This window comes from Paramormyrops kingsleyae, chromosome 2 (assembly GCF_048594095.1).
Source record: "Paramormyrops kingsleyae isolate MSU_618 chromosome 2, PKINGS_0.4, whole genome shotgun sequence".
NCBI classification, from domain to species: Eukaryota; Metazoa; Chordata; class Actinopteri; order Osteoglossiformes; family Mormyridae; genus Paramormyrops; species Paramormyrops kingsleyae.
This window is the reverse complement of record NC_132798.1, coordinates 13,518,879-13,663,057: the sequence shown is the minus strand read 5'-3', so window position 1 is coordinate 13,663,057 and position 144,179 is coordinate 13,518,879. Positions and strand designations below refer to the sequence as shown.

General features: G+C 43.0%; 3 protein-coding genes, 2 long non-coding RNA genes and 2 other non-coding genes across 15 annotated transcripts in view; 1 reads left to right on the top strand and 6 right to left on the bottom strand.

Annotated features, from left to right (window-relative positions):
* Nucleotides 1-49,491: 49,491 nt before the first annotated feature.
* Nucleotides 49,492-51,162, top strand: LOC140581975 (uncharacterized). The gene is made up of 2 exons (XR_011985032.1): nt 49,492-49,713; nt 50,343-51,162. It is a non-coding gene; the product is annotated as an uncharacterized lncRNA (long non-coding RNA).
* A 5,096-nt stretch (nt 51,163-56,258) lies between these two features.
* On the bottom strand, nt 56,259-89,087 carry ep400 (E1A binding protein p400). Of its 5 annotated transcripts, none has more exons than XM_023836606.2 (54): nt 88,903-89,087; nt 85,709-87,052; nt 85,465-85,575; nt 85,174-85,258; nt 84,803-84,922; nt 82,595-83,001; nt 81,018-81,311; nt 80,741-80,926; nt 80,404-80,544; nt 79,819-79,897; nt 79,634-79,680; nt 79,456-79,510; nt 79,168-79,254; nt 78,779-78,928; nt 78,323-78,516; nt 78,003-78,180; nt 77,558-77,694; nt 77,286-77,455; nt 76,940-77,114; nt 76,473-76,609; nt 75,856-76,042; nt 73,966-74,135; nt 73,325-73,524; nt 71,936-72,175; nt 69,964-70,137; nt 69,531-69,707; nt 68,717-68,811; nt 68,208-68,521; nt 67,879-68,081; nt 66,324-66,493; nt 65,733-65,929; nt 65,327-65,438; nt 64,276-64,536; nt 63,957-64,034; nt 63,637-63,771; nt 63,486-63,530; nt 63,221-63,374; nt 62,594-62,829; nt 62,095-62,268; nt 61,776-61,823; nt 61,556-61,692; nt 61,355-61,411; nt 61,176-61,254; nt 60,848-61,060; nt 60,431-60,476; nt 60,218-60,312; nt 59,563-59,764; nt 59,270-59,418; nt 58,841-59,062; nt 58,603-58,747; nt 58,388-58,509; nt 57,934-58,095; nt 57,757-57,834; nt 56,259-57,611 (listed from the first exon to the last, which is right to left on the bottom strand). In XM_023836606.2, the coding sequence occupies exons 2-54, from the start codon at nt 87,020-87,022 to the stop codon at nt 57,294-57,296; spliced, it is 9,462 nt and encodes a 3,153-aa protein (XP_023692374.2). In that variant the 5' UTR covers nt 87,023-87,052; nt 88,903-89,087; the 3' UTR covers nt 56,259-57,293. The 5 variants fall into 5 exon arrangements, with proteins under 5 accessions (XP_023692374.2, XP_023692375.2, XP_023692376.2 ...); XM_023836607.2 differs by having other exon boundaries at nt 58,841-59,059; XM_023836608.2 differs by having other exon boundaries at nt 69,973-70,137.
* LOC111856638 (small nucleolar RNA SNORA49) lies at nt 65,011-65,142 on the bottom strand. Its single transcript, XR_002841181.1, has one exon. It is a non-coding gene; the product is annotated as a small nucleolar RNA SNORA49 (small nucleolar RNA).
* On the bottom strand, nt 66,165-66,293 carry LOC111856639 (small nucleolar RNA SNORA49). Its single transcript, XR_002841182.1, has one exon. It is a non-coding gene; the product is annotated as a small nucleolar RNA SNORA49 (small nucleolar RNA).
* Nucleotides 89,088-89,613: 526 nt separating the features above from the next.
* pus1 (pseudouridine synthase 1) lies at nt 89,614-94,222 on the bottom strand. Of its 2 annotated transcripts, none has more exons than XM_023836544.2 (6): nt 94,104-94,222; nt 92,512-92,784; nt 92,268-92,405; nt 91,602-91,704; nt 90,634-91,331; nt 89,614-90,460 (listed from the first exon to the last, which is right to left on the bottom strand). In XM_023836544.2, exons 1-6 carry the CDS (start codon nt 94,170-94,172, stop codon nt 90,419-90,421), a joined length of 1,323 nt encoding a protein of 440 aa, XP_023692312.2. In that variant the 5' UTR covers nt 94,173-94,222; the 3' UTR covers nt 89,614-90,418. The 2 variants fall into 2 exon arrangements, with proteins under 2 accessions (XP_023692312.2, XP_023692314.2); XM_023836546.2 differs by having other exon boundaries at nt 94,110-94,221.
* A 3,379-nt stretch (nt 94,223-97,601) lies between these two features.
* ulk1a (unc-51 like autophagy activating kinase 1a) lies at nt 97,602-127,035 on the bottom strand. Of its 4 annotated transcripts, none has more exons than XM_072705946.1 (28): nt 126,392-127,035; nt 125,850-125,942; nt 125,701-125,742; nt 121,057-121,089; nt 120,710-120,746; nt 117,508-117,681; nt 116,609-116,682; nt 116,251-116,352; nt 113,930-113,988; nt 112,874-112,956; nt 112,391-112,441; nt 112,090-112,178; nt 111,449-111,608; nt 111,102-111,162; nt 110,757-110,849; nt 109,201-109,323; nt 108,541-108,698; nt 107,732-107,806; nt 107,178-107,404; nt 106,890-107,083; nt 105,674-105,789; nt 104,992-105,117; nt 104,688-104,875; nt 104,177-104,355; nt 102,688-102,806; nt 102,105-102,262; nt 101,505-101,640; nt 97,602-99,239 (listed from the first exon to the last, which is right to left on the bottom strand). In XM_072705946.1, exons 1-28 carry the CDS (start codon nt 126,479-126,481, stop codon nt 99,184-99,186), a joined length of 3,096 nt encoding a protein of 1,031 aa, XP_072562047.1. In that variant the 5' UTR covers nt 126,482-127,035; the 3' UTR covers nt 97,602-99,183. The 4 variants fall into 4 exon arrangements, with proteins under 4 accessions (XP_072562047.1, XP_072562050.1, XP_072562049.1 ...); XM_072705949.1 differs by having other exon boundaries at nt 109,201-109,320; XM_072705948.1 differs by having other exon boundaries at nt 111,449-111,605.
* A 16,110-nt stretch (nt 127,036-143,145) lies between these two features.
* Nucleotides 143,146-144,179, bottom strand: part of LOC111856612 (uncharacterized) — an 11,677-nt gene continuing 10,643 nt past the window's right edge. The window contains exon 4 of the long non-coding RNA XR_002841174.2: nt 143,146-144,179. This exon is cut by the window's right edge and continues 237 nt beyond it. This is a non-coding gene — a long non-coding RNA (uncharacterized lncRNA).

The following is a 144,179-nucleotide window of genomic DNA, read 5'->3' as shown; positions in this document are numbered from 1 at the left end:
AGGGTCCAGATAAAACACAAAACATCACATAGAATAAATTCCAACTAAAAATACATACACAGTCAATATCCAAATCACATACAGAAAAACAATAACCAAAAAGAAAAGAAAAGGCATAATTTTACCAGAATATAGTTGAGTGTCCTACAAGGAGACAAGTATACCAATGTCTCCACAATTGGGATTCCAATCAACTGTAGCCAATTTCAAGTTAAACTATCTCACACAATAGCTTCTATAAGATTTTGAAACTACTGGTTTGATGCCTCTATCTGTCACTGGGATTTTTCCCCCCACTCTATTTCACACAGTTCTCTGCCATTTGTCACTGTAGACTACTAGGTGTCGGTTGGTCTGTCTGTCTGTCTGTTTCACAATCTGTTTGGTTGTAATCTTGTTCTTTCATAGAGTGGCTTCCCCTGATGCTTTGAGTTTGCAATGGAAATTCTAAATAAAGCAGTCCTCCGCAGAGGGGGGTGGTGGAGGGAATATGTATATAAAAGTACTAGGTGTACAGTAGGTGTAGAATAGAAAATTGCTAGGTGACATTGCAATAGGTTTTTGAATATATTAGTGTTTTTAGCATTGCAGCATTGTGGATATTTGTGTATATTATCTCAAGACAAAGACAAAATTTAATTGAATAACAAATATATAACTCTAAGTACTCTCATTTTAGCTTCTTACATTGTAATTACTTTTCCTTTTAACATAAGACAAAATCCATCAAGCTTTTTTAGTGTTAAATTTTGAGCTACTGTAGCTTTTAAAATGTCATGTAGCATAAACATTTTTTTAGGAGAAAGCAATTTTATAATTTGCCTTCATATTAAGATTCCCCTCATCTAGCGGTTTTTGTCCTAGAATAAAAGAGCATCTGTTTAATTGCCTCAGGAAAAATTTAATTATAAATGTCTTTGTAACTGTCATAGCTAACTCAGCCTCATTGTCTGGTATTGATGCACATTTTGGAATCCCATCTATATGGATAGTTTAAAGATAATAGTGTCATTACATGATAAACAAGCCTCTTCTCCCAGAAGTAAAGCTGGGCTGAAAATGACCTATACTGTCGCGTGTGCACGGTGTGTTCTGTGTGTGTGTGTGTGTGTGGTCCAGATATACATTATATTGTGGGGACATTTGGTCCCCAAAATGTGAGAAAAAACTGTTATTTTGAAGCTTTTGGGGTTTTTTTTACATTTTTTTCGGTCCCCGCAAGGGGAAATTCAAGTTAATAATAAATCTGAGACTGCAATCAAAAAACTAAAAAAGCCAAAAGAAGATTTTTACAATTTGTATCTGTGAGGTAGGATATGAATATAGAGAAGACTGACGTATCTAGAGGACAAATTTGTTTTTGATGCTCTTGTACTCCAGCAGCTTGATTTATGTTAACATTAGTGAATCTCTAGATGTCTAGTGATATCTCTAGTGCTCTCTCTCTATATATATATAGCCTATATATATATATTGGTGCTGTCAAACGATTACAATTTTTAATCAGATTAATCACAGGATTTCTGTGGATTAATTTCGATTAATCATGATTAAATATGATTCATTTTTAATCTATGTTAATCACAGACTCAAGAAAAAAGGGAATATATGTGCAGTTAATATGTTTATTGAACATCTTGAACACGAGTCGGATGCATTCCATCTGCCACAGAAGCACAATACCATGGACCCGTATCAAAAAGCAAGATTTTTTGCTTAGCCGGACAACTTGTCGGATTTAAAGTACCTTAGTTTAAATGGTATTTATCTTCATTCACTTACAATTAGCCCGAATTACCGTAAAACCGACAATCCAAATAATCATGAAATCTAATTCTAGTCCGGTTAATTGCCATTGTTAGCAATCGGTCTTTGACAGTTGATGTCACACTCGCTAAAGTCGCAGTGTATTCTGGGTCGAATCGCCATTTTGCAGGTATATAACTCAAGAGCAAGCGTTTGCATCCGCCTTTATCCTTCGAAAGATGGGATACTCGTGCTGTGTGAAAGGCTGTCATACTAAATCACAAGGCAGAAAGGTGGACCACAACATAAGATTTTTTCGGATTCCCACTTGGAAAAAAGGATATGGACGGCAGGTAGAGGAGGTGTTAAATTATTCCATGTATTATTTATTATGCATTTGTAAGGCTGTCTACATGATTACAGTTAACTTCATCATATAATTACTAATAACTTAACTTGAACATAAGAAATTTATTGAAGTAGCCATTTGGCTGCATCCAGACCTGTTAGAATCTAATATGCCTGGACCATGTCCCCCCTTAGTCTAATTTGTTCGAGGCTGTACAGATTTGTTTGCAACTTGATTACAAGTTAGCGTACCTTTGCAGTGACAATTGTGTTGTCGCAGTCCTGCGTTCGAAATGTGAACAGATCCTACACCCAGCCATTGATGAAATGTCCGTGGGCTTCAAGAGATTTATAGTTCTTGAACTGTTCATATGTGTAAGCCCTGATACCATAAACAAGGTAGTTTGTTATATCCAGAGATGAAGCTAGAGGCAACAATGTCGCGTCGGAATTCCATTTTTTTATTTGAGATCATACGGATCTATATTGCTGATTGTTGACAATTTAGCCAAATACTGATCCCTGGCGTCCTTCGTAAGTTTTTCTCTGTAAGGAATTTTCTCGTTCTGCTTTTTCTTCTCCATTCTTCCTAGTGTTTGCGTCCGCAAATACCTTCAAAATGGCGAATGGGGGCGTGTCAGACACTGCAGACACGTGACTGACAAAGACCGATATCAGTTAACACATTACGCGCGGTGCTTTATGTATAAAACTCCGTAGCAACACGTCCACAGATAAGTTGGACGGTATAGTGTGTGTGACCGATTTAATGAGCCACAAGTGAGAAGTAGTGCTTAAACAGTATAAAACTACAACTTTCCCTTCTGTTGATAAAGGGCGCAGCCATCTCGGATTCTGAACTCAGGATCCTCTGTGCTGCTCCGAGATATTTCTCGGATCTCCGAGAAACGGGAGCGCGCATGTCGTCATTTCCGGCTTCAAAACTCCGGAATCCGACTCGGAATACGAGTTCCGAGGGCAAATGGAACGCACCAAAACTGCCCGAAATGAGTTGAGAGAGACATTTCAGGGATTTTGAGTCATTCTGCGCTGCAGATGGGTTAATTGCGTTAAACATTTTACTCAGAATAATCACCCGTTAATTTTGACAGCCCTAATATATATATATATATATATATATATATATATATATATATATATATATATATATATATATATATATATATATATATATATATATATATATATATATATATATAATTTTTTTTTGGGGGGGGGGGGGATTTCTTTTTAGTCATTTACTTATGTTTTTTTTTCTCTCTCATATGTTTGGGGTGGGTCGGTGAGGGTTTATTGGCACACTCTGTTTGTTGTTTGTTGCGTTGTTTTTGCCTATACTATTGAAAAACATTTAATAAAAAATATTTCTGATTTAAAAAAAAAATGCCAAAAGACTAGTAATTTGTTTGGTTACTGTTTGATTACTTATGGTTAAGGTTAGGGCTGGGTAGGGTTTTTCCTATAGAAGCGAGTGGACTGTCCCCACAAAGATATGAAATCAAACGTGTATGTGTGTATTTCTGTTGTGTGGGTCCTGTATATATTACATTGTTGAGACCAAATGTCCCCACAATATGATAAAAATCTTATTTTGATGTAGTGCCGGTCACCTTTTCCATCTCCACAGGGGGAAACTCAATTTTATAGAAATCTGTAACTGCAATAAAAAAAAAAAACTAAAAATGCCAAAAATCTTGTATTTTATTTGGTTACTTGTGGTAAAGGTTAGGGCTGGGTAGGGGTTAAGGTTGTCGTTGTTGGACAGTGTGCGTGTGTGTGGGTGGATTAAGTTTGTATTACATTGTGGGAACCAAATGTCTCCCACAATGCAATAAATACCTGTTTTTTGATGTTGTGGGGACCATTTTTCAGGTCCATACTATTTTCGCATATCTTTGTAAAATAAATAACAAATCATTTCTTTTTACAATTTTATTGATTTACTAAGGGCATGCGGGTATACATTAGATAATTGCGTTTAATTGAATCACTTTTCAGGAATGAAGCATTGTTTCTATGAGCTGTATGGGTACCAAAAAAATATGTCCATGTTTGAATGTCGAGTAGATTGGCAAGAATAAATCTGTAAGAGGTTTTAATGAAAATTACAACACAGAAGTCTCTGTTATTGCTTTACCTTAGTTTTTCCCAGCTGAAAGGTAACCACATCCTTCTCTGCACAAAATGTCAGATTAATGAAAATGCAGTAAGTCTATTTTTCCTGTTTAATCTCACTGTGCCCTTTATGAAATCACAATTAGGTATTGGAGATTATTGTAATATTTTTGTTAAATAAGAGGGGGATTAATGTCATAATTTTACAAATTAAAGTAAACGTGTAAAATGTGCATTCAGACATTCACTTTCTTTAACCGTTGTGTCTTCCATACATTGTAAATTCTATGTATACTGCATATAAATATGAGCATATATGCACACATTTTCATACAAATAAAGTACACCTTATTTTCCATCTTGCACTTTGCATTGATTTATTATGCATTGCTTGTAGATCTTTGTAAACACTGGGCTTTATCTAGCCCATTAGTTCTGTAACTGAAACACTTTATCTTCATAACCATGAGAGAGTGAGAAGGCTGACAAAAACACAGGCGTCCATGATTGCCTGTTTATTAGGCATGAAACTGATTATATTTTCTGCAAGGAGTGCAGACCACCCTCAACCATTTAGTTTTCAGGCTACTTCTCAAAACATTTACTGCTGTGCACTTTGCCTGTATGTCCTTATATAAGATACTGCATAACTAGTGCTTTATGTCTCTTTTACATAAATAGCTGTATACTTTATTGCATAATTGAAAGCATCATCCATTTTTATTCTGGGGTTTTTATGCTACGGCATTACTGAAATCTTGCACCCAATTTTTGTACAATATGTTCATTACAGCTTTTTATGAAACACCCATTCCATAGAAAGTCTTAATGTCTTCCCCTTGAAAGCATGATACAGTAAATCTATCAGAGATGCTCTATAAAGCATTCTGCATCTTGTTGACTGATGCATAATTTATTCCACTTCAACCGTATGACTGTTTCCATATCATCCTTGGCCTATCAATGCAGAGGCATCCTGTTTTGTCAGGGTCATCTCTGGCCAGCTGCTAATCTCAGAAAAGGCTGTTGAAGTCTTTGATTTGCTGCCTCACTGAATGGGCATTTTTGTTTTGAAAACATGCAAGGCACTGTAGTTGTTTGGGGGAGGGGGGGGGGGGGGGTACTGAACAAATTGTAAGCATTAGCAGCCCTGTCATGGTCATTAGCTATTATTAGTTTTCACAGGATTACAACAGTAAACTATTAGATTTTCACTGAGAAATTTCCCATAGCCAGTTATGGTCTATGATGTTTTTGTCTTGTGTTCAGCTACCTAGAATTCATGAAAATCTCTGTTGTCTAATTTACATATAACCATTGATTATAGTGCATTGAATTCCAATATGATGTAGGTCAGCTGCATTTTTACCCTTTGTGTGTGACATGAACGTGTGTTGTTTAAGGATTCTCTGTGATGTGTTGGCATTACCTGCTTATTCCCCAAGGTGACCCTGAGCTTATGCTGTCACTTCTAAGATTCTCCATACACCTGCACTCTTCATTAGATAGATGGGTGAACATTACTAATAATATCTTGAATCATAGATTGTCATTATACATTGTGTGTCCACTTTAAAGATTTGTTGAATTGCATATTTGAGTAAATGTTTCGGCCTGTATGTGCATTTGAACTGAAAGCACAAGCGTCCTTTCTGCTTTTAAATCAGATCTTTGTGCAATCAACCTCTCTTTTAAGTGCAAATCATATTGTGAATCTGGGTGAGGCGTTTGATGTCTCCCATCTCAGTGAGCACTCCGGCAATGGTGCGATCACCGGGGTGTCTGCCTTTCAGGAGGATGTGTGTTCCTGCATACATAAAGAAAACTAGGGCCTCATTACATGTTTATGGGACTCCTTGTCACCAAGCTTTTAAGCTACAATGAATAACAACAATCTAATAATCAAAATCAATACAGTGATACACATTAATGTCTGTCTATCTATCTATCTATCTATCTATCTATCTATCTGTCTGTCTGTCTGTCTGTCTATATCTAAATTTCTTTGGTGAAGTGCACTGAATCATATTTAACCCTTCCAGATTTCCCAAATAAATCTAAAACTCCATCACAGTTTCATAATTTCAAATGATTTTCCTTCTTGTTTAGTGCTGTGGGAAACATCAAGGGCTGTACACTTGATTTAAGTGAATAATAAATGAAGAATATTGTGCTGTGATATGTGAGTTACAGTTTGCACTTTGCAATTTCTTGCAATTTCCAGCATGCATTTCCTACTACCTAAACTACTGCTTTTTACAGGATTCAAGGCAAACTAGGGATTTAAAAAAGTAAATAGGTAAAATAAGTCTGTTCAATAGTAGTACAATGTCTTACTGAGATAAATATCTCAGAAGGTAACATTTTTTGGACACACGATAATGAACATAATCTCTGTTTTCCCCTTTTAGTTGAAAAAAAAAAACACTGAAGATGAAAAAGACGAAGAAGTTTTTAATACTGCACTTCTGTATAACTGCCAACAGCGTAGGAGAGAGTTTGATATGGGGGGGGTGCACAACTTAATAGTATTGATACAAAGGTCTAGTTATTGGATGGATGAATAAATAAAATTAAATATTTGGGGAACACTTTCCCCCGGTTCCAATGCCTCTGTTCACTACTTATTTTTCCAAGATTTGTACAAAAATTCCAGAAACCCAAATTTTGAATACAGGATATTTATGTTATGTGATATTTTGCAAAACCAGTTTAAGCTATAGGATAACGCAAATCTTAAAATCACAAGTTTGGGATAACTCAGTAATGGCACTTCATTCTCAATGTTCCCTGTAGTGGTCACAATTCATCTGTTTCATTTTATTTCATGTTTGTGTGTACAGGTGCCTGACGTCCTGCCCCATATGCAATTATGGAAGCCCAAATATGCACATATGGTGTTTGTCTGTGCAATTGTATGTACTTCCTGAAATGTGAAATACCACTTTATTTTCCATATTCCTGATTGTTTGTGCCCCCACACGTTTGTGGTCTCTTTCTCTCCGTTTCACTCACTCAAATGTAATTTGAATATGAATTTGTGTGCATGCAGGCTTATCAGCATATCAGTCCTGTTTCATTTTCATTTCCGCACTTATGAATCCACATCCTTCCATTTATGTGTCTAATTTAAAAAGACAAATTATTGTAAAAATAAATAAATAGAAGCCGGATGTCCAGAGGGTGAACTTGTTGCATATTTACTTTTTGCTTGGCATGTATCACAGGCATGGTATATTGTTACATAGAATGATCTTAAACCTGTTAATTACTCATAACAGTTTAGTAAGTAGTACTGACCATGTAGGTTTAGTAAGCAGGTCATTTTTTTTTTTTAAATGCAAGAAGTGCAGTATGAAATATTGCGTAATATATAGTACAGGCCTATAGAGATGTCTTGAAACCCAGCAAAAATACTAATTATTTTCTTAATCAGGCTTGAATGTTTAAATTAAATGCTGATTTAATATGGCATTTAAATTCCAAAGAATTGAATTAATACTAAACTATCTGCATTAGTCAAAGATTTTCTTTAATTTTCCCATTTATAAATAGTGCTGATATTTAAATATACAAACCATTCCTATGAAAAAGCCAATACAATTTCAAAATAATTAAAAAAATTCAAATAATAATTTTCAATTAATTGGTGGTGACACCAAGAGATCATATGAGCGGTGACAGTTTTGGTGGCCCATGTTTCCAGGTGGACGGCTATGTTGTGCTTCTGGTAGATCGCTGTGTGTAATACACCAGGGTCCCCACAGAGCACGCGTGGCATTCTGACAAGGATTTTCCCACAATGGTAGTATAAAGCCAAGGCTGCCTGAATCCGTAGTGCCGACTGATCTTGAATATACCCAGAGGATTTATATGATAGTACCTGATGTCTGATTTCTCCAGGTTGCTGAACCCTGGGTATATTAGGAGAACGCAAAGCAGCACGAGACCAACACAAATAAGCAGTTAAAATACAATTTTAAAATAATTAATGTCATTATTTACCTCATGATGTGAGGGCAGGGGCCAAAAAGACAGTAACTGGTAAATGAAGTTTCGGGGTGTATGTGTGAGAAAGGGGTGGTCTGTACATGGACAGAACATATGTGTCACTGCATGGGCTTGGCGTTGGGTCACTGAAAGAAAGAAAAAATGTCAGCTCATACAAATGGACACCTAGAGAATGGAACAGTACAGCTGGATCCAAGCATGGTCACCTGACCAACTCTTCAGCGATGGATGGTGCCCCCACCTGTAATATTACTGACATTATCCATTACTTTTTTGTTAAACAAAAATGGCCTAATTCATTTCTTTGTGCCTTTGCGTTCTGTAGTTTTTAGTAATTGCTGCCAGGATTAGAAGGAATGTTGAGGTATGATTTAATGTCTCTTGAAGCATGAACTTCTGAATTCAGTTTTCATGAAGGCTCCCAGCCCATAAATCTACGAAGTTGAACTGGAGGTTGTTATTAAGAAATGTGACGTTGACCATATAGTTTTGGAGAAGCTGACCAAACAGATGGCGCTTGGTATAAAGGAATGGTAAAACAAACAAATTTCCAAGCCCACCCTTTTGCCCTTCACACGGAACTCTGCTTGATCTTTGCTGTACCCAGCCCCTAGTTGGCAGTGTGAGGAAGAACCGGTTGAAACTAAAGGCTGCCTTCGATTGCCTTTTGGAAACTCGCTTCCTCGAACGGCATGTAAGTCCCTCTTGGCTTGTGTCTGTTTGCATTATTTCCATTTAGAGAATGACTGCAGTGTCAAGATGTGGAATTTCATTACCTTTCATTTCCATCTTTATTGGTTTATTTCATCTTTGTGACATATTTAATTTAATCTTTATTATGCTTTTTATAATTACTGACTGTATATTAGAATTGTGCTGCATGGTGCACTGTGTTCTCTAAGGGGCTGTTAATCACCATGTGTAATAAGCATCACCGAATCACCAAAATACGATTATTACCTGGCAGAGATCCTATTGAATTCAGTATGCTTGCTTAGATACCTACTTATGCCACAAAGGTCTTTCCTACATCATCAAATCCAGCAAATAAGCAAATCATAGCACTGTCCTCATAATTAACATCTAGTTTAAAAAGGGGGTCAATATAATTAGAAAAATAATAATTTAAAAAATGCAACTCACAATTAATATATATGGTGTTGTCCCTGCTGGTAGATTTTGTGGTTGTAAGCTAGTCGCTGAGCAAATACACCAATTCTGTACAGCTTGTGTCAAACTCAGCTGCCTCAACTGCAAAGTTAAACACTGACATTAAACCACTTTGACAGTGCTTTTCATGATAATGACAATAATAATGAAAAATGCTGGAAAGCCTTTGGCTTATATGTGAGATTTCACACCAGTATTGATTTTCAGAGTAATTTGGGAAAATGCATTCAGTCCACACTGAAGCATCATTTCCCTGTTTCAATGAGCTCATGGCCTTTCATTTCTTGTACCAAACAGTTGATATTATTTTAAACTTACAGTTTAGAATAATTGCAACAAACATCACAATGAGGATTAAAATGTTTATCTTGAGATTATTGCATAGTTTGACTATGTCTAAAGCAGTTAGCATTTTGAGAGTATTTCAGGTAAAACCTAAGAAAAGCTATTATAATTAAGGAATACTGATTCAATATGATAAAAAAAATGCTAAAAGAGCTTGTGAGTCAAAAGATAATGGTGTATAATGTGTTCATTTATTCATCTTATCCATTCAGAGAGGTCGTATATGATGTCATACAACAGTTAGTTCCTACCCAGAAACCCCATTGGACAAGAGGTGTTCTATGAGTGTAACTGCTCTACAATATTTCACATCAGATGTATCACTCTGCGTTACAGGTGTATTTAAAAACCGTTATATAAACTTAGCCCTCCAAAGCGACTAAACCACTCCGTGAGTTTATGTTATAGAAACATTGAAAAACATCCCCAGAAACCTTGAAAAGTCTACTTTTCGAAAAAAAAAGTAAAATAAAATAAAATACAATTGAAATATATATATATATATATATATATATATATATATATAGAGAGAGAGAGAGAGAGAGAGAGAGAGTGTCTGGGGCTCGAAGCAATGCTGATCGCTCACCCATTTGCACATAGCATTATTCATATGATAATCCTGCAGGTGTAACTGGGTCAAGAAAACAAGTGTAAACTCCCATAAACAAGAGTACACAAGTGGGTTCTGTTTGCACTGACTGAATAGCTTCAACCTTTTATTTTGTGATGGGAGAGAGTTTCACTTAAGAAATACGATAAAAAATCTCTTCAATTCATGGATAACTGAATTTTGATAAGCAGTAACTTTGTAAATTACAGATGTCGCTTCTTTTCTAATTTTGGTCTCTACTGTAAAACCTGTCATTATAAATATATGCAAATTGTTGGTAACGAGGCTGTTCTTTTTTTCATTACCATTATGAGACTTTTTAGCAAGTACAAGACTATAAAGCAATCATTATGTTTAACTTGCTATATTTCTCTAAATTCATGTCGGAAAATAGCTTGAAATAATATGGATTGTATTTGCTGAAAATAATATATTTTACGTAAAATACATAGGCCTACATAAAATAACTTTTGCACTAAAACATTTGCATCATTCACATAAATGATGCAATTTACATGTTCTTTTTTTGTTCAAAAACAGAAGGTGCAAAATTGTGATACAAAATTAAAAGATTAATGCAGAGTGGGGGTACGTTTCCCAAAAGCTTAATTGCTCATTACGTTAGCAAGTTACACATTTGAAACCGTGCAACTGCAAGGTTCCAGCTATCTAAGTTGTTAACAGGAGCTTTTGTTGCATGTGCTCCAGTTTAGCAGTAAAATATTAATATATTTTACAAATTATTTTATGATGCTAAGTAGTTGGAAGCGAGTGTTTTTGCTGCTTGACAACAGTTAACAGACCCATAAATTAAAAAAATAATAATCAAGCAAAGTATTATCTGTTGTGGCTTATTAGTGCTAATTTATAAATGCTACTCGATGAACTGTTGTATAAAAGCAATAACATATGAGAAGGAGTGTGATTGTAGCCTAATATAGCTTGCCTGTGATTTGGTTGTAGGCACGAGGCCGCAGGCTTTGAGTATGATTTTGACTGTGTTATTGCTTAATTATATATCTAAAGATCTTTATATTTACATATTCATATATATAAATATACTGGTTTTTATTTTTCCTTCCTAAGTGTTGTCCTGTGTCCTGTAATTCAGTGTCCCATGTCTTGTTACTGTTTGTCTTGTCTTGTTACCCTGTGTCTGTCTGCAGGAAACACACAAGTGAACATGTCATTGTACTCAGTACTTATACAAATGACAATAAACATTTTGAATTCTTGAATTTTATAAAGTTAAATAGTACCAGTTATACGTATTCACATGCATGTATTATTTGCAAAAGTGACACTAACTGCAGTATGCTTGTACTAGAGAGGTTGCTGGGTGGGTAAGATATTCTGCTGTTATAATCCTTTTTGCTGTCTCTCTGCCAAACTTTGGAAAGTGGACTTTCTGTGGTTGGTTTGGAGCAGTCGCTTTCCTGCTTGCATTATTCTCTTCATGCAGAAGTTGAAGATGCACTCTGACACTGGAAGGCTCTGTTTACGGTCATCTTTTCCCTTTGGTGAATTTCATATTTTGCTTTCATACAGTATGCAGGCCTGTATGTTAGCTATTCTGCACCATCTGCACCAAGCATTGTGATTCAGGCACAGAGGCATAAATGAACCACAGCCCCTTTTCATGCCATTTTTGAATCCTATTAAGATATGTTATTGGCTTTTCAGTCTCATACTAAGCATTACATAGCATTCAGCAGAGTGCTTTTCTCTGGGTGTTTGAAGATGGCAATATACTAAAACTGACAAGCTCTGATGTATCCAATAACCTTAAACCCGTAATGTTCCTTGAACCTCACCTTCAGTGCCATACAGAGGTTATGTTATGTATGCCACACAATATGTGTAATATCTTATTGTACCATGTGGATCTTGGAAAAGAACCACAGCAGACAGTGGGCCACATAGCTTTTGATTTGACTCCCCTTTGCAAGAATCATAGTTATTGTGTTGAAGAAAAGTGATTAGTCATATAAGAATAATGTTCTGCAAAAGGACCGGCTCAGCACCTACACAAATATCCAGAGTTGGGCATTTCAGGTCCAGAAACTACAAATACAGACCAAGATTTTGTTTTCTACCAACCAGTTGAGAACTCTGTGACTGTCACTCTTTATTCTTAACTGATTGGTAGAAACAAAATCTTGGTCTGGACCTGTAGCTTCTGGACCTGAAATGTCCAACTCTACATATATCCTTAATCAATCTTACACATTTGCTTTGCAGTTTTTCTTAAAAATTCACCTGTACAACACTGGTCAAGTGCTGTCTGAGACTTCTAGGCAATGACTTTTAAAAATATTTTTAGAATTTCCTTAAGTTATTTAATGCAGTGGCCTCACTGATTTTTATTACAGTGCTTCAGCATCTGTTAGAGTAAAATACCTCATTTATCAGCTAGACTGACAGTCTTAAAGTCTAATTTGTCAGAGGTAATTATCGTCAAACATCATTCATAATCAAATTCATTTCATAAATCAAAGTACCCATAATCAAACCTAGCTAATCAGTGAGAGCAAAAGTCATGAAGTCATTCATGCATCTATGTAACAGCCATAAAATGTGATTTATAAATCAAATTAATGTCATGGTTAATAATGGATGTTTTTGTGTGTGTATGTGTGTGTGTGTGAGCGGGTATACCTACGCTTATGGGGATAATGTGATAAAAATCCGTTTTTTTTCCCTTATGGGGACCAGGAAACTATTTTATAAAAATCGGTGACTGCTATGAAAAAACTAAAAATGCAAAAACTCTTGTATTTTGCTTGGTTACTTATGGTTATGGTTAGGGCTGGGTAGGGGTTAAGGTTGTCATAGTTAGTGTTAGCATTTTTCCCATAGAAGTTAATGAGCGGGCCCACTTAAGGATAGGTATACCCGACGTGTGTGTGTGTGTGTATCTGTGGATTATGTTTATATTATGCCAAAAGTCTCATATTTTGTTTGCTTACTTATGGGTAAGGTTAGGGCTGGACATGGTATTAGGGTTGTCATGTTGGGATTAGAATTTTCCCTGCAGAAATTAATGGAGAGTGACCACAAAGATATATTTACAAACCTGTGTGTACTGTATGTGGGCATGTATATGTTACATTGTTGAGACCAAATGTCCCCAGAATATGATAAAAACCTTTTATTTTTACGTAGTGGGGACCACCTTTTCCAGTCCCCACAAGGGTAAATTCAATTTTACAAAAATCTGTGAATGCAATGAAAAAAATAAAAATGCCAAATGTGCTGTATTTAGTTTGATGACATATGGTTAGGGCAGAGTAGGGATTAAGAATGGCATTGTTGGCATTTTGGTTTTGCCCATAGAAATGAATGGACGATCCGCACAAAGATATGAATATAAACGTGTGTGTATGTTGGGTACTCATTTCAAGGAATAATTCTGCTAAAGATTGAAACATGTTTTAATTGTTGGATCTGACTATATTCCGAACTCAAACAGTAAGTAGGATCCATTATGGAACAGATTTTGCTATGTGTGGCCAGTTTCCATGGTAATGGAAAATCAGTCATAGACTCAGCAGGAAAGGAATTTGTCTCTCATTATGCAGTTAAATATTTATTCCACATTTTAACATTTGCACGTAAACCCTGGAGGATACGGTAGTGAGGTGAATTCCCTCTATTGCTCATGCTTGAGAAAGTAGACTCAATTTATAATGTTAATTAATTATGAGGGAGAATAATTGCAAAAATGATCTACTGCATTCCAAATTAACAAGGGTTAAGGCAGCAGTCAGTAGATTCTACATGTGCATACCATAAATAAATGTCACTGAACCCATAATTAAAGTCCGGTCTCATTATAGACATCACAGTAAAATTTAAAAAAAAAACCTTTTGCAGTTATGCATCTTCTGGAAAATGGTTCCAGTATCTTAGAGGTACAGAGTGATCATCCATGACATTAAATCTACTGACTGATTGTGAAGTGAATAGCATAGATTATCTCGTTGCAATGGTATCGCTACGAGAAGGGAAAGCACGACCCAAATGCAGGCTGTTGCAATGCAGAAACCCTTTATGAGTTGGTTTATTGACAAGAACAGGCAGACACAGAAACATGAGCAAACACAATGACGGAACTAGGGATCATAGGACTGGGGAGCACTTATATACACGGCTAACTAGGGCACAACACAAGGCAGCTGTGGACAGTGCAGAAGAGGGCAGAAACACTAGGAAGGACTAACAAGCGGAAGGTGTGTCCAGTTCAGGACCAGCCCCTAGAGGAAACGAGGGGATCTGACATGCAGAGTCGGCAGGGCATGATAAATGGCATCTGTCAAGGGTGCCATTATATATTAGGCAAGTCAATAGTCAGCTCTTGAAGTTGGTGTGTTGGAAGCACCCACATCCCAAACTCCAATAAGGCTGAATATACATTGTACAATTAGAGAATCACAATATATGTAAGGGTGTAAGGATCTGAGTGACTTTGACAAGGGCCACATTGTGATGGCTAGACAACTGGGTCAGAGCATCTCCAAAACAGAAGGTCTTGTGGGGTATTATCGGTATGCATTGTACCTACCAATAGTGGTCCAGGGAAGGCTAACCAGTGAACTAGTGAGGGAATCATGGGCACCCAAGGCTCAGTGATGTGCATGGGGAGGGAAGGCTAGACTATCTGGTCCAATCCCATAGGAGAGGTGATGCTGGCTATGACAGAAATGTGTCAGAACACACAATGCATTGCAGCTTTCTGCTTAAGGGGCTACATAGCTGCAGACCAATGTTGACCCCTATCTACTGCTGAAAGCACCTACAATGGGCATGAACTGGACCATGAATCAATGGAAAAAAGTGGCCTAGTCTGATGAGTTACATTTTCCATTACATCTTGTGGTCAGCTGGGGGTGTGTGCATCATTTAACTGTGGAAGAGATGGCACTAGGATGCACTATGGGAAGAAGGCAAGTGGGCAGAGGCAGTGTGATGCTCTGGGCAATGTTCTTTTGTGAAATCTTGGGTCCCAGCATTCATGTGGATGTTACTTTGAGACATATTACCTATATAAGCATTGGTGCAAGTCAAGTACACTCCTTCATGGCAACAGTATTCCTTGATGGCAGTGGCCTTTGTCCGAAGGATAATGCGCCCTGCCACACTATTCAGGAATGATTTGAGGAACAGAAAAAAGCCATTATTGCCCTAAACTCACCATGAACAGCAGCCGGGAAATGCGGGGCAAGTGGCGCCACCCACAACCTATGCCAGTTCAACCCCTGGAGCTGCACCCAAAATGCTCCCCAACAGGACAAGCCCTGCTGATTTCAATCTTCACCACAAGGACCGAAGACTGCCAGCCCGCTTCCCTGATGCAGCATAACATTGATCATCTGCACCAAATACCCCTGCTGAGGCATGATCTGAGGCATGGCAGTGGAACTAGATACCGAGCTATCTGACAGCCCGTGGGCAGCTCCTCATCACCAAGCTATCTGATAGCCCATAGGTAGCTCCTCATCACCGAGCTATCTGACAGTCCGTGGGCAGGTCCTCATCACCAAGCTATCTGACAGCCCGTGGACAGCTCCTCATCACCAAGAAGGACAGGTCGAGGCAATTTTGCATCAACTACCAAAGACTGAATGTCGTGACAAGGAAGGACTCCTATCCACTGCCACACAGTAAAGATGTGCTGAATTGCATCACAGAGTCAAAGTGGTTCATCTCCTTAGACTTTCAGAGTGGCTATTGACAGGTCAAACTGGCCCCGAAAGCCAGCAACCAAGGCCTTGTTCACCATTGGTTATGGGCTATGGCACTTCCAGTCGATGCCATTTGGACTGAGTAATGACCCAGCCACCTTCAAGTAGCTGGGGGAGTTTTTCTGTGGCTTCGGGGCCCCAGTGGAGCTGCACAGCAACCAGGGGAGAAATTTCAAGGTGCAGGTGATAAACGAGGCATGCTGGTGGCTGGGGATTGTGAAGACTCACACCACCCTCCCATTATCCCCAGAGTGACAGATTGGTGGAGTGGTTCCATCCTAGCTCCACAACTGGCGATCTTCATTGCAAAGCACCAGCACGACTGGGAGGCCCCCCTGACCCCTGGTCCTGTGCATGAGAGCCCCGGCTACACCCCTGTTGCCTTCTTGTTTGACTGTGAACTGTGGACCTCAGTGGAGCTGGTGTTCGGCTCACTGCCTGAACCAGAGCTGCTGGCAACTTCATAGCTAGACTACCTGAGCCAGCTCCGGGAGCGTGTGCGGACCCTGGTGTGAAAGAGCTGGCCAGGCACCATCAGGAAGCAGCCACGGCCAGACAGAAATGGGTGTATGATGTCCGCTGCCTAGAGACATTTTAGCCTTTTATATTTTATCGGATTTTCCAGAAGCCTCTGTGATTGTAATCGGTTTCATAACTTGCAGGACCGGTAATTCAGATGCACCTAAGGCATGTTTTCTGGATCAGTTTCATGAAGCAGATAGGAACCATACAGTAGGAAGTATAATAACTAATTCCTGATTTTCCTGAACTTTGCAATATCCAAATCAAGGCACCCCACCCTGACAGGCCATTAATTCAATGTCAGTCTGAAAGATTACACATCACTTTAGTCACCTGTTCTGTTTTTGAACTCGGTTACAGTTTCAAACTTCTTATCAAACATAATAAATAGCTGCAATAAAAGTAGGAGCGGGGGCATAAATGCTTGTATATCAAACTATCAATTTCTCTCAGTTTCAAAGCTTACTAAATACTAAACAAAAGCTGATTCATTTCTGTGTGTTGTGGCAGTATTGCCATTTTTTATTTTGCTTTGTCACTGTTAATGTTGGCTGCCGTATATTGCTTTACTGCTTTGCTCATCCAAAAATAATTTTTGGACAAGAGTATTACATTTACCATAATTTGAGCTGATAGAAGTGAAAATTAATTAGTAATATTTATTTGTTTGCTTGTTTGTTTATTTAAAATGATGATTATTTCCGTTAATAAAGTGTGCAGGTTCAGTTGTGTGTATGGAGTTTCATGTTCACATTGTGTTTCAGTGCTTTTTCTGCAGACAATCTACAGTCCACAGAGTCTAAATTGTGCCTGATTGTGTGTTTCCTGCCCGGTCCTTCCCATGCATAACAAATACCATACTAGATTAAATATTGCATTTCTGATATCAAATATATTGTACAACAAACAATGTATGAACTAGCATTTTTTTGTTCTAGAGATTTGGGTAGGAGAGCTCTTCACAGACAGTGAATGAACCGCCATTGGGTTTCAAATACTAATCTACTAATTCTATTCTTTTTGTTAATTCCTTTTTGACATTTACTTTACTGTACTTTGATAAGCAAATGGAAGACGTATGGATGAATGTTTTGTTTCTGAAATCCACTTCTGTTATGTCCTGGCCATTGCAGTAACCTCGCTAAGAAAATGGAAAATTATTTTGTTACTATTGCATACTCTATACAGACAAAGGACAGGAAGCTGGAGTGGATTCACTCTAATATTAATGCAACAGCAGTGCATTCATTATTTCAGCTTATTCTCCTAATAAGAGAAATGTACCAAGGGTATTTTTAGAATTGCATGCTATATGACACATTTTAACAGCCGCACATTTGCTGAATGTATAAAGTGCCCCACTCAACAGAATAAAAAGAAAAGCTTGACCAGTTTTGGTAATAAACGTGGTGTTCTGTCACTTAACTACTTGTCACACCACAGAAAGTGGGTGGGTGGAATCTATGCCTGTGAAGAGTGGTGGGCATGTGTACCAAGTGGGGTGGGGGGTTGTTGGGGTGCACTTTACCCCACTGCCGAGGCCACAGATGCAGCAGGAATGACTGCTGACAAGCTAACAGCCATCTGAACCACTGACTCTGCATGTTGTTCTCCAGGTGACAGTAAATTATTAGTGCCCTATGTAAACATTTATGGAGAGAATCTTCACCTCTTATTGAAAGCATTACAGAAAATACCACAGAGTGCTATTTAGCACCACCTGCTATTCAGTGCCTGTATCTGCTACTCAGGGAAGCCAAACGCATCATCAAAAACTAATGTCATTTTCCAGAAGTGCCAGTGCGGATCGTACCATTAAACCGCTCTGTGCTTATCTAGACTAATGGCTGGCCAGCCTCTTTGACATCTGTTAACATACATGTGAAGAAAAAAAAAACTGTTTCAGAATTGTCTGAAGTGTCAATCACCTGGCATGTCAAAGTGAACAGTTGGTCATCAGAAAGTGTGATGTGTTCATACTGGGCAGGGGGGTGTCTGCAGATTAATTGGATCACTTAAAGTGGGAAACATTCATAATACTGATGAAGAGTGGTGAACTCCAAGCAGGACCAGTTTAGAAGGATACAGGAGGTATGAGAGAAGAATAGGCCCATCTTTTAAATGTAATTTTCTATTTCTGTATGGGGAAAGTAGGAATGGAATGAAGCCATTTGTTTTTATAAATGTTTTAGTGGACCTCAAGAACTGAAGACGAGATTTGGTGTGATGCAATCTGCAGTGCAACGTTGCTATCTAAGAGCGCAATGGGATGGGTACACCCTCTGCAAAAGGCATATTAGGGTCATTAGGTGGAAGTTAGTCTAAATCACAGGGGGGAGCTTCAGCTTAAAACATTAAGAGTAAAGCAGCTTTAGTAAACATCAAGAACACTTCAGTCCCATGTGTGTCATTTGCAGGTTCTTTCTGAGTTTATGCAGATTTACTCCCACAGTGCATATAAATTGCCCTCATGTGTATCAGTGTTGGTGGTATAACACTCTTTGAAAAGGTACTCAGGAAAGAAGGACATAGACTCTTAATCATGTAAATGGATAAATCCCCTGAGAATTGCTGACTGTATTATTTAAATATTTATTTTATTACCCTGTGTCGTAAAGTATCTGTAAATTGGCCGTAGTTGGTTATTGTATGTGACTATGTGTGCCCTGACATCGAGTGCCATCCCATCTAAGGTGACCCTTTCATTGTACCTAATTGTAACTAATATATATATAACTGAAGCTGATGTTTTGCAAAGCCTAGCTAAGCTCAAAATAAATAAATCACAGGGCCCTGATGGCATCCTACTGTACCTATAGTGTTAAAAGAGATAAGGGATATTATTTGCCGACCCTTTACTGTTTCAAAAATCCTTATCTGAAGGTGTGGTACCTTCTGATTGGAAGCATGCCAACATAACGCCCATTTTCAAAAAAGGGGATAGAAGTAATTTGACAAACTATAGGCCAATGAGTCTAGCTTGTATAACTGGTAAAGTTATGGAGGTTATAATCAAAGAGAAAATGGTAGATTACCTGGACTCAAATAACATTTTGAGGGATAGCCAGCATGGATTTAGGAGAGGTAGATCCTGTTTAACAAATCTGTTGCAGTTTTTTGAGGAAGCTACTCAGGAAATTGATGATAAGAAGGCCTATGATGTCATCTGCTTAGATTTCCAAAAGGCTTTTGATGTTGTCCCCCACAAGAGGCTCTTACTTAAACTAAAAGCGACAGGTATTTTAGGAACTGTAGCGACCTGAATTGATAACTGGTTAACAGATAGGAAGCAGCGAGTAGTTATGAGGCACAATGTCACAGTGGGCCTGCGTTCATAGTGGGGTACCGCAGGGTTCAATTTTAGGACCACTATTGTTCCTAATTTAAATAAATGATATAGACACCAATATATACAGTAAACTGGTGAAATTTGCAGATGACACCAAGGTGGGTGGTGTAGCAGATACTGAACTAGCAGCTCAGCAGCTACAGCGGGATCTTGTTTTAATTAGTGACTGGGCCGATACAGTACCTGGCAGATGAAATTTAACATAGACACATGTAAGGTACTCCATGTAGGGAGCAGAAATATAAAGTACAGGTATTTTATGGGACCTACTGAAATAAAGGTAGCTGATTATGAGAAAGACCTTGGTGTGTATGTTGATGCTTCCGTGTCTCATTCTCGCCAGTGCGGGGAAGCAATAAAAAAGGCCAATAGTATGTTGGGGTATATCTCCAGGTGTGTGGAGTTTAAGTCAAGGGAGGTAATGCTAAGATTATACAATTCCTTGGTGAGACCTCACCTAGAATATTGTGTACAGGTTTGGTCACCATATCTTAAAAAAGACATTGCGGCCTTAGAAAAGGTGCAGCGTAGGGCCACAAGAATGATTCCTGGTCTTAGAGGAATGTCATACGATGAAAGGTTAATTCAGCTAAATCTGTTCAACCTCAAGCAAAGGAGACTGAGGGGGGACATGATCCAGGTCTATAAGATTCTAACAGGTTTGGATGCTGTTCAACCAAATAGTTACTTCAGCATTAGTTCAAATACAAGAACTCGTGGCCATAGGTGGAAATTAGCGGGAGAACATTTCAAACTGGATTTAAGGAAGCACTTCTTTACACAGCGTGTAGTCAGAGTATGGAATAGTCTTCCTGATAACGTAGTGCAAGCTGAATCCTTGGGTTCCTTTAAATCAGAGCTAGATAAGATTTTAACAACTCTGAGCTATTAGTTAAGTTCTCCCCAAGCGAGCTCGATGGGCCGAATGGCCTCCTCTCATTTGTATAGTTCTTATGTTCTTATGTCTCTTCTATTATATAGCCTGGGGTCATTGTGTGGCTCATGGGAGTTTTACTTACACAAAAATGTTCTTAGGGCAGAAGGGAAAATGATTGGTTCAGAGAAATAACCAGTTAGATTGTAGAGGAGCTGGGTTAAAGCAACTAGAGGAGGCAGGACCAACCAATCAGATGTCCTGGTCCTACTTCCTCTAGTAGCTTGGACCCACCTCTTCTACAGTCTGATTGGTTATCTCTCTGAACCAATGCTGCATGGATCACAGAGACCACATGGATCGCAACGACAGCAGCAGTACTGACAACACTGATGATAAACAAAGACACATGGTCGCATGATGCTTTCATTATTCATTTGTACAAGGACGAGGAATTCTTTGATTTTCACATATCTCATCTTCTAACACACAGCGTCAGCCATTTATATGGAATGCCTGGAGCAGTTTTCAGGGTTAAGGGATTTGCTCAAAGGCCCAAGACCGATATGATCACTCTGCCGGCCACAGCAATCAAAGTGGCACCATCCGGTCAGAGGAAAAGCCACATACCACCCCAGACCTTCTAAAAGCATTGCCTTTCCCACAGCAGGGAAAAACACAACTTACAAAGTGCTGAAGATTAGTTTTTTCCTAGTGTAACAATTGTTTTTTTGTGGCCTAAATGGCCCTCTCAAGTGTTTTTGATGCACAATCCCCTTCAAACCATTGCAGGCGTACAGAAAGATGTTCAATTAAGAGGCAGAGAAGTTCCTGAAAGGGATCAAAAGCTCTGAAAAGCCATTGCAATTAGCCAAGGCTTTCTACTCGCTAAGTAAACACCTAATGAAAGCAACTATTGTTAGTCTTGGCAAATTGAGTGTAGAATGTCCTCCAAGAATGGGTGTCATTCATTCACAGAATACATCCTAATTTACTTATCTGCCTTCTATAAGAAATCCTCCTCTAATTACTGAGTCTTACAAGCCCATTTAGGTTGGTATGCCATTGCATTTTTAATAATCAAGCACGCAGCCACATAAAATTATGGGTTTGAAGCCCACCCCCCAAACACGTCGCCAGGTAATAAAGTAAGGAGTTTGAACTCCCCTTTAAATTTTTTTCTGGCCACAGGCATGATGACAATATCTGAACTTTGTGACTGTCATGTCTCACAGGAGAGAAACGGCCCACAATGCAGCTTCTTGCAGAAAAAACCCCCACAAAGGAGACGGACAACAATGACCAGGCTAGTGAGCATAAGACAAGGGAGCACTTCAACGCATAAGGCACACAAGGTCTAACATACAACGGCTGGGAGTAATTGAGGAGGGGGGGAGGGACTGGAGGTGAAACTAACAAACCGCAGGCGTGGCTTTCTAGGGACACGCCAGGGAGGAGAAGCGGGGGCAGGACTGACGGGAGGGGCAAGACGTGACAGTGACACATGGGATCGTGAAAAGCTTTCAATTATGCTACTATGTGTATTTGCAATAAATAATATGTTTAAACTGGAAACCACTTTATTATATGTCCTGTCCACTTCAGAAAACGATGGATCAGAGAAACTGAAATATTAAGTATTACACAAAAGCTAAAACCATATCTCTATCCTGTTACATGTACGTTAAAACAATTTCTTGTTGTTTATAAATAATTATCATTACCCATTCATCCCAAAAGCTATGGGTGCAAGGCAGCGAATATAATTGTAACAATTATTATATAATTATTATGACCATGATCTCTGACCCCGTGCTTTCCCCACTTGCACGTCACTTCGGGAAAAAAGGCATCTGTTAAACTTAATAAAAGTAAATTATTCAAACTATTACCTCCACACACCGGTCATTTGTTAAATGATGCACGCTGCCTTGCCGTTTCATGAGAATGGCCTGCTGAAGGTGTCATTTTGCTGTTCCCTGAGAGCATTCAAGGGGAGATTGAAATGAACTTAGGCTTATAAATAATTTTGAACTGAAAAAGGGTTGAGAGAGGAGCAATAGTAAATCGCTAGAATGGCAGCACTTGCAGAGGAATTGGAATTGGCTAACCGAATTCCAGCATGGAACTTTGCTCTTCGTCAGGCATACTCAAGTGTTGTATGTATCTTTATAATAATAATAATAATTGAAATTTTATTGATGCCTGTGGGGAAATTCTCTTTATGCCTCCCCCAACTTGCTCTCCGTCTGCAGACACAAATTGAAGTATATTTTGAATAAGTCAGTTGTCACATGAGAATCGGATTACATCCCATCCATGTTCTTTACTGCTTATCCTAGACAGGATGCAGGGAATGAGGAGCTACAACAATCTCAACAAGTACGTGGCACAAAGAAATAGCAGAAAGAAATGGGCAATTTAGGGATACCGATTCACCTAATGGCATGTTTTTGGAATATCTCTTAAACATGGAAAGAACCTGCAATCTCCATGCCCAGAACTAATGTATTCTAATTTAAATCCCAATCCTGGTGGTATGAACTATACTAAGCTGCTCATTGAACCACAGCACCACTCCTGAATCATATTCATCCATCCATCCATTTTCTGAAACTGCTTATGCTATTCAGGGTCGCGGAGGGTATGTAGCCTATCCTGGAGGCTATGGGAGCAAAGCAGGGACAAGCCAGGATGGGGCGCCAACCTATCACAGGGCACACTCACACACCATTCACTCACACACCTACTGGCAATTTGGTAACTACAATTAGCCTAAGCATGTTGGGGGGACTGCGGGGGGAAAACAGACCACCTGGAGGAAACCCCACGATAACACAGGGAGAATATGCAGATTCTACATTCATGGAACCCTGGCAGAGACTTGAAACAGATCCCAGAGGTGCTAACCACTGCACCATCAAGCCAGCCTGAAAGTTATGAATTCATGTTTGGTCTTGAGTCAAAAAATTTTTTTTTTTGCTTTGTAGCAAACAATAACAAATCTCTTATGAGGAAAAACCTATATCCACCATATCCACTGGTAAATTATTATTATTTGTTATGAAAAATTTTACTTTGTGTTACTTAATGACCTCATTGTTGGCTGGTAGTATTCTGCTATGTTATTTACACAGCCATTTATTTTAATTTGGCTATTATTTATTTGGTTTTGGGGACAGCTCAGTCAGTAGCATGGTAGCAAAGCAGCTGGTAAAATGGAGGTTTAGAACAGGAAATTGTAACATGCGTGATCAGCATTGGGAATATGTGGCATGATTCACATATGCCATTCTATAGGTCCATCTACAGGCATTAAAGTGCATTATGTGGCACCACGTTCCACATTAAGAGCATTGGAACATCCATCCACCCAGCTATCAATTTTTCCATAATGCTTATTCAATGCAGGAGACAGAGAGCAGAGTGCAGGGGTCACCCTGAATGGGATTCCAGTTAATTGCAGGCCATGCACTCCCATAAACACAATTACCATCTGTGTGCTTGTGGTACCCTCATTCCCTCCATCTTTTTCCTTTCATTTGCTCCTCTTCTTCTCTTATGTCACAGAGAATTTTCATTCTCCCGCATAGCAACTTAGCAGCCGAAGTTTCTAAGAATCTCAAAGATGAAAAATTAAATCATGCTTAGTCAAATAATTATGCCTATCTGTCTGGGCAACAGGATGTGTGCCCTCAGCACCACTTTGTGCTTTGGTTTGATACTCGGGTGCATAGCTTGAAGTATAGATTCAGAGCCCTAATTTCTTGTTTAGCTCATAATGTCAGACCTGAAAAAGTGAACTGAGACATTTAAGGTCAAGTGGGACATAATAATGAAAAGAAATCACCCAGTTTGTGCCCTAAATGGCCAATTAGGCCATTACAGAATGGTTATCCATCGCAAAACATGTCAGAGTACTTAATGAATCCATGTTCCTTTTTGGGAATTCATTACCGTCTTGGATATTTTCAGTCTGGAAAAAAAATACATGTTTTAGTGTCACAAATACTTATGAGGAGCAAAGTATGCTTTATTACTCTTACTGTACACTGATGTGGAATCAGTTTTCCTTTTCTTTCATATAGAATAATGATTTGAATGTAGCTCTAATATTGCACACTGTGCATCACCATTAATAACTGGTTATATTCTGGTACCATAACAACATTCATAGATAACTATATTTTATGTTTACTCTGGGCAGTTTCCGTTCTGCAGAATAGCTCCATTACGTCCTTTTCTTGTAGGCAGAATTGCTGAAATCCTTCATTATTATCTCCCTAAACTTCTCACAGAGGCTAGCTGTCAGCATGAGTTCTCTTTTGCACTGGTCTGTTATCTGATTTTATGGTGTGTCCACTTGACAAACAGCTAAGCAGCTTGTGTCTGCTAGTTTTTCATCTCTAGTGCTTGTAGTAGTTCTCTGTAATTGGCTGCCCGATTGTGCTTTGCTGCTGTGATTCCTGGTCTGTTATTTTAACTTTTAGCTATTAAATAGCTATCACAACTCTGTCCTCTATTCCCTTCAGCTCAATTCAAGGTGCTTTATCAAAATTAAATACAGTCATTACTGCCACAGCACAGTCAATTTAATCATCTGCATTTCCCATCACATAAGGAACTGTTATAAATGTGTATTGCTCAGTAGGTTACATCTGTGCCTTAGTCTGCAAGCTTGAAGGTTTGGGCAAAAGGATCAAACTAAATATATAACAAATAAGTAACATGCAATCATCAAAATTAATGAGTATGATATTTTTAATTTTTACTTTTGTCTTACAGGCTTTGAACAACTAAAAAATATTGCCCCAACACGGGATATTTTTCATTTATTTCATATTCATTCATTTACTTTTTAATTTTTCAAAATGTATTTTTCTCTACGAAAGGTATGCACGACATCAACATCAAAATTCTTAGTATGCTTGGTTAAAACTCACTTTATTTTCTGTATAACATGCTACATGCTTGCTTTGACTAATTGAGTAATAAATTGTAGTTTCAATATCGCCCCCATTCCCCTGTATTGGACAAAATGGTTGGACGGATTGCTTTATGTAAAAAAAACTGTAACTCAATTTAATCATTCTTTTGTCATTGTTTCTTTTTCTTTTTTTTCTTTTACTGCTTTGAAAATTATGCTTTTAATCAGCGCTGGTACTGAAGCCCAAGATAGTCGGGAGATATATTTTATATTTGGAGCTGAGCTGGAACTGCAGTATTTATTCCGTAGTACTGCTGCATGTACAGCCAGTATCTCATTTACTCCCACTTGCATGTCTTGACAAAAATGGGTTTATTGCGCATTATCTGGCAATCTGATTACTTTTGCTCTTCAATCAAATTACCCTTCTTTCACCAAGGTTGCACCAAAAGCTTGATAAGAGTTAAACTTCCACACTCACTAAAACACCATTTGCTTCAGATCATCCTTTGATTTTATACTTCAGAATACAGCACTTCTGTCTCCACATAACTTCTGCCTCACCCATTATCTTTCTCATGCATACCTATTTCAAAAATGGTCCCCACAATGTTAAAGTAACATGTTCATATTACATCGTGGGGAACATTTTGTCCCCACAGTGTAATATAAATATAATCCACACACACACACACACACACATGGGTTGGATGGCAATAATGCACAGTTGCCATCCAGGTGCACTTCTCACGTTTAGAAGGATGCACTACGGAGTACCAAGGGGAGGTTGGACAGCACATTGCCACCCAAAGCTCTGGCCATAACAACAGACCAAATGTGTTCCCAGACTGAGCTGTAACTTCCTCACCTGCTCTCGACAGCACTGCGGGGTTGAGGTCTTCCCTGTGCCTTATTTTTTCTTGCTCCTCCACAGCCCTACCTCCTGATGCAGGAGACACTGGCCAATTAGACAGGTGCATGGCTGTCCTACATTGTCAAATTATCAGGCAGTCTTCTTACAACCACTTGTCACAGCTAGCTCTATGTGCTGAGGTGTGTGTAGGGGACGGGTTTGTGATTGTTTTTGCCAAGAGATTCAATCTACACATTATGTATTTACGTCTTAGATACACATTTAGATACACGTTCCAGGCACTTGAGAAGCAGAGACTTGCATCAAATAACATAATAGAGACGTTCCACTGGGTTGTCAGAGGAAAAGTTAATAGCTGGAAGCAATACATGTGTTACAGAAGATTCTGCAACTGTAACATCACATCAATCTCCCTACAGTTCACAACAAGATTAGGATGGTTATTGTGATACTGAAATATTTTCTTTATTTTTCGTAGTATTTTTGTGGGCTTACATGAACTTGTTTACTTTCTGCAAAGGTCAAATGTGAAAACATGTCATGACCTAGTCTAGCATTGACCTTTTTTTTACCTACAATGGAGAAATAATAAGAAACAATGAAGCAGAAAAATAAACAGGAAAAAACAGAATATGTAAAGTATTATTGAACTGAATTCCTTTATTGTCATTGTACTCAGTACAATGGGATTCAATGTGCAACATATAGTACTCTTCCTGTAAAATGATAAAATATAATACAGTGAAACAGTAGCAATATACAATATGAAGACATAAATACAATGTACATATACATATAGTGCAAATGGTTCATAAAATGGCTCAGGTTGTGCAATGTTACGGTTGTATTACAAATTTTACAGTGAGGTAATTGTAAGCATAAACAGTTCTACCGGGGGCATTTGATGGACTGATTGAATGCACTTATAGCTATATAGAGATTATATATTGAGCAGAATTTGACAAACATCAGGAGTCACCAAGGCGAAAATAACAAAGACAACAAAGACTAAGTGAAACACAAATATCAACCGAGGGCAGATCATTCACATGCTGTTCCATAGAAGTGACCTTCATAACCTTCTGTTGAGGAACTTGGAGCTAGTTTCTCTATCTCACGTGTTGTGGGGAAGGGCTCACGTGGGGATGCTCACTCGTGCTGTGACCTTCGGTTATTATATTTGTTGTGCCGATGTCAGTTTTCGCCACGTGGCCTCTGACGATCACGTGCCAGGAAGTCCACATTACCTGAGGAAGCAAGTCCAATTAGGCCAAAAGAAGGAAGTGTAACCTGACAGCGAGGAGCAACATCTGAGCTCCATTCGTAATTGCTGTAAATGCTGATTTCCGTTTCCGATTGTTGTTTGTAGAGTTGGTGGTTGTATTATTGTTCTGGGAATAGGTTTCAACATTGGTAGGGACCAAATCAGCCTCAACCCCCCACCCTTCTACACACACACAGAACTCCCACAATTTTGGTTATGGTAGGTACATGTCATCACTGTCCATATTCAGATCTATGGCCTGCAGCTATAGTTTTTGGCATAAGTTCAACTGAATCTGTCAAATTCCTCCGTTCCTCCATTAGTGGAACTGGTCACAGGAAAAGTGATGGAACACTTTGGCTGGAGATCCCCACCAATCTGGTAGGTATAACAAAAATGACTATATTGGGCTACATACATAATGATAGCGGGCTGGGAGAAATTAACCCCCCCGTCCCCCCCATGTCCCAAAAAAGAAATAATTTGGGTCCTGAGATTAACCCACAACTGCTTTAAAATACATTAGCATGTCTTTCTATCGCCTGGAACACCACATTCCACTCAGATGCAATCGGAGAACTCAAGTACTTCGTTAACCCATTGTCTATAACAAAGTAAGCTACTTTTCAAGGTCAGACTTGTTATGTCTGACTCAAAGCAATGCTTCAAAGACGGATCAGAATACCAAGTTTAAACCAGTTGTTCTCTTGCTATAGATTTACCCAGAGTTGATAGACACAAAAACAAAGCTCCTTGCTGCCTTAAACATTTTCAGTGGCTGCCACAGGAGGAAGAGAACCATGTAAATGAGTCTGACAGGTTAGGAACATCCCCGAACTTTCGTGCTTGTGCAAAGAAAATAAGAAAGTGAAATCACAAACGTTATAAGGGGCTAGACACAGATTCCTATATAACCAAGAGAAACATTTTAGTACCTCCAATATCATTCAATATCAAGTATGACTGTAACCCCAGTAATTGGTAGGCGGGGGAGAACAGTATGTTTAACAATCCCAAGCAAATTATCATCTTGAAGGAAAACATTATGTAATCCACATCCAGTTCAGTACCTTGTACTAACATATCAGTACCACAGTAGGATATATATCAAAAATGGGCAAAATACTTTCTAATATAAACGACTTTGCTACATGGGCTTGAAATAAAATACTGTATTTACAGGTTGTTTCACATCATCGTTCTCATTTAACGAAATGAAACCAGAAAGCAAAAAAAAAAGCACAAATGATTTAAATGCAGGTTCAGCAGATTGAGCCAGAGACTTATCAGAATTTGTTTAGTTGATGCTTTTATCCAAAGAACTGAGAAAGCAGGGTCAGCCAATCCCTGGGGTGATTGGGGTTAAGGCGACCAACAGTGAAATGACTCTATCGACCTCAGGATGTGAGCTAAGCTACTTTACGATCTCGAGCACTGCAGTGTAACCTGCCGAGCTGCATATGGCCCCCAGTGGCAGCTACATTTAAGTTACTGGTTGTCTGAACCATCTTAGCTGTAGCTTGCATTCATGCACTTTTATGTTTTAGAGTATGACAAACCACAATAAGGTGACCCTTCTTTTGGCAATAACTAGAGGACATTAACAGCAGGTCTACTCTGTTTGACACTATTGCATCCTTTGAGGCAGAGACACATGAAACAGTTTTATGCATTAGAACAAATCACCAGCTAGGGGGGCATCATTTGACAATGTAGCTACCTTATGTTAATTTTTATATTCCTCCAACAATATTAACTCTTTAAATTTTTCTAAATCTGAGACATCACTAGCTGCACACAACTTGTCAAAGAACACTTTTATCTGGAAAAGATTACATTGTCACTCAGTAGATACTTTCACCCAAGCGACAATTGCAAAAGCAGTATCAGACAGTGTCCCTGGAGCGATTGTGGTTAAGGGCCTTGTTCAAGGGATCAGTGGTGAAATCACTCTGCCATCCATGGGATTTTGCATGTTTTTAGCTAGTGGACTTTAACAGTTTCCTGACGTTAAGCCTGAGGCAACAACTCATAAGCCCACAGAACTGTAGTTTTTACCGCTGCATAATCCAAACTTTGCTTCAGGGTGAATGCCAAATGAACGGTCTGAGACTTACCCATTAGTTTGCATTGCAATAGCAAAGACCAGTTCAGCTTTGCTGCAATGCACTTCAAAACATAAAAATAAGCGTAAACATCATTTTCCCTAAACACAGTCAATTATCTAATGTGACGACTCTTGTTCCTTTGAAGAGGCTGTCGGAACTGGAGCAGTACAAGACCTGGGCATAGACACTGGAGCAGTGACGAGTCCGTGAAGTGCACCATAGGCCAGAGGAGCGACCGAAACCAGAGTACCAGTCCTAGATACAGGAGGTACTGTCAGAAGCTGAGCCCTGTCACAGACAGGAACAGCCACAGGAAGGGATCTGATCCAACCGGATGGACAGCCTGGAGCAAAACAGGGGATAAATGGCCACGGTTTGCTAATTAATGATTTAGTTATACGCAGCAGGATATGGCTGAGGATCTCCAGGCTAAGCAATGGTGGCATAACAGAACAAAACGGAGGCAGAAAATGTAATGCGAATATGCGGATAATTATTGATCATGTTAAGGTGGATTATCTTAGGGTGAACGTACTGATCATATTGCTCACAGCAGCTCTGAAATCGAGTACCTTCTGAGATTTATACTATGCGATTAGTTTCTCCTATAACACCTGCTTTGAGGGGTATTTATGCGGGGGGGCATTGTCCGTACGTGGATTAAAACATTCAAGATCAGAGAACCCATCCCGGATCCTCTAAATCATGGCTACAGTTACCCAGCTGTCTCAGTTCTTCAAAGCCACAGGAGACTTGGATTAGCCAAGCTGGATGAAATCATCTGAGATAACTGCACGCTCCAATGGATACTGACTAGTTTGTATATATCGACACACCAAACCATGATCGGCAAGTCTGTGATTGGCTGTCAAAATGGCGAAATGGAGGGCACAATTCTTGCAAAGTCCCAAGAAAATTAAAGATTTTTCTTTGTCTGTAGTACAAAATATAATTATATGCTAATGTATTGTATACGAATATAATGAATATATGATATTATGTGACAAGGGGGTCAGTTCATTTCAGGCATAGGAAGGTCCTCACACACATTCATGCTCTATATGTCAGAAGGGTGTTGACACAGGCCTGTTCTAGTGGTGGGGGCAATTGCAGAGAATGTCCTCCCACTTCTACCATTGCCCAAACATCCATGTGATATGTTGGATGAGGTCACAGTATCCGACCATTTCTGTGGAGAAGACAACTTTGACGAGTTTGGCTCCTAATATATGGAGCAATGCTGGTGAACATTATTCCCTCTTGACCGAAGTGATGATTCTCAAGGAGCGATTCATCCAGAAACGTTAAAGGACCTTGACCATCACGCATATACTCAATGTGGAATGCTTTTTCCCCAAATGCTGTGCACATAAATGTATCCTTCCTGCATTTTACAGTAACTTAACTTCATGGATTGTATGTCACTTTCTAATAAAGCTAAAGCTGTTTAAATTGTCCATCTGTACAACTCTTTTATTTCATCCAAGGACTAATGTTTTGGTGATGGGCTTTAGTGCTTACTTATACATTTTTTCTCCATATTTTTTGTGTCCCCGTCCCCGTATTAAATTGTTTGTTTGTACTTGTACTGTAATATTACATAAAAATAGCCTCCAATTCATATATTTTTCAGAAAGCAACCAGTAGAGTGTCCATGACAAATCACACGTAAATTTACATCTGGCAGACATTTTGATCTGAAGTGACACATAACTGAGAAAGCAGTGGGATCAGCCAGTTCCTGGAGCAATTGTAGTTAAAAGCTTTGGCCAAGGGTCCAATGATGACATCACTCTACAAACTATGGGATTTGAACTAGCAAGTTTCCAATCTCATTCAGAGCATTGCAACCCACCGAGCCACAAGCCAGCCGGCTTGTTTAGTGCCCAGAGCTTTGGGTCTTATATTTGAACCATTTTCATATTAACTTTTTCAAAAATTCAACATAACCACGATAAATATTTCAAATGCTTTGGACTTTCCAAAATATTGAGTCAATTATAGAAAGGTGGAATTAGGACAGATCCTGGGTGGAAATGAAAAAATAAGAACTTGACAAGACAAGAGCCAACTTTTTGCACAGGAGTCTCACATGCCACGTGACTCAGTGCCCACTCATATCCCCCGCCCCCCCCCCCTTTGTGTACCAGCACTCAACCACAGATATCTCTTAACAGAACAGAATACGCTGACAGGTCTGCTCATACATATTTGGGAGCAGTAACATATATTATGATTTATGAGTCCTGTCAATTTGCATGACACCAAGCTCACGATGCTGTAAGCTCATGAAACTTGAGCTCCTTCACGCAGTGTCAGATCAGGTTATTAGTCAGATGTGTTTGGACAGAGCGACACAAGCAGGGAGGGAGTCAGCAGCATTTCTCATAGACCTGCTGTTCTTCAAAAGGAAAATTAATCGCTCTGGGACACAAACTGCTGAGGCAGCGTAGGATAAAAGCAAAGGAGCCACATCTATTAAACGTTTATTAATGGGCATGTATCACTACATGCCAATCCACTGGCGCACATGTATGCAGGCTAATAAGCTGAGGAAATTAGCTGGTCTTCTAGCTGCAACCCAATATTAACCGATGTGACTGACATGTCCGGTTGCTCAGGATATCCATACCCTACACTGAGCTCACTGCCCAGTTCCTCTTTCTTGGTTGGCATCTTGGTTAGCAACATGTTTCTGGAGGCCCTGCACTGCCACCTCTTTGTTTTTTAACAAGAAGAACATCTGGACCTTGGTCCTGGTTGCTATGGTAACAATATGCCATGAATGCAAAACAGCATAGAATGTATTCTCTGCAAATGTATGCTAATGCATTGTCTGGACAGACATTAATAAACCACTACCCATTTATTATCCAAATTAATTATTGTAGGGACCTTTAATGGTCGACCTGTCACATTACATATACAGTGTAAAGGCTTTCATCATTCTACAATGATTCTTGCTTGTTGCTCTGCTGAAAATGTTAGAACGTAGAAACGTAGTCAAGAACTCCTTCTGTATTGTCTTGAGCAGTGTCTACAGAGGCTCAGTATATACTGAATAATGAATAAATAAACAAATACACTCATTAATAAGTAATATGCTCATGCACGCACCTATCTCTCAATGTTTCATAATTGCTGGTTTATGACGAGTCTCAAGCCCATGCAATAAAGTAGAGTGTGAGGCAGGGACACAGGGGAACAGCATACCTCTGCGTTACGGGACACACACAAATACCTGTGCCTTACGGGACACACACAAATACCTGTGCCTTACGGGACACACACAAATACCTGTGCGTTATGGGACACACACAAATACCTGTGCGTTATGGGACACACACAAATACCTCTGCGTTACGGGACACACACAAGATATCAATTTACTGAAACAGCCACGGAGGTCACACTTTGTAAAATAATGGAGACAACTGAAGTCCAGAGGGAAAGACACAGCACCATAAGCCTTGTTAAATATTCATGTCTCTTTTTGTATCATGACTGTATTCAAGTTCAGTTGTGGTTCAGAGCACCTTTGTCAGACTGTGTCATGTGTCAAAGATCATTCCTCATTGTCTCCCTGGAATCAGTGGGTAGTCTGCACCATGCTTCAATACAAATACCCGTAGGAGGAGGTATCTTTGCTCAGTACTGGTAGATTTCAGATGGATCTGTGGCTTTGCCTTGATTTCTCTTTAGGAATCTGAGGTTGAGTTTGGGATTAATGGAGGGGCTTTAGCCCAGAGACTGAATCTGTAAGAGGGTCATCATATTAAATTCTCTCTCTCTCTAGTTATGATAATCGTAGTACTATGAAGCTTTTGGGAAATGTGCCCATAGACTAGGACCACTGCGATGTATGAAATTCTCAAACTGTGAGCGTGGTTGTTAAAACATCTGAGCTTAATAAATAATTTTGGGCTCATTCGGATTAATTTGGCTTCCGCCCCCAATTCTCCAGGCTCATGGTGCATTTTGGAAGCATCAAGCCTCAGTTCATATAATCGTCACACAGCATTTAGCATAAAAACATTCAGTTACCAAAAATAACATGCCGTTGCTGCTCTACCATGTTCCAGAGTCTAACCCTGTTGCAAAGACTGATCCAACCCCTTGATTCCCTCCATTACGCAGTTTTTTTTCAGCCATATTGTAAGCAATACTGGCATTGTGACCATGGACCGTTTCCACCAATCCTGTAGAAACAGCATCATCTGCGTTAAGCTATGCCCTGCCATCATGCACAGCCACAATCCAGCAGCACCATAATACTACAGGGCTAGCAAATGAACCAGTGATCACTTTAATTTTGTGTAGTGAGAATTTAGTGTTGTTGTACAATCTGGACTGAACTTGTTGTAATTAAACTTGAGCATACCTCAACACACTGATCATGCTGTGTTTTGTGAGTGCTGGTTTTTAGGGGTGAATCAAAAAATTAAACTCAAATATCCAAAAACTACCAATCCAGCCAGAAGCTGTAACAATTCAATATACCCATCACCTTGCTATCAGTGCATATTGATCTAATATTTTTTCATGTTACTGAATACAATTAGGGAGCGATATGTGGTTATGGTTGCCAAAATATATTGCATCATTTAACACTTTAGACATATAATTACCATCCATTAGTATAGAGCAAGGGTCCTCAACCCCTGAAGATGAAATTTGCTGGTTGGGATTGAGGGCGGGGGTCCAATCGCATGGTCGAGATACACCTGTGTTCGGTCCAGATGTGGTCCACTAGTATAGAGTAGACTGTATTGATTTTTTGTGGAAAAAATATGGTTTGATATTTTGCAGAGTAGAATAGGTGTCTTATTTAAACAATGAGCAAAAGAACATCAAATGTGTTGGAAAGTAATGTTGGGTGATAAGGCATGAAATAGTACTAAAATCTGTGCATTTGAGATATCAGGGCTTCATGATAGTTTCTCTTAACAGCGGTGTGTCTACAAGCTTTTGAAGCTGAACACATCATGCTGTTTCATTGACATTGATCTGAAAGTGTAAAATATGTAAATAATATTCTTATAACTTTTGATAGTATATTGGTATAAATACTGTCAGCAGCTGAGAAAATGTAGTACTTTGCAGTTTCCTTTGCATTATCTGGGGCTGGGTAATATAACAAAGAATCCAAGATCTCCTATAAAATGGATCTATTTACAGTCATATATCTTTGAAGCAATATGTAGTTTAATGTTCCACGGAACACTCGAAATATCTATTATGTACAGTATGTAGTAGATACAGCAGATTTATCTTTTGTAGAAGTTTGCTCAGTATGTGTAAGAGGCTGAGCTTTATTACAGCATCAGCCTTTGTATTCGCACATTGAATTGAGCCCCTGCATGTGAGATGGAGGGAATTGATATCCGAAACAGAGAGAAGCAGCCCATCTGAGGGCCAGGCTGTGGCTTCGCCTGGAGGTCCTTCATCAGTGCTTCCACACATCCGCAGCTTTTGTCTCGTTGTTTCACAGATTGGGGGGAAGCAAATTTATTGTGCAGGTTCACTCCCATTTTGGGAAACTCTCCACCACCTGCCAAAGTTATTTGGCAGTAAGTCTCTGCCCCTCATTGGTTCAACATAGGACAGGAAGGGGTATGGAAAGGAAGTGGCCTTCTAGCTAAGCTGCTGTTGCACACTTGAGCCCTTATATAACCTAAATGAATTCATTAAAATATGTACAAACTAAAAAGTATAACATTAATGTAACAAATAAAAATCATATGAATAAGACCCATGCTTTTGTGTTTGTTCAATGTGGTGTCATATCCCTGCCCGTCTCCTCCCTGTCATAGCTCTAACAAGCCATTCCTGTTGTGCTTTTACCCCTCTTGCTATGCCTCTTGTTCCTAACCCTCGTATGGAAATAATTTCCAGCTGCCTCTTGTTAGCCCTTTGTTTGTCTATTGTACTTAAGTACCTGTTTGTCTTATCATCCCCAGTCCGGTCATTAACGTCCTCCTGTTTCCTGTGCCCTTCCCCATGCTAAGCCTTGAACCCTCGCAGTCCTGTTTTGTTTCCATGCTTTTGTATTATTCAATAAAGCCCCTTTTTTGCTTTCCTGACACCTGCTCTCAAGTCCTTTGGCTTCCGTTCATGACACATAGCTGGTAAATAAAGGAAAAGTGACAAATATTTGGCTTTTGTTATATCAGTGTAGTTTTACAATTCCTACTACTTTGGTATTGTTATCAACATAAAACAATCATTTTGTCAATGTTTTTGCGAATGCAGGATCAGTTTGCTGTGACAAGTCATGCTATCAACTATTTGGGGTAGAAAAATGCTTTCCTAAGCAGACCCTTTGATTCTGGTAGCATGGTTAGACACTCTTTCTGACTACAGGGAGTCTGGACTTAGCTATGCTCTTCATCTTTCTCAAATGCTGTGTGTATGACCTGGGATGGACTGATTCCACCAGGGTGTACCCCAGCCTTGTGACCTGTCCTGGATGGGCTGCACTATTCTTGTTTGCTAGATAATCGATGAATTATTTTGTTTGTTTTCTGGAGAATGAGTGTATATGCGTGATAACAACTGCAGAGACTGTTTAACTTCTACTGAAACTACTGGCTCTCAGCTCAGTAAAAAACTATGAGCATGACAGGACCGGATCTTGTATAAAGGCTTCTGACTGGAGCTGTCAAAGCATTTAAAATTCTCACTGTCCCTTGTAACTTTTTCCATTTTTAGGAGATACTAATGAAAAGAGTGAGAGCGACAGCAGTTTGCCATGTACGTCCTTTTTATTTCTGCCTGTTTCTTTCATCGTTGGGGAATCATTTGGGATGGATCTACCAGAGGGGTGAGAAACTTTCAAAAGTCTCTACTTATACTTCTGATCTGCTTACAGCTTGTACATTGATATACTTAATTTATAATACTATAAAACATTTAATGTAACAGTTAAAACTAGCCATATAATTCAAAAATACTGAGTTGAGCTTTGAAAGGTTATTTGAAAAGAAAATTGCTATAATAACTGATGCTGACAGATATGGACGATGACAGCAATCTTCGGTGTTAGAAAAATGACTGGACATGATACAATCCCCATTGAACTAGATAACGTCAAGTTTGGGGACACTTTTATATTTACTGTAATAATATATCTAATTTTTTGAGAATGCAGTTTTTACAGATGAAGAAAACACAATTTCATTTTGCAGCAAAGACGCGTGTAAATGAGACACATGTTGTGAACTACGTGTCTACAGTATATGCTACTTCTACACACAGCCCAGTAACCTCCAAAATTTAACACACAATGTAGCTACACGATGTTTGAAGTAATAGGTAGTATTGCAGGGATTATGTCTTATCAGGTTGTGTGTGAGCTGACGTGGGGGCTGAAGGAATGCTGATGTTGCCTGAAAGTTGGAGGTTTGACTCTACCTCTGTTCTGTATGTGGCCTTCTCATATTCTCCCACAGTCTGAAGGTTTGCAGTTAGGCTTATACAAATATCTGTAAATTGGCATATGCTATATATCTGTATTTCCCAACTGGAAGCATATAGCAATTCTCAGAAATGTGAACCTTCTGGTAGGGAGCAAAAACGTGGACTGTCTTGGGGTCCCCTTGAGACCTGCACTGCCTGGAACAGTCTTCAAGACCAAGAAATACAATACAGTTCTATAGGAATGGAGGTGAAAAAAACTGAGGAATCCCACCTCCCCCTCCAACTCAAAATTAGAAGTGTCTGAGGAAGGAATGTTTGTACGTGCTGGCAATTTTTGTGTGGCCAAACAGAATTCATTGAGTATAAGTCAATGGGTAGAGCTGACAATAAGCAGCGACCTGCTGTTACTCACCTCATTCACTCATTCATAAACCTTTCTTCCCCGAATCAAATGTTACTGACCACCTGCCATATGATGCGTCTGTCCTGCTTTGTTTCTCTTAATCGCAGCCGGTAATTATTTGACCGCTAGTTTGTACTCTGGCATCCACGCCACATTCAGTCAAATTTCGCTTGCCCAGTTTGTGAGTTTGTCTCATTTGTGTGTCAGCAACTGGGATGCAGTTGAGCTGCCAGTAACTGTGTGGAGGGAGAAGAAATTGGCATCCTCTGTTAATTAAAGCAAGGTCTGGTCAGAGGCCTAATTTGGGTGAAAATGCTGAAGCCTTCAATGGACTGTCTGCAGATTTGCGGGTGGGTCGTTTATTTCAATTGCCCCTCATTTGGGGCTGGGGAGAATGAGCGAGAAAAAGAAAACATGGGATGCTATGGGGTAGCAGTTAAATAAATAATGTTACAGCTAAAATGTTATGATGTTCAAATCCCATAGAGGGGATTGCTGTGGTGAACATGAGACTGACTCAACCTGATCCAAATCAGATTCACATTTGGCTATAAAAATTATTTAAAAGGTGTGGTGATTTCAGATTTTTTCCCTGAAAGAGAACGACCTTGCTGTGCACATTATGCCTGTTGTAAACTCACTGCTGACTGACTCAAACAAACAAGGCATGCAGTTCCCTGGGCCTGGCCAAGGGCTGTGGGTGGCTATAATGAGACTTGCTAATGGAGGTGTTGTTTATGGGGGGAGCTGCTATATTTCTGACTGCCTGGTGTCCACTTGTGGTGGCCTAGGGTGAAAGACCCCTCCGCAACTCAACCTTTGATTATTTTTGCTAACAGATTTCCCTAACCCACTTGACACAGACACAGAAGAGACCCATCACAATTGTGCTAAATACACAACTTAATTTGGGGAATTACAACTCATTTCCGGACTCTCACCAACACTCCCAGCAACATGATGGCAGTTTGATCCCGGATGAAAATCCTGGCTTTGCAGGAAGGAGCTACAATGACGCACAGAGCCTTAAGCACTGTGTCTGCCTCAGCAGATGTGCTCAGCTTAACTGCATGTTTCATTCTCTCGGGTCTGTCCTGCTGCTTTCCTTGCCACTTTCCCCCCACGCCCGCTGACCTCCATCTGCAGGACATTTTTGCGGATGAGATGACACAACCTGCAAAGTTGTGACCTCAGCTATTTGCTTGAAAGACCATCTAGGCAGGCCAGGGCAGGGGGAAAATTTCATTCCCCGCTGTTTTGAAAAAGTGAGATGGCAGTTGATGCAGGGTGATCAGTGAGTTTTCCTGGAGCGCAGGCAGAGGCTCAGGCACTGAGAGGAAGAGGAATCGCTTCTGTTTCAGAGGTAAAACCCAAGGCAAATCACAGCAGTAGAAACAAATTTTTAAGAGAGAAAGAAATTCTGGCTCCTGGCCATAGGTAACGGTCGCAAACTTCACACAAACTACACAACGGTGTTGTCGGTATATAAATGAATTTTTGAACACATTTACCCAATACACCTGCTTAACCTGCCCTTGGCATGAAAGCAGAGGAAGCAAAGAATAATAAATATCCCCTAGCAAGCCCACACAGATGGCTTTCCATGTGTGATAGACAGGCAGCCTCAAGTGCACCAGGGCTGAAATCCGACAGGGTCTGTTACTACATCCAGAGGGTTTGTTATCCTGCTATAACATGCTTACTGAACATTATCTCATTCGATCCTTACTCCTTCATCCTCATTACAGGACAGCAGCTAGAATGTAGGTGCAAGACATAGACATATAACCTTATCTGCTAAAACTGAGAAAGCTGCTGTGCTGTGCTATCTTTCAGGAAAAGTATTTAACATGAGCCGTTCCATCATATAATTGGTAAATGTTGTGAACAGGATTTAGCTTGATGATGAAGTACATTGAAAAGCAATGCGATGTGCGTTCATTATTACTGGATCGTATGTGCATCCATCTTCCAAAAGGTTATCCGGAACTGGGCCTCAAGGAACCTGGATCCTGTCCCAGGAAGCACTGGGCACAGCCAGATGATCAGCTAACAACATTTTGGCAGGTTCACGGACAGTAGGATTTGTACAAGTCGTCTGCAAACAAGGTTGCAGCCTGGGATCATTTTGCAGTGATTTGGTTCCCGCTCAGAAGACCTCCAATCCAGGTCGGGCAATTTCCAGATGCAGACACTTAGCATTATAGCAGAAGCAAGGCATTGCGCATGATAAAAACAGCGGCGTAAATAAAAATAATGATAGACCACTGGGAAGAAGCCTGGACGCTAAATTGCAGAGCTGTTTAAAAGTTACTTTCAAAGTTGTAAAGTAGGTTTGATTGAATAATTACAGCGACTGCGGCTATTCTCAGCTGCCCCCCACTCTGACACCTAAGGGGGCCCTCCCCATCAGGAGTGTGATTGAGGACCAGCCATTTCCGTCGCGGCAAAAAGGGTAAGGGCGGCATCAGAGGCCTGTATTGGTGTGGAACAAGAAAAGGTACTTTATTTAATGTGAGGAAGTGGAACTGGAAGATTTATTACTGTTCAAATGGGCTCATTCATTGAGTTGGTTGCTGTCAATGCCAGCCTGTTCTTAGACAAATGACTCTGACATTACATCATTCTCAAAAAGAGTCATTCATGTTCTTGCCTAATTGGTGCTTGTGATAAAATAATGTTGTTTGAGTGTTCCAACGGGTTCTCTTGCCTAATTACATATTTCCCCCTACTTGCTAGAATCCTGAATATCATTGAAAAAAAAAATTAACTTGTTCAGAAATAGGCCACACAAGAAGGAATTTGTGAGACATTTATGAATTGTAATTGCTTGATATTATTATAAAAATATTAAAGTTGGCTATTTAGCCATTATAATGTTAAATGTTCGATCAAATATTGTGCATAGAAAAATTACAATCTATTACAATAGCAGTGAAGGCTAGGGTGTTTATATGCTTTCTTTACATTATTTCACAGGATGTAAGATGGTATGGTAAGAGCTCTGAGACAACTACATGGGGAAGTGTACTATACAACAATCAATGGAGCTGTCAGTCAGCCTTGTGTGTGTTGTGGTTACGGAATTTGGAACCTCAAGGTTGCTGGCTCAAGTGTGGGAAGTACATCTGAGAACAGCACTTCATCTGAATTGGTCTAATAAAAATATAAAGCTGTGTCAGTGGATGGAATAATTCAAAGACCTCATCTAAACAATAGCGGAGGGAAGCTCATTAAAACAGAATTGCTGTCTGCTGATTTAAATGCTGATAAAAGATTGAAGTTGACTGCGATGCTAAGCGATGTAGGCAGATTTCACATTGTTCAAGCTAATATTAATTTTTTTATATATAGTGCCCTGCTCCACATTGCTGCCCCAAAGCACTAGGTAAAATTTAACGAGAACAGTTTTACATTATAAATAGCAGAAGTTATGCAATATTAAAAGTATGAATTGAAAAAAAATGCCAGAAAACAATAAGGTGCACAAAATAACTTCGGGGTAGATCTGAGCTCATGGAGGTCAGACGTGCTTCCCAGTAAAATTCATGGGTATTAGTGTAGGTGTTATAATACCCAGCGCTCAAGCTGTGGTGTTTTTTCAATGCCCTGCATCCATGGTGTGGTGGGAGGTGGGTTAGTCATGTGGTGTTGCAGCCTTCTGTGGGTGCACTAATGGCCAGACAAGGCGGTGAGCAACATCAGCCAGGTACTGCTAGTGTGGTGTGGTGGACATTCATTAACACATCTGTGAAGACCTTGGAGGAGAATGTAGGGAGGCACCAGCAGCATTTTTAAGCCAAATTAGACTAAAAGTAAGCAGGATTAAAGTACAAGGATTAAGCTGGAATTTAGAGGCAAGCAGCACTATGGCTGAAGGCTCTGCTGCCAGCGCTCTTCGTTTTGTTTGTTTGTTTATTTATTCATTTATTGTAAGTATAATGAAGCAATCAGTACCCTGCCATCTTGGACTATGCCTGGCAATGTAAACAAAAATCTCCATTAAACAAGGGTTCTCAACCTATGAGTTACTTATAAATGAGGAGAATTTATGATAAATGAATGGACAAAGATAAATGTGTGAGATGCATTTATATTAGCCTCATTTGGTTCCGAACACAACCATCAAGCACCGACTTACCCACAATTCCGACACACTCTGCCCACTGTGCTAGCCATCCGACTGCTCCAACAGCACACTGTGGGCACACATAGATACTATATACAGTATATAACATTAAACACTATACAGGACATTACGATACAATACAATACAATAACAAAATAGACAGTAATAACACACAACTATTTAGATTATTTACACCAAAATATCTATAGTAGAGACTCTTACGCTCACTGTCTTTGGTTAGTTAGGAAGTTAGGTAATTTGGTGCTTTTTATTTTCATTTTTGCTGGACCTTTTGTGAATGAGGTAAAGGAACACATGTTGTTTCTATTTAGAGATGTTTTGTGTGTTATTTTGGTTTGACCAGCTCCTTAAGTTATTTCCGCAACCAATAAAATTACAGGGACAAATAAAGTAGTGATCTCCCTTCACTTTTTGTTGCATCTGACCCTAGACCAGATGACAGTAGTAAAGAGGTTGTTGGCTGTAGCCTTTGGTGTCTGAGTGTAGCTGTAACTGATGTGACACACTCCAAACACCAAAGACGTCTGCATGTCTCTTGATCCTGCTATGGCTCTTTTTTCAGCAAGGCCTCACTGCCGGCTTGCATCTCTTTAAAGCTTGGCTCAGCATCATGACTGTAGCTGAAAAATGAGAGCTAGCACTCATTTGAACACATCTACCTCACCCTGAAATGGACTGCAAGGAAGAGGGACTCATAATGGTTATTCAAACTGCCTCTAGATTGACTCCCACTGATGCCCACAATCTCATCACGCAGCCATCATTCAACCCATGTATGAAAGCACACTGACTCACCACTGCAACATGACATTTGCAGCATGAAGCATCTCAAAGTTGGATTTAGACATGAATGGGTGTTACCTTCAGACATAGTAGGGTGGCCTGGTCTGAATATTTCAAATGCCACTTAATAATAATAATAATAATAATAATTGATACTTTATTGATCCCCGTGGGGAAATTGTTTACCGTCTATTAATAGGGTTCAGGGCAAGAGGATAACCAGGCAGCATTAAGGAAGCTTTTCAAGGAAGGTATTTTTTCCCTACAACAAAAATTGACACTTTAGCTGAATGGCTGTCATAACTGTACTAAATTTCCTCAAAAATCACAGCTTGTAATTCATTATTTATTTTTCATTTACATTTATTCATTTACTATATTAATAGATGTCCAGTAGGCCCCCTCCGTATCCACAGGTTCCCATTCCACAGATTCAACCAAACGTGGATTGAAAATATTCGGAAGAAATAATCAAGAAAGTTTCAGAAAGCGAAATTTGGATTTGCTGCATGTCGAGCACTAGGCAGAATCCACGCGAATGAAGTGATGTGTAGGCAAACCCTGCTCCTGGCCTCCCGCCATTTCACAAATAGAACGGGTGCATCTGTACAGAACACGTACAGACTTTTGTTCTTGTCATTATTCCCTAAACAATAGAGTATAACTATTTATATAGCATTTACGTTGTATATGTATGGTACGTAATCTAGAGATGATTTACATTATAAAGGAGGCTGTGCACAGGATATATGCAAAGACTATGCTATTTTATATAAGGGATTTGAGCATCCATGGATTTTGGTATCCCTGGGGGGGGGGTCCTGGAACCGATCCTCCATGGATACTGAGTGATGACTGGATTTCTAATTTAGCATATGAACAAATGATTCTCCATGGATGGTGACTATTTTGTTTACTTCTGTGATTTTGAAATATCATGTTGGTTCAGTCTTTTGGGGGTTGGGGGTGGGGATTCATCAGAATATACCAGATAAGTAGCAGAGGATCAGACCCCTAAGCAGGGTAGAAGGCAGCCTGCTTTTTGCTGTTCATTGACTGAATTGGTTCTTTCCTGGAGATGCAGCCCAAAGGGAAAATCAGAGGTGGATAGTTCAGGTCCAGAAAGTTAAAAATCCAGACCAACCAACATTTTTTGACTGTGACTCTTTATACACACCTGGCTGGTTGAAACAAAATCTTGATCTGGATTTTTACTTTCTGGGCCTGAACTATCCACCTCTGGAGAAAACAAGGATGGATGTCATTGTCATAATAGATCAGGAATGACAGCTCTGATTACAGCAATGTCCTCATCTGTGACATCAGCAGTCATGGAATATTGCCTTAACATCTGAACAAAACATCAGAGAAACTTGCGTACATATCCTGTTTCCAGGGACATGGTGGATGAATCGATCTGGACGGCATCGGGTCAGGTCTCTGGCCAGCTACACAGCTTTCAGAGAGGGATACTGGAGTAATTTAGTGATGGTGAAAGAGCTGTTTTGACTTGGGGGCACAAACAGTGCTGTCACACGCAGCTGCAGCTGTCAACGGCTCTAGAAGAAGGGCAGTATTTATAAGGAGGTATCAGGCATTGCTGCTGGACATCGGCGTTAGGATGCAGAAGGAGACACAAGTTCACCAAGTTGTGGAAAACAAGTCATCTTGTCAGGGATGGAGATCACATGACTTGGCTGCCCTCTAGTGAAGAAAGCATACAGTTCCTGAGAAACTCTGCAAATGTAACCACACCTGTAAAAGTGATTAAATGAAGATGATTTATAAGTGCGTAATGCATAATATGGAAGTGAGAAACTGCATATACAGAGGTAGCATATGAACATGTGTGAATAAATTGTCTTTATGTTATACCACAGGGTGGTAGTGAAGGGACAGGAAATGAACCAGATCACAAAAGATCAAAATGAGATAGCTAAAGCAGGACCAGCCATGGGATGACGGGGAGCGACATCTATGACTGGACTGGGGAACACAGGACTGGGAAGCACGTATATACTATGCTAATGAGGGAGCTAATGAAAGGCAGCTGGGAGTGATTAACACAAGAGTTAGGAACAAGAGATACGACAAATGAATACCAGGCATGGCTTGTTAGGCTTTCACTAGGGAGGAGACAGGATGTGACAGCAATGATTATTATACAATTCCTGTTTTAATATGTAAAACTGAATGATGCCAACGTGTGCTTTTCCAGAGTGACAAACTCCATATCATATACAATATGATTAACTTTTTCCATCTATTTAAACATCTCATCATGGGCATCAAATACATATATATCTGACTTGGCTTCAGAGTCATCGTGTGTGTTCAGGAATGAACATTTTATAAATATCTAGGGAATCAGCAGCATGGTAACTTCTCTGCACTTTTGGGCTTGTGGTTCAGCAATTCACTGGGAACCTGTACTGGATAGATGGTATAGGAGATGGATGGATGCATTATTTTTAGAATTGGGGAAGAGAGAGAGAATGGGAGAGGGGGGCAGAGGAAGAGAGATAGACAGAGGGGAGGCTAAAGAGAAAACAGAGAGAGAGAGAAAGAGAGAAGAGGCATCATAGAGTAATCAAGTAATCAGACTGGAAGATGAAGAAGTAGGAGCCACCATACCAACCAACCAAAGGATCATAAATAAAAGTGAGATCAAGAATTGAACACTATTTTTCACAAAATAAATTAATAAAACCCACAGCTACACCCAGAGGATCACTTATGGAGTGACAAAGTAATACCAGCCCCTTCCGGGCAGTAGACACCTGCATGTAGAATTCCTTAAACAGCCGTTTACTCTAATTACCTTCCAGTTAAGCAATTAAAGACAGATGGACACAATTTAATTGACATTACTGTTACTACTGTTAGTCTGCTAAAAATGTAGTTGAATGTGTTAATGCACAAACAATGCAATTACCACCAGAAAAAATACAATAGAACCTTGGAACTCGAACCCTCTCAGCTCTACAAACTTGGACATTGAACTGGACTGTTGAATTTTTTTCAACTTGTATCTTAACCGAAATCTTGGAACTCGACTGTTCCTGCTAAAGCTTTTATGGGTCGAGACACGTTCAACTCTACCAATTCAGACCTCGAACAGATCAAGGGGCATCACTGATGGGCTGAAACAAAGGCAAATGGACATACTGGGATGCTTTTGCCTATGAATCACTCACAGTCTCATGGAACCTCGACTGAGTTTGCCGTGTGAAAGCTGTGTTCCTGAGTCCAGTGTGAATTTCTTTGTGCTTTATCTACACTTCATTTAGTGATACACTAATCATGGCCCCTAAGAATGTGAGCAGTGATACCAGCAAACCAAAGATTAAAGCAATGAGAAATTATAGCGAGACTTGAAGGTGGTGCATTTGTCTCTGCTCTCACTTCGGAGTGTGGGATTGTCATTTATTTCATGTTTATTGCTTTTGTATGTGTGCTTTTTCATGTGTGTATTAGTTTTATATTGATTGTTAATGCTTTTCATCATTAGTGAGGTAGGTAGTTAAGTTTAAGTAGGCAATCATTTTGGGTTCTGGAATGGATCAAATTCATTTATATTATTTCTTATGGTAAAATTTGACTTGGACCTTGACCAAATTGCAACTCGACCAACCCTCTGGAATGAATTAAGTTGTGTTCCAAGGTACCACTGTATAATGAAAGCTACAGTAAACAAATTATGTTTGGTAGGTTTAGTGTGCGTGTTTCTCTGTCTGTCTCTCTTTATGACTCTATATCTATGAACATCTCATCTTCAGATGAAGAGACCCTGGTCCTGATGAAGACACCGCGGTGCTCTCTACCTGACCTTTCACAGTTAGTCTCTGAGGTGGGGGACACGCACACTAACCTTTCAGACCAAGTGGAGCAAGAGGCTCACAGTCAGAGTCTCCTCTGAGGCACTACCATCTCAGACCAAGTGGAGCAAGAGGCACCTGTCTTGGAGGTATCCATAGGGGATGATGATGTTGTTATTGTTGTTAACAACAAGGAAATCTCTGTTTTTCAGTGAAGAACCGGTACTGCATTGGCACAGAAGTTACAGTCATGAAAGTTTAGCTTTTTTTTTCCTTTACCAAAGTCACATTTGGAAGGAAGCCCGGAAGCAGACTTGCTACTTTGCACGAATCGGTTATGTGGGGAGTCTGCAAATAAGACATGGAAAGAAACACTCAACCTGGAGCAGCATGACTAGCAAGACTGGAGGCTTCATAGCCCCCTGTGAGCTGGGCCCCCAGAGACCAGCACACCACCACTCCAACCTAAATGGATGCCTCACACCCTCCTGACAGTGCAGTATGGCTGTAAACACCTTGGTCATGGGGGTTTGTCATGCAGCACCTGAATTAGGGATTTCCTGCGGTGGAATGTTTTTATTCTGCAGCAGAATAAGTTATCTTTCTGGCTAGTCTAGGAAGACAATCAATAAAATCATTCCTGTGCCAGCCTATCTGTGAGGTTGTGAATTGTGAAGTGGATCCAGTTTTTAAAAAAATGAACAGCTATTTAATCATTTGAAAAATAGCTAAATATGCCTGGGTGACAGAAGAAAAAAATGAAAGAAGCCATTCATGATGGTCAAATTCAATTCAGTGCTATAGTGACTTACAGACCTTTTTGCTAATAATCGTATGATCTCCAGTAAAATAAGTGTGTCAACAAGAAATGTACTAGTCTGGTCCGGTACCGAATTTTTCATTAGAAGTGTGAAGTCATTCATTTTGGCATCTCATGAAAGCAGTGAGAGCCTATACTTTCTGCTCTCTTGCTAAGCTATTTTGACCAGCTTTGAGGTACCAGGGCAATTTTGAATCAGTACATGTAATATTAGTGTGATTCAAATACACATCCTCAACCTGCACTGCATCTCAAAAAAAGTACAATTCACTAAAGAGGACAGGAAGAAAGACAGAAGGTGGGTTAAAGGAATCGAATCTTGTGACCCCCCATCCTCCTTTACAGGCTGCTGGGCACCAGCATTTCAAAGTGATGATGTACTTCCTTCACTGAAGATCAATGCAGCTTGGTTTTGAGGCTTAAATACAAAAGTCGCTTCAGCAGGTGTCATCTGGACTTCTCTTTAAGAGTTGGTTTTGTAGAGATTTAGTACTTACGGCCGAAAAGTCCTTTAACTGGAATACAAATGAAGAGTGTATGTAACTCTAACAACAGAAAGGGAGCAGTCACTCAAAAATTCCAAGATGTCAGGCCCGAGCGTGCAACAGAGGAGGGAGAGATATGGTTCAGTGAGACAGACATGGTTCAGTGAAATCAGGGATTTAGAGAGTCTTGTGTCAGCTCCTTTTATGAAGTGGCCCACCAGCAGAACATGATGTGTGTGTGTGTATGTACACACACACGCATAAATAAAGGACCTTAAGTTCACTCAAAGAAAAAGCACATATATATATATATATCTATCATACTTTTTTATTGTTATCTATCTTTATTTAAATAGATGGAAACCTCAAATCCTCTGCTTAAAAGCTGGAGAGTAGCTACAAGGATTACTATCATCAGACATGGTCTAGTTTCTTAATTAGCAACAGACGTAAACCTGCTCCCCCGCCCCACCCCTGCCACAGTGGCTGGAGTAAAAAATACAACCAATAACCACACCAGGGTTCTATATAGAACGTTTCCACCCTGCAGAAGTGGCCTGTTTCTATCGATTGATGGGAGGCTACAGCTGGGTATGGAAGCAAACTGTCATCGGTGGAATAAATTACTTCATAGCAGATCCATCCATCATATTGTTTAATGGTAGGGTGCTCCTGTCATGATTATATTCCATAAAACTGTCCTAAAAAATCAATTTATAATACTGTTTGGAATCTGACACATATGCACAAAAGTTTGAGGAACCTCACCATCCTTAGGTGGGGTAAAGGGGTAAAACCATCTCCCTAAGGATTTAATGTTGTTGCAAACATTTCTTCAGACCCTCCTAGAACCTGAATTAAAACCTGATGATCAGAAGTCTTTTATCCGCTCACCTCTCTTGTGCCATTTCCCTACACACTTGGTTTATTTCCATAATCTTAATCTTCTCAGACAAAACTATCCACATGCTTGAACCGGTGTGAGGCTCTTTAGAAAGTCCCCCTGTGTGGATTTCATATGCACCCACATTCCCTCACTCCCAGATGTCTCTAGATATTTGTGAATACCTGGTTTTCATCTTGGAAAATACAGAATCTGTTCAACAGTCTAGTTTTTTCACCTTTCATTCCGCTATTCGGAACATCTCCTCCTATTTTAACCAGCTTTGAGGAGCCAGGGGAAATTTGAAGAGAGTTCTTGTTCTCCTCGTGTCACCCACCTACATTAAGAAGTGATAATGATACAAGAAAAAGGATCAGGTCACTGTTGTTGATTTCATATATCACAACCTCTTAGGGTATAAGCAATTTTGGAGAGCTGGCAAAAGTTGTTTTTTTTAATTAATAAAAAACATCTGTCCATCTTTCCACCAATCTTCCAACTGCTTATTCAGTACAGGTTGAAGGGATAGGCCTGAAAACTATGGCACCATAGAGCACAAGGCAGGAGAACAAAAACACTAGATACAGTGGAACCCGCTTATAGTAATCAAGGATATAGTGATGAACTGCTTATATGGTACAAAAAGCTTGGGACAGAATTATTCCTATACACATACACTCTAAAAAACGCTGGGTTGTTTTTTCAACCCATATGCTGGGTTGAGACTGCTGGGTAACAAAGTTGGGTTGATTTAACCCAATTTGGGTTGAAAATCGGTCTTGATCTATAACCCAGCAGTGCTGGGTTGGGAACGCGGACGTGAAAGAGAGCACGCACGTCACGTCAACATCCAGGGACATCAGCGAGAGTTGACGGAGTTTTGCGCCGTCTTTAGAGGGAAGCCAGTGAAATTCTGTCTGAAACGTAAGTTATTCAATGTGTATTTAACAATGTTCATAATAAATAAAACATTTGCTTTACTGTATAATATATATACACGCAAATTTTAGGCTTTCGGTCAGTTGAACTGAGATTACCTAACGACTAAGCGACGGCCGTGCTCCGCCATAACGTAAAATTTTTAAATATTACTTTTGTATATGTTAGATACGGTTTTGATATAGCGGAGTTTACTTAACTAATTTGATTTTGTCAGCACATCCACATAAATTTCCCGCTCTGCTTGTAAGGTACATTTCGTTCAATTCGTTTGACTTAGTTGTACATTCGACAGCAAACGATGTTAATTTACTACGAACATGTAATTTCTTTAATCCTGTAAATGGTTTGATGCAGGCGGGAATGTCTGAGCTCAGCTCAGGCTAAAGGAGGCTTGAAACTAAGCATGTTCGTCGGACATTTTCTAAGCATAGTGCTAAGGCCATGGTCAGTGTTTAACTAATGCTGATAGCTTGGTGTGTTATGGTCTTTAATGCTCCTAAAGGTTTTTTAGGTGTTCTGAAGGTAGCTCTAAGGATATTTAACTTTTACACATTTTTGAGTTCTTAATGAATCTATACCATTTCTTTTTTATTTATTTTTCCTTTTTTCAGATTGGGACCAATATGGCTGAGTACCTTCGTTCAGAAGAGTCCATTGAATTTTCTTATGTTCTCATGCTTGGAGACAACCACTGCTTTCAAGCCTTTGCTATAATAAATGGCACAGCATTTGAGCAAAGTACATTACTTGCTGCAGTGGACGTTTGAAATGTTTTCATATTTTAAATACATATTTTCTTGGAAGTAAATTTGACTTCAGTCACTTTATATCTCAGGATATATTGATGTTTGCACATAATTGTTAATGGGAAAGTTATCAAATGTTTTCCTATTTTTTCTTAATCTTAAATTTGTATTTTCTTAAGTTTTTTTTTTTGTTTGTTTTTTCAGTCAGTTTGATGCCGTTTCATTATTACTTCTACATATTTTTTCAGTTGATGATTTATATATATCAGGATATGTTAATGTTTATGCACAAATTTGTATTTTAAAGTTAATCTTTCTGACTTCAGTCAGTTAGATGCTTTTTCATTATTACTTCTACATACTTTTATTTTTCCTCTACTCTGCAATTACATTGCAATTGATTCTTACTGATGATTCCTGTATATCTCAGGATATATTAATGTTTATGCATGATGTAAATGTTATGAAAAGTTTTCATATTTCAAATTGTGTTTTTCTAAAGTTAATTTGTCTGACTTCAGTCTGATGCATTGTTACTGACTTCAGTCACAGTGTTTCTGTGATAGTTTGATACATTTTAATAGAAATTGTCTTAATGCTGAGGTGGAGATGGGAAAATGTCTTAAATTCATATGGACACATTTTTTACATGTTTTGTCATAAATAAAATTCCATTACTGAAGTATGTATTGCTGTAGAATTGTTTTTATTTTAGTAATTTTAATCACCAAAGTTTCTAGATTAAATTTCTGACCCATTTTGGGTTACATTCAACCCAGCAGTGTAGTCATTTTTAACTAATAGTTGGGTTAAAAATCACAACCCAGCATGCTGGGTTAAACGTGTAACCCAACTTGTTGGGTCAAAATAACCCAGCGTTGGGTTAGTCCCTTTTTTACCCAGCGCTGGGTTACCAAAATAACCCAAATTGGGTTGTTTTTAACCCAGCAGTTTTTAGAGTGTACTGTTTAAATAATTTCTTATAGTAATCAAGTAGTCTTCTTGCAGTGTTCATTTTGGGTTTCTTTATACATGACAATATACGGAAAAAAGTAAAACTATGGTAATTCTTTATAGATTTTATATATACACTCACCTAAAGGATTATTAGGAACACCATACTAATACGGTGTTTGCCCCCTTTCGCCTTCAGAACTGCCTTAATTCTACGTGGCATTGATTCAACAAGGTGCTGAAAGCATTCTTTAGAAATGTTGGCCCATATTGATAGGATAGCATCTTGCAGTTGATGGAGATTTGTGGGATGCACATCCAGGGCACGAAGCTCCCGTTCCACCACATCCCAAAGATGCTCTATTGGGTCGAGATCTGGTGACTGTGGGGGCCATTGTAGTACAGTGAACTCATTGTCATGTTCCAATTTGAAATGATTCGAGCTTTGTGACATGGTGCATTATCCTGCTGGAAGTAGCCATCAGAGGATGGGTACATGGTGGTCATAAAGGGATGGACATGATCAGAAACAATGCTCAGGTAGGCCGTGGCATTTAAACGATGCCCAATTGGCACTAAGGGGCCTAAAGTGTGCCAAGAAAACATCCCCCACACCATAACACCACCACCACCAGCCTGCACAGTGGTAACAAGGCATGATGGATCATGCATCATGTTCTCATTCTGTTTATGCCAAATTCTGACTCTACCATTTGAATGTCTCAACAGAAATCGAGACTCATCAGACCAGGCAACATTTTTCCAGTCTTCAACTGTCCAATTTTGGTGAGCTCGTGCAAATTGTAGCCTCTTTTTCCTATTTGTAGTGGAGATGAGTGGTACCTGGTGGAGTCTTCTGCTGTTGTAGCCCATCCGCCTCAAGGTTGTGCATGTTGTGGCTTCACAAATGCTTTGCTGCATACCTCGGTTGTAACGAGTGGTTATTTCAGTCAAAGTTGCTCTTCTATCAGCTTGAATCAGTCGGCCCATTCTCCTCTGACCTCTAGCATCAACAAGGCATTTTCACCCACAGGACTGCCGCATACTGGATGTTTTTCCCTTTGCACACCATTCTTTGTAAACCATAGAAATGGTTGTGCGTGAAAATCCCAGTAACTGAGCAGATTGTGAAATACTCAGACTCAGTCTGGCACCAACAACCATGCCACGCTCAAAATTGCTTAAATCACCTTTCTTTCCCATTCTTACATTCAGTTTGGAGTTCAGGAGATTGTCTTGACCAGGACCACACCCCTAAATGCATTGAAGCAACTGCCATGTGATTGGTTGATTAGATAATTGCATTAATGAGAAATTGAACAGGTGTTCCTAATAATCCTTTAGGTGAGTGTATATATAGGGTAGAAGAAAGTTATTTTCTCTCAATGACAAATACAGGCTCATTGAAGCTTATTATAAACCAGCCAAAAACTAGCCACCGAGATGCTGACAGAGGGAGGCATGAACTCTGGAAAATCAGGATGTCTCAAAAAGCACACAGCTGTACTAAACTCCTTCATGTACAGTCAAAAGTTATCAGCTTCATCACCTAAAAATACTGATACTCCCCACTCTTCAGGGTGGCTGTAAACTTCAGAAATGCCATCCATCTAGGCTACACTTCTCTTACATAATCTCCAACACGTAGAGCAGGCCCATGTCTGCCTGCCCTACAGAGAGTAAAGCATTCTCACACTGATCCAAAACTAACACTGATAGTCAGTGCATTACAGCAGTGTTGCTTGTCAGCCAGTCACAAGATTTTTGGAAATTCTAGTTTGACTTTCAGACCCTTGATGTTGGATTCTCTTTTGCTGCAAGCTCTTAGTGTGGCTGTAATAAGTGTCTGGATGCTGCAGCCAGACATTCTAAGGTAAAGTGTTGAGAAGTTTTATGTATATCTGTGTTCTAATCTATGTAAACCTCTATAAAAGGCACTCTTTGGTTACTACTAATTCAGGGGAGGATTCATGAAAATTCATTAAGGTTTGACGTTGTGCTGTTCAATTTGAATTAAATTGTCCAGTTCAGTCAACTTAAGTGATGCTGATTCATTAGAAACTCATTTAAAAAATCACATTTAAAATTCCTTCCCTGAAAGCAGACACGATTCGGCTTTTTGCCTTCTGTCTTTTAAACGGCATGTTCCCAGCTGTTTGAAAAATGATGATCGGCGTTGTGGGAGCCGCAGACTCACACCTCTTCCTCGCTGTAAGCAGATCTGTGGTCCCTGAGAGTCTCACTTGTTACTTCTTTATGGCCTTGAGATGAAAGGCCAGGGCACACAGTCGCTCTGTACGAATGAATGATGAACAACACAGGCTAAGGATGTGGACGTGATGTGTCCATTTTTCCCACACAGCTCGTTCAATAAATGTTGAAGCCATCAATGATCCACACAATGAGCCTGAGTAGAACAGCTTTCCATTAGTGAGTCTATCACAATAAGGCATTCAGCTCTGCAATTAGTGTGAGGGGAACAGGTACGAGATTGCAGTCATATCCCCTATTTTTTTCTTTTTCTTTTGATAATTCCAGGAAATGACAACCTTACCCTTATAACAGCATTAGCCATTTTGATGAACATATTTCTTCCTGACATTTCAAAAAAGGAAACTGAGTAATCTATTTATTTACTTTTTGTGGGAACACAGTCTGATCATACACATATCATTATCTAAATGCAATTATAAGAATCAGAGATGGCTTTCACTCTGCCCCTCCTCTGGCTCTGTCTCGTGGAGTTTGCATTTTGGTCCTGACTTTTCTGGTGATTATGTGTATCCACTGGATGGACTGGACACTCTGTTCCTACACCTTGTGCCCTGCACTCTGTAGAATAGGCTTTAGACTCACCACAAATCTGTGTATATATGTATGTATGGTTTGTAAAACTTCATTCAGACCTCAGGGTTTACTTCATGTATTTTTCTGAATTAGATCCCTCGTTCTTTTTCTTTAACAAAAAAATAAAATGTTTTTTTTATCAATAAGCTACAGTTTGCAGAGTATAATATAAAAGTAAAGAAAATCAGTTGTTGTCATAGCCTAGTCATTGGAATGGTAATATTGTTAGTTATAGCACATTGCCGCGCCCACCACACAGCGAAACTCCTCGGGATCCCGGCTGGCGACCCCCCCAGGCATATACATGGTCCAGTCCTACCCCCCGGAAATGGCCATCCATCTGCCGCAGCAAGGTGTCACGTGGGCATCCCCTCGGTCTGGTCCAGCCGCTTGGGTCCTCAACAATTCACTATTCACTATTGTTAACTTGAATAGCTGTTTCTGCATGCAAGTAGTGTTTCTCACCAACACCGTATTGCGTTGTAGTTCATGTAGTGCTTTTCTCTCCACCTGGAAGTCGCGCAAATACAAATGCAATTGCATGTTGTGTTGAACTTGGGTACTAATATATCACTGCTGTTCGCGATTCGCGGTGATATCACACGAACTAGCAGGACTGACTATATTTTAAGGATTCACTATACACTAATACATCAGTGACACATGACAGTTAAGACTAGAATGTGCCTGCCCAGTGAGACCAGCATTTCAAGGGAAGCTGGCGATCAGTGGTGTTAATAGCTGCTGTTAAAACCAGACGAACAGAGACATTGCAATCTGAAGGGAGAAGGTGATCATTAATTTTCCCTGCTGCAGTTTCCATGCCACGAAGAAGAAAGAGTGGCCCTTAGGTTAGACTGTTTAGTAGGCGACTCGGAAACTGCAGAATAGTTGTTTTGATGCTGAGTCCTGATCATGGAGTTACATAAATATTTAAGTGTGAATTTCGCCGGAAAATAATAATAATTGATACTTCTTTGATCTCCTTGGGGAAATTGTCTTTACGCCCCCCTCAACTTGCTCTTTTTTGTAGAGTAAGTTGTCCATAAACAACAGCCACCCATAGCGGTGCCCAGAGAGCTGGGGGTTAAGAGCACTGGCCAAGGACCTGCAGATGCACTGAGGCTGGGTTTGAACCAGCAAGCTTCTGATTACAGGCACACAGGCTTAGCCCACTGAGCCACACGCTGCCCCATGAAAATAAAAATGTCATAAATGCCATTTGCCTTTACATATACATCTAATGTGAAGAAAGAATACATTTTACTATGGCTTTCCTGGATAAGGACATGCAGCCATAATTATTGTGTAATTTAAGAAAACACTTTATTTTCTGCACTTGGTAGAAAAAAGCCACTGCCCCCCCATGCTTCCCCTGGAAAGCAGCCACTGCTTAGAGGTACTGAAAACATGTAGAGAATGTAATGGTATAATTCTAACATGCTCTGCAATTACGCCCAGAAGCTCCCTCATTAACTTTACAGATGTGTTGTCCAGTAAGCAGCCAGATGATTAAACATTTAAATAATGTACTCAGTTTACATGGTGTCACAAGCATATTACTCAATATGATCAAAAGCAGCATTACCAGGAGATATATACCAAACCTGGCAGAGCCTATAGGAGTCTGCCAGCATAGCTTGGATTATCTCTGATTTTCAGCATTGGGCTGTCAAATAAATTCATGAAGCCATCACTTTAATATTATATGGGTGGATGTTCATCATTTGTTGTGGGATTCCTGATTAATTCTACAAATTTATTGCATCATGTTGGACCAAGCTGTAGGAATATATGTTTTTTGCCCACATGGCTGAAATGCCCCTGATTTAGTAGAACACTGTTTGAGTGTGTGCACCACACGCCCGGGGCCCAAAGAGCCAATCCACGCACAGGGACAGGGTGAAGAAAACCCAGGAGCACATGGAACTCTTGAAATTTAAGAATAACAGTACAACAAAGGAGGAGTACATTATGGTGTATAAAAAGAAACACTTTATTACAATTAGGCTGAGAAGAAGAAAAAAAAAAACTCCATGAAAACACAACTACTTTACAAGTACAAATGTTTCATCTTACGTTCATGTTATTTACACGATCACAACTCAGGATAACTGAATGCAACTGATGAAAAACTAAACATTAAAAGATTTTTTTACAACATTTTACATCTTTATGTTACAAACAAAAAGGACACCAGTGAACTGATTGCAAAAAACAATTAAAAGGAAATACAATTTGAGTATGACCACAGTGTTTTACTAGTAGTCTGCTTGCAACTGGATAAGTATGGAGAGAGAACAGCCACAGAGCATAACCTCTGTGCATTTAACAGGGCAGCCAGGTAGTTTATGAAATAAAAAGGTCCCACAAGTACCGCTAACGGCTGGGGGAGAGTCAATGCGAAACTGCACCGGGTGTGTGAGCCTTCACATTCACATCTGTGCAAGTGCATTCCCGACAAACCGCACAAGATGGTCCTGTAATAGGCAACTGCACATATATTAAACTGCAACTCACCATTTATACGGTATGTTTGGGACAATGGATTTTCTTCCTCCCTCTTTAAACGTACCATGATAAAGCTATTCACACTCACAGTGAAATGGAGACAGACGGAGGGAGAGAGACAAAAAGGGCAAACGTCTGGCAGGTTCAGGAGCAGAGGGGCGATATGGAAAGCATATCGACACACTGATCTTTCAGGCCTATTCCCAGTCTCTGCCCGACACACATCTGAAGGACTTCATTTTGTGACCGTTGTTAAATGGAGATTTATAAAATGGTATCACGGAAAGGAGAATCTGTAGATTTCCTCTGTGGCAGGTAACAATTATACAGTAGGGGCTCTCAGTGGCTGCACTGCATCTTCCCAGCCACAGGGGGGCCCTTACCGTTATCCATGTTGGTTATTCTAGATACTGCTTTTATCAGTCCCAGAATTCCACTTTTATACAAACCGACTGACGACAGCTCGAGGGTGCCTACGTGAGGCGGTGGTCAGTACTGCAGAGGCTAGGTGCCGCTGTTGGGTTTGGCGGGGGCCTTGACCCGCACGGTGGCCCCCCCCCGAGCCTGGCTCTTGGGTTGCTGCTGAGCAGGTTGATCTGCGACGCCAGAGCCGGCCGCGGCCTGGGGGGCAGGACTCTGGGGGGGCGGGGTCTGCGTCTGGACCTGCGGGGAGGCAGCTGCTGCGGTTGCTGCTGCCGTCACCACCTGCTGCTGCAGGAGTTTCTGCGGCACCACCTGAGGAGCGGTCGACAGCACCTGCACGGGGGCCTGGGGGGTGGGGGCAGGCTGGGACAGCGACACGGTCTGTGGCTGCGCCTGGATCTGCCCCGGGATGGAGCAAGGAGGAGATGTGGAGGGAGACTATGGTGAGGAGGAGGAGCAGGAGTAACGTGATTGCTGAGGAAGGTCAACGTAACCGATCTGGGAGTCAATTCCAATTCCCCTTTTCAGGACGGCTGGAGCTCACCTGCTGTGGGGCTGGAACTATCTGCTGGATGTTGGCCACAGTGGACTGCTGCTGCACTATCTGTGGCAGTTTAGCAACCTACAAATTAAAAATCGGCTTTCACTACGCACTCGATAGCGGAAACGAAGCAGCAGAGTCGCCTGCCATTTCCGTGTGTGGAGGGGGGCGCCGACGTACCTGGATCTGCTGCGGCCCCCCTGCCTTCTGCGCCTGGGCCATCGGGGCAGCGTAGAACTGCTGCTTGATGCCGGGCTGCAACTGGGCTGAGGCGTAGGTCACCTTCTGCTGCGCAGGCTGGGCCGGCTGCGAGGCCTGCACGGTGACCTGCTGCGCGGCCAGCTGCTCCGGGGGGGGGGGGACAGCAGCATGGCGGGCAGAGCTGAGGTTAGCATGCGTGCAGCCGCAGGGTGGGGGGGCAAACGTGTGCGAAGACAGACTACGAGGTAGATTAACGTGTGACGTGCATCTGACTGCACATTCCTTGCACATTTAAGACAATAGCTTATGTGAAGACATGAAGAAAACAGGCAGAATTCTTTAGGCCGGCCAGCCATCTTTGTGCCCCCCTTGGGGCACCAATGGGAGCAGACACGGCGTCTGGGGGAGGGGCGGTGCCCGGCGGCAGGCTCACCTTGGGCTGCCCAGCCGCCTGTCCCTGCTGGGGCTGCACGGCCTTCTGCTGCGCCGCCTGCTGCTTCTTCATCTGCAGGAGCTGCTGCACTTGCATGGGCTGGAAGGGGTGAGCGGTGACGCCTGCAGAGGGGGGCAGGGTTCAGTGGCTGGGGGAGGTTAAAAAAACAAAAAACAAAAAAAAAGCAAGAGCTCTGGGGATGACGAGGGAGCCACCTGGCTTCTGGGCCTGTCCGATGGCCACGCTGATCCCGGCCACCGTCACGCCGGCTGAGGACACCACGGGCACAGACACCATCGAGGGCTTCGTCAGGGTCACCTGGGCCGTCTGGGCCGCCTGGCCCGTGTTGGGCATCCGTGCCTCCAGGGAGAGACACACAGGTGAGATCAGTCATCCTGTGTGTTTGTTTAAACTTGCCCACCCGGAACATTCACTGCGATGACATTAACTCACCAGCCGTGTTACCACCGTAGTGCCAGCCAGCACCGCCCCGGTCCTAGGAGCGGCCACCGTGGTCAGCTGCGTGCCGGGCTGCGCTGCCTGCGCCGATGGCTGCGTCTGCCCGGTCTGCTGGCCCTGCTGCTGGGTGGCCGCAGCTACGGCTGCTGCCGTCACCTGCTGTTGCTGCTGCTGTTGGACCATCTGCAGCTTGTGCTTCTGCGCCTTTAGCATCTCCTGGGTGGAGGCAAGGAGAAGCTTAGGCTGAGTACAGCGCTGGCCTGCTACCATATGCCCAGACATAAAACCCTGCATACCTACACTGATTTCCTAATGAGGACAGACCATAATACACTGAATCCTGGGAGCAGCTGCACCCGTGGGGGCACGGCTCACACTGTCACGATGTAACAGGCCTCATTTATTTTCCGGGGGAGGGTTTACCTGCTGCTGTTGGGGTTTGGTCACAGACTTCATTTGGGGGGAGGCAGCCGTCTGTTGCAGCTGCTGCTGCTGTTGTTGCTGCTGCCGGAGCATCTGCAGGTGCTGCGTGGGTGTGATCTGCTTCCCTGGTGGCAGCTGCATGCCAGGGCCTGCGATGGTGTACACACACACACACACACACACACACACACACACACACACGTGCGGGTAAGACCGTGACCGTGCCGTCAGGGGGGGGGAGGACCGTGACCGTGCCGTCAGGGGGGGGGGAGGACCGTGACCGTGCTCCTTACCCTGCGGCACCTGCGTGACCAGCGACCGGGTCGGCGTCGGCACCGGGCTCAGGCTGGTGGAGACCACGGGCGAGGTGCTGACCGGGGTGACCGCCCGGATGGCCGAGTTGGTGGCGATGGTGACCACTTCAGCGGAAGCGGCGGGGGCTGGCACTGCCCGCGGCTGGGTGTGCACCACCTGCGGCCCCGTGGTCCCGGCCGGCTGGGAAGACATACGCGCCTTTGTTAGGGTTAGGGTTAGGGTTACGTTAACGCACCGCAAGGTGATGAAGTAAACTCTTGGTATTATACTCCAAATGTATTTTTTGTGGGTAGAAGTACTTTTCAGACATGTTTCTTACGGTTACATTAGTTACATATGTGTGTTTGGAATAAAATAAAATAAACCGAACCGAACGCCAAAGAACACCCCATCAGGTCATTAATAAAGGTTGATTTATAGGGCAGTGTTTATATTTAATCATCAGTTCTATTCATTACTATTAATTGCATGACTACTGGGCAACACAGTCATTAAGACTGTAGTGTCACACCCCAGGGCCGACGGTTTGATACCCAACCCCCTCCTTAGTATTTGATACACTGTGTAAGTGCATATGCCCTCATTCTAGGATCCCCCCCCCCCCCAGCCCATCTCTGCTGTGCCCATGCTTACCACCATAGTGCCGGAGATGATAGGAGAGGCGAGCCGCTTGCCGGCCTGGTAGGAGCCGGACATGGTGTTCACAATCACGTTCCCCCCTACAGTAGCTGCAGGACACAAAAACAAATACCGCGTGAGTGGTGTTCCGGAAAGCTGGCAGCATGGGCCTGCCTAGAGGGGGGCTGTCTCGGGGGGGATGGGGGGGGGGGGGGGGGGTCGGCCTACCTGTCTGTATGGTCGTCCCGGCTGTGGCAGCCTTTATGGCCCCCGCCTTAAGAGAGAGAAAGGAATGCAAACATGTCAGACGTGTTCCTTCTTTCACAGGTATCTTCTCAGTTGCTATATTAACATGCCATTCTGTGTTGGGCGGTTCCTCTGACAAGAGAAGAGAGAATCTCTCCTCTGTCAGAAAAACAGAACTCGGTGCCTTTCATGTGGCCCTGCTGAACCTTTAGTAAAGCACGATACCCAACTGCTTTGGGAGAAATACCGCAGTATTAAAGGTAATGGTGTATCACTGCAACAAGCTTGCCAAGGATTAAGTACACACACAGACACAGACACACACACAGACACACACACAGACACACAGACACAGACACACAGACACACAGACACAGACACACAGAGCAAAGGCCTCACCAGGACTGCAGTGTTGGGGACGGTGGTGGTTCCAGCTACAGCCTGGGCCTGGGCCACTACCTGGGGTGCAGGCTGACCAGCGGTCGGGGTCTGGGGCTGGGCTACGGCAGCCTGGGCCTGGGCAGCTCCAGGCTGCTGTGGAGGTTGTGCAGGCTGAGACGGCTGCTGCTGCTGCTGGGCCAGCTGCTGGGCTCTGTGCTGCTCCGCCTGGGCCTGTGAGCCAGGCAAACAGCAGGGGTCTCACATTAGCCGTTAGCGTCAGCAGCGTCGCCAGGGGAACGGCGGCTTAGTGATGGGCGTGTCTACATGCTAGCACACAGGGACCCACCTTCTTCTCTTTGGCTATTCTCTCAGCACGCTGGGAAGCCACCTGGATGGGAGGGAGGGGCTTGTCGTAGCTGATCCCACTGTGGGAGAGACAAAAGGAGAGGAGAGTTAGAACTGGGCCCCTGGGTTGCTGACGATCGATAAGGAAGACATGACATATCCTCTTTGGGGGGAGCTCACCTCTCAGCCAGCACCGAGGCGTGCTTTGGGTTCTTCTGGAACGGGTTCATGCCCAACCTGCCAGATGATGCAGAGGAGAACCAGTGAAAATGGGCGTCTCAGCAGCCAACGGCAGCGGCACTCTGGGCCGTGTGCAGAGCCCCCACGTCAAACTAGCTTTGGCGCTGGGGAGCCGGCCGGGGGGGGGGGGGGGGGACTTACAGGGGTTTAATGGGAGGGCTCCTCCTGCTGGCGATGAGCTTCATCAGCTCGAAGCGGCTGTTATACAGCTGGACGTGGGTGGCGTTGTCATCCTGCGTGTAGATCTGACACGTGCGGAGTGGACGGCTGTTCTTGGACTGTGGGGCGAGGAGACCGTCAGGTCAGCCATGCGCAAGTAAAAACAGACACAACGTCCCACAAAATAATCAGCGGGACCCACCTTGTAAATGCTCTTGGTTTTCTTCTTGGGATTTGCTTCATACACCAACTGCAAAGGTCACGTATGGTTAAAAAGGTTTATCCACCACAAACAATACTGACCTTATATTATCACATGAATTAAAGATCAACCACAGGGGTGATTGTAGAATCTCAGCCTTGGGGGGGGGGGCAGTCCCCAGTAGGGTTGCTACTTTCAATATGAAGAAATACGGGACTAAAAATTTTTCAAAGGGGCTGAGACAGAAAAAATGTGGTGTGGAGATGCCTGTCAGCACACGGATGAATGAAAACACATCCTAAAGCCAGGCCACGGTCACCTTGCCCTCCTCCCGGGGAATGATGACGTTCTCATAGCGGTTGCGGCACTGCTTGGGTGAGCGGTAGATGCGGCTGCATGAGTTGACGACGTCGCTGACCAAGTCCCAGTTGGGGGTGTGGGCCGGAGACATGATGCTGAGGTTCAGAGGAAGCTCAAGAAGCTGCTTGACAGCCTGGAGGGAGCGACAGCGTTCAATGGAATTTCAATTAACCTCAGTCTTGCCTCTCCACTCTGTCCGCTGCGACATCAATACTAAGGCATCTGTATTATTAATAGTAGTAAAAGTATTAAACCAGTAAGACAATTTTATCTTTGTGACCTCATAAAATGAAGAGTTCAAACTGCTGCCAGTTTATTAAATGTAACAGGCGTAAAGTATGCTGGCAGAACACAACACATATGCAAGTGACGTTTCGCCATCTTCCATGTATACTGTGTGCGCGAGTCTGCATGTGTGTGTGTGTGTGTGTGTGTGTGTGTGTGCCGGACGTGCGTGCCTGTAACAGGGCCCAGTCCTCGCTAATCAGCCACTCGGGGTTGTCCTGCCCGGCCTCCACAGCAGGTTTGCTCAGAGTGGGTAGCGGCTTGGCGAAGGGCGCCTGCTGCTTCAGGGAGAAGTTCTTCTTCTGCTCCTTGGCCTCGCGACGCACCTTCAGCATGCTGGGCTTGTCGAACAGTGAGCGCGGCGGGATCACCGTCTCCCCGTGGCCCTTCTTCTTCTTGCGACCCACCGCTGCACATGCGTAAGACAGGCAGGCATTTAGAAGCACAGACAGGCAGATTTTCCGGTCACACGCACAAGGACCTGAATCAATAAAATCTTTCTTGCAAAAACTAAGGTTTTCACTGCATCATTCATACGATTTGTTGAGGATGGAATCCTGCAAACAACAGTAAAGCTAGAATAAAACCATAGTAAAGCCCATATGATCTCTCAATAATTCCAAGTTGCAGAAGAATTCATCTAGCTAGGCAAGCTGTTACTCCACAATTAAAGGTAATTAGGTAAAATCCCAGCAGGATTTGCACTGTGCAGATTGTCCAATGAAAATCCCGATGATAGAGGTAGGCAGGCCACAGGCGACCAGACGGCAAGAGAGAGATGAGGTATCCATGAGACGCACCGGAGGTATCCATCTTCAGCCTCTTGTGCTCCTTACGGATGTAGACGGGCGGCAGCTTGGACTCTGGCATGGGCACCGTGTCGTACATCAGGCAGATCACCGAGTCAATGTAGATGTCATTATCATCCTGTGGGGGCGTAGGGGGTGTCCACAGCTGCATCATGGGAAAGGAACAAAGTGAAGGTCAGCGGCGGATTACTGGAAGCGTGTCGGCAAAGCGTGATGTGCGAAGGGGACAGGTCACGGGGAAGGAGCAGCGGCTCACCGGCATGATTTCTGTCTGGCCGTCTTCACCGTCGAAGACGTACTCCTGGGGAGCACAGCGTGGACAGTGCCGTTAACATCCAGCTCGTGCAAGGGCGGCCGTGACAATGTTTAACTTAACCACATGGTCAACAAAATCCAGAAGTAAGTACCATATTGTAGGCATCTTCTCTCGTGTAAGTGAAGAGATCCTCCTCTTCCTCAAGGACCATCAGTTCTTCCTCCTTAGCCTTAAGCTTCTGCAAATGCTGAACCTCCCAGCCTTTCTTGGCTGAACCCACTTGCTCCTGCAATTCATACACAAAGACATAAAAAAAGAATTATTCATTTAAATGTTAAATATACCCAACTACTTCTGTAGATATCACCATTCCAATATAACGATGTCTGTCAAACTGGAGTGGGGGGCCAACACTAATTCAGAGTGGCAGACGGTATACTCAGAGGGCCTCTGACCTTCCTCCATTCTTACCATGACGGCTCGCTCCTCATCCTCGCTGATGTGCAGGCACTCCAGGTACTGCAGAGCGTATTTTTCAATCGGTGTCAGCTGTTGGGAGTGACAGACAAAGGGCAGTAAAAACCGAGCTCCGAATTTTCACAGCTACTGCTGAGACCAGTGATATTGCGGCCTGTTTAAGATCGTAAGATCAGCGAAAACCACTCTGCTTGTCTAGCTTTTTATTTTGTGGCCATATTTCTCTTGATGTTAATGCTATTTTCCCCCAGCTACTACTTAGCAGATCAGGGCACGCACTCCCTTATGGGATTGGTTAGTTATTGCCAATTACCTGCTCCAGGACTGCCTCCAGCTCCTCAATCTGTGATGGTTCCTCCTGGATTTCGAGCTGCACTTCTCCTGGCTCATCGTCCTGCTCTGTGGGCAGCTCCTCCGACACATCCTGGCCGATGCTGTTGAGGGCCTGGATGTAGGGCCGTGCCACACGGGGAGAGATGGCCTCCGAGGGAGACGGATCCTGGTGCAGCACCACAAACTCCTCCACCTTCTCCCCGGTGCCTGACTCCACCTCAAACAGGTCCTGGATTGTCCGCTATAAAAGCAACAAGTGGAGTGGTTTGGCATGTTGGCAGTCAACCAGAAAGACATGGCTTCCAGGTTCAAGCCAGGTACTGACATTAATATAGAGCAGTATTTCCCAATTCCGGTCCTCAGGGATCCACAGTCAGTCCATGTTTTTGCTTCCGCCAAAGGCCGTGCCAGGCAGTACACGTTATTGTTGCCTACCGAGAGCTGGGGAGGAGCTAAAATGTGGACTGTCTGTGGACCTCCGAGGACCGGACTGGGAAACACTGCTGTAGAGAAAGCCGTCAATAACACTGCAGCTGTGGAAAGGTTTTAAGTTTCTCTGTACAAAATGTGAGATAACCAACTAAAAAAAAAGTAGTAATGCAAGCAAGAGCACAAGAACTCATCTCTGCTGGACCTACATTTTCCTTCTAGTGAGCCAGAGGGATTAACAGGTTAAGTACAGATCTGCCGAAGTACTTTGCTACCAGCCTTGAATGCTGTTGGCCACCCCTTAAGCCCCGCTGTCAGCTGTAGAGCTGAAGGGAGAGGAGGAGAAAGCCATTGCTGTATCCCCTGTCAATGCCAGGACACGGCACTGGGCTCACGTCCTGGAGTAAGGGAGGGGAACTGGATGTGCAGGCCAGGGTCTGGCAAATCCCACTGCTCACAAGGACATTGGAGATCCTTACAAATCACAACTGTGACAAGCCGTGTTCCAGCCCCCTCCTAAATCCACTACACATACTAGAAGCCAGACTTGTCAATCGAGCATTGTCAGTGTAACTACTCGAATGACAGCTATGAGGCCGTACCTGTGTCAGGAAGGCCAGGGTGTAGTCGGTACCCTGGGCCGCTACCTCACGTATAAGGTCCTTAGTCCCGTTCTTCAGTAGCTTTTCCTCTATGGAGTTCCCGCTCTCTAGCCTGAACAATGGGGGGGGGGGGACAAACCAGTGACAGTTACTCCTGAAGTGTCATGTCAGTGTACCACGAGCCGTGGGATAACAAGACTGGCAGAAGCAATCCACAGATAATCATAAACCACTTATAGTCCAGAGCTCTATATTCCACAAAAGCTGGCCAATGTGACCTTTAAACAGCAAAGCCACAAGACGCAGAATCGGGATCTTATCAGCAAATCAAAGCAACGTCATGCCAAAGTGAGCTAGTGTATGCGAATATTGTCGGACGCTCTAGCACCTCTGGATGATGACATACCTGTAGATGTGAATGTCCTTGGAGCGGCCGATTCGATCGCACCACTCCTGGGTGCGGGAGTCCATGCTGGGGTTGAGGTCCGTGTCGTAGAAGACGATGGTGTCTGCGTCAAAGACGTGGCCCACGGCGGAACCGCAGCGGTTGGTGAGAATGGCACAGAATACCTGCCTGGTCCTGTTGAAGCTCTTCATCTGTTCCTGGGGAGGTCAGGACAGGACAAAGTGGTGTGTCAGACACTAATGGAGAGCATTGGGGTAATTGGCAGGTTTTCCATGTTCTTTTGATAATGAGCATAAGCATCTGCAAAACACAACTGCGCAACACTACAATTCACTCGTGGAATAAAAATCTGGATTAAAAGCATGGGAGGATAAAGAACAAAAATTAAGATTAGCGATTAGGAAAACATGCAATGCTTAGAACATGAAAGATTGTGTTGGCTTCTCTTTAGGCCCCAGGAGGAACTAATCCAGCGGGGGGGGAAGCGAGGCCACTGCTGTATCCCATCGGAAGGCCAGAAGCCCGCAGGGGGGCTGCAGGTCCTGGTGTTAGACAGGGAAACCCGCTCGGCACCTGCACGCCGACCTCTACCTGGCGCTCCTGCATTGGCAGGCTCTCGTCCAGCCGCACGTAGGTGAGATGGCGGTAGTTGAGGAAGGCCTCCAGAATGTCCAGCATGCGCACCATCTGGGTGAAGATGAGGACGCGGCGATTCTCTGAGCGAAGCTTGTGGAGGAGGACAGCCAGGGCTTCCAGCTTGCCTGGGGTGGAGGGAGAGGTCGGCAGCAGATGGTAAGAAGATGGGCTAAGGCTCGCTAGGCATAGGATACCCGGAGTCTATCGACATTCCTCCCAGCCGCAGACAATACATAGTGTCCTCCCTCACAATGCCAACAAGTTAATAATCTTGACTGAAGGCCTATTACATCATTTTAGCTTAACATACAACACACCGTAACCATGGCTGCTGATGCTGCTGCACATGCCATTTTTTATTTTTTTTTTAAATCTACTATGCTTTTCCATTAATGTGTCAATGCATGTTCTGACCCCCCAGGCTCTCTGCTGTCCCACAAGTCTGAATGGTGCCTGGGGTGGGAATCATCTGAGCTGGAGTCCTGGTTCAGTCCCGTGGAAGGCTGACATCGTGGATGTGACCTATGAACTGTAATGTTCTGGGTGCGGCCTTCAATCTGACAACCTACACAGGCTGGCGTGGAGACCTGACTCACTGACGGACTTTGGCTTTGCTGTTGACCACAGTCTGCACCAAGCCCACTCCCCTTTTCTATAATGTTAGCATGCCCCTTAATCTAGGATTGCCAGAGGTTTTTTTTTTCCCCCTACTTTGGAGTTTTTGGTTCCTCTCCTCCATTGTCATCTGGCTTTCTTTCATTTCTCTGTCTTTCCTTCCCCCTGGTTTTGTATCATTCTGTCTTAATGGTGAGGTGATGTATCACAACACACCCATGTAAAGTGCCTTTGGGTAACGCTGTTGTGAAAGGCGCTATATAAAAAAGTTGAATTGAATAACACCTTAAATGTACAAAACAATCACTCAGCAGCTACACTGAAAGAGACACAATGAAAGGAGAAGGTCATTCAGGCCACTGGTTGTTTGGAAATGTAATAACAGCTATGAGTTTTTTTTGTAGTGTTGATTTGGATTGATTTTAAAATAGCCACTACAGACCTATAACAGAACCACATTGCCATAAATCGGTCCATAAATACACATTTTAGCACTTGGCTTTCTTCTGTATTTAATTACGAATGCCTAGAATACGGGCTCTGATGGATAAACATTGATCATCAGCCATTATTACAATTATACTGAGATGTAAAGCGTGTTCAATCAGCAAATACACCACTTCAGCCAGAATGGAGAAAGACCCATTATCCCTTTATTTTAGGGCAGGGACTGCAGCCTTTTTGTCCAACGCATTACTATGCAGCTTTTTCTCAACAGTCGCCTTCCATCATTGATTTATATAGATCCCAGTATGCATTTCTCCATATTTTGGAATTCAGTGTGCCAACCTTCCACTTTACGCAGCCGTTGCGAATTTGCAAAGCATTCTTAATGCACTTTAAAACGCAGAAACTGTCATCAGTTTGACTGGTTCAATCTCAACTCGGGTCCAACCTGAGTCCATTTGCAGAAGCTGCAGGTCGGGGAACTGGTGGAAGCGGGCGGCAGCTAGCCTGTGGATCTCCAGACCGTGAGGGGCGGCGGCCTCCTGCAGTCGCCGGTGGATACGCTTCTGCTCCAGGGTGAACCGTGGCGTGGGGTTGGGCGCATACAGACATGGGGGCGGGGCCACGACCGCAGGAACCACGCAAGAAAACCTGTGAATTTGACGACCAGGAAGAAAGGACAGATATCGTCAGGGGAAGAATGGCCTGGAACTTCCTGACACAATGGCAGAAACGTGCTGGGTCAGAAACGTCCAGAAGAGGTGCTGAGCTCAGTACCTGTTAGCCAATTGCTGCCCAGCCTCCCTCTGCTGCTGAGTGGAGAGCAGCGCCTCCTGCAGGTGGGTCGTGGCAGAGATGCAGGAGCGCTGAGCCCTCAGGCAGCTGTCCCGGCCCACCCACCTCCATCTGCGGGGCCCCGAGGCAAAAATGGGGGAGAGGGGTGGCGGGAGCTGCTGGTCCCTCTGCGATATGGTGCAGGCCCCCAGCAGGTCGGCCCCGTACAGCACTGCCCGCGCGCACCGGCGCTCATTAGCGGTAAAAAGCCGGCTCAGGCGCTCCTTCACCTGCCGGCTCCGCTCCTCGGAAGACTCCTGCAGAGAGCCAGACATGAGACCGCAGGCATCTCAGGGACCTCCTGGCAGCACTACTGTCCTATCTGCTCCGTAAAAATTAGAAGGCCCCCAGATCACGCAGGGTACATTTTACTGCAGCTGCTCTGACTTAATCAATGGCAGTAACACAGGGTTTGTGTGTCAATAGAACAGTTTCTATTCCCCCCCCCATACCTGCACAGCGGCTGCTGGGAGTGGGGGCTTGGCGCCAGCCGTTTGGTCCACAAAAAAGGCTGTTGTGACTGGGCTCTTGGCTGCAGCTCCTGGGACTAGACAAGGAGAAGTTTAGCATTTACAGTGAGGTAGACGGGATCATGGGTAGAGGTCAGGTTAGCTACAAGACACACAGCATAATCTCATCTGGGTCTTTTAGTCAATCGCTGACCTATGGATGTTAAAGTGTATACAATGATTCTATATACCGAAAAGATTTCTAGCTGACTGCACAATGTTCTCATTAATTTATTTATGAAGTGCCTTGCTAAAGTGTTGAAACTTCCTTAACTGACCTGATATGCCTGAATTACAAGTGATACTGGCAAGATGAATGTAAGTGAGGCAAATCGGATCATTTTATGGAGGGTTCAGTATGTTTGCAGATTGCCGTAGGTAGTGTTTTAAGGCAGCTGCTTGAAAGGAACCAAACTCAACCCTGATCAGTAGGGCCAGCCCTGGGTGTTCTGGTGCCAAAGGCAAGATTACGAATTCTGTGAATTCGTTTATATTAAAAACGCTTCAGTAGCACAGGGCTTCTCGCTGATAGTAGCTGGCGTCGGTTTCACAAGAAAAGTAGTGAAATATTAGAAATATTGTAAATAACTAAAGGTCATGAAATGAAGCGGAGGCATTTCTCATGATTATTTCCCCTTGCTCTTGTGTAGCTCCTACTCAAATGGCACCTTATGGCACTCAAAGGGTGGGCCAGCCCCGGCGATAAAGACAGCACTGTCTGCTTCGAGCCCCCCCCAGAAGAGGCTGCAGCCCTTACCCTGGAGTGCAGCAGCGGACACCATAGGAGGGGTGGAAGCAGGCGGAGGCGCGGCAGTGGCTGCAGGGGTGGCCGCACTGGGGACTGGGAGAGGCTGGGGGGTCGCCTGCAGGCCCACGGAGCCCTGATTGCGCAACACCTGCTGCCCAGGAGCCGATACGATCTGGAGAATGTTGCCTGTGCCACAGGCCGGGGCGGGGAGGGGGGGCGAGGAGGAGGGGGGACAAAGGGGCCAGGGTAAAGAGCTGCTTGGAACCAGCCTGCTGTTGTCTTTAGACCAAAATAGCCCAACAGCATCATTTTTTTAATGAGCTTGTCAAGACGTCAGTGCCAATCCATAAAGGTGATAGGGTCTCAGACAGAACCAATAGCGAGCGAAGGCCTCTGAAGGCATCAGAGAGGGGGAGGCCGACGGCAGGCGGGTATACTTTACCGAGGGTACCTTGAAGCTGCAGGGGCTGCCCAGTGGTGAGCTGCCGCAGCTGGCTGGGAGACAGAGTGAACTTGTTTCCCTGGAACTGCAGGGTGACGGGGGTCTCTGGCTGCGATATGCGGCCCTGCGCCCCAGCGATGGAGGCCATCTGGGAGGTCTTTACTGCATCGGCACCTTTCAGAAGAGATGGGGGAGGGGGGGGGGACAAGTGCAGATCTGGTCAGTCTGTGCACCCCCCAACCCGTAAGGGAGACTAAGACATAAAATACGGACCTGACACTTTTTCTGGTTAGTGAGAAGGATGGAAAAAGCTGGAAAATCTACTAGACATGCAGAAACAGCAGGGGGGGTTAAACTGGGAGGCAGAGAAAGCCCCCATGACAGCAGAATTCGTCACCTATCCTGTTACCAGCTCTACGGTGATGTGGACTTGCAGTCTTCAGATGAGCGAGAGATCCTTGAGGCTCCAGCTGAAATGTCGTGCCTCCCTTTAATTGCACGTTCAAAAGTGGTGCAGGCAGCTTGGGGATTTTATCATCAAAATCAGTCATTTAAATATGACACCGGAGATTAGTACTTAGAGGGATCAGCTGGGAGTTGCAGTCATCTTGAGGCATGTCTTGCTTCCAAAAATTCCTTTGGTGTTTGTCAAAAGAATTCCCTCCAATATTTTTTTTCTTTTTTAAAGAGAAGTAATCTAAGGTCATATGTGTGGTCATAGCTTCATGCTCAAACAAAAACATAAGACAAGAAAGTGTGACTTAAAAGGGGACGGGACCAGAAGGATGAGAAGATAGACCTTGTTGGTCTTGGCCTGACTTGGAGCCAAGGGTTTAGAGATGCTCCCCAGAAGACAAAGAAGTGTGAGTAAATGGACAAAAATAAGAATGAAGGTTAACGATAAAACCGGAGGCTGGTGATGGCCCAGGGTGGGGGGACCAGTGCGGGCATGCAGGATTGGGAAAGAGACACACAGAGAATGCTGGGAGATCCTGCTGAAGTGGCCTGTGTTTCTGAGCTTCCTGCTTTAGCTCCTATCGTGGATTCGCAAATTTATGATGCATTTGTATTTTTTGTAACGGCTGCTATAAAGCATGACATGGCACCGAAACACTCAAAAAAAGTAATTTTACGTAAAGGCTGCACATCAGTTACATTAAGTTCCACAATTATTATAACAAGTCTTTTATATTATTCTTTATTACTGGTTTTACAAGTCCTCTTTTCATAAGGTTACATATAGATTTACTGAAAATGGACTAGACAGATAACAGTTCAGGTCCCTTCAAGAGTCCTGCGAGCAAATCGTGAACTGCACTAATTTAAGCAGAAGTAAATATTAAGTCGTATTGCAAGTTCTTCCGTTATTGTGCTCAATCAAATCATTCTCCCATGCTCATTGATGCTCTGCTCCCTGCAATCACATGCAATTCCCCTGCAGCTAGGTCACTTCAAATCTGCTCAAGGCACACCCAGAGGTAACATGACCACTAGTGGGTGTTCCAGTAAGCGCACTCAGTTTTAAGAACCCTTTATTGTTAATAGAAAGCTTGACTTTGCTGGTGTGAATATGATCGATATACTTCCATATTTATTAAGCACTGATGGAAGCCTTAAGAAAGCAATGGCAAAACATTTAAACCATTAATAGCAGGCTAAATGTTGTGGTACCACCAAATCCTGATACTGCTGTTATTCGAACTATTCTAGACGTCAGTCTCCCAATTCAGAAGTGATGTCACATGAGCAGGCAAACATGCTGGATTGTGTTCTTTCCAGGAAGTATTTATGCTTCCCTGTCTCTACAGTAAAAACAAACTGCATCATTAAAGAGCTCCATTCCTGCTATTGACTCCTCTCTTAAAGCATTCCTTCAGCAGTGCCTCCCAGACTGGCCCCCTTTAACCTGAGTGGTCTGCTTCGTCGGTGGCAGGAGTGTGATGAGGAGTGGGAGGGAGGGTAGGCCACTTACTAGGCAAGCGTGCCTGGGCCTGGGAGGTGAGTACCAGCCTCTGGGCTGGCAGGCTCGGTGTGGTGGTCTGTGGCAACTTAGTCAATGGCCTGACCAAAGAGGGTTGGGACAGCTGGGGCACAGCACCCCCTGCAGGCAGACTCAATGCCTGTCCGGGGACACGGCGGGCCGGGACAGCCGCGGAGGAGGAAGCTGTGTCGGTGGCGGCAGCCAGGCTTGTCGGCAAGGCAGTCCCGGTGACTGCAGAGGATAGTGGTTGGTGTAGGCTTGCGGTTAGGTGTGTTTCTGTCATGGCTCCTGCTCCCGTTTACTGGGAACTTTTCAGGTCTCGTTTAAACGTTGTCTAATGATACTGGCGAGACAGACAGTCTCACATTCGAGATGAACCAAGTATGGATCAAGGGCTGGATTAATTAGTTCATATCCATCCATAAGATAAGTCTGAAAGGAGGGCAGAGGACCCAGACCTTCTCCGTGAATAAACATTAAAAAATACCTACATTAAAACACACACACACAAACTAATTCAGAAGCACCACCACTCTGTATCCAACATATTCACACAACACATATTTAAAGCTAAAAAAAAAAAAAAGAGTGTACTCAACCTTTATGGAGCATGAGTAATGCGCTTAAGCTTAAAGCCATTCAGAACAGTTTTTAAAAGATGATTTACTAAACATTCTTAAAACGTCAAAGAAGTACTGTTTAGTTTCATTGTGTAGAATTCTCCCTACTCCTTTATCTCACCTAAACACGATATACTGGCTGAAATGTAGCCAAACATCACGCATATCAAGTGGGACACCACCATTATGTCTGCTCTGTTCAAAGCAGGATGAATGAAAACATTTTAGTTTCCATTGTATAAGACCAGAAACTTTGGTGCAGTGTCAACCTTCCCTTAAAAAATGAAAACTTTCATGAATATTGGGAACAGGATATCTAGCAGATTTTTTTCAGCATCATAAGCCCCCAAACCAAAACGCACCCAGCATCCTCCAGTTAATCCAGCACTAAGCTGTTACAATGGGAATAAAGTACAGGCCTGTGAAAATAAGCAATATGTTCTCATGAGGCTCCCATCGCAGCCTCCCTGACTGAAATCGCATAATCTCTTTAATGCGACGCTGAAACATGAACAGATGTGCCTGAACCATGTTAAAATTCATGGCGACTGCAGCGGATTATTGAAACGCCGTCAGTAAGCATAAGTAATGCCCAGCGTGCCTCTTCAGCGATATTTGCTGCTATTGTGGTGGAGTGGGGAATTCATCTGGGAAATCTATCACAGTGATATCCACTAGTAAACAGAGCACAGTCAATGCACAGAAGGGTCACAACGATCAGGAAATCCGGTGATGTGTCAGTGTGAAGAGGCGCTCTTACCCTGGGCAGCAGTAACTGTGGCGTTAGTGGTGGTGCTCGTGTGGGTGATGGGGGTCTTGCCCTTGGCCAGGGCTGGTTGGGACGTGCTGGTTGTGGTGGGGGTGGCCACAGTGCTGGCTGGGGGCCGCTGAGCCCCATTGCTTGCCAAAGGTACTGTTCGGCCCTCCGGCTTGGTGCCGTATTGGACGGGCTGGAACAACCTGCCAAAGTATGACCAGGCCATCCAATTGTGTTTCACCAAATAAACAAACACACCGTTAGTCTGGAACTAACAACAGCTAACCAACATGAACGATAATTATAATATTACTAGACTCAGAATCACTGAACATAGATGCTGATATCAGTTTTAACACAATGTAATGAGGAGACCATACAACCATCTTCTATTTTTAATGAATAAAAGTAGCAATGGCCAAATCAAGCTTCATGAGCCACTTGCTGTATTTTCTGACTCCACTAGATGGTGCTCTCTGCTTATAAAAGGGCTCGAAGCACACCCCAAAGCCAACCAAGACCACCATCTACAGCACATGGTTCAAGAAGCTTCATTTAGCCATCACTAGATAAAAGGTCTAATTATAGCTCATTCATCAGGTGCCTCTTAACAAGCCTTAAAAGACCAAGTGTGACCTACGGACCTCATGGGTTTGATCTTGCAGGGCTTGGGCCGGGCTGGGGGGGGAGGGGCGGCATGGATCTCCTCGATGAGCTGCCTGGAGACCTTCAACCTGGGCAGCACCTCCTCGGTCTCGTAGCGTGTCAGGTGGCACTCGTTACTGACCAAGTCGAAAATGGACAGATCCACAGTCTGGCAGTTTGGGAGTGGGGAGAAAATCAAAATTAAAAACACAGCTACAGCTGAGAGATCCCCTTTAAGATTACTCAGACTCTTACATTACAAGACCAGCTTTGCAGATTTGAAAATTTTGTGGCTTTCATCTGCCTCCTTAGCAGTGACGCACCAATGTCACCCTAAAAAAAAAAATCTATCTATTACCACCAAACTATGGTCTTAAAATTACAGCGCACGCACACGCACACACACACACACACACACACACAGGGGGTGGATAAACGAAAACACCTAACAGTATTCCAGTATCAAACCTTTAGTCCACCTTGAAATTCTGTTAGGCGAGTCATGAACTGTGCACAGCAGGACTTTGAACCTTTCTTCAAGGGGAAAAAAAAAAGTTCTATGGAGGGATAAAATCTACTTTGTACACTGCAGCCAAGAATTTCCCATAAAGGCTGATGTTTAGACCCGGCGACTAGGGAAGCCATGAAAGGCACTTGATTTCATGCTGGTGTTCAATAGCCACCTTTGAGTTTGTTTAACATTATTATTATCTGGGATATGAGAAAATCATGAGGGAACAGTGTTTGCACAACAAGGATGCTGGTAAAAGAGTGAAAGGTAACAGACTACAAAACGTACGCACAAAAAATTTGGATTTATCAAAACTGGATTATGTACATATGTATGCAATTTCCCTTGACAAAATTGGAACTTTTGTAAATGTGCATACATGCACAATACTGCGATTCTGCCGAGCTGCAACCCACCGAAAAGCATAAATGGTCAATGCAAATTTACTTCAGGCTCAAAGAATACGCAAATCGAGCATCACTCAATGCAAAGACCGACAATAGCAACCATAAAGAAGAGGAATTTCCAACACTGCGACATTCCATTGGAATGGAATGACCCTAAAATAAAGTTTTTTTTTAATCCATCTCCCCGACTGTCCATGATTATGGTGGACTATTCATACACTGATGTCATGCAACATAATAAAATGTTATATTTGGGGGCCTAATAACTTATCACAGCAGAAAAATGTGCAGACATACATTTTCCAACTTTTTATTTAAAATAATTTTTCTACCACAATTACAAGATTAATCTTTTCCATACTTCTCCTAAATGAGGCATATGCCTCATAAATATGCATTTTCCCCATCAAGTTTTGTTTGATAAATCTGGGATTTTGCATTTCAAAAGTTGCATATGCACATTTTGTGCATCTTTTTGTATGCAGCCGTGATAAACGCGGTCCCAGATTTCGCGTTCCCAGACTGGGCTATGTGTCATAGTGCATTGGCCTTAGGGATAAGAAGTTCCTGAACAGCAACACTGCTATAATTTCAAGGTCTGTGCAGCACACAAGAGGGTCTTTGGGACGAGAGCAGAGAGATGCTGATTCAGCTCTGTGGCAATTTCTGTCATGGTTTTTGAGTCGGTTTCCCTTGATATTTTAGTTTTGCAATTTTTGTGACCAATGCTTCTGAAATTCAAGCAGCACCTGGCCTCCTTGAAACACGCTGCTTTGAAAACTTACGTATCTGAGCATTAATCAGATGTCTTTATAGCTGACATATACTGCTAACCGGCATGCAATCTAATGACTCACCGTTGTAGTTAGATCTGTTATTATAATTCAGTTTAGTTGCCTTAAATTCTTTTATGAGGTTTTTCCTTTTACTTTGTTCAGCCACAGACATGAAAATCCAAAAGGTAACGTTACCTTCCATGGGTCCGGTGCCAATACTCCTAGCACCATGGAGGGAGCTCTGTACTCCAGTGCCGGGGAAACGTGGGCAGCAGCTGTCTCCCTGGGCTGCACCAGGTCAGGGTGGTTGCAGATGTGCTGCAGCTGCATCAGGACCCGAAGCACACTGACAAAGTGGCCCGTCTTCAGGGCTTCCTGAGCTCTGGAGTAGGTGGACAACGAAAGTCACAAAAAAAAAAAAAAAACTTCCGTTGCTGTATGCAAGCCGAAAAAAAGTCATCGCTTAGTACTCAACATCCATGACATCATGACATTTGGGAGAGTAGAGCCAGCTAAGTGATCCAGCTCAACTGCTAGAAAGCCATAAGCAGTGATGTGCCACCAGGATGTTTCTCACGCTGTTCACACTCAGAAAGTACGATACTGCCTGGTGAGTGTGGCCATATTGGCCAAAGATGGGCTAGGGGGCTGTGAGGTATTACTTCCCTGCCTTCAAAAGAGTATTGTGAGTGGGGAGTAGAGTATTGTGAGTAGAGTGGGGAAATGGCCACCAGTGATACTCAACATATCAGGACAGTGTATAAACTGCGATGGGGAGGTGCCCCCAGCACATACAGGGGCTGGGCACTCACCCAGGCTGCGTCATGACATCCTCGTACAGGCTCTTCTGTCGCCGTGACAACCGGCATTTTAAGATGTGCTCGTACTTCTTGGGCAGCTGCTTCTCCACGTCCCTCTTGGAGCGCCGCAGGATGAACGGCTGGATCATCTGCACAGGGGGCGACGTGGGGGACCTTCAACAATGCGGCTGCCTTTGGATACACGTCTGTCCGAAATTATGGCATGAGCAAGTAGGCCCTGAGGCCAAACACACTGCTAGCTACAGTGCCAACAGGTGCTCTTGTTGTTGTATCGTTCAATAAGTTACAGCATTAAAATACCCAGAGAAGAAAGTCTCTCTCTACTTAAACACATTCTTTAATTAAGCTAAATAAAACAGCCAGACCACAAACAGATGGAAAGCTGCTGTAAATGTGTTCGACGCTGCTTTGAAGAATTAAGGTGAAAGCCTGGAGGACGTTGGCACAGCTAATCGCACCCTGTGCAGTCGGATGACCAGCTTGTGGCAGTAATCCTGGTTCTGGTCGGTGCCAGGCTTGACAGGGAAGTCCAGGTAGGCGCGTGTGATTCCTGGCAGAAGAAAGTGGATCATGGTCCACAGCTCCTTCAGTGTGTTCTGCAGAGGGGTGTTAATAAGCAGGAGCCTCTGCTGGCTGGAGGAGGAAACACAGAATTGGGTAAATAAGACTCGCAGAATTCCTAGCAGCCCGGTAATACAGCGCCTAAGGCTTCACCACTACATGTTGGTTTATGCATCCAACACCATCTGATGCTTTCAGGGTCAAGGTGGTGAAGCTACGAGCACCACGGTCCCAGTGGCCAACCTCTTCAGGGAGAAGATGGTGTCCCACTGCTTCTCTGTCATGTTCTTGATGAGCTGCACTTCATCCAACACCAGGTGGCTCCAGCGCTTCCTCAGGAAGTGCCCCTGGTCCTTCAGTAACAGCTTGTAGGAAGTCACGCACACATGGAAGCTGTTGGGCTCCGACCACCACTAGGGGAAGTGACCAGGACCAGGTCAGATACACAGGAGGACGACACAGGGAGTAACAGAGAGTTAAACTGCAGCAGGGTAAAGTCTGCGGAGAATACTAACCGATCTTTTTAGCTTGCGACCCTTCTTTCCTCCAAGGTACAGCAGGATTTTTAGACCTGGGCACCATCGCTTAAGCTCCATCTCCCAGCTCAAAAGCTTACACGTGCGCACGACCACAAGGTGAGGACCCCAGATTCCTGTTTGGGGCGGAACGCTTCACATGAATTCAAGCATCTTACTGCTGGCAAATTAAAATTTCAACAGAAGTGAGCTTCTCTTCCTATTTGAAGGACAATGTGACAGGAAGTACCCTGAGACCACAGATAATACAAGTGACCGGAAAACTGCCACGTGTCAAATTAACCTGAACGCCTAACGATAAACCACCCAGCTGTAAAAATGGATCCGAAATTAAAATTACTTCAGAAAATAGTTGAGTACCAGAATAATAAAATATAACTGGGAGAGAAAAGGCAGCGCAGGGGAATGACGAGAGGCTACTGACCGTCATAACAAGCAAGGTGAGCCAGGAAAGCCACTGTCTGTACCGTCTTCCCAAGGCCCGTCTCGTCGGCCAGGATGCCGTTCAGGTGCCGCCGGTGGAGGCTGGCCAGCCAGTCCACGCCGATTTGCTGATATTCCCGCAGAGTGCCGTGCAGGAGGAAGGGGGCAGTGCCGTGCACCTGGGGGAAAAAAATCACTTTCATATCATCGTCCCAAAAAATACTTTTCCTAGCCAAGTGATGTTTGCCAACGAGAACAGTGACCTCCCTTTACTCAAGGGTCAGCAGGAACACGGCTGTACGGAGGAGGGGCGCGACTCACCGGGGAGACGGTGCGCGCCATGCCTTTGGGAAGCAGGTGCTCCGCGGCAGTGGCCACCTCTGCGATGTCCCGCTGGGGCGGCCCCTTGGCTCCTGCAGACACCGACTTCTCCGAGGCCCGGTACTGCTCCATGCTGAGCAGCGAGTCTATGAGCACAGCCTCGGGAGGGTCGCCCGGTGGGGCAGCTTCCATCTCTGATGATCACCCACAACCGCAAGGTCACGCCAATATCAGCACCCCACCATGTCACGTGATTAGAACAATCATGTCATTCTCATACACAGTCACGAGACACACAATGGCATGTTTGGTTAAACTGAAACAATGTATTCTGTCCATCAGAATATTAAGACAAGAGGAGCACATGGGACGTTAATTCCAAGTTATGAAGTTTGACACAAAACACATTAAAGTCATATGCTCTGAAAATGTAAATGAACAAAACCAGCCTCTTACCTTCACCTTCGTCCTGCTCCTCATCCTCACTATGGGGTTCTGGCTCAGCACCAGCACTGGGCAAACCTTGAGGTCCAGGCTGGGGCCAGTCAAAGTCCTCAGAATAAGCACCCGCATATTGCTTCACCAGGATGTCCAGGGGCATCTCGGCTGGTGAGGGACGAGAAGAGACATGGCACGGTGCCGCGTGAATGACACAGTTACTTCCGTAGCGATCATGTCAGATGAATGCTAAACACAAGTGCATCAGCTAAAACCACATGTATCTGAGAATATAACGTGAGGGAAAAAAAAAACGCACAACCATTTCTTGACCCCGAACAGTGATTCGGGGTGGAAGTTAGGATGAGTAAAATAACAGCTGTACTCTACTGGTATATGTGACATACCCTCTTTAGCAAGGTCAGCCAACTCAGCCTGGTGGTCCACGGCCGCTTCTGTGATCTCCTGCTCTTCTATGGTGCTCTCCTCATCTTCTGTAAAACACAGGGCAGCCAAGTTTGTTACAGGCTAAGAAGATATACACTAGGGGGCACCCCAACCACATAACTTTCCCCAACAGCAGACCTACAGTACTTACACAAAAAGGACTGGACGGGATGATTGTGTGTGTGTGTGTGTGTGTGTGTGTGTGTGTGTGTGTGTGGGTGTATAAAAAACCGCAAAAAGACACACACCTTCATCAAGCCCTGATGCATCGGCCTTTCTCTTTCTACGGGAACATGACAACTCCTGGGTGGAATAAAGGGGGGAAAAAAACATAAAAAGGAATAATGACATAATGATGCGGTTCCACATTGCGAGAATTCATGTGCTGAAGATTTCAGATTATAAAGCAGGACAGGAGATTCTTACATGTCCAGCTTCCTCTGCAGCCAGAGGGGTTCCTTTCATAATTTGACCTGCAAAATCCAATAAGCACCACATTACTTTTTTTAAAAACACCAATTCCTCATCTACCCAGCCCACCCATAACAGCAATACGCAGCTCAGGAAGAGCCTCCACAGCTAAATATCTAGCACAAATGAGAAGCTCTTACCTTTACTGGACGTCCTCTGCAGGCAAAGTGCTTTGCGTCTCTTCTCATAGACCTCACACCGCAACTTAATCTCAACGACCTGAAGGAGGTGAAGGACTGGCAGGTAAATTCAATGCATTTCAAATATCAAAGCATCTTAGCAGCTCAGTGTATCCAATACCGCCTCCCAGTGGCCCCCCCACCTTTATGCCAAATACGCACACCGTGTACCCTAGCAGCAGCACAAGACAGGCACTGTTGCCAAGTCAGCAATTTTGTTGCAAGATTTAGCAATTTTTCAGACTACCCTGGAAACTGTTTTTCATAAACCAACTAGCAACAAGTTTAGCTACTTTTAAGAATGATCTTGCAATATTCAGGAACTTCTGAAACGTCACTCAAATGCTAAAATGCAAATTTTAACTTCTAAAAATTAAAATGTGACAGTAAAATCTAAAATTTCTAAATCATATTTTTCACCAAGGCGGCCAAATCAATTTGGGTAACATCACTGAATATCTACGCAACAATGCAGTTTTACATCACTGCATAATGACCCCATCCAACTTATTCGGCTAAAGGGAGCCTTTTGGGGGAGGAACTCACTTGCTCAATGTTGGACCAGAAAAATTCAATCTCTCGGGCGATGGTGCCAGCGATCTGCCGCAGGTGCATCTCCTCCTCCCTCTTGGCCTGCTCCTGGCCTTGCTTCTGTTGGTCATGGTAACGGGCACAAGTACGCACCAGCTGGGGGGGGGGGGGGGGCAACGACAGTAGCTGCATGAGTGGCAAAGCCCCTGACCGATAGCCCCTTCTGCACACCAGTGACAGGCCAGCCAAAGTTTAATGTCAATGAGAAACAAATCTGTGGTTGGGGCAAAGGTGGGGTTTCTGAAGCAATGGCCAGAACAAGTAATTCTGGGGCAAGGATTCCCAACTGCACCTTTTTGGCAGCTGCCATCTTCCAGCGCCTCTCCTGAGCAAAGTCGGCCGCCATCCACTGCATCTCCTGCAGCAGGTAGTCCCAGTGTGCCTTGGGCCGCGGAGTCTCCAGCAGCTTGGGCAGCCGGCTGGCCGTCCACTGGCCCTCCTTACGCAGCTCTGAGATGCGCTGGTGCACTTGGCTCTCCTGGTAGGAGCGAAACTATTACCATTCTGACAAAGCACACCCTACCGTCTCTCTACCACCGTCTCTTTCATACACATGCACACAGACTCACCAGTTTGGCCTGTTCGGCCTGCTTGTCCTGGGAGCTCTCCTGAGTTGGCTGCCCGCTTGAGGATTGTCCAGGAACAGCTGCCTGGAGCGCAGAAATGGGGCTCAGGCCGGCCATCTTGGATTGGGCAGCGGAGGCAGAGGCAGCGGGGCGGCCTGGGCCAGCAGTGAGGGGGGATGTGTGTGAAACTGGGACACTCAGCGGGGTGGGGGCTGCGGTCGAGGCCGGGAGGGCATTGGTCACCAGCCTCTGGCAAGGCTGGGAGGCTTCAGTTCCAGGACGTACCAAAGCCACAGTCTGGCATCAGGGAAGCACAAAATAAAAGGAGAGGAAAAAGAGCTGTATTTATTTAACCAGGTTAGTCGCATTTGGATTTAGAAAGAGACCAGGCCAACATAGGTAATTAAAAAATGGTTTCTGACACAAGAGAACATGCTAAAAAGGTAATCAGTACAATATCTTACTGAGACGAAAGAATTTTAAAAGTATTAAAAGTTTAAAAGTATAATAAAACCTAAATTTAAGGGTCATGACCCTTAACTTTTTTGCCCAACAACCCTTTGATAAAATTTCTCACATAACACAAATAATAAGTTTGGAAATTTCTGCATTGGGAACATGCATCAGACGACAAAGCTGAGCATGCTCTCTATTAAAATCATTTTCTAGGTACTCAAAAGCCTTAAGTGCAGCTGAAATGCAATACCACAGCATCACTGAACCCACCAATCATGGGGTCTGAACCATCGAACTCCGACCCAAACTGATTTCACTTCAGATAAAAGGCCTTCTGACTGGCTGGCCAATGATAAATGACAAACCAGCCACTGCATCACCAGGAAAGCGAGGCTCTTTTTAAGGATACTATGGGAGACCGTATCAATAACTCCAGACGAATCAATAAAATGATCCAAACAATGCTTCACATTACCCAGCACTCCCGATGATGTTTACAATTCTAATGGCAACAGTAACAGTGATGTATTTTTTTCTGAACCGACCGATATTTAGAAAGAGAATGAGTGTTCAAAGTCATTGGCTAACATACCTAGAGATTCAACTACAGCTAGAGATGACATTTTTTGAAATTGTTTTGAAATTTAGTCAGATGTAAGAGCTGGCGTCAAGAAAATAAACCAAGAAGTACTAATCAAAACCGGTTATATTATGCATTGGTGGCAGTGTGCAGCTGCCGTGTCGGACGAGAAGGTCGCTGGTTCAAATCCCAGAATCGGCAGGATCATTTCGCCGTTGGGCCTCTGAGCAAGACCCTTCACCCTCAATTCCTACAGAGGGAGAGACCCTGCTTTCTACTAAAAACATTCATTGCTTTGGATAAAGGAATCTAAACGGGTAAAATGTAATCTGGTATACTGAACGCTGCTAAGAAAGAGCCCACTAAGTTTAGGGCTTGGTTTTAAAACCGCTAAAACGGATTTAGGTATATTGGGGATTTCTAATGACTAAGGATTGTACTGGCATCCTGAAGAGGAACGTCTGTGTCCATGGGGCACATTTAAAACTGCTTAACTCTCATCTCAGTGTCTTTAATTAGGCTGCGAAGTTTAACGCAGACTCACCGCCTGCCCTGGCTGCAGCAGAGGCTGGGGCGGCTGCTGCAGCTGCTGCATTGGCTGGGCCTGGATCTGGATGTGGAGACCTGGCTGCATTTGCTGCTGGAGTTGAGTCTGCAGCTGAGTGTGCGGGTTGCCCTGGGCCAGGAGCGGGCCACCGGCAGTCACCTTCACAGGGGGCTGGAGCCCCGCGGTGGGCGGGGCCTGCGGCTCGGCCAATGGGGGCTGGGCCAGTGCCAGCGGGAGGCTCGCCATAGGCAGGGTGCTGGGAGGCAGGCGGCCGGGCAGCTGTGGCGGCGGAGTGTGGAGGCTGGCCGCATTCTGCACGGGCGGGCCCTTAGAAGGGTCATACTGTTGCTGACTCTGGTTTGGCCCGGCCATCTGGACTGCCTGTGGAGTAGGGGGCATGCCACCTAGGAAAGAGGGAACCGGGAACGACAAAGAATGGGGGAGAAGGAGACAATGAAATCATTCTGTAGATGACTAATCGTTTTCCCCATTCAGCGGAGATGCGCGGTTCCTCTTCTGGACCCAAAGCCTGTTTAAACAAAGGGTTGCAGGTGCACACACTGCCTCTTACCCAGTCAATCAGACGTGAACAAACATGGGGAAGAGAGAAGCAGAGACAGTACCAGGGGGTTGAGGGTCTGGTGCTTCTACGCTAAGGCACTGTTAGTCAATGCCATTCTCCTAATAAAGAGAGGCATCCTCCATCAGAACAGTTTCTGTTCTCATTGGCTCTCACTGTATGTTACCATGAGCTACAATACTTTTACAATACATTTAACCACTCAGCTATTGTATCTGGAACAGAATTGTTGAAAAGGGAAATGTATGAATATTATGCATATACAAGCAAGTTAACTCAGACTAAGTGCTGTGCCTTCCTATTAAAATAACACTACTGCACATAGTGAAGTTTCATGGACATTGTCTTGTAGGAAATGGCTGTTATATAAGGAATGACATGAATGAACTACAATAAACTACAGTCTATGCCAACTAAATTAAAAGCATAATCATGAAAAAAAAGAACAAAAGCCATTTTCAAAAGTTAATAGGCAGTTAAGGCTAAGTAATCATGCACAAGTAATTTAATTAGCCAGACAGAACATAAATCTTACAGAAAGAGACAAAAAGGAAAGAGGACAGTCAGCACAGGAAAAAATGTTTAGCATGCATGTAGTACTACCGTTCTGGCAGGGAAACTGCATTTAAATCTGTCGTTTTGTGTGAACACAAAAACAGATTTTGCAAAGCAAATGATGGACAAGCAGACATGGGTTCTATTGGACAGGCCTGTGCAGAGCAGTGGATAGTCAGAAGCCCCGCCCCTCACACACTGATTGGATGCTCTGTCCGCCAATATGGAAGCTTTCCTCCAGGCCGGAACAGTACAAAGAACATGGGAGTAATGCCGACAGACCGAACCGCCCTACCCCCCCCCCGCCCACAACATGGCCGAGGAAGGAGAAACCAAGTCAGAACGGAAGGCGATGGGAACACGAAGATGGTGACAACCAACTGAAAGATGAACACGGCACAGGTGAACGACACGAGCCGCTAGATGACAAAGGACTCGGACGTGCCAAGAATCCCGGACGACACGATGAGTTTGATGGGGACAAGTGGACATGGAGGGTAGCTGTGGGGTCAAGGTACAGGCGAAAAATGGGGACATACATAACAAACCCACACAGTGGCCAAATGTGTCTCATTTCCAAGATTTTTGCTGGCCAAATCTTTCCACTCCACTCTGAATTTGCAGGAAGTCCATCCAAACAAGAGGAACATGAGCAACCATGAACAGAAAAAAGAAAAAGAAAAAAAAAAACACAAAAAGGAAGGAAGAGCCAATGGAGTGAATGGTCGGTACAACACAAAAGGAGACAGAACATGACATCTTCACTGGTGGAAGGGGAGAGGGGGTGCTATCCCTTGTCTTCCGACTTGACTGTCTTCTTTTTTTTTTTGTGTATTTTGCTCTTGCCAGGACAGAGGTAGACTAGCATTATGTCAGAGATCATGGGGTCTGAAGCTCTGCACTTCCTCCGAGCAGCAGAGCGGCCGATGTTAGAGCTGCCCCAGAATGGGGTGCTGAGATCCGCCATATCGCCATGGGCTGCATTCTGTATGCCTGATTTGTTTGGAGGGTTGAGCTACTTCCAGCTGCACCGAACTGAACACAGACCTGGCTGTTAGCAGCACTCCTACCTTGGGCTGTCGGCATTAGCTGTTGTAGGGGAACCCCGGGCGATCCTAAAGCAGTTACGCCATGGTGCTGGAATATGATCCCATGGCGACCAACGTCAATCCGGGGCCTCTTAGCCTGGTCTGGGATTTAAAACACACAATACCCTCATAACGCAAAGCAGTCGACTCGGAGTCTATGCGGAGTTCCCTTCCGGCGACGTTGAGGCAAAGCGCGCGAAGACAGTGCTGGGTTTTTAAAAGCAGAAGCGGTTCAGAGGAACACAAAAAAAAAAAGAAAAAAGGGGGAAAACAGACAAGGAAGCCAGAAAAAGAAACATTAAAAAAACAACAAAAAACATTAAAAGACACCAAACATTCCCATATCGCCCTACCTGCATGGGCCAAAACCTGCTGTCTTTTGAAGGCTTCAATGTCAACCGGGTTTGCAATACCAGTGGCCGTCGCTCCCTGATGCACCTGAAAGCATGAGCCACATGCAGTGTCACCCTGAGACACCTGCTCTCACTCCTGGTACATGCAAGCCGTTGCTATTCAGCCATGATGGCAGCAGTCTAGAGCAGTCAAATGCTGATTTATCTGCACACTATGATGGCAGAGACTGCGAGTTAAAAATCTGTCCTATGAAAGTAGCAGCTAGGCGTGGGACAGCACTGCGTCCTCACTTGGAACTGCTGCTGCTGAGTGGAGAAGGCTGCCGACACGTTGGGAGGCAGCTGTGTCGCTATGGCAACCGGAGTGTTCGTCTGGCCATCTTTTCCCGTCACCACTTTCACCTGGGGGGGGGGGGGGGGGGGAGGGCGGCGAGAAAGTGACCCAGTCATGCTTAACACGATCTCACTGGGAGCAAAATGTAAGAACCACCAACTCAAAGCTGCCAACAGTGAAGGAGACTTAAAACCTAGCTACCTCGTCATTGATAACCTCAGACTGCTCCTCTTCCTCCTCCTCATCCTCCAGGTCCAGGTCATTCTGCCGCAGGTAGGTGAAGAGTGGCACGCAGGGTTTCTTCTTAAAGGCCAGATAGTCCATCATGTTTCCCTGGAGGTGCTGCAGGAAGAAGAGCTCTATGAGGTACTCCTTGAAGACCTCTCGTAGGGCTTCCATCTTCTTGCTGTGGTGTTCTAGACACTGCTTCCTCAGCTGGGCCACCTCTGGGGTGGCCGGTGCGATCTCCTCCAGTTTCCGGGGTTGCTTCTTCACCGAGCCTATGGCCACCCCAGCAGAGGTGAGGGGTGGGTTTGGGACCCCCTCAGAAGGATTGGAGCGGGACGGGCTGGAGGGTGGCACAGTGGATGTTAGACCGAAGGTGGACGTCGCCGTTGTCCCTGCTGTGACTGGCCCCAAGCCAGCCAGCATACCCTGGGTTGGTTTCTCAAACAACACAGGGCGCGCCAACTGGCCCTGAATGATGCTGCTGATATGAGGCGGCAGACTGGAGGTGGTGATGTGACCGGGGCTGCCCAAGGTAGGCAGGGTGGCCCCACTGGCCACTGGGCTTTGAGGACCCAGATGGTGAATGGTGCCGCCAGTATGGGAGTGCGGTTGGGAGAGCCGGCGCTCACGCACCGTGCCGGTGGCACTGGGTGAGGCCATGGCCACCTGGCTAGGTGTAGCAGGGGCCAGCTGAGCCAATCCGCTGCCATCCTGATATAAGAAGTGCCCAGCAGCACCACCGGAGGGACTGCTCAGACCGATCTGGCGCACCAGCACACCAGCCTCCACGAAACGCGTGGGGCTCTGGCCACGCACGCCCAGTCCTGTGGTGGCGGCCGCCCCGGGCCGCTGCACACCCTGCAGGACTGCGGGGCTGTGCTGGGTAGGGCTCTGTGGCTGCACGGGCTGCGGCAGCGGCGAGGCCACCGGGATGTAGGAAGAGGATGGGGGATCAATACGTGGGAAGTGCTGGAAGCCTGGGGAGGCGGGGCTCTGCAGAGGCAGTGGGGTGAGGGTGATCTGTTGGCCCACGTTCTGCAGCGTGATGTTCACGTTCTGGCCGGTCACGGGGCTCCGACTCATGATGATCTGGTAGTTGGGTGACTGAGGTGCTGAGGGGCTGGCAGCAGCAGCAAATGATGCTGCCGGCGACTGGGGCAGATTGGCTGGGCCGGGCTGTGCAGGTGGCGGTACCGGAGCAGGCTGCTCCTCCGCCTCAGCGCCCGTGAACGATTTCGAACGCTGGAGCTGCCGCTGCACGTTCTGACTCCCACTCCCATGGTGCATTGCGGAATGAGAAAAATGTCAGACAGTCACCTGTGGGCAAGAAGAAGGTACGTCAAAATCCATACAAGGTCAATACCGAGCACCAGCTGACGCATACGAAAATGGCTAAGTAGAAGTTTATTCACTCCCATGGAGAAATAAGGTAGTTTTCCATTATATTATCTTCCTTCTTGATAGATAGACACACATGTATATACAGATGAGATCAAGTTTTGTGGGTTAACATGCACAGCCAGCCAGAATTAAGTACCCCTGGAGCAGCTGCAGTTACAGCCTTTGCTCAGGGACGATAGGATTCCTCGGCTGCGTGCGGTATGTGAACCCACGACATTCCAAATCCACAGACCTGTAACCTACTAGCTTTTCATTAACTACTGATTAATGAATTAGTGATACCGCTTTCCCAATCGCCCATTTACCATTAACTGCTGATCCAATGCTAGCTACTAAATCACCATGCCACCCACAACCCCCGATCAACATCATCCGTCCGTCCGTCCGTCCATCACAGTAAGTCTGGAAGTTATCTTAGGAAGCATGAAGCTGGGCAAAGCATGGACAGAGTATCATTCCATCAACAGCCATTTGTGCATACATGATAGGAAATTTAGACAACACAATTCACCAAAACTACATATTTATATTAAATGTATCATTCAGAATATAGAGCATTTCAGGACTCCAATCCATCTTCATGTTTATATTATTACTGTTCAGGCCCTGGCTGTTTCACTTAAAATGTTAATTACATTTCTAAACTATAAGACATTTTTCCACAGTTATTCAAGTTAAATGCTCTCCTTTTTGAGACTCAAATGTACAACTTTCAGGAGCAATGTAGAGAGATCCCCAAATTATAAAATAATTAGATTATTTTAACAATTGCAGATGCGTTTTAAACGTTATCTAACCATCAGGAAACCACGGAAAATTACTATTAATTGACTACATGCGGTGAAATTGAATCTCTTTACAGGTATCCATTATACTTAAATGTGATGACACTCGTTTTAACACGACTAAACATAAGTTGGGGATCAAGTGTCAGTAATCATGGAAATTCATTCATCAACATATCAATCGAGGCAAAAAAAAGTAGTTTGATGAGCATAAACGCCGATATATGTTACGGATAAACTCGTTTACTGGATACAACTGCAAATTCGTGCCAGAGCTGAAACCGAGGCATAACCAAGAAAAAATAGGCACAACAAAAACAGACCGGCATGGAAACATCTGCTGCCCCGGTCTTCCAGTAGTTGTCCGGACTGATACTGCTCCCTTAAAGTTGGCATGCCAATTAAAGTTACATTACAGAAGAGGCCACTGATACGCTTTAAACATTTTTGACGGGGCGTTGCGAATCACTCAGCATTCAAGACTTGTTTTTAAAACTGACAGCTTTTTATTCACCAACTTCCTAATAAACAGAATCGCTAGTTTGGTAAGGAATGCTATATGTTACGAATCCACCAGTAATATTATAAAGGCGCGTGTCACCCTGTTTCATCTTTCGACACCACAATAAATGTGACACAGGCAGTTCGGACCGCTCCTGTCACAGCTAACTCGGCTAATTGTGTAGCTAACTCGCTAACTGGCCAGCTAACACAGCTAACGACACGCTCGTGGAAACCAGCGCGGAGTAGGCCTCGCCTACCGTAACACACCCACCACGCTCTCCAGACACCTAAAGCCACATAGGTAAACAGAGCTTCTTCAGAACCGTAAGAGTAATTTGCATCGTCTCATAAATTATGAAGTCTCGACCGTTCTTCCACCACGTCAGAAAAATAAACCATAAAACCAGCGGGCACGATGGTGCATCCATCATGATCATTACCGATGCCGAAAGCCCGTAGCATCAGGTTTACTCTTACCTACAACAAATGAAGCTGCTGCCACAGTTGCATGCACCAACAAGGCTTCTTTAAACCTCCAGTAACAAATTATAATAAGCTGTAACACAATTACAACGACAAGAAACGTGGTAATTCGTTATCTACAGACAATGCACGAGAGGCACTCCATTTGAAAACATGGCGGCGCCTCCGCTTTTTTTTGTCCGCTGCTCTTTGAAAACCGGAAGTAATTCCACCCGACTTCCTTCCGACAAAACGGACTCAAACGACGACCAATCATATAAAGGAATCCTTTGACTTCTTCCAATGGCAGTGAATTATGCGAGCGAAATACCTTCCATGGGGTTTGGTTCCGCAGTTTATACACAGGTAACTGGTATGGAATACTTAATATATGCATAATGTAACACATGACAAACTATGCGTATATAGCACAATGGATAAATTTTAAAAGCAATATTTAATACATTGAAACAATACTAATGTACAACGTATCCTTCCTATGCTTCTTGTGGATATGCAACGGGGTCTAACACTTCCCACGACTATCAGTGAATCGTTTCATCAATCAGGTGTAAAACGTAACAATGAAACAAATACGCTTGCGACAATGAAAAAATGTAGGTGATGTTATTCTATTACGTGTACTCACCCAGCAAGCCTTAAATCATATCCAATTTGATACACATTTGGTGCGGAATGACAAAGGAATGAAACGTACACGTTCAGTTTACTCCGCATTAAAATGTTGGGTTTAGTGACCATTTATTTTATACGTATATACTGCCACGGTACAACCAAACTCCATACACCATGTTTAAGGATTAATGGCATGTATATTCAATATGGTAAACAAACCCCGATATATATTTGAAAAAAAAATTTAATGGGCATTTGGTTTCCTTACAAATTTTATACCCATAGCATCCTGAGGTTTAAATCCTACATACCCACCATATGTGCCCACTGTACATCTTACATAAAAAAAAAAACAATTTACAATTACAAATTCACAAATGTACCATAAAAACTAAAAGTTCAAGAAACTGTTCATTCAAACAGAAAGCAAAGTGGTGCAAATATACTCTAACAAAAACAAACTTAAGTGCTTAAAAATAATTCAGTAAAAAATAATTCGAAAAAAAGACTACTTATGATACCAATATATTTTAAATGAAAAATAATGACTGCAAACCGTGGGCATTTGTTTTTTAAATTATATGCATGTGTATAAATATAGGCATCTATATACACACATTTTTATTATGAGTCCAACATACTTTAAAAATATTTCAGCAAGGTACAAAGAAATTATACATCTTCATAAAATATCGCATAGTGGTATTCACTGTTAGTCTTCAGTGATATGTAACCTATTGAATGGCCAAAGCACTTCAGCAGTATAGCCATGTTTTACTTAAATGCAAAAGGCACAGATTATTATTTTTTTTTTAAGAGTGAAAAAAACTGGCACTCAGTGCTTCCAGAGACATAGAGTTTCTTAAGATTCAGGGCCCTTGATGTCAACGAAGAATTAATCAGATCCATGCCCATCGTCGTCGTCATCATCCTCCTCCTTGAAAAAGAAATTACAAGAGAATCTGGAAGATTTCACTTATGCTTATGCCAATAAGAATCCTAGCCAATATAATTTACATATTCTAATTAATACATATCTTTTTAAAAAAATATAGGGGCTTAGTTATCCATTTATTACTCTTTCTGCGCAATTATTAAAACACCACTCACCACGGTCCTGCCTTTGTGCTCCTGTAACCCCGTGGCAGTTGCCTCAAAGTCATGGATGGGTAGTGTCTTCATCCAGTTCAGCATGGATTTCTCCTCCAACTCAGTCTGCACAATAGTAGGGTAAATATGCTCTTCTTTGAAAGCAGCAATCTTATCTGCCTCCTGAGTCCAGTCCAGTGGCTCGTGGACGCCATCGCCCCCAAAACGCTTATCATACTTCTCAAAATGCACCTTCTCCAGCACCAGGCCCAGCCCGGGGACCTTGGGAATGTCCACCTTCTCCTCACCCCAGCTCCTGTCCTGGATGTTGACAGTGGCGTAGCCCTTAACTACAGCGATCACCAGCCCAATCATCTTGCGAATCTGGTGCATCATGAAGCTTTGACCTTTGACCTGGATGACGGCGAATTCTAGGCCCTGACGCACAAAGGGCTTCCCGCACTCCATCTCCATGATGTACCGGCGGGCGCTGGGGTCCCGTGGTCCCTTCTGGGAAGTGTAGTTGTGGAAGTTGTGTGTGCCCTTGAAGCGGCAGAGTAGACGGTTCACCATCTGCAGGGTCCCCTCATCCATGCGGAAGCCGTTGTCCAAAACATCAAGCTCCTTGGGAGCAAAGGCTATGGTCGGCATCATGTAGGAGTATGTTCTGGCGTCACACTTATTTTTGGAATTAAAACCTCCAGTTACACGCTTTAAGCCTTCAAATGAAAAAGTAAAAAGATTTATGTAGTCAACAGGTTCATAACCATAACTAACTGACGCAAAAACAAACACATGCATACTAAATATATGCATAGTAATTTCACAATATTTTTCCTGCATGCATATGGCTTCCCTGAACCCTCTGCACTACTGCATAAAACACTGCAAAATCTATAAATTTTAATGTTGATAATGTTTAACATCTGTAGTTTTCACAACAGTACACAACACATTTACAGGAATAATGAACCGAAGACATCGCTCACCCAAAACCTTCATTTGAGATGGCAGGTGACTGTTGATCTTGTCCAGGATGCCATCTATCAGCCACAGCTTCAGAGACACAATCTGCCCTGCAGCAGAAACACCCTGACCAGACAATGCGCTTTGAGTACTCGTAAGAGTAGAAAAGCGCTATATAAATGCAGTCCATTCCATTTACAATGTGCAAAATGAAAACTTTGTTTATTAAAGGATACAAGTTACTTAAAGGGGCAGTTCACCCCAAAACTGAAAATAAAAGATATTTTTTAGAAGGGCTTTAGTGCTATCTATCCATCTAGGTTGGGAGCTGCCTAGTTTTAAAGATACCAGCCATAGAAATGTTCTCTCGAATAAAATGGGACTGAAAGGCATTTTCTGTGGTGATTAAAGCACAAGAAAATACACTTGAAAAATTCAACTGCAAGGTTTCTTACCAGAAATAATGACCCAGTTATTGAAGATAATCCGCAGACTTTGTAGTGCACAGTTTAATGTACAAACTATTTTCTTCTTCCAAACTCCACACACCAATCATATCACTGAATACCCAGATACCGCTGGAGTGCTCATGCTCGTGTCTTCTGCGCAGTGATATGATTGGTGCGAACTTCCCCTTTAATTTACTTAAGGAAATAAGGCAGACATTACATAATGTGATGTAAAGGTACCTTGTCCGTCCTCGCGCACCGCTGAAATGACATCTTCTTCATGTCTGCTCCATGGTTCTCTGGGATGCATCCTGACTTGACTAGCGCTGTGACCAGTTCATCTTCAATCGTCTTAAACTGGGAGGATCCAACGTTTCTCTAGAGTAGAACATGATGAACCATAACATGAAATTGAGATTGAATGAAATTAAGCGAGAGGGAATGGCCAAATGAGAGGTGTGTTGTGAGGAGAAGCTAGAGGTACCTGCATCCCATGATAACCTTTGCCTGAATATGCCATCAGCAGAACCACTTTTCTCTTTGGGAATTTCTTCACATCAGTGAGGGACTCTTTGGACGGACTTTGTTTCAGCCGCTTGTCAAGGTGTCCATCTTCACCCAAGTCACCATTCCCCTCAGCAGGTCGCTTCAGGGATTCCTCCTGCTCCCTCTGGAGCTCCTTCGATAGCTCCTCTGCACTCATCTCTTCAGGCAGCTGAATGCCACAAAGCCGTCTCCCTACACCTTTTGGCTCAGCCTAAAATAAAAACATACCAAGGACATGAGGGCTATATCGAAAATCCTGCAAGTTAAGAAAACAAACAAAAAGTTGCAATGTTCACTGAAGACCTGCACTACGCCAAGACAATTGCATCATAGAAAAAAAGTCTATCATTTATGATTACAAAACATTAAAACTGGGGCAAGCTCAGTATTCAAAATACAGGTTATGGTTGTGCATGCAAAAGTGAGAAAAGGTGAGCATTTTATAAGGTAGAGAATATGCTGGATATGGACACAGTTATCATCTCAACACCTGTTTGCAGGTCTAGTGAAAGATAAGCACAGACAAGTCTTCTTTCCCAGCACCATCTCCACAGACACATGCTTGAAGATGTGGAAAGATAGCAGATGACTTCAAAAATAAACCCTTGGTTCTCTTGAGAGTGTTTGAACTAGTCCTGTGGCCTGTACTTCGAAGCAGGGTTACTGGCTTATCAGGGTAACTTGTCGGATTTAAGGTAGTCTGGGCAAGATGTAAGTGAAAGAATATGAAGTCCATTTAAACTGTGGTACCTTAAATCCCCGATAAGCCAGTAACCCCGCTTCGTAGTACAGGCCACTGGTCTCCAATATATAAGATAAACCTGATTCAGAGTTACAATGAACAGCAGCAGGCTTGAATCTAACTGGGCTAAACAGTCGAAAAATACAACTCAACCAAGCTAAACCAGACAGGAGCTATTAGCCACACTCCCACAGCTGGGGGGGGGGGGGGGGGGGGCGGACCTCGTGACCTTACTGGATTGTGCTGTCTCCTTTTTCTTCGTACATCAATTACCGTCTCATGTCATTTTAGAGGTCTTCACTAGTAACAAAAACCAAATGACCGAGTCGACCTCGTTAGCTACCAGCCAAATATTAAGGCGATAAACACATTAATGATAGCATCGCTAGGGTTTAAAGAAAACAGAAGCATACCCAGTATACGTAAGATTTCTGTTAAGGCTGAAATATTCGAAAACAGCCGAGCATTTGTATAGTTAATGTACCTTTTACACCTACCTATCTCGTGCGAAAAATGGTCAATTTAAGCGTAAATTCAACATCAGTCCTGATTGCTACAAAAACATACTTTTCTTCCCAATATACTGATCGTGGGCTTATTCTGTTCTTTCTGTAAACCAGATTAAACAGTGTACATTTACGTGAAAGTTTAACAGCACGAGACGATAAAGGAGCATTCCTGGTTAAATACGTTTATTATAGCCAGAAGCATTGTAGCCATGCTCTAATAAGTGTGCAAAGCGCTATATATAACCACTTTAGAGCTTAAAAACATTAAATGAGCATTACATTTACCACTTGGGAGAAAATCCTCTGCCCTGCTCTTCCTGAAGCTCTCCGCACCCACGTGGAAAGCATCTCGCTGACCTCTAATCTGTGATTTTCGAGTTATCGCGAGAATACGGAAAGGGGGCGCTTTCAAATGCCGAGCCAGGAGCAGACATACGGATTGTGCTTGCCACTAAAATAAACAAAATAAGCCAGATGTTTAAAGAACATAGGCCTTTATCGGAGGTATTTTCTGCAAAAAATAAAATGAAAATGATACAATGAAAATATTCACTTTGCCATTCAGTTTTCAAAGTCTATGCGCAGAAATCCTGCCAAAATGAAAATTAAAATGAAACAGTACTATTTGCATTTTAATTTTCTACTTTTGTATGAGTCAAATGTGAAAAATTAAAAAACAAAATTAACCGTTTAAACAATTTTGTCCTTTCATTTTCCAGTTTGACTTTTCATTTCCATCCAACCATCCATCATCCATCATTTATCCGAGGTCGGTTCACGGGGGCAGCAGTCTAATCAGGGAAACCCAGACTTCCCTCTCCCCGGCCACTTCATCCAGCTCTTTCAGGGGAATCCCAAGGCGTTCCCAGGCCAGTCGAGAGACATTGTCCCTCCAGTGTGTCCGGGGTCTTCCCTGGAGCCTCCTCCCAGTGGGACATGCCCGGAACACCTCACCAGGGAGGTGTCCAGGAGGCATCCTAAGCAGATGCCCGAGCCTCCTACTTTGCTTATTCAAGTTCACAAATATATGTTAATTGAAACGTGCAGTGGGCGGAGCTATGGATCACTGCTGTGCTTTCTCAGTGCGTTTGTCGATTCTGGTGTCCTATTGCTCCTTGCGCATGGTCACCCATGTCATCCAAACTAATGGCAAAGTCGCACGCGGCTTAAGTTAGCTACTCATTAGCAGTATGCATTTTTATTCACTTGTTAACGACTTTACAACAGATTCATCACTGGGCATGGTATGACACCACTCATCATCAGTCCATGCCTCCCAGTTACGGCACCAGTCAAAATGCAGCCATCTCTGCATTGGTGTTAATAGCAGCCTACGCATGGGACAGTGAACCCATAGTCCTGCTGATGCCAGTCATTGAGGAACTGTGTGGGATGACATGGGGTGTTGTAGAGAGCCCCATACCTGTGTCCGGATGGCAGGCGCAGATGTTATGGGGTTCTGTAATTCTTGTCGCACAATACGACAATCCTTCCTTGATGTGGTCTGTCTTGGGCAACCACCTGGCCTCATGCAAACCCACAATCTGCTTTGCGACCCCCCTGCAGTGCCCCTCCCAAGGTTTTTCGCCATCAAAATAGTGAAATGTATTTGGACACACCCATAAATGTTAGTTACTTTTAGCGCTTTAGCTTTGTGTTGCACTTCTTGATAGAGAAGCCAGAAGAGATGTTGAGACTTGTTAAAGCCAATGGAAAGGTGCAAAAAGAACTCAACGGTGCAAAAGGTTTCTCTGAACACACAACTTATCTACCTGCAAAACAGTCTTGGAGGCAAAAGAGGCTCCTACCTCCTATTAGCTAGTTGTACTAAATAAAGGGCTCACAGTGCACATGTGTATATACATATATGGAAAAACTAGTTCCTAGTGTAATATCAGAGAATATTTCATTCTTAATGTTTAACTGTACTTGCATTACAAAGACAAAAAAGTATTCTCTCTACAAATATGTATATGCAAATATATTGACATGCCAACTGCATCTTTTAAGGTTCACTGTTGTAAAGTGGTTAACAAGTGAATTAAAATACATGAACAATATTTTAAGACTCGCTGCTGTTCATGTGCCTCACACACAAATAACAGAATAAATACATTTGCTAGAGTAAGAACATAAATGCTTATAATAACAAATACTATTATTTTAGGGGAACACAACAGTACACTTCAAACAACCCTTTATTTCTGTGGCATGTTCAAACCAGAATTACATCACAGTTATTGTTTTTTTTTGTTTTTAATTGTTTTAGACTGTCAGGAATATGCTACAATCCAGCAAAAGCAAAAGTATAGCTTGCAGAACATCTAGGAAAGTGTCTTGGGGTTGAGGATAATCTGCCTAAAGCAATCTAAATACTTAATAAACCAATAAATACTAAATATACAGACCTTATTTACAAGCTGTACTGAAGGATTATGATAAAAATATACATTGAACAAACAACCACAAAATAAAATGATTTATATTTATAAGCGATCAATAGCAAATTGTTCAAGTATAGTGAAATTATTTAGACACTGGTTTTGGTGATGTGTAAACCATTCGCAGAGAAAGGTGTGCATGTGGGTATCCACTGTTTACATTCATTTACACAAATCCCGGGTGGGGTGGTGAGGGTGAAACCACCCCCAGACATCCAAAAGTCAGACAGTGGTTTTGTCCATTGGCAGCCCCAGTGAATGCGACCAAAGAACAGTGGCCAGGTTTAATGGCTCTCGCTGGAGATCCTTAGGCACGCCTGCTTCTCTCTCTTCTGCAAAACGTCACTAAAAAAAGTGCCGGTCCTCCTTGCGTTATTTTTGGGATCCAACCCTTTGTTGTTTCCTGATGCTGTTCAGACGCTGTTGCACCACACATCCAACTGTCATGCAAAGGCCTGAGCTACACCAGCTCAAAGTTAAGCTCCAAGTTTATAATTACAATAAAAAATGCACAGTCAATTTTATTTGAATCACTCATCATACAAAAATTCTTAGTTTTACACAACCACCCACCCCCTGCTGAATTCTCCAGTGGAGGGGGAGAAGAAAGACAAACACACTCAAAGTAAAAATACATTTTATAAAACCTAGCTTTTTAACAGTGTACAAATTAACTCTGAGGACTTTCAAAAGGTGCTCCAGCTAGTTTTTTCCCTCTTTTCTCATAGCTTATAAACTTCCTCCCACACAAACAGACAAACAGATCAATGCAAACCACTACTGAGAAAAAACAGCATCCAACCAAAGCACAAATACACCTTCCAAAAAAAAACAAAACAATAAAAAGCTAAAATTGATATTTCTTGAACTACACATAAAAGGAGAATGGCACATGGGACATCCCTGTGTCTTAGCATACTGGTTACTTGAAGTCATCCATATACAGTACTTGGTTCATTCATCCATTACCTAGTTGTTTTGCAGTGTCTGAAACAAGGTGCACATGCTGTTATTAAATCAGAGCCTCAGGTCCAGGTATTTCGTGGGTTAGCTGATACAGTCCAGATCAGGCCCAGCCTCACACTCTGTCCACATGGCTTGAGGTGATTTAAGAGTCCGCTTTTTTTTTTTATCATCATTTTTCTTTTTTTTTTTCCTGTTTTTTTTTGTAGTGTCAACATGGTTACGATTCCAGGACAGGGCATCTCATGAACATGGAGGACAAGTGTTTGTAGCTCCCACTGCTACCTCCAGCGGACGCTTCCTGAGTTAGCACGAGTCAGAGTAGGACGATATCATCCCTTGTCCAAATTAACCAACCCCATAACAACCCCCCCCCCCCCCCCCCCCGCTTCAGCCACACCTCGCTAGTACTGTCAACTGCTCCTTGATTTCAGGCTCCAAACATTTTCCTCCAATAAATACATTTTTTGGGAAAATAAAATATTAAATTTCACGATTGTAGGCTGCATGGGATTGTCCACAGGCCACGATCCCCAGCCTCGTTTGCCTCTTGACCATGTATCCAGTCTGCTGAACATCCAAGCAAACCAGTATAGGTTTCCTCGTAGTCTCACCTTACGAAACAGTAAAAATGAAACGTCTCCACACATTTAGCACGGCCGGTGGCCATATCACTTTAGAAGAGTAGAAAAATGTTTTTAAATGTGCCAAAGAAAGAGGATTAAATATAGTCTGAACTTAAGTACTCTATACACGTGCATGCACACACACTGGTCCACATACACACAGACACCATTTTAGGTTTTACATACAGAATTAAAGTGCTCCTCTGTTCCATTTTCCTACATTTGGAGGAAGAAAAAAAACAAAAAAAGACACTAACTAAAAGGCCTCTAGTTCTCAGCTTTCACGAGATGTGTGTGTGGGGGGGGGGTTGCCTCAGATTGCTCTGCTACATTTCTATAAAGGTACATACATTCAAGCCAGGGAACACTACAAAATGCATTACACGCATCATTGTTAACAGCTGAGTCCAAGACTAGGTTCGAACAGTGCAAAGGGATTCCTAACGTGTCATGGGTCATGGCAAACAAAAGGCATCTTATGGAAACGATACTCAACCCCAACGATGACAAGCTGGAGGGACCCCTGCTTCATCTAGCAAACAAAGTGAACTGGCAAAGTGACTTGTGACGTTGTGAACGAGCGACTGGTTTAATTCTGGTGTGTTGTATCGTGTCGTGCTTCTTGGTTAAAGAGTAGGTCAGCTGCTACAACAGTGAGAAGAGCGAGTAGGCACCAACACACACCTTGCTCCCCCCGATCTGATAGCTGCAGCTGTCTTTCCAGCATCATGACAGTGCCGCTGTAATACTTTGGTCTAAAAACACCCCTCCCCCCCCCCCCACCACCAACCCCAGTCCTTCCAATACAGGCTCTACTAACGATCGATGCTGGACGTTAACTAAGTGAAATCTGACTTACGTGATTGTAGTGCAAAGAGAGGTGCCCTCTCTTACTTTAAAGGCTTCAATTCACTGAAACTGTAAAAAGTAAGAAAGAAAGAACAATCCCACAAAAAGTCACTGAAAGCCATCTAGTTTGATTCAGTAGAGAGAGGTCAATCATCTCTGCAAAGGCGACCGGCTGTCACGCAAAGATGCCAGCCATCCACCTCCCTTGAGTCACACTCAGGGCAGATGCGTCTTCCTCTGGAGTTCATCACACACCTCTCCTGAAACCAGTGATGCTGAGTGAGTGTATGGATCAATGGCAGATGGGGGTCCAAGCTGTGAAGGGGTGGGTGGAGGGGTGGCTGTTTTTTGGTGCCTCCAGGGCACCACAACAGGCCCAGAAGACCCTCCTCTGCCTTTAGCCTTTGGTGATGGTGCTTGGGGGAGGGGGCTTGGGGTCACAGACAGGAGGAAGAAAGGAAGGGGACACAGCTGCGGCCCTCATGAGCACAATCCGGACTGCAGAGCTGAGAGGCGGCGCTCGATGCACAGCTTACCTGTTAATGGGATGAAAATGTATTTATTTTTTAACCAAGAAACAGTGCACACATGCACACTCACAGAGGAACACAGTCAAACTGTGTTATAATGTATTGAGTTCAGTATCACCCAAGACTCTGCTACTAGTTTTTAAGCAGACAATTTTGCAATCTGATGATCTTTATCCATTTAATCAACTTCCAGAGAAATTTGGCTCAAGTACCTTTAATAGCATTACTTATTCTTATCACAATTAATATTCTGCAAATTCATCGTGACCCGATAGAACATCAGCAATCTTATGAAAAGGGTAAGTGTTTCGACGGGCCACTGCACTTGAGGAGAAGCTGCAGCACAGAGCCACCACGCGCGTGTACGCACACTCACTGCAGCACAGAGTCACCACGCGAGTGTACGCACACTCACTGCAGCACAGAGCCACCACGCGCGTGTACGCACACTCACTGCAGCACAGAGCCACCACGCGCGTGTACGCACACTCACTGCAGCACAGAGCCACCACGCGCGTGTACGCACACTCACTGCAGCACAGAGTCACCACGCGCGTGTACACACAATCACTGCAGCACAGAGCCACCACGCGCGTGTACGCACACTCACTGCAGCACAGAGCCACCACGCGCGTGTACGCACACTCACTGCAGCACAGAGCCACCACGCGCGTGTACGCACACTCACTGCAGCACAGAGCCACCACGCGCGTGTACGCACACTCACTGCAGCACAGAGCCACCACGCGCGTGTACGCACACTCACTGCAGCACAGAGTCACCACGCGAGTGTACGCACACTCACTGCAGCACAGAGCCACCACGCGCGTGTACGCACACTCACTGCAGCACAGAGTCACCACGCGCGTGTACGCACACTCACTGCAGCACAGAGCCACCACGCGCGTGTACGCACACTCACTGCAGCAGAGCCACCACGCGCGTGTACGCACACTCACTGCAGCACAGAGTCACCACGCGAGTGTACGCACACTCACTGCAGCACAGAGCCACCACGCGTGTGTACGCACACTCACTGCAGCACAGAGTCACCACGCGCGTGTACGCACACTCACTGCAGCACAGAGCCACCACGCGCGTGTACGCACACTCACTGCAGCACAGAGCCACCACGCGCGTGTACGCACACTCACTGCAGCACAGAGCCACCACGCGCGTGTACGCACACTCACTGCAGCACAGAGCCACCACGCGCGTGTACGCACACTCACTGCAGCACAGAGCCACCACGCGCGTGTACAGACACACTCACTGCAGCACAGAGCCACCACGCGCGTGTACGCACACTCACTGCAGCACAGAGCCACCACGCGCGTGTACAGACACACTCACTGCAGCACAGAGCCACCACGCGCGTGTACACACACACTCACTGCAGCACAGAGCCACCACGCGCACGTACTAGGGATGCTCATTTCGATTAATTTTCCCAACCGACAACCGCCGTTCGTTAACCGAACATTAACCGTTAACTGATTAGATTAGAATATTAAATTCCTCTGGGGTCGGCAGTCCCGCCGGCGGGATCTGACAGAAATTTCGCCAAACCATTTAAATAACTCTGCGAGGTTTTATCATATACACATTTAAAAAACACCCTCAGAAACCTTGGACAGTCTACTTTTCAAATATATATATAGGTAGAAACTAAATATATTTTTATAGCTTCGTGATACGAATAGAAAGAACAAGAGTGACTGACTTAAGCGTCTGCGTCTCGAAGCAGCTCTGATCGCCTTCCCACTTGCAAATTGCGCTATTCGCATGATAACAACATGATAATCCGACAATTAGTATTGGATAAAGAAATATGTGAATACGCCCATTGTAACCGAAATAAAACAAGAGCACATGTCTGGGTAGTGTTTACACCGATCGGCTACAATATAGCACACGGATACGTCTCTGCCGCTGAAGCTTTGCGCCAATGTTTCCATTTTCAGCAGCAAAGCTCGTACCTGTGTTCATGGCTCAGTGGGCTAAGCCTGTGTGCCTGTAATCACAGTCGCCGATTCAAACACAGTGTATTTAGAACGTGAAAAGCGATCTTCAGCTGAGATGCCACAAAACTTCATACTACTACTAATAATTAAAATATATATAAAAACATTTTAAACCGTTTAACTGATAGTAATATTCGGTCAAAATTAATTATTTCGGTTAACGGTTAAACGGTCAAAAGGAGCATCCCTAGCACGTACACACACTCACTGCAGCACAGAGCCACCACGCGCGTGTACACACACTCACATTTGCTGAGGTTGCGCACATCCTCTTGCTCGGTCACCATGTGGGACAGGCCCTCCATGAGCAGCAGGGCTTTGTGGTACCGCCCCGTAGAAGGCGCTCCGTGGTGGAACATCTCATCCAGTGCTGCTGTCTGCACCTGGCAGAGCACAAGGGGGCTGCTCAAGCGGCACTGCAGTCGTACTACAGAGTACCCCACGTACGCAGAGATACTCATCCCAGTTGCTTATCTAGTTATTAACTAGTAGCTGAGCTGCTTTAACCAAAGACACTTCTATAATGTCTATACCTTTAACCATTTATGCAGGTTTTTGGTGCATTTTTGGCCAACATTATTTCACTAATAGGATATGTTTACTCAAGATGCACACAGCAATTTTTACCAAAGCAGTTAAATACTAATTTAATCATGGGAACAACAGCAATGTCGTCCCCCATACCAGGGCACAGAGGCTTTGGGCCACATGCCCACTTCTGCCTGTATTCCGGCCCGATTCAGGCACATGCTGAAGTCAGTGTGTGTGTGTGTGTGTGTGTGTGTGTGTGTGTGTGTGTGTGTGTGTGTGTGTGTGTGTGTGTTGGGGGGGGGGGGGGGGCGGTTACCATGTGCACAGCATGGCTGTAGATGAGTTTCTCCGCTGCAATGCTGTTGATGCGATCCATCAGCCGCTGCTTGTGCACGAAGAACGGCTGCAGACGCATGCTGAGGCAGCGGCAGGACGACACGCTGGACTTGTACAGCTCGTTCAGCTTCTTCACCACTGCGCGGGTTACAACAAAACAGCAGGGGGCGCAGTGGTTACTACAATCTTTAATCAATACAAAAAAAAACAAAACACTGACAATCTAAAATAAATACATACATAACCAAACAGGATTGATTGATGAACTGATGAATGAATGAATGAATGAATGAATGAATGAACAAAAGTTCTTTTTCTTCCTTTTTTTCTTTTTTTTTTTTTAAAACAAATGTTCTTAATTGAGGTGCTTAACCATGGTGAACAAAAAAAAAAAGAGTAAAACAAGCACAAAGTCACACTATGTCTCACAGTAGCACGAAAACAGATGACATGTTTGTGCCGTGTTCAGTTTGGGGGGGACAGCGTGACCGGTGCTATGGGGGAGTATACTGTGGCGTGGTCCTGTGGTGCGGGTGTGCACACAAGCCCCCCCACAGTCTCACCTTGCTTGACGGCAGACGAGGGGAAGAGCTTGTTGAGCCGGACTCCCTCCATGGCGGCCTGCAGCCCTGATGCCAGCAGCTCTGCCGCCTTCATGTACAGCACCAGCTGCTCTGCATAACTGCAACACGCAGGCATGTGTGCACATGCGCAAACGCACACACACACGCGCAAACGCACACACACACGCGCAAACGCACACACACGCGCAAACGCACACACACACGCGCAAACGCACACACACGCGCAAACGCACACACACGCGCAAAAGCGCGCACACACACGCAAACGCGCACACACACGCGCAAACGCACACACACGCGCAAACGCGCACACACGCGCACACACACGCGCAAACGCACACACGCACGTTCAGCACACTGCCGTACTGCAGCAATGGCACTGTCTAGATATGAAGTATAGTTTTGGATTAAACTCTCCAGAATAGTAAAAAGCTAAAAATAATAATAGCAAATGCAACATAATACAGAAAAGCCTGAGGAGGTCAACCGGAGGCTAGAGATGTCATTTGAGAACCGAATGGTGTCTGTGTGTGTGTGTGTGTGTGTGTGTGTGTGTGTGTGTCACGTACATATTACATTGTTGGGGACATTACTGAAAAAATGGTCCCCACAAGGGGAACCTATTTCATATAAATAGGTGACTGCAATCAAAAAAAACAAGAAATGCTAAAAGTCTAGTACAGTAAATCCCGTTATAGTGGACTCGCTTATAACGGAATATCGTCTATAACGGATGAGGTCCGCTGGTCCCAGCCGTGTTTAAGAACATTCAGAAAAAGTATCGGATGTAGCGGACTCGCATATAACGGAATTTCACTTATAACGGACCAACAATTGGGTCCCCAGGGCCGCTTTTAGCTGTAGTTTTGTTCGGCTATAACGGACATGCAGCTCCGCCTACAAGGCGTGTGGCGTGCCGGTGATATCCAGCGCAGATACGTACGTAGTCGGGATTATTAATAGTCACGCGTCTGGTCAGGTAAAGTTGGATTACTACATGTACAATATAATAATCTATACTACAAGTGTGTCTGCTGGGGTGTGGCATGAGTAAATGGTGTCCTGTAGTTGTGTTCTGGGCATACAGCAACTCTGGATATAACGGACTTTGGACATAACGGACTGTTTTTGCCAGGTCCCTCAAAGTCCGTTATAACGGGATTTTATTGTATTATGTTTGGTTACTAATGTTTAAGGTTAATATTGTCATTGTTGGGATTAGGGTTTTTCCCATAGAAATGAATGGAGAGTCCCCACAAAGACATGAATACAAGTTTGTGTGTGTGTGTGTGTGTGTACACACGAGTACATACACTTATACTGGCATCCTTAAAATACAGCAATATACTTTCAGCAAATAACTGTAAATTATACATTTTGTTAACTTTTCAAAGAAAATGAAGAAACCCTGTGAGACCTGGAATCTGAACAAACAGCTGTCAGAAGTCAGTTCTGCCTGCAGCCCTACCTCCACTCGCGGCTCAGCAGGCTGATTTGGTCGGCCACCAGGCTCTGCTGCTGCAGGAAGGAGGCGTCCAGGCCCTCAGTGCTCTCCAAGCTGCTGCCCTTGGTGCTGGCGATCTCCATGACGCAGTGGGCAAACGCCAGCGTGACGCGCAGCCCGCGCAGTGTCTCCGTGTGCTCCTGCTGCAGCGTGGGGAGAAGGTACCGTTAGGAAAGACGACAAGACAGACAGAGAGGGAGGAGGATAAGAATAAGGAGGAGGATACTGAGGAAGAGGAAGGAGGAGAATGAGAAGGAATAGGCAGGTGGTGAATAGAAAAAGCAGGATAAGGCAAAGCGGAAGGAGTAGAAGAAATTAGGAGGACAAGGAACAGAGGAAAACAACTCAAAGAGGAAAAGACAGAAGAATCAGAAAGAGAGAATAAGACTGAGAAAGAAGAAGGAGAATGATGATGATTTATATAGCTGGATGAGTGTGTCCCCCTTCTGGGAGGAGCGAGGGAGGGAGAGCCCACCTCCATAAGCGTCTCCTCGGGCAGCTCGGGGGCCTCGAAGGTGACAGCTCCCTCCAGGTTGGCTGCCACGGGGTCAGAGAAGCCAAATCGGGGGCTGGACGGACCCTCGCAGCCTTCCACGAAGGTGCCTGCGGGGGCCTGCCGGCTGCTGAAGGACCCAGCAGAGCTGATGGAGCTGGACGAGCCCACTGCAGGAGGACGGGGGTGGGGCCAGGTGCTATTTCAGCACATTCCTCAGCAGAGGCTGAACGCACAAAGCGGGCCAACTGAATGGCTTGTGATTTTAAGCATGCTTATGTCCTACCTGAGAACATCCTGGTGCGCTGAGTCTGCGGAGGAGTGCTTCCGCTGGGTGGGGACCCCACCGTGAACACCACTGGGCCCGGGCTCCCTGAGACAGCTGCAGTACCACCTCCACCTACAGGGGGAGCTAGGGGAGCAGACACTTGCTGAGAAGGTTGGATTGCGGGTTTGATCGACAAAATCAAGAAACTCAGTTCACCTTCACTTTTATAGCTACACCAATACGTGATATCCTACATAATACCAAGACACAAAAAACATCTTTTGAATAAAGCACTAAAGGCAATTTACTTGTTTATCTTAAAGTTGGCATTACACCCATTGATTAAACTGAATATTTAGTGATGTTATCTAGGTCAAGCAGATTGCTGAAGGCATACAATAACACTAACTTTAAATTGAAACAAACTTCTGAAGAATCAGTCCAGGGAGACACCCAGCTGCATTCACAAACACACAAGTCACTTGGGGTAAACATGCCAATTTTAAAAAAGCAACCCATGTGACGAAATGCCCTAAAGCCTACCACCTTACTCTAATTATGAGTCTAGACTACTTGCAGTGTTAAATAATGGATAGATGTCTCTGTTCACTGGTCTCACGATTTATCGAAAAGAAACAAAAAGAGATGACAAACAGGGTAGACATGCTTTGAAAGGCCGGACGCTGACTGTGCCCCATACCAGCTGTCTCCATGGGCTTCTCTCCACTCAGGCTCTCGCTGCTTCCTCCGTCCAGCAGCTGCGCGCCAAAGGCGGCCTTTAGGAGCATGTCGGACAGCCGTCCAGTGCTCAGAGACCTGCCAAGGATGGAACTCAGGCTCAGATTTCCATGGGGCTGGAAGGAAAGACCTTAAACCTCCATCACAGACCAAGTAAGGTCAACCTACAGCTTTAGGAAGAATTTCTCAGCTGTTTTTCTGGTGGAATTTCTTAAAATCATGTTTAAAAAAAAAAAAAAACAATTACAATCTATTAGCAGAAGACTTTAATTCTGATAAACCAAACCACTCTTGGAAACTAATGGTAAACAAAAGGATTACATATTTGCAAATGTTTGTGTTCGTGATTGTGTTTTGTAGCTCTTGCGCAATTAGCTAAATTATTCCTTTTATCCATTCTTTGTGAAAAAACAGAATATTTCATTAAGTTTTTCTCTTTGGTGAACACAATCGACACTTACAGCAAACACTCAAGCAACTTATTCAGTTCATTTAACCGAAGAAAACACAAGCGTGTCAGGAAGTGCAGAGTTGATCAATTTTCCAGTCCTTTCGTACTGCACCATTTTTACCAATGACCAGCCTGAGGCGTTTCTCCGACAGCGGTCCAGTCGCACATTTTGAAGGCAACAATTCCCTTCATGCTACACGTCAATTTTCAGCAAATTTTTAATTATCAGCTACCCTGTTCAGTTTAATTATCAGCCATGGCCACCTGCATCTCTCTCTCAGCAATTTAGTTTCCTTTGTCTAATGCTCAAATGCATTACCTTCCTTTCAACAGAGAACCTGCACAACATGGAACATTTATACAAAGCTGTTTCATGTAGTTGAAAAGCTATTCTAGATTCCAAACTTCCAAATTAAATTTTTGGCAGGTTTTTTTGACGTTTTCTCTTTTTTTTTGGTTTTTAAACATTCATCTCAGCACAGACCACAAGAAAGCTGACATGACAGTATGCTTAATGTTTTTATTCCAATTTTATAGTTAAATAAAGCTAGCCAGTAGAAGATGCTCATGCCGAATATATACATGGTTATTTAGAATAATGCCTGTTAATCCATATTACCTCAGAATGATGAGTGACGACTCATTCAAGCACTTTAATTAATGTTATTATTTTTGTACTGGAAACCAACCAGCTTAGGTCCTCCCTGTCCGAATGTGCCTCTCCTACCTTCCAAATGAGCCAGGAGCCCCCTCTGGCGCTCGGGGGGGAAGGCCAGGCTGGACACCAGGCCCCAGGCCCATGTCCTTCAGGTCTGGAACAGTCCGGTTGCGGGTCGGGGTCAGGACTAGCGCCTGCTGCCCCAGCAAAGTAACCAGGTTCTGGGAGCTTGGTGGCTTGGGGAACTCAAATGGAGGCATGGTCTAGATGTGGGAGGACAGGGACAGTGAATGAACTGCAGCTGGCAAAATTAGAGAGCGCCCCCTAAGGGAGGGGCAAACTTGGGTGCCAACTCACCCTGGTGGGGGAGCCCAGAATGGTGGGCAGGGGGCTCCGCTGGATGAGGTCACTCAGCTTGGGTGAGGCGTGCTGGAGCAGGCTGCAGGATCGTGGGACCAGTGGGTCCGAATGCTGCTTGCGGATCTTCTGCCTGCCACCATCGGCAGCCTCCAACAAACAGGGGGCGCTGTGGAGCCGAGAGCCAAGCCCTTGATGCTGAGGGAAGAACTCGTGGCCCAGTGCAGCTAAAGCCCACAAAAAAAAGAACGAACCTTATTCATCATTACTACTACAGTTTAGTGCTAGTAACATCTACAAAAGTATCAGCAAGTGCTTAAAAGCAAAGAACATGAATTAAAGGGTCTCAGTGTTGACCTGTCTAGATATTCTCAATCCCTGGGGCAATACAAGGAGGAAAAAAAAATGAGAACAGAACATTACCAGTAATCCCCTTACCACTCAGAATGGCCTCACTTTGAGGCAAGACAAAAAAATAAAAATAAATCAAACGGCAGAGCTCCTTCCCCATCCTGAAAAGCAGAGAACACTCAGCACGTTAGCAAGCAGCTCACCGGTGCCGTGCGGGGTCCGGCCCAGCTCTGCTCCCATACGAAGGGTCTGCCCTGGCATCTCCGGGATGGTGCCCACTAAGAAGCAGAGCAAAGTGTTTGTAAGCCTCCTAGGGGACCATTGAAGAATCAGCCATCGCTAGAGTTACACATCCGGGGAACTTCAGGTGACCGGCCCACTCATCCACTACAACTGTTTAGTGATCAGAACTTTTGTTTCAATAACACTTTCTATGAATGCCATGTATATAAGAATCCATGGACACATTCATAACATATTGTAATGCATTCATAAAGCATTATAAACATGGCTATAAATATTTATGAAAAGGCATAACACATTATAGCCATGTTTACTATGCGTTATGAATGCTTTATGCACCTCTCATCTATAATGCACTATAGATACCTTAATACAGTACAAAGCATCTTTAATTCTTATACTGAGCAATATAATGCATTATGAAGGCATCTATAGTGCATTATAGATGACATCTTCATTGAAGCATTATAATCAACACTCTAATGCCTTATGACTGTCAATAGAAGAACCTGTAATGCTTTATTAATTCTTATACTGACTGCTATAATGCATTATGATGGCATCTATGTTACCTTTGTTTTTTCTCCCCCATTAAATAGATCCACAGAGAGCATCTGAAACCCAAACCTACCTGCAGCCCTTCTTTCCATAATCCAGCCTCCAACAGCATCCATAATTAAGTCCCTGCTCCTCCCTCCTATTCCCGTTATCTAGCTCTGCCCGCCATCTCACCCTGCGCGAGGCCAGCAGTGTATTAAGTGGCAGATACCTTGGGGGGAAGGCTGGTAAGGTCTGGAGCCGCCCCAGGACAGCCTGCGGGAGTTGAAGACAGGCCCTGGGTCTCCTGGGTATGGGGGAGATGTTCCGGTCTTCCCGAATCCCAGGCAGCCGCCACTGGAGCACCGGCGAGGGGACGGAGCCGCAGCCCTGCTCAATGGAGGCCGCATGACACTCATGCACGGGGACACTCTTGGTCAAGCTACTGATACATTACATTACATTACACTATACATCACTGCTTGTGTAATAAACTGTTGCAAGTATAACCATACATATATACCAAAGCACTGTCAATTACACTGAAACTTCTCAGCAGCCACATCTCTTTAGTATACTAACTGATGAAAAAAGTTCTATGTTAAAGTAGATCAGTGTTTCCCAACCCAGTCCTTAGGGGCCCCCAGTCCACATTTTTGCCCGGTAGGAGCTGGATGGCAGCAAAAACATGGACTGCCTGGGGCTCCCAAGGGACTGGATTGGGAAATCCTGATGTAGGTGGTTAAAAGCGCAATAAAGAAATAGTCTGTAGTAATTGCACTCACTCCCCTCCAAATGAATGGAACCAGACATTGTGCAATATAAATGGAAGTACAAAGCCACAGACCCAGGAATGGAGCGAAGAGGTGGAATGAATGAGGGCGTAACTGACCTGGGAGAGCCCTGATGGCTGGGTTCCAGAAGGTTCTGTTCCAAGCGCTGGTAGTTATGAACCTGGCTGGGTACTGGAATGGGCACTGACTGGCCATAGGTGCTGGAGGACTCTGCTGGTCTGCTGCAGGCCAGGCGACAGATGGAGGGAAGTGGAGAGAAACAGATGGAAAGTGGAGGAGAAGTCATCCCTTCTGGGTTATAATACCTTTACCACAAAACAAATTCATGCATGCTTTGGTGAAAAGGACTAAACTGTAACTGGAGCAGAGGTAGCTTTAGAGTATGTATTGGTGGTGCGGTCATGAGTGTGTTACAGAGAACATCTGTGTGGCTCAGTCCGACGGAAAGTGCTCTGGACTGAAAAGGTGAGTCCAGCTTTCTTCACAGGACCCTCGTGGCATTAAATGTTCACACAATATCTGGACAGCTTTGCGCCTTCTCTGGTGGAGACTGTCTGCATGTTACACTTGATATGTGATGAGGCACAACAATTGTCTCAAAGTTGTGCGTACCAACTTAGAAATTAGTATATAAGATTTAAACAGAATAGAAAAGTCTCAAGTGAAACCAAAACACTATCCATCAGCGATCCTCCCAAAAAACATTAGGGCCTAAAATTCAACTAGGTTAACATCAGAAGAGTAATTACGAATAGAAGCAAGTCCATTTTAAGGGTTTACAGCAGGGCTCCCCAATTCTGATCCTGTAGGGCCAGTCCGCACCACAGTTTGCACTTTATTCATCTCACCAGCTAATTGCCAGGTTTAGTAGGTATGTTTGAGCAGGGAAATCTGTAAACTGTGGTGCAGACTGGCCCTCAAGGAATTGGGGAACCTTGGTTTACACCCTTAATCTGTGACTTATTTCACAAGAACCTTATTTCATATGATATTTATATTGATCTGAAGAAGCTGTTTTTTGTTTTTCTTTATACTACAAAAGCATGTTAATTCCTATGCCAATGCACAATGTATTAGAACTTAGAAGACTTTGCTTAAACATAACATTTTCCCCTCCCATATTAAATATATCCCATCTGAATTAAAGAATCGATTCTTTTTCACTTTTAATGTCATGAAAAATATGAATATTGCTTAGCTCATATATTAATTTCTTCTCCCTCACTTGCATTTCATAGAACCAATCAACACAAACTTGGATTTTATTCCCCACTATACTGATCCATTTCTTAGATGCCGTTATGAAAAAAGTGACTTACCAGGCAGGGAAGGGTTAAAATTTGTGTGTTCTACCAGGGACTTGAACCTATGACCTCTGTGTTGTTAACTCAATGCTCTATTTGTTGAGCTACCAGAGCTACTAAATCTTTGGCAATAACACTTAACCTCTCTTATAAAAAGCAACCATTAATTTTAGAGGAACGGCTTGGAGTGGCATATAAACCTAACTTTACATTGTTTCTTTCAAAAACACAAGCTCAGGTCATTCAAAATGATGTTTTCTGTGTGTTAAAGATCCTGAGTGCCGTAAGCACTAATTTTTATATTATGTAAGTACAGCAACAGCAGGCCAAAGAGAGTCGTCAGGCCTCACCTAAGAATGCCGGGAGACCCACTGAAGGAAGGTGATGGTGACCGGGTCCTGACTTGTGCCACACGGCCACCAGTAGAGGCCAGCAGTGAGCTCCTATTCATGAGGACAAAACAGTGTAGAAAACTAAGGGATTGCAGAGTCAGCCTGACATGGTCAATGGTCCACAATGCTCAGTCTGATCCAATCAAAGCCCTGCCCTCTGAACTCCATACCAATGTATACATGCATAAATTCCCTCAACTCTTAACACACAGATGATAAACTCTGATGAACGGTTGGAGGCTCCTTAAGCCTCCCAAATGTTTTGATCACCAGTGCAATTGGGGTGGTTCCCAGATTACTCACCCACTGTACATCAAGCTGTCTTGCACAGTTTTGCCCCCAGTCCCCTCACAGGTCATCTCACCTGCAGAGGAGAGAGAAATGAACCCAATCAAAATCCAGTTTAAAAAAAGAAAAACATTTAATGTCAGCCACTGGAGACTGACACTCCTCTATTAATCTCAGCCGCTGGGATTCCATTTTATATCCACATAATACTTCAAATTTGAAAAGGGCGTCTGAAGATTTGGCAAAATGATCCAGATTCTATGCCATCTGCTCATTCTGCCTTTCGCTTCTCAGTAAATTTCCACCATGGACGCGTGTTAACTGCCGCTGTCTCATCTTCCTTAAAGGTGGAAAGGGCTTACTGGGCAGCTGGGCTGGCACCATGACAAAGTCATCCATGTCACAGGAGGAATTCTTGCTGCTGCTGTTGCCGGCAGAGTCCTTAAGCAGGAAACCCGGTGCATCTTGGGTAGGGGATGCCAGGGTCTTGTGCTGCAGCTGCTGCATCTCAGCCACAGACTGCTGCCGACATGCGGGGGGGGGGGGGGGGGGAGGAAGAGCACCAGAGCCTTAACGTCCTTTTCAATAACTCCTATATTCACAGATACCGCAGCTCCTTAATACGCAAAGTAAGCACCTTTTTACCAGCCTCTTTAAAACAAAAGAGCGCAAGATGCTTGTATTGACTATGACCCCTGTGCAGAACTTTTACTCCATTGAGTTATGAATCAGTTAATGGTATGTTGGACCGCACCACTCACTGCAAGTTTCTGGGCATTTCTTGAGGAGTCCAAGCTGGAAAATCCACCATTTCTGGCTGAACACAACCATAAGTTCAAGAAAATAGTCTGGGCTTCGATGCCTCTCAATGAATGGACCCCTTTTTTCAGCAGCATTTAATTGTAAATACCAATCCACAACTCCAAGGGCATGAAAGCAGCATTGTTTAAGTTCCAGAGGTGGATGGGGGGGGGGGGGCGAAGAGGGTCGGAGGGGGTCTTACGGGAGGGGAGGCCAGGTGGGAGGTGGAGGAGCTGCTGCAGGAGCTGGCAGAGCCGGAGCTGGGGTACGAAGGCATGGGCACAGGGGCAGCTGTCAAAGACACGGTCACGGTCACTGAACACCAGGCACATGAATTTACAAAACACCACAGTCCTTATTAGAGCCTCATCAACATAATTATTTATAAATAACATAGAACACTAGCCACAGGCCTCATCACTAAAACAGTATTACAATCAGGAATCTCTGACAGAATCCATCCTTAATGGTATGTGCATAAGTCACTCCCACAAATCACTCACATTTCTTCATGGATGAACTTGCTTCTAGAAAAGGGTGTCTGAAGAACTCATCTGGAGAGAAAAAAAGGGGTGAAACGTGTAAATTTCCTGTGAGGAAGACCTGCTCGTTGCCCTATATGCTCAATTTTCAGGTACATGCTGTCCTTTTTCTGGCTTAAACAAACCGCAACCTCATAATCGTGGGTTGTAGCCTATCATTTAGGGGCTGGAACCAGCAACCTTCCGAACACAGGCACAGAGGCTTAGCCACACACTACCCCAAACACCCGCGAATGCTTGGACAAAATATAGACAGTTTTCACCCAAAGAGGCACACCTCATTCACACACAATCTGTGCTTCTGAACATTTCACCCATATAGCCGCTAAAGTACTTCACACAAGGGTACAACAGCTGTGACCTGGACCAAGAACCCTTTGGTCACACAGCATTTAATCCCCACTCCCACGTGAACAACCAAGAAGGGATGTAAAGGTCACGGACCAAAGTCCATACGGTCCTTGTGGTTGCGCTGTAGCAGTCCCTGGAGCAGGTGTCTAAGATAAGCAGATGTCTCCCGGGGGATGCTGGGGGGGGGAGCAAAAAAACAACAAAAAAAAAAAACATTATATTTCGCACATGCACTCACTGTTTAAAACATGCCCGGCAGCAAATCCAAACTAAAGACTATAGTTTACTATTTTTACATCTTTAATTTATGTAACTCTAAATCTGAGTCTAATAATATATACTTTACACTTAAATTCATATCGAGATACAAAATCCTACACACAGATAGACAGACAGAACACTAAGGGATTGCATGATGATTGTAGGAATGACACGAGGCTTTTAAATTCCAAACAAGTGAATGGATTAATAAATCGGTAGGTTTTCACTGGGGATTGAGACATTCATACTGTAGTCAGACAGCTATGTGGGAAGACCTGAAAATGTCAATGACAGGGTAGGCCTCTGGCAGGGTGTGTGTGTGTATGAGTGTGTGGCGAGGGGATTAATAAAGTAGTGCGTGCAGACAAAGGCCCTACGTACGCAAACAACGGCCACTTTGTGTGTAAGAAGCTTGACAGGGCCGAGGTTGATGATGCCTGGCTTTTAAAGTCGCTTTACATCTCTGAACCTTAGAAATGCCAAGGGATCGCAGTTTCCCCATCGCCGATCGCTCACTGCGATCTCCATGACTGGTCATGTCCTGCTTTTCTGATGCAACGTACAGGAGGTATTTCTCACTGCTTTGCCCCTCAGGCATTCTGGTCTGACTCACGGGTTTTATGACGGCTGTCAAATGGCCCGACACAACAGGGTTATAGCCCAGCATGCACCCAAGTCCTAGCACCAATGAGGGGCGAGAAAGGAGGCCGGGCAAGGTAACCGCGGCAACACCCGCCCAGCAGGATGTGGACAAATATGGGGTACGTTTCCCAAAAGCTCCTGGTATCAACTTACATAGTTGGAACTGTTGATTGGCATGGATCCAACTATGTAAGCCATCAACATTGTTAGTAACTATGCTTTTGGCAAACAGTAGGCGGAACTTACTTGGGACTGAGGTTCTTGTTCTTCTCATAGAAGAGCCGGAGATCCTGTGGACTGCTTGCCTGAGAGAAGATGACACGGGCGCGGCATCACATTAGCGAGGTCAGGTGCACCCGCAGAGGTTACCTCCGAGCACGGCTCCACAGCGTGGGCAAAGTGCTCATCCTCACTCAACCTTCTTTCAATTAACGCAATCCTGATGAAACCGGGTGCCTTACATCAGGATCCATTACAGAGACTGAACACGTCCTGAACCCACTGACCTAACTGACACAAAGCCATTGGAGAGTTTGATATTGGAGCAGGGGGGCACTTAACTTAAACAGAAAGATCTATTTATCAGGGGGAATCGTAATTAAATATTGGGGGGTACACCCCCCCCCCCCCAGTTCCTTCAGCACCAGTAAAAATTCTGGACACACATACTGAAACTCATTTGTACTTTAACAAGATAATGACCCTAAAGCACATCTTGACGTTATGCAAGTACCATGTTAGACAAAAAAAGATTGAGAGCCAAGTCAAATGATCTGCCCCCCACAATCCCCCCCACCTAAACCCCATTGAGCTGCAGAGCTTGGGTCAAAGAGCAAGATGCAAATCAACCAGCTGGCAGAAAAATGAGATGCTGAACTGTTCTCTTGGTCTTGCAGGGTGAATAATATCGCTAAGAGACAAATACATTAAAATCAGGTGTGTCCAGACTTGACTGCCACTGTACGCCCCTGAACTGAGAGCACTTGACCTGATTGACCTTATTGCTTCCAAGCCTGGATTAAATTACCATGGGTGGTGGTCAGGGGACTGTCCCAGTCACTGTTCAGGCATCACTCTGAGCAACAAAATTTATGCAGAATAACATTTCTTTGCAGCGCCCCGCCCCCAATTTGATTTGTGAAAGGTATCATGAGATAAGATACATTACTGACTGACAAACTGACAGCAGCTGCATTTAACACTATTTTCAACAGAGCTGTCTACCATATACTGAGAACGCATTGCCAAACACTGTTTACAGTCAGAGATCATCCGAGGGCTAGTTACTTCCTCAGGCAAGGACATTTAAAAATAAAAAATAGGCAGAACTTCATGGCAAATTGAGACAGCAAATTGAGACTCTCCTATTACAAAAATAAGAAGGACAATGACCAAAGCTGGCTCTAAACCTATTTCTGGTAGCTAGAAGTAGAAATGTCCAATGTCCACAAACAGCTTATTATGACAGGGTTTCACAATAAGGAGTTCCACTGACTCATTCTGTTTATTTAGACCATCCTCATAGATGGCAAGCTGTCATTCCCTCCCCCAAAAATGTGGCGACTGACCAAAACAGCTTACAGTTGCAGAAATGAAACCCAGGGTCTGTCGGAAAATCTGTTACACAAAAGAATGTCTTCCAGATCCTAATTATATCACAGAAATTACACAAGCTCAACTGCTTTGAAGGTAGTGCATGGGGCAGAATGTGGCTCAGGGGTCTGGAACACAGCATCTGGACCCTTGTGGAAGGTACTTAGAACGCTCGATTAACAGTTGCTACAAACAAGTGCGTGAGCACAAATATTTAGTGGGTGTAAGGTAAGTCTGTCATTGCATCACAGCAATCTGACTTGACGAGTGATTCCAATCATATTTATGGGTATGCCTATCTTGACAGATAGCTTACGGCTGAATGAATAAAATGAAAAACAGTGGCTCACATGTGCAACTTTTAACTCGGTTATGGCTGCATAGTCCAAATATCTTGCAGGGGAATATGGCAGGTGGACTGACACTACTCTGCCGAGGACAGAAATGAACTCTGTATAACAGGTCTGACAACTGTGCAATAGCCACAATAACGCATGCTGCCCCCCCGACACCACAACACGCCCCCCCCCCCCCTTCACATCTGAACAATAATTACACACAAGCATTTCAGGGGCAGTACTACATCGAATACCACTGTGAATAGGGAACACCTCCACGTTTCACCACGCTATAATTCCAAAGTGAACTACTCCGAAATGATCTGAGCAGTCTCAGAGAGAGAGATAAATAAATACATGCATTTAAATTAATGAAAAAAATATATGTAGTACTATACAACACCAACATAACATCACAAATACATCAACATTATGCATTAACATATATGCCTCACTTGCATGTCATTTTGGACAGAAGCATTTGCTGAGTAAGTAAATGGAAATGTAGACGTCCAACAATGTGGTGACAGCTGAAGCATTGAGGGCCTATAAAGGTCCAGGCCCAGGTGGTTGTTGAACCCCCAGCCTTCAACGCACTATTAACTCGTATCTCCTCAAAAGCATGCATGAACGCACCTGAAAGGGAGCCTTCCCGGTCAGACACTGGTACACAATAGTCCCTATGCTCCAAAGGTCCGCTTTGGCATCGTAGTTCTGGGACATGATCACCTCAGGGGCCTGTCAGGAACAATACAGATCAAATAATCATATCTGCTCCGTATTTGCCACCCCCCCCCCTCTTCTGCCCCCATATGGGTGAAAAAGGGAGATCTCAGATTAATGTGTCTTCATTGGTTTCTAGTTGGATGCCGTTGTTGCTAATGCTTGCTGTAGTAATATTAGCCAATGGCTAATTGCAAAGAGTGCACATGCAACAAACACGACGACGACAACAACAACAACAACAACACACCACGAACAGCAGTAAACTAACCATATACATGGGTGATCCACACAGTGTGGCTGCCATCATATTGTTCTGCAGGTACCGCGCAAATCCAAAGTCGGCTGCGGAGAGAGAGAGAAAATGTAACACAAGGTCAAAGGTCACAAAGCTGAACATGGATTGGATACTTGAATTTCCGATATTAATATTTAAGAACCATGCTAAGGGTGCCAGCATCTTTAGTTTAGATTAATTACATACAACTGGGGGACAAATAGCCATCTTAGCCATGACATACTTCCTGTTCGTTGTGGAAATACAGAGGATCGCTAGCTGACAGAGGTGAATAGCAGGTGGGGTGCAATTTTTCCCCCACACCATTTGGAGACCAACAGTACACCGCAAACTATAAAAATAGACTTGCAAACAAACAGATCCCTCCCCCGTCCTAGAAAATCAGCTGAAACAACACACTGGCACACACTGACGCAGCCACTTCCCACGGCGCGGCCCTCAGCGTGGGGTTAGTGCTGCACGGTCATTACATATCACTGACTGAACATGTGGGGGTGGGCACGCTGTCGGCTACTCTCATTCCCTGGCCTAACCCTTCCACCCCTGCACTTCTGACATCCAGACTCCCATCTGGGAGGGGGGCACCACCCAGAAGAACCCAAACTTACAGTCCAAAGACAACTAGTCTCATGTACTCCAGAGATCTCGTACATCAAAGGAGTATTCAGGCACTAGAAGGGCCAAATCATTTCTAGTTACACACAGAATTCATTTTAAATACATACATACATTTAGGTTTTAACTCATTAAACAGCAATTACTCTGCTTTAGTAGAAAACAGGAAAAAAAAACTGCAGATCAATTGAAAGATTGTGTTTTCTGCATTGTATGTGTCTGGGGTGTCAGGTCACGCCCAGGCAATGCCGACTCACCGATCTTGATGCGGGTGTTGTTGGGGTTTGACCGGCGCCCCCCTGAGTAGGAGAGCAGGATGTTCTGGGGCTTGAGGTCCCGGTGGATGATGCCCTTGGCCTGGAGCACCCGCATAGCTCCAGCAATCTGCTGGAGGAAGACCCGGATGGTGTCTTCACTCAGGGTGCCCTTGGCTGTCGGATTGGCGGGGGGGGGCATGTTAGCTTCCTCCACAGACCATTCAATCAAAACGTATACTTGTTTTACCAGTAACATGGGCTACTAGAGCAAACAAAGAAAAAAATACAACTTTTTTCATGTCTATATCTTAACACTTTACAGTCAGTTTACATGAATTCAACCAATAAAGACTTTGCTGGACCTTCATTAAATTTAGAGGTGATTCATAGTTCAGAGAATTTTGATAATTATTTCTAATGATTGTTCTTGATTGAAATCTAGTTAAGTGGGACGAGGAAATGGGGGAATCTTAACATTTGGTGTGTAAAACATGTCCAACAGACTATTGCCTTTATATGGCTGGTGTCCCATTAGACAAATATAACAATTAAACATTCATGAATGCCATTCCCAAGCCCAGTATGATTTATAAGTTACAAACAAAGATTCCCCCCCCCCCCCCAAGGGCAGTAGCTCTAGTCATTTACTGATGCCTGTATTATAACATTGTGTTAAATTAGAGGGACATTTGAGCCAACTCCCCTTTATGATATTTTAACAGATAATATAATTGCCTTGACCCACTCTGTGTGACTCAGGGACTAGACACGATAAAAAAGAAAAAAGAAAAAAAAGATTGAGGGTGACAGAGCAAATGTGCATTTTCCTCATCATTATATACAAACTCACTGTCTTAACACTCACAAGCTCCTCACCAGTGAGTCCTGTTTCGCTCTGTTGCCTATCCCCCCCCCCCCCCCCCCCGCCCTTCAGAAGCCGCGGCCCGTTTCTTTATACGGAAACTGTCACTTTTCCAACAAAAACGCCGTCTATACATTTTCTGTTTGGCACCTGTACGCACCACCTAGGCTGCTTCCAATTATAGCACTTAAACCTGCTCTATTTTCAGAAAAAAGCCAAACCCAAGAAGGACCACAGTTATTTTCAAAAAGTGAGCAAAACACCTAAAAAAAAAACCCCCACACACGCAAAAACAAGGAGCATGATGAATTAAAAATGGACTAAGTCACAGGTTCACATGCTGGGTCCTGGGCAGCTATAACTCCCCGGAGAAACCTACCTGACCAGCAACATCTGGAATAACATCTGACGGCTAGGTAAGCTACTCTGAATAGAGCTGCTAGAAAGTGAGTTTTTTAAACAAGGTCCTTTTCTCGCTGTTTCTTTGCTTGGCATCTTTTTATTGAACTGCTCAGCAGGGGGTGCACATTTCTGGGGATAAATTACAAATTAAAATACAGTACCAGTCAAAAGTTTGGACACATCTTCCCATAGAAAGGTCTATTTAAACTGTTCTCTACATTTTACAATAATTACAAAACTATAATGTATATGAAACTATGCACTGACCAAAAGGGAGGGGGGGGGCAGCTCTGTGGTTTAGGACTCAGAACCCCAAATGCTCCAGACACTGGCTGATCCTACTTTCTCCTCTATACCAGTTTCATGAGGTGGCCTCCTGGGATGCTTCTCCAGCTGTCCTGAAGGAGATCCCACATATGCTGAGCACTCATTGGCCACATTTTCTTCACTCTCGGGTCAAACTTCCGCCGTGTTTAGATCAGGTGCCCAGGTCATGTAATGCAACACTATCACTCTGCTTTGTAGGTGGCTTGGCGTGTCCAAACTTTTGACTGGCACTGTACCTCTCCCAAGGTTTCATGGTGTAGTCCTACATACGACTCAACCCAACACTCCAACTTTCACATGCTGCTATCCCAAGAGCTGAAACCTCTTTTCACAAACACTACTCAGTCTATATGAAAGTGTCAACGGGATCAAACCATTGTTCGAGAACTAATTAGAGGCACGGAATACTATCCCCAGCACGACTATGTCACAGGCTTGCAGACTGATGCATTACACAGTCAATAATGATGTCAAACCCAGTTACAGTCTATTCATTAATACTGAGCTCAGTGACTAACCCAGGTGACGTTTCATAAGCCTGTTCAAATGAGATTATGGGAGGCACCAAAGAATGCACAGCAAACACTTTTAGAAAGTGACTGCTTGCAAGACTACAGATTTGGAATTTTTCTCAAAGGCCATTAACACTGCTACAAGGGATGTGGTGGGAGGGGGCTTTAATAATTCATGTATATTTTTAGAAGCTGTGTTTTTCCACAATACCAGAGCCCAAGAGAGAGATGAAGCAATACTGGGACAGATGAGGAGCAGAGAGATGAGGGGATGATATCAGAGCTACTGGGCATTTAGTGTGACACTGGTGAGGTGGCCGGGGCAGAGGTCTCCAAGATAAATAAGCACGAGGCAGGGACCGCTGCCCATTTACATCACCACTGACGCCCGCCGGGGCTTTAAATAAATCTGTCAACTCAATCCACATAAATTTAGCCAGCAATGGCTCTTGCTCCACATCCCTCCGCTGCCACTAGGCAGCCACACAGCTCCTCGGTCCAGCAAACTGAAGCTATTTTCAGATCATCTGACATCAAGTGCAGCATCTCTGCACATGAATGCCGTCTTGCAGGTGTTACTCCAGACAATACACATATTTTTTTTGGGCCAATCAGGTCCCTCACCCCTTAATTCATTTTCCCAGATTAATTAATTTTCTGTCAGCTGTTCCAGAAATGAAGTGGTGGAGTAAACAGCCGGGCTGCTGTCATGGAAACCACACTTCGAGGAGTTGCCATGGTGAATAACATGGCTGTATCCACCCCCCAACCCCCAACGCCCCCAACCCCATTCCCAAGCATCAGTAGGGACAATGTCGCAAATGGGTGCCATATTACAACGGTGACCCAGCACTGTGACATTAACCCTCCTAGTATTACCAGGCAACACCCCAATAAATTAACAGGTGGAAGGTCCAATACACACCAACACTACCACGGCATTTCAACGCATCACGCCTGCATACGCACAGGGCCCTGTATTACAATGCTGTGCTGCCAATGTACCAGTACTTTAAAGCCTGTTAGATTATGACAGCTCCTGAGAACGGAAGGAACACATCTAGTCGGTGGTCTTCACCAAACAAAGGGACACACTTACAGTGGAGATAGTCTGCCAGGTCTCCTCCATTGCAGTACTTAAGAGGAGGTGGGAGGGGAAGAAACAGGACACATTAGCGACACCATCTTTACAGGTGCTATCTATGCAAACAGCTTCTGTAATGACAGCACTGACTTCTTACATGTGAAATCCTACTCCAATCCCTACAGGAGTTTAGTTAAACATGAATTAATATGAACTCCCATGAACATTTCATTGTAGATGAACCCCAAGCATTCAGCCCTGGTTTTATCCTGCTATTTTTTTTTTTTTATGGTGGTCATACAATGCAATCACAGTGCATTTCAGCAAACCCTGCGAGCAGCCCACTCATTTTAGGGACTTACCTCCATGACAAGGTAAACACAGCTTGCCATTTCCTACAAAGAAAATATACAACAGGTTGGAAAAATACTCGGAAGATTTAAAGGTAACACCAGACTTTTTTTTTTATGTTTCATATAAATAAAAATGGAGAAACAAGAAGAAGAGACAGAAAAAATGACAAAGAAAGAAACAACACTGATGAATTATTGGGAAACTGATCACAGATTTTTGGCATTTAAAGCAACTTCCCATTTCCGGATCCAATTCTTCTCAGTTTGGAAACATTTTGCAAACAAAATAGCACAACAGAGAATCCATGAAGAATAACGAAAACAAGTCACTATTTGCTTTTGATATACAGACGCTCCTCTACTTACTAAATTTTAGACATTCGAACAAAGAGGACTGTAAGTCCAAATTGTGTTACTTGGGCCCCCATTTCCTGTCCGCAACATCATTTTTTTTTTTTTTTTTTTTACTGAGCACCAATTCCGCCTGTTGAATAACGACTTATGAACATTTCAAGTTACGAACGGCGGTTCGGAACGTATCTCATTCGTAAGTAGAGGAGCGTCTGTAGTTTAATAAACATCACAACCCAGACGCGTTTCCCTGCTGGACAAGCTATGACAAAACAACAGGTGTCACGGGCATCATCAGGGCATCATCAGACCACACCCCAATGAGTGGTATCACACCAGATTACTAACAAAGTATACAAAACATCAGTGATCAATGGTATGCATATCATGCGTCACCACAAAGGATATCACACCAGAACATAGCAAAAAAGAAAGTATATCACAAATCCATACACATACGGATGATGATGGTATCCAAGACACCGGCTGTATTATCATTGATTGTCCAGCAGGGATGAATCTTTGTAAAATAGAAACTGCACTGTGAAGTTCATTAAACTACATCAAAAGCAAAGTGCAACCTGTGTTCATTATTCTACAAACAAGATGCTCAAAAAAGGAGACCAGTAACATGTAGGCATAAGAATGTCCTACATTTCATTCTCAAAATAATGACAGCAGCAACAACAGCAGCAGCAGCAACATCGACGACTAGAGAGCCCTTGAGGGCCCTTCGTTCCCAACCTGTGATAATTCAATTGAATCATTTTTATGTTTAATTCATTAGTCGGGGCACTCAGAGTACAGCACAAAGTGTTAACACACAAAAGTGCAGGTTAGACCGCAAAAAGTCTAACATGAAAGTACTGCCTGCTCAAAGTAAAACAAACTGCACAGGTAGGGTTAGTCTGCAGAAGACTAGCAGGGGCTTAGAAAAAACGTGATACAACTACACAATGAACAGTGTAGAAACTTTTAAAATGGGTGTGAGAAAAAGGACTCCAGCTTAGTGGCGTTTGCATAAAAGGCCAAATCTTACGGTCTGAGCCATTTGTTTATAGTTTCCATAATTTCTCTAAATATGGTTTATAGAGTTGTTTATATGCCCCACAGAACTAAGAGAGGAGAAAGCCAAGTCGGAAAGCCTGAATCACCAAGCAACACGTATATCTTTTATTTAATGGCCAATCAGCAGATCTCAGCTTGCCTTTCTCACAATACATTGTTGCTGACCAAGCAACATTGCCGCTTTGTTCACTTATTAGCAAAGCAGCAGATAACCATCTGTTTCAAATAGTGCAGTCAGGCAGACTCATTCGCCGCTGGCTGCCGTGCTACAGTGTCACTTTACGACACAGAGATGCCAGACAGACGAGGACTGGAACGCTTTGTAAGCCAATACCTGTTACGGTTAGTACGTGAGCATTAACAGGAACCTGTCATTACCACAGCGCAGTTCCAGGACTAGATAAAAATTCAGCAGACATCATAGATAAGGCAATATTGTGCTGCCTTTCCCAGCAATAACAGTACAATTTTCAGGGAAAGCGTCATATATGACCATGCCAGAGGGGAAAAATGAGCAAAACTAGCAGGTATTTCTTTCCAAACTCAACATTTTGTACTTCTTTTCTAAAGATTCATATTTCACTCTCCTTTAAGTGAAAAACTCAGGTAAAACCAAACTTGCTAAAAACAGTGCAGCATTCAATTTCCCACTGGACAGGCCAATGTCAGTGCAATTTATCCCCATCTGTTCCTAATTCACCACCCTACCCCCGACCCGCCACCCAAGGTAAAAGGAAACTCATTCTCTCACAGAGCTTGACTCTGCCAAGCTGCATTAACACAACTGACTGTTTAATTTAGGTGGCTGTGTTGGCTTGAAGTTCTAGAAAAATCCCGTTAGAGTCATAGAAATGTAAACAGCACCTGCCCTCTTCACAGTGATGACAGGCTCATATGGTTGAACAACAGTGAGAGGGAAAAGAGAAACTCTACAGGCTTTTGTTAAATGAGCAGGGGGGGGGGGTTAGCCTCTGTTAAGCTCAGGTCTACACCTAACACATTAAAAATCCCCCCCAAAGCATGATAACAGACCTGACGGTCACAACCCTACTCCTGTCAATATACACATGCCAACAAAACAAGTTGATAGGACCCCTGGTAGATGAGCCTTTCTAAAAATAACTTTCCCACTACACTGCTAAAAACACTTGAAGGCGAAAGGAAGCTTTGGAAAGGAGTACATTCTAAAACAAGATATTTAACGAGATAGCAGGAATCGATGTCATTATATTCTATAGGGATGGGCTGGCAACTACGGAAACAATAAAGAAAAGATTGCAAAATGGAATCTACAGGATAATTAACAAGCCCACATGATAATTAGATGATGCAGAATATCTATTCACATTAGCTCTGTGGGGAGATTCCGCAGGGGAAGATACTAGACACTGCGGACAGGTGTACTGATGGCTTCTGCTAGTCATTCTACACTTTAATTGGTGAAGCCAATAACAAAGTCATCAAGAAACCACAACAGAAGCCACCTGCAGTAGCTGCCATGACCCATGAGTCATCCGTCAAACACACCACCTGGTTTAATCTCTCCCCGCACCCTCGCTATATTCAAAATACACCTCACCCCCTGCCAGGTAACTCCACTCTCACTTGGTTACCTTGGCAGCCTGACACAAGTGTACATACAAACAGAAGAGAGTCTTGTTGCCCCAACCGTTATGAAAATCAGGGAGAGACAATGCAACAGTTTGATGGTTTTGCTTTCCGCAACTTTTTATGTTTGGCTGAGGTACAGATCCAAAATTGGCCTTAACATCAGTAAGAATATTGTAAAGTTGGAGGCTGATCATTGTTCTTACTAAGCAGACTAGATAGGTCCCCCTTTAGGCAACAAAGGAGCAGCAGGAGCCCAGGGTGGGGGTAGGAGACAAAGAGTGGAGGACAAGCTGTAACTTTTTATGTGCTGTGAACAGAGGCCTAAAACAAGATCAATAGTCTTTGTCCGTGACAACCAGTGTCGGTCTCCAAGTAGACCACATACTCAGTTTTTAGCTGTGAGTTACAAGCTTGGGTTCCCCACTGTACAGCAGGACAACGTTGCCATCTTTGTAATGCCACACACATAAACACATTCTAAACTAGTTACTTGGAATATTTCCTAAATGTGGATTGTGCTGAACTGTGATAGATACTTCAATAATCACAATGGAAAAAACACAACAAAACAGCCATAACAATCCTGATATGAGCAAAAGATTGTATATGAACGCCAGTCAGAAAGCAAACCAAACATTACAGAAAACACTGAATGACCAGAAAGCCACTCAAATGGCAGATGAGTCAAAGGTGTCCAATGCAGTAATGGCTGTGGGTCACATAGGCAATAGGTTTGTTGCCTGTACCTAAAACCTAAACCTGTTAGACTTACATGTTGAGATCATAGCCAAAAGACATTACCTGACAGGCAAACAGGTCAGCAAAATATTTAAGAAACCTACGCTAAACTAAACGATCTTTAAAATCATCTTTAAAACGTGATTTGTGAAATAGATTAATTTCTGAAATAAGTTTACTATTTACATAAAAATAGTTTTAAATAATTAGCATAAATATAATTCTGGTTAGTTTAATGAATAACAAAATCTACGTGTCGAAGATGATTTAGGTTTCAATAATATAAAGACAGTTGGACTGCTAAAATAATGCTATTTTATTGCATTCGAGGAAAGCGTCTTTCGATCTGACGCAACTGAAACACGATAAGCGTCATTAGAAGTTGTCGACTTCTCTGGTGATTGTAGTTCATCAAGGGCCTTCTGCAGCACACATTTCAACGAAAAAGACAGGAAAAGACTACTACTCCCGAGAAGACTAGTGGCGCCTGCTAATACAGCAGTCTCTCACTGAGCCAATGTAATCGCACGCACATGGCATGTCAACAGGAGGACACGTGATAGAAAATCGCAAACAAAACAGAATAATGGGGGCAAAGACCTTTGCATGCGGAAAAAAGATGACCCGGTTTCTTTTGTAACGTCAAATATGCTCTTCGTCACCTCTGTGCAAAACTTTCTTAGTCTTACATCATACGCAAACTTAACATTATAACAGGGACAGCCAACTATACATTTGTTCATTTTATATCAGCAGATTCGGTCTAAGATACAGATAAAAATCTTGACTCACTGCGATATTTAAAAATATAAAATATATTAAAAATTAAAATCAATGCCCTTGAAATACAAATGTCCTATGATGGGTTTTGTTACAATAACCTACCTGAAAGTCCAGCAAGCCAACGATGTTTTCATGTTTTAGTTCCTATAAAAAAAGATATAATCCATAAATGTATTTAACAAGCAAAAAAGAATTAATGTGAATTCACACGCAAACAAAATGTACAACGAAGACTGAGGGGTCATTCTTACCTTCAAAATTTTAATTTCTTTGCCCAAAAGCGTTTGGGATTTTGCCAAGTTTTTCTTGTTTATGCATTTAACAGCCACTTCCCAGTCGTGTTTCTGGGGAAAATACGAAAGATTAAAAAGAATGAAAGCAACTCATCTGACGGTTACCAAGCACTCATCGCTAATGAATTACGTTTTAAATTAAGCATTTTTGCCTCATCACTCCTCGATACAAATATACCTAAAGTAAAAACAATCTGCGCATTTCGACTTGATATGAAAGTTTCGTGTTCTTTATGCATCGCCCGGAATTCAGGCAGTATATGTAACAACTGGTGAAATCAGTACGCTTTTAAACTAATAAATGTTAAATATGTTCTCATATTTTTCTGTTCTGTTTCAACCTAGTAATAGGGTTTACAGGCCTCTATTTAAGGTAGTATGCTAGTGTCTGCAATGTCCATTGTAGACACACTACAACAAAATTAAAAAGTCCAACGATAAATTGTGATTTGTTATAGTACATTTATGCACCGACATCATAATTATTAATTTTTGCATACCTCTTTATGCCTGCCTTTGAAAACCACTGCAAACGCTCCATGTCCTATCAGGTCTTTCCGGCTAAACTCGAATTTCCCCACGGTCTCCATCGCCGCGACACCGATCGACGTTTTTCGATTTCGTTTTTAAAAAAGATAATCGGTGGAGTCAGGACCTTGGGCTTTTCCCTGTGAAATTGCACTCGCCACCGTTAAATTTCAGGCAGCAAGAAAGTTGTCCCCTTCCTTCGCTTTCCATGAGCTGCCTCTCGCTGGAAAAATAACTATCCTTGGTCATGTTAGCTTGACTTTTACAGGAGGAGGTCTCCCTCTTCTACCTGCACCTTTCCATATCCTCAGACACAATCCTAGGGTAGGATCGTGGTGAAAAGAAAAATAAAATATATATTTTAAAAACAATCGCAGACTACCTTAAGGATAGCGGGTTTCTTTTTTGTTTGTATACAGAAGCAACCGTCAACTCTCGCAGCACCCTTTAAATTATTGTTACAGAAAAATATGCCCACTTTATTCTGAATCGTGTGTGCTATTCTGGAAATGCTAGCTCGACTGTTACTGACAGCGTAAATTACTAAATGTGGAGTCGTATTAAGCTGCGTCTAAACAAAGACCTGCCTGCTGTTCGTGGGTCTGCGCATGCGCGGCTCTTTTTTTCCCCCCCCTCTTCCGTTAATAATGTTGATGTCAAAGAAAGTCAGCTTGTTACAGCAGTGGGGAGTGTAGTGAGGATGCGGAACAGAACTGAGCGGTGCAGCCGGCGTCAAGATAAGGCGTATCGTGAATCACTTCAAAAGACGTTGTGATACTTAAATGATGTTTCCTTTGTGCACATGTGCAGGATTTTCTGCATCAAAATGAGCCTAACTTTTTTATTGCGTAAATGGATTTTAGTCAACGTCAAAACCTTGCTTAGTATTCTTGGTTGTCTGCAAAGTAAAAACTTACAGTTAGATATTTAAATGTCATGTATAATATACATTATATGACATTGATCATGCGTTTCTTGTACCCATGGAGTTATTTCCTTTGATTTTGGTTAATGCAACTCCAAGTGAAAGGCAGGGAATGGAGAGAATCGAATGCCAGTCTCCCGCAAAGAAGGCAGACAGCCTTCTAACCGAGAGGCTAAAGACTCCTAAATTTTATTCTCGGTCAACTGGGCGTGCATAATGTGTTATGGAATCAAAAGGGGAGTGGATGTGCCTCGAGGAAATATCCACAATGAATTTCCAGTCTCTGTGACTTTGTCACGGCCTGCAGATTGAAACTGCTGTATAGACACCCTAACACAGAAATACAGAAGTCATGTGACCTGCATACATATTTAGTAAAAAAAAAAAAGGGTGGACACTTGGTTGGGGTTCCCTGGCGTGGGTAACAGTTACATATACAGCTGGTTGCCTATAAAGAACCTCCTGTGGTGGTAAAAAAAAAATATCCTGGTATTTGAAGGATGATTCTTCACATACACTTATTGGAGATAAAAAGGGTACATCAGCTGTATTTTGGAGTCCTGTTAGCAATTATGTAATTATGTTGTCTTATATGGAATATGAAATTTCAAACAGGCATTAACTGATTTATAATGAAATGCTTCTGCATTTATTGCTTTGTACATACATATATATATATATATATACTGTATATATATATATATATATATATATACACACACACACACACACTCTCACGGTGCTCACCTAAAGGATTATTAGGAACACCTGTTCAATTTTTCATTAATGCAATTATCTAATCAACCAATCACATGGCAGTTGCTTCAATGCATTTAGGGTTGTGGTCCTGGTCAAGACAATCTTCTAAACTCCAAACTGAATGTCAGAATGGGAAAGAAAGGTGATTTAAGCAATTTTGAGCGTGGCATGGTTGTTGGTGCCAGACGGGCCGGTCTGAGTATTTCACAATCTGCTCAGTTACTGGGATTTTCACGCACAACCATTTCTAGGGTTTACAAAGAATGGTGTGCAAAGGGAAAAACATCCAGTATGCGGCAGTCCTGTGGGCAAAAATGCCTTGTTGATGCTAGAGGTCAGAGGAGAATGGGCCGACTGATTCAAGCTGATAGAAGAGCAACTTTGACTGAAATAACCACTCGTTACAACCGAGGTATGCAGCAAAGCATTTGTGAAGCCACAACACGCACAACCTTGAGGCGGATGGGCTACAACAGCAGAAGACCCCACCGGGTACCACTCATCTCCACTACAAATAGGAAAAAGAGGCTACAATTTGCACGAGCTCACCAAAATTGGACAGTTGAAGACTGGAAAAATGTTGCCTGGTCTGATGAGTCTTGATTTCTGTTGAGACATTCAAATGGTAGAGTCAGAATTTGGCGTAAACAGAATAAGAACATGGATCCATCATGCCTTGTTACCACTGTGTAGGCTGGTGGTGGTGGTGTAATGGTGTGGGGGATGTTTTCTTGGCACACTTTAGGCCCCTTAGTGCCAATTGGGCATCGTTTAAATGCCACGGCCTACCTGAGCATTGTTTCTGACCATGTCCATCCCTTTATGACCATCATGTACCCATCCTCTGATGGTTACTTCCAGCAGGATAATGCACCATGTCACAAAGCTCGAATCATTTCAAATTGGTTTCTTGAACATGACAATGAGTTCACTGTACTAAAATGGCCCCCACAGTCACCAGATCTCAACCCAATAGAGCATCTTTGGAATGTGGTGGAACGGGAGCTTCGTGCCCTGGATGTGCATCCCACAAATCTCCATCAACTGCAAGATGCTATCCTATCAATATGGGCCAACATTTCTAAAGAATGGTTTCAGCACCTTGTTCAATCAATGCCACGTAGAATTAAGGCAGTTCTGAAGGTGAAAGGGGGTCAAACACCGTATTAGTATGGTGTTCCTAATAATCCTTTAGGTGAGTGTGTGTGTGTATATATATATATATATATATATATATATATATATATGTGTGTGTGTGTGTGTGTATAAAATTTCCCTCTGGGCTAAATTTCATGTTTCATTTAACCTCTAAGTGAATAGAAGGTATCATACTGTACTTAACTGTGCCAGTCAGCTCAAATTAAAATGATGCTTATAATTCAATAAATTCTCCAATTCGGTAGGAGTATTTCGGCTACATTTTACTAGCATCCACACAGTATTTTAATACCCAGTTGCATATGCTTACAGACATATGTAAACAATACATAGTAATAGTATTAACTTCTGTGAGCACTAACCTGTGAATCCCTAATGTAGCCATTCACATTAATGTATCTTTGTGGCTGGATTTGTTTTTCTGCCCAGACCCTCCGAGTTTCTCACTTTGCATTCAGTTTTGTCCACATTGAGTGACACCAGCTGTAATGCTTGAGTGTACGTGCTGTGAGTGGAGAAAGCAGGAGCGATGGTAGACAGAATACTGTGTACAAGCTTATGACTTTATCCAAGGACAACACTGTTTTTTGTTTGTTTACATTCTCAGGTAGGATAAAGTCAATGAGCTGTGTTGTTTTATGGTTATCAGTTCTCAGCAGTAATGATTGCAAAATTGAATTGTCCAGTACAATCGCTGACGCACCACACAGGTGCCAGCTACGAATAGTATTTAGATCTCATCACATAATTAAGGCAAATAAAATTTACACTAAAGCTGTTCATTATTGTGCATTTAATAATACATATCAATTCGTCCATCTTCCATCCATTTATCCTCTAAACAGTCTACAGGGTTATGCACACAACTGGGGTGCCTAAAAGAAACCTGCACAGACATGGCGGGGACCAACCCCATACACATCCCGAGCTGCAAGCAGGAATTAAACCCACAACCCCAGAAGTTATGAGGCTGCACTGGTAATATATATAAACATCTCTTTTCAGCTCACTATGATTTCCATAAATCGCTTCTGGCTTTGCATAATACATTCTCATGAAAGATTAAACATTAAACAAAGAAGAGTGAATGTGCAATGCAGTTATTGTAAATGAGCTATTATTATTTGTTAAATACATATGTTTACCTAAGCAATCTTCACAATTTAAATTGCAAGAATGTATCTATTCTGGCAGTCAGAGACATTTAATTAACAGGGCAGAATATCATTCTGCTTTATATCTAGGTAGTCCTGACATGTTCAGCATTCACTTTTGCAGTAAATTAGATAGCAAATCATTTGGTGAGCGCTATCTTTATCTAGAACAGTATTTTTTGCATTGATTTAATGTCTAATATTGCACACCAATCTTTTTTTTGCAGTTGCAATGCCATGTAATTTTCCACAGTGAAAATCATCTGCCTTTGACACCCCACTCTCTCAACAACTTTTTAGGATAACATCTCTGCATTCCCAACAGATTTCCTTAGCAATTGCACTCCAAAGCCTAGTAGTATATCAGGAATCTGTGTGACAGTCATCTAAGGCATCTTGTGCTAGTGATACTACTGGTCTCCTTTCTGTGCAGATAAGTGATGCAGCACGCATTTCCAGAATAGTGAAAAACAACAAAACAAACGAAAAAATGCTAAACAAAAGTCGTTCTCATATGCAGTATAAAATGCAAAGCAGTATTGGCTGCTTTTTGCATAGTTTGGGTATTATATAATAGATTTATGTTACTAAAACATAAATCCTTTTAGTTTCAGATTTTTCAGTAGATTTCATGTGGAATTTTTGCGGTTTGTTATATAATATCTCTGGCAAATAATTTCTGTTTATTTAATGTGCTTTCAATTTTAACTAAATTCTCCTGCCATTAAAAGTCTTTTCTCGTGGCTGAAGAAACTGACTTTGACTTTTAACACTGAGCAGGGTTGTAGGAACCTAAGGGACGTGAACCGGCAAGTATTTAATTTGTATTCATTCACCCCCCACCCCCCCCTACCCCGCCCCAATAAATGGAAATTTGCATTTAAACGTTAAACTATCTCCTAAGTCATTAGCAGTGAAATTACATTTCCAGTACACCTTCCCTATTCCTTTGGTGATAAAGTATATAACAACTACTTATATTGGTTTATTAATATTTCCTAGATAACAGAAATGCCAATAATTACAATAGATAGAAACATGTAATATGTATCTCTGGATCAAATTGCTTTAACTTCTTTATGATTAGTATTGTGCCCTTATTCTCAACTGTGTGCAGGAGCAAGTGAGAAAAATGACCATAATTAAATGTCCAGCATTAAAAAAAAAATAAGTAATGCCTGTTAAGAATAACAAGCTACACTTAACAAGTAAATAGCATCTTCTAAAACCACGGAAGGGCTTTGTGTTTTCCAGTTCTACTTTTCTAGATAGTCATCCCAAATGAATAGCCAGATCCACAGATAGGCCGATGGGGCATACTTCACTGAGAGGTAACCTATCCAAATGGGACACACCAAAAACAGCCAGGCATGTGATCGGTGAACACTGCCTCTTCAATATTCTGGAAGTATCTCTCAAATGACCTGTTTTCTGGGACAATCTTTTTCTACTGCTGCAGTTCGGTTTGCAGTCGTATCTCTGGGATTGGGCACCGGCCCAAAGCCTGCTACTCTTTGTGGACAGAGGGTTAATCTTGTCGTGTTGAGGCTGGACTTCATCTTCCACTTCTGCCTATCGAAGGAGCATTTTTAAAGGGACAGCGGTAGCCAAACTCCATGACATCAGGTTTTCCTTCTTCATAGCGAGGCAGGCAAAGAGGCATGGGAGACAAGGCTGCAGGGGTGATGTTTATTAAGCCCAAAACAGCGGAAAAAATACAAAAAGAGTCTGTCGGGAGATGGCAGCAGTCACCCTCCAATATTTACATGTGCAGTGAGCACATGCACAGCTGGCTTGTCCTATTTATGTCTTCTCTCTTTCCTTCCAGCAGGAGCTCTATGCCTGACAGGGGAAGACTGTCCCGCTCCCTTTGCGGCAATTATCAGTCCCTGGCCTTGTCCTATTGACACTCCTTACGGGCACTGGTGAGAAAACCATGGTTACCATCTGCCTGCATGGTGCTGATCGCCCCCTGCTGGTGCGTGGCAGATTCCCTGCTGTGCTGTCATGCAGTCTTCTGACAGAACTTCAACAGAAACCATACCCTGGTACTGCCATGCAAGCTTGGTTCCCGCGATCATTCATCCGAGGTGCCTCTGGAAGTTGACGAGGTCATTATTATGGAGCTGCTTAGCCACGACTACTAACTGAATTTCAGATTTTTGCTGACTAGCAGGACCTGAACTGAGTACAGACAGTCCCCAGGGTACGAATGAGATCCATTCCCTAAGTCTGTCTTTACGTCGATTTAGTAGGTAAGTTGGGAAAAAAATAACACAGCACATAGAAATGATAATTATACAGTAATAATAAAGTAACTACATATGGTACTGTACTGCACCTCGAGCCAGCGAACCACTGAATTCGCACAATGTTTTCAAGAGCATCACAAAGTACTGCATGTATCCGTTATTAAGAACTACTGTATTTAACCCAAGTTTTTAATGTAATACCTTTATGGCAGTTCGTTGGTACAAGTTGTGCATGAATCAGACATTCTTAACCTGGGGACTGCCTGTAACTTACTTAAAGGTGTAGCATTCTGACCCTGCATGAGAACTTAAATTTATCCCCTGTTTTTGCACATGTATCAAAAACCCCTTACCGCTGAGCTGCTTGTAGCCGCTTACTGTAATGTTCCTCAGAGGTGTATCAGTGTTCCTTTGTCATGTGCAGTCATAGGCATCCTCAGTGTCTGTGACTAAACCCTGTTCCAGTCCTCCTGTACAGGGTGGGAGTAACGCTAAAGGCTACCCCATGAAGCACAGGGCAGGAGGCTGGGTAATATCTGGGAAGGGCTGCCAGTGCTTACAAATCTGTGTAAATATACATAGGTGAATTTTTTTGAAAACACAAGGCTGCATAAGTCTCTTGAGATAAATTATTGCTAAGCAACAAGTTAAATATGTACAACTTCCAGACAGGAATAGAGCTGCCTGCTTAGCAGACAAAAGCCCCAGGGGTACCTTTGAAGATGACGCGGCTGCCAGGCTTCTCATTGCCATGTTCTACTTATACAAAGTGCCTTTGGAACCAAAAAAAAATATGCTGGAGACTAGCTTGGATCCAAAAGAATCACAACTATTGACAACGAAGAAACTTCCTAGTGAGGCAGTTTATTGAAATCATCAAACAGACAAGCTTTACTGATTGGGTGCCTCTTGATTGCATTGTATTTTTTTATTTCTTAGAAGATTGTACAGGGTAGAGATACATTTGCATAGCAGACCATTTTATCTAAAGCAGCACACTTTTTTTGGAGAAAGCACAGTCAGACGATTCCTGAAGCAATCGGGGGTTAAGGGCCTTGCTCAAGGGTCCAATGGTTAAACCACTCTGCTGATCAGGGGTTTGAGAACCAGGGAACTTCCAATCCCAAGTGCAGCAGCCTAACCCACTGAGTCACACACCAAAACAAAAAGGAACAGGATTATATTTCCATATGGATTCCGGGTACATTTCACAGTAAAATCAGTCAAATGAAGATTTTGCACAAACAAGTCTAAGTGAAATACAATACTGAAAACACATTAGGGTGACTGGAAACAAAGGGGAGTTTGCACTGTGTTTTTAGCATGTACCTTTAAATAAAACCCCCAGAATCTGGCTCATGAATCCATAAGGCCAAGAGAAAAAAGGGTGTGTCTTACAGTAATAGGATGTACTGTAATGTGATGTACTAGGATGTTTATTTGTTAATGTGCACTGAAAAGTGTGTATGTGTGTGTGTGTGTGTGTCACCAAATGATCTCCACAATGTAATAAAAACCTGTTATTTTGACATTGTAGGGACAATTTTTCAGGTCCCCACAAAGATCTGTGAATGCAATCAAAAAACTAAAAATGCCAAAAGTCTGGTTAGGGCAGGTTAGGGGTTAAAGTCGTCATGTTGGGATTAGAGTTTTCCTCATAGAATTGTAAATCATGCACATTTGAATGGAGGAATGCTTTGTAGTTTTTGTGGGCATTTCCCTTTATTCAGTAACAGGGCTGTTATGCAAATTAAGCTGCTTAAGTATATGCCCTTAAATGTGCCCTTACCTCACACCTAATTAACAATGGTCGGTAAGAAGATTTGTCAGGTCTGCATATCATATGTAAAATTAACAAGGGCTCCAATGCTTTATACACAGAAAGGCTAAGGAGGATCCAGAATTACCCACAGGCTCTCACTCCACAACGATTTCACTTGATTTTGGCTGAGGGCCAGCAGACGATGGACGGGAGCTATGGGGCTGGATTCAATTGCATGCTGATTATTGCATCTCTGGTGATCATTGGTTGATCCTATGTGTTTGATTCGTTTCAGTTAATTTAATTAGCCCCAATCACCACCCTTTGAATTACAATGGTAAAAAGTAATAGATAATAATAATACTAATAATTAGAACAGAGTTAATCAGAAACCTATCTGCTTCCCATAACTGCTTTTACCATGTAGGGTCACATTGAAACTATCCCAGCAAGCACAGGGCCCGAGGTAGAAGGGGACTTCCTGGGTGGGATGTCAGTCCATCACATTGTGCATCAACAGAGATCACTGGCCTAAAAACTAAAACTATGCACTATTTAGGAGACATCAATTCATGAGCAGAATTTATTCATAGATAGAGTTCCACTACTATGGTTTCCACTACTGTTGTGGTACCATTCTTCAGCCCTCCCTATGATCTGTAGACATACTCCACTGATTCGTTTGTCATTTGGTGCAGCCAAAGGATTGGAAACCATTGACTGAAGCCAAATAGGAGCACAGTGTAAGAAGAAATCATAGGGCACTGGAAAGAGGAACTGCAGATAATACACTGCTAACCTGGAATGCCCTGGAATTCAAAGAGGAAAACTTCTCACAATCCACCTTGACTTTAAGCAATGGAGTAACACCGTGATCAGAGTCACCTAAGAAGTTACCGAAAGTGGGCTCATTGAAGGGACAAACAAACTGTCAGTTGATGAAGCCACAGCATATCTTCATATAGCAGAAATGGAGAGTCAGTGGAGTCAAGTGCTAGACAAGGACCCTCATCCTCAACCCTGAGAGTGTGATCATACAATGGTGGAAGTACTTGGCTGACAGTATGTCTGAATTCACATGCTAGGTATGTTACAGAAAGAAACCCAATGCACAAGGTATAAAAGGAGGATATATTCATAGAGGAAACTACCCCAAAAATTAAACTGTCAGACATGTTTATTTGCAATATGCTGTGTAAACTGAAATATTCCTAGAAACTGGGAAATGAGCACAGCTATCCAGGCAGAAGTGTCAGGTGACCATAGCTATCCAGGCAGAAGTGTCAGGTGACCATAGCTATCCTGGCAGAAGTGTCAGGTGACCATAGCTATCCTGGCAGAAGTGTCAGGTGACCACAATTGTGCATTTTTACTTATCCTTCCTGTACCTCTGTTTCATAATGGTCGGTCCTGTTTTGCTTTGCCTCCAGCAACCCAGACCGTAGATTTGTTGGCTTATGTGGAAAGCCAACGTGTGTGTGCCGTTTTTCACTCTTCCATTCCCTATGGCAAGTCTATTTTCTTCCCTTTCAAAGCCCCTGTTGTCTCGTCTCCACCCTCTTTCCATCTGCCATTGAAAAGAGAACAAAATTTTAAATCCATTTAATCCCAGTGTGACATGACAAACTCTGCACACCCTAAAGTATAAATAAACCCTACTGCCTAGATTTCAGTTCTGCTTTTACATAAAGGGACCCAGTTCTATTCAGTACAGAACAGTACAGGTTAAATACCTTACTGTAAGGATACTGCCAACAGAGACCATCCTGCCACTTGCACTAAACACTTTCAGTTTGAGACTTAGGGGGCAGTGTGTGGATCAGCAGGCTAGGACATGTGATTGGAAGGTTACTGGTTCGAATCCCAAGGCCAGCAGACCGATAACACCATTGGGCCCTTGAACAAGGCCCTTAACCCCAATTATTCTGGGTGGCTGACCCTGTGCTGTGATTTCTAAGCTTGCTCTCTTCTGTTTCTGTGTCTCCCCATTGGGATCAATAAAATGTCAATAACCTATTTGTTATGCTCTTAACTGGTACACTAGAAGTGGCTTGTAATGATTATATCAAACATTTAAACTAATTAGCATTTTTTAATGACAGTGATCAAAATTTATTTCCATTTTTTGTATTAATTGCATCTTTATGTTCCTCCATATAGTCAGTTCGCAGGTTAGAGGCATTTTGGTGATACAATAATTTCTGGAATGTTCTACGTGTCCACAAGCACACAGATGTGGAATAATAATACTTCAAAAATAACAGGTAGGAATTTATTGTTTCTGTCAGTGACCCGTCTGACCTTTTTGAGTGTGTCTCACGCTATCACTAATGGCTAATATCCTAGACATATATTGGCTAGAAATATTATTTCAGTGTGGATGATTGCACAGTATGAAGTCAAAGGTCAGTCAGAACACCATCCCATTGCGAGGAAGCATGATGATGAATTTTTCTTGGATTTAAGGATTTAAGGCACAAAGACCATTCTCCTTTCTTTGAATGCAGAAGCTGACTTAAGTGCTGAAACAGTGTGGGATATATAAGAAGCATGCCAGTGGTCCATTTACCCTGCCCCACCCCGCCCGCCCCCTAATCGGCCCATCTGCTGTAAGGCTGCCAGTTTCCTGAAGAAACATTGTAACATAAAAAAAAAAAATCCGGCCGAAAATGGCTTAATTATATTAATTAACAAGTTTACAACCATTACAAACCATTACCCAGACGAACACTCACGTATATAAAAATATTAATTGAACAGTGCACTTCCTGTTTGTTTACATGGATAACATAACACTTACTGCACAAAGTATGCTGCTTTCAGCATTCATATCTCCATAAGGGTATAATGATTGATATCTGTCATAGGCCCTTCACCAAGCACCCAATCACCAAGCATCACTTTGTTTGCAGTTTAAGTAAAACTTTTAAGTAAAGTGTAAGTAAAACTTTTAGAAATCAGTTTGTGTTTGGTTAGCATCTCGTGATCATCAGGATTTAAACTAGAACGTGTTGGGGCATCTTTGTGCAACCTGTTTGGGTGTTTTAAGCATTTTATTTCGTGCTAGTGCATAGGGCCAAAGCCAATGGGCTACCGAGCTTTCACCTAGAAATGCCCTTTCCCGAAACGATGTTGTCCTGGGAGGTGGGCCTTCATGTGTCCCAGTACCAGCCTCACAAAGCACTTGGTGATGATAGGAGTAAGTGCTATAGGCTGGTAGTCATTCAGACAGGACACAGTTGAAGAGACAAAAAAATACAAAGACAATCAAAAGCAAATTACAAGCCAAGCTCTCTCTCTCTCTCTCTCTCTCTCTCTCTCTCTCACACACACACACACACACACACACGAACACAGGTTTGTAATTATATCTTTGTGGGGATTCTCCATTTATTTCAATGAATATTTAATCCCAATATGATGACCTTAACCCCTACCCAGCCCTAAGCTTAACCATAAGTAACCAAACAAAATAACACGTCATATTATAATATAATATTAACCTAATCCACACACACTTCATGTAGTCCAAATTATAACTACCTCACCAGTTCCCTGGCCAGGATGTGGCTTAGTTTTGTGCCCTATCCTATCTCGGATGTGTTCCAGGCCCTTGCCTGATCCTGATCAGGATAAGCAGTTAAAAGATGGATGGATGGATTTATGGATGGATAGATGTACCTACTGTACTTCTAAAATGACAGCAGGTGTCATATTAGTTAAAAGCTTAATTATAATGGTTAGTGTATTAAATAACTATGCAAGATCCTTCAAATAAAAGGGTTGGCTAATTGATTCAGAAAAATCAACCTGAAGTTGCCCAACCATTAATACAAGATGCATCCATTCATAGTTAAAATTGAAAAAATTTCCTTTTGTCATCATTGTTAAAATATCTTGCTGATAGACACTCTGTTCATTATTTTTTCTCCCCAGATCATGCAGTACAAAGAAAGAATAACAATTTGAAGCTTGGAACGGTAACCTGGAATCTGCTTGTTCCAGTCTCAGAAGGGGCCGTCTGTAGGACCTTAATCAAGATGTTTTATGTGAGTTGCTCCAGTAAAATATCTCAGAAAGGGACAACTTGGGAGGATTGGTGAAAAACAACTATATAATAAGTGGATTACTAAACAGGACAGGGGTTTTATTGCTGGGGTTCCCATTTCTGTTTGGGGGGGGGGGGGGGGCAGTCAACAAAAGATCTGTGGTTTAAAAAGTCATAAAACTGCAGTTGTGGGGGGAGGAAAAGTAGACATTTTGGCAGCAACTGCTGCACATACGGGCACTTTGCTGCTCAGGTCTTCAGCATGGACATAAAGGGGGGTCTGTTCCAAAAAAAAATAATCTCCCTAATACATAGAATGATGGATAATGAAGAACAGGAGGAGCACATCGATATGATTAGTTCTGAGAAAGAGCGAGACCCTGCAGCCCTGCTCTCACTCCCACCCCGAGGTATTCAGTCCGCATTGCTTCGCTCAAGCTTATTATGGCAGCTTGGCCAGAATGCTCAAGACGTAATTATCGTGCCTGGAGACATTTTAGGAGAGATATGGAAAAGTGTATGAGAGGAGACAATAAGCATTCAATTTAGTGAGAACAATGATCAGAAACTCTTTTAATTTGTGCCAAAACATGTTTAATGGATTATGACCCAAAGGCACTGTGAGATGCGTTCCAATCAAGTGCACGATAGTGTATAAAAGATACTCATGCTATGAAACTTTTTGATAGATTAACATACTATGGAGTCACTAATTCACACAAATGCATGCTTTTGGACTGCGAAAGGAAACCAGGACTATCTTCATTCCAGCCCAGTTCCTGTCCTTGTGGCCGCTTCAAAGACACCCTCACATAAGCAGAAAAGTGATTTCACTTGTTCTTAGGTTCTTGGCAAAGTCCCCCATCATCTAAACAAATAAGTAGCTCCTTGAAGTTGACGTGCCCACTTAGCTACAACATGGAATTGCAATAGGAACTAATACCATCTGTGAACCTGCTCTGCTCTATTTTGGAGTAAATCAAAGTTCTTTTCTGCAACTTCAAAACAAATTAGTACACGTATTATGTCTTTAGCTTCTAATTAAATAAGACTACAAAATTGTGAATCAGAAAACATGAGCAGTTTATGAAGCCTGTAAATTCAATACCTATAACTAATTCTTATTTAAGGTGCAAAAATTAGACTACAGACAATAAACATTACTGCCAAGGAATATCTGGTTAGTGGTCTATTAATTCTCATGATGCACTACAGGCAAATATACCCCCAAGTTTTGCTTTGGCACCACCTAGTCTGACAGGGTAGCTTGCATCTCCTTGGCCATAACAGTGACCCTGAAAACTGACACTGAAAGGTCAGTTCGAGAGCAGTGTGGCATCTTCAGCAGGACCAGGTTCTCTTAAGTCATATACAGTGGTACCTCAGTTCTCAAACTCATTACAACTCGAATTTCTTAAAAGTCGAACCAACCAGTTCGAAAAAAAATTACCTAGAACTCAATCTGAATCTCAGAAGTCAAACCGTGAATGCAGACCTAAGATAACTTGTACACGCGGGGAAATGAGTCATGCAGCACATCTCTCAGTGGAAACAAAGGGTAATGCTTCAGTCTCAGCCTCACATTCGCTGTGATAGCATCGCACATGTTTACACTAGCTGAATACATATATTTAGACAGTAAAAATAAATTTAGACAATGATAGACAGGAACAGTAATTATTATTATATAATAAAATACATTTAAAAATAAAGATTTCTTATGAATTATTTTAATATTAATAATAAACCATTAATACATTTAATTATAATAATATCCCCAGCAGGGACTGAACGGAGACAAAGGCGCAGACGTCAGGGTATCGAGGAATACGGGGTTTAATTACAGGTAAGGCAGGCAAAACGCAGATGGACAATACAGTGACCGGACTGGGGAAACAAACTGAAACGTGGACTAAATGCAGAGGACTAATGACAACAACCAGAAACAACTGATCACACGGGGATTCCACACGGGGTTAACGAGGTGGCGTGGCACACGGAAGGAGCGGACGATTGGGGCAGGACACATTGTTTGGATACATTTATTTTCTTACTTTAAAAATTACTGTTTTGATTAACGTGCTTAGATGTGTTTAGTACAATAAATGCTCTTCTTGTTTTATCCGGTTCATTTTGTGTTTAAATGCTAAAAAAAATAAAAAAGATATTTCGGTGTAATTAATTAATTGGTTTTCCATTATTTCTTATGGGGAAAATTCGATCAGAACTCGAGCTTTTTAGGATTCGATCTGGAGTTAACGGATTAAGTTCGAGTTCTGAGGTACCACTGAGACAAATACTCAATTTTTATTGTAATTACAAGGAAAATACAATGGACAAAATGGAGGGGAAGGTACACAGTCTACATTCTCTTGCTTTAAGTCACTTTAGTCACAAATCATGAAAACGCAACAGTTCTAAAAACAGTGCATGGACGTACATTTGTAAAGCAGAAATTTCAGTTCTTTTGTTAATTAAGAAATGCTACTGACACCATAAGCTATCAATGAATAATATTAAATAAATGTATAAGTAAAGTTCCATTTACAGTATAACTTTACTTCCAAAGCTAACCTAAAACTTTAAAAGAAATCCCTACATCACAACACTGTCAGTATCATTTAAATACACAGTATATATAAAACGATTTCCATATAGATATGGTAGCATCACATTACCACAGCCCTCTTACACAATTTGCGGCACCAATGACAAATCTTTTTTTTTTTTGTTATTCTCTGTTGTCATTTTATGTTCAAACTTGACAAGAGAACTGGTATAGAAAAACAAATTAGACTGTGAGATCCATTGAGGAACCTGAGGGTAAAAACTGGGCTCGCATCATACTTTCATTTCTTTTCCTCTCACATTCCGTTGTCCCCTAAACCTCAGTGCAAGAGGAAGAATACCATACCTAAATGACAATGGCTGTCATGTGTTGTCTGGACTGACAGGCAAGTGGAGAAGACAAATGCAATGGAAACTACATGAACTCTAGAGAAAGACAATCAATAACATCAGACTAGAAGGAATAAAAGAGAGAACTGGTGACAGATCTAGGAGTAATGAACCAGGGACCGGCAGATTAATGAATCTGAAAATTACTTTAAAGATCAATGTATGGAAAAATGTGGGGTAATTAATTTTCTGCTCATACTTGATTAGATGAATGTTCCACATTTACACAAATTATTTTTGATCTTCTCCCATCCCTGCATTGATTAGATGGACATGGAAAATTAATGGATGTTTGATATTCTGAATAATAATAATAATAAAATTTAATATATGCAAATGACATATGAATCCATATTCCTGGACAGAGTCATGGAGGGTCTTGGGATAGGGATAGCCTATCCAAGGAAACCTAGGGCACAAGGGAGCGGTACACACTTTGTGGGATGCAGAAAGATCATTAGCATTAACCTGCAGTAGTTTTAGTAAAAATATTTATACAGTTTCCCGCGATTGCTTTTAGCACATTTGATGAAACATACTTAACATTCTCAAAACTATAAGTGCCATAAAACCTTTTTCAAAACAGTTCATGCATATAGCAGAACATTATGGTATAACTGCAAAAGCCTGTAACGTACCCAAAACAATTAACTCATGTCTCAAAAGCAAATAATTCCACCAATGAATTAGTCAGTGCCACCATAATGAAAAGTGTAATCAACATTGTTTTAACCATGAGAGCCAAAATGCTTAGATGTATTGTCAGTATGTCAGTGTAAGTATGCCAGTTGAAGTCTGCTCCTGAGCTCCACAATGCTGAATAAGTCGGTTCCCACTTTCTCATTGTCGCTGACTGGTCATTTTTCATTAGCAGACTGATACTTATTGTGTCAAAAACACCAATTTCAACATCATAAGGCTCTACCTTACCGTATGTAAAGTTCACTGTCAAGAGAAAGCACTCGCATGCACATGTAACATCTTCAGATCTCAAGACACTGTACAATAGCAAAAAAAAAAAAAACAGTCACACAGCACTGTATAACATGAAAACAGCAAAATGGGGATATAAGAACAACAAAATGAAAACAAAATCATGTACTGTGGGCTAGAGACTTTGGGCCCCATGAAAGTCTATCACACCAGGCCCCCAACCCAGACCAATCCAATTATTTTATTTTAGGGCCCTTGAGGTGCCCTAGGAATCATCCTAAGCCTCCCTTTATGGTGCCCCTGACTGTGGGAACCAAAAATACATATCACTGCAATTCACTGGAATATATTTTTAAATCATTTTGAAAGTTTAGTTACTGTAACTGTTTTACATGTGGTGGCTAACACGATGATCACATACAGGTGTAAAATTATTACAATGAGAAACTACATAATCTATTTTGACCAGCAAGACTAAAGCAACTGAAAATCATGCAAAATTATGGCAATTGTACAAAACCATTTGCATATATGTACTAAAACATTTGGAAATTTGTGTGAAGCAATGAGAAATGATATTCTAGTGTGGGGATTACATTTGTTGTTTTGCAAATGTCAATTGTCATTTGAGGAATGCTCCAAAGCAATCGAGAAAAACTAATATCCCATAACCCTATACAGGATAAGCAGTTGAAAGATTAAACAATTGTTCTCTTAATATTACTATCGTGCTTGCCGCAGACACGGACCAGGGAAGCATGAACAAGAGTCGAGGGATCGAGAGAATATGGCGTTTAATAGGGAAAACGACACCACGCTACATAAAAGGACGTCAATGACCGAACCTGGGAAAACATACCTAACGCAGACTTCAATTCATTGAACTAATAACAGCAACAAGAAACAGCTGGTAAACACAGGGAATCCACACGGGGTAGATGAGGGGGCGTGGCACACGGGAGGATCGGACAAGCAGAGCATGACAAAAAACCCTTCATTTTATTTTTTAGTATATCAAATTTTGTGTAGTAAGTGTACTATAGTACCTAAGAAACTGTATTCAATGTTAATATAATCAAGTAACAATGGTATAACAGATTTTTATTTAAGATTATTCAAAAACATAAATACTAGCTCAGTCAGTGTGCTTGTGGTGTGACGGTTGTGAGAATCTCAATATGAGCCACTGTTGTGCCACCTGTCCAAAAGCTGGCTTTGAGACTCACATCTGCCCTATAAAATCTCCAGCATCAAAGACATAGACATCTATGTCAAATAAAATTTGCACTGTATTAGCCAGCATCGAGGCTGCGAGATGTCTCACAGTAGATTGGACTGTTTTCTGGCTGCTGAGACCTAGAATCAGGTTTAGATGCAACTCGACCTGCTTAACATTGCCAAGTAAATGAAAAGCAAACACCTGCACTGCGTACTGTTTTTACATGTGTTCTTTATAGATCCTGTACAGCATAATAGCTCTCTGCAAATACAAATTGCACGGTGCCACATGCAACACCTGAAACATTAAACTTAAAACAAGGCCAACATAATTATGTTTCAAATAAAACTCGACCACAGAACCAGGAGGAGACACATATGCCTATATTATCCGGATGCATATGTGTACCTCAACAGGACATCATTTGTTTGTAAAACAACAAAACAAACAGAAGTCCTTAGATGAAACCACATGCCTTGCATGCGATGATATGCTGTTTATGTTTAGTGTGCTGCCACATTGGACAGCTACTGAAAGGTCACGCTCAGCGTAGAGCACAGCCAGATATTCCCTCCTCCTGCAATCCCTACAC

Excerpts from the sequence above, each read along its gene's own strand:
- ep400 (XM_023836606.2), bottom strand. The coding sequence starts at position 87,022 with ATGCACCATGGGAGTGGGAGTCAGAACGTGCAGCGGCAGCTCCAGCGT. Across the intron at positions 65,439-65,732 it reads AAGGACATTCACATCTACAG|GCTAGAGAGCGGGAACTCCA; the intron begins GTATGTCATCAT and ends CCCATTGTTCAG. Across the intron at positions 63,772-63,956 it reads ATGAGGAGCGAGCCGTCATG|GAGCAAGTGGGTTCAGCCAA; the intron begins GTAAGAATGGAG and ends TATGAATTGCAG.
- pus1 (XM_023836544.2), bottom strand. The coding sequence starts at position 94,172 with ATGCTTTCCACGTGGGTGCGGAGAGCTTCAGGAAGAGCAGGGCAGAGG. Across the intron at positions 92,406-92,511 it reads AAGGTTATCATGGGATGCAG|AGAAACGTTGGATCCTCCCA; the intron begins GTACCTCTAGCT and ends GTTCTACTCTAG. Across the intron at positions 91,332-91,601 it reads ATCTCAAATGAAGGTTTTGG|GCTTAAAGCGTGTAACTGGA; the intron begins GTGAGCGATGTC and ends TTTCATTTGAAG.
- ulk1a (XM_072705946.1), bottom strand. The coding sequence starts at position 126,481 with ATGGAGACCGTGGGGAAATTCGAGTTTAGCCGGAAAGACCTGATAGGA. Across the intron at positions 107,807-108,540 it reads TTACCAGCCTTCCCCCCAAG|TGGGCACCATCCCGGAGATG; the intron begins GTATCTGCCACT and ends TCTGCTTCTTAG. Across the intron at positions 105,118-105,673 it reads GAAGCCCATGGAGACAGCTG|CTCCCCCTGTAGGTGGAGGT; the intron begins GTATGGGGCACA and ends CTGCTCCCCTAG.